Source organism: Hyperoodon ampullatus (assembly GCF_949752795.1).
Source record: "Hyperoodon ampullatus genome assembly, chromosome: 9".
In the NCBI taxonomy this organism is placed as follows: Eukaryota; Metazoa; Chordata; class Mammalia; order Artiodactyla; family Ziphiidae; genus Hyperoodon; species Hyperoodon ampullatus.
Window position 1 is genome coordinate 50,598,827 of NC_136922.1, and position 118,415 is coordinate 50,717,241.

Consider the following 118,415-nt stretch of genomic DNA (forward strand, 5'->3'; position numbering starts at 1 on the left):
CTATGTTACGGTCAACCAGACGGTGGTCTGGGTAGACGTTTTCATCTACTGGAGTGTACACATTCTGGACGTAGTAATACCTCACGGGTTGGTAAACTCTGTATCCTTCCACCGGGTAATAGAATGACGGTTGTGCTGGTGGTGGGAGCGTGGGTGGTATCGGAGAGTACATCCGGCAATGGTATCGGCAATATTCGGAATCGAAGACGATCGATCGGGTGCTCCACGTGATGTTGGGATCGTGTGTGCTCAGCCAGCGCACCCCTAGGACGATGGGGAAGAACGGAGACTGAGTCACATCGAATGACAGCACCTCACGGTGATCTCCCAAGTCGACGATCAGGTCGTGCGTTTCGTGGACAACTGGGCCCGATGCTATGGGACGTCCATCAATCGCTTCTACAAGTATTGGCCAGTCCTTGACTCTCAGAGGAATGCCATTCTGGGCAACGTATTCGTGATCAATGAAGTTGCCCGAAGCACCAGAATCGATCATGGCTCGGACAAACAGGGTGTGTCTGCCCGGAAGATGAATCTGGAGCATCACTTGCAAGTGTGGCGATGAAGCAGCATCATCTTGTGGGGACCTTATTAATTCCGGCCCGGTCGCTGAAGGTCCCTCTACAGCGGGGCCGGGGAGTTTCCCGCCGGCGAAGCCTTCGAGGCCTTGGCAGGACAGTTGTCGGCGTAGTGACCTCCATTCCCACAGTAGAGGCACAGGTTCAGCTTTCGGCGTCTTTCTTTTTCTTCCTGGGTCAGGCGCATGCGGGCACCTCCCACGGGCTCGGTCGGATCTACCTGGTGGTGGCTGTTGACGTGAGGCATCACCAGCACACGTGGCGGGGAGCGTGGCTTGCGGGCGGCAGCTGCCCGGGCCAGCCTTCTCTCGATGTGGATGCACTGGCCGATCAGTGCGGACAGCGACTTGGCGACTTCGAGGCGCGACAGCTCCGCCTGAATGTGGTCGCTGAGGCCCTCGTGGTACTGGTCAATCAAGGCAGGCTCGTTCCAATCCAGGTCCTGTGCGATCATCTGGAAAGCATTGGAATAGTCGATGACTGACCCCATGCCTTGGCGCAGACGTCTGATCTTGCGTTTGGCAGCCTCGCGCCGCTGAGGGTCTTCAAAGACATGCTTCATTTCGGTCATGAAGGCTGGGTAGTTGTGCATCAGGTAGTGGGATCGCTCTAGCTTGGCGGAGGCCCAGCGGGCAGCACGGCCAGTCATCATGCTTGTCACGAAGCAGACGCGCACGCGATCAACAGAGAAATCTCTGGTGCTCTTTTCCATGAAGAGCTGGCACTGGGCCATGAAAGGCACCAGCATGTCTGGGTTGCCGTCAAACTTCTCGGGAAGGTCTTCTGGGCTCTCTTCCTCGATCGGAGTGGCTGGGGCAGCAGCAGCTGCAGCTCCGCAGAGCTCAATGTCATCTTCCTCCTCCTCAGGGGCGGGCTCCACCTGCTCGCGGAGGGAGGTGTTCTCCTCTGTGAGTTTCTGTACCTGGTTCTGCAGGTTGTTGTTCTCCTCGGACTGCTTCATGACCTTCTCTCTGAGGTTGTTGATCTCTTCAGAGAGATCCTCCCGCCTTCGTTCGGCCAGGTTGGGGTTGTACTGGCCCCTTTGGCCACTGCAGGGGGAGTTGGAGGGGGAGGCAGGATCGTTGGGGGGAGGAGGAGGAGGAGGAGGTGGGCAGTCGGGCCCCAGGGTGAGAGGTGGGGTGGGAGGAGACCTCCCAGGTGTAGCTTCACTCCGGTGGGGATGGAGGCCTGGATCCTGGCCTCCTCTTCCACCCTTTCGCCTTTTGGTTTTCAGAAGCTTTTTGTTTCTGTAAGTGAAGATAAAAGCATAAATTCAACATATGCATTTAAGGCACCACAATACAAAAAAGATTTTATCATTTAAAGTATCTACTAAAGTACTCTAAACACATGACTATTGAAAGCATCTCTTTGTTCTGCTTGCTCACATCAATAGTTAATAAACAGACAAAAGCCCTGCAAAAAAGATATTAATCAGTAGGACAGTAGATAATGAAAAGCATCCTACTTTTTGATGTCCAAATGACTTTTTCCTCAAGAACCACCTGTTCATCATGATTCAACAATACACAACTGTATCAACAGCACTATGACCTTTACTGACTAATAAAGAACGAGGAGACACTCCAAACAAGACGTTTTATAAGGAGAGAGCAGAGCAAGAGACTTTCAAGCAAAGATTGATAGTGGAAAATTACACACAATAAAGTCAAAATTATGACTGTTTATTATTAGAGAAGTTACCTGAAAAGTTGCTACTATTCCAGCCAATAGAAAACCAAGAAAAAGAAGTGGGGGGGGGTGAGTTAAAAATCACAGTGCCTGTATTCATCATCCTGGGGGGAGAGGGATGCTCTGGCCCACTGTCGCGACCCTGATCCACCTCTACAGAGAAGGCCACTAGTCATCAAAACAAACAACAACTGCCATCAAACCAGTGGGATCGTCTAAATTACTTTTCGGACCATAATTTGATTTCCCAAAGAGAATTCCCTTTGGGACAGAAATGGCAATGAGTAGCAACCTGTGTAATATCAGTTTCCCTCCTTACTATGCAGTCAATCAACAAATATTAATTGACGTCTCCTAGGAGTAGCTGGGCTATAAAATGGGACATTCCAAGAAGCCCAATAATAGTATACCTCAAACTTATAATAAGGATTTAATTAAATAATGCAGGTAAAGCACATAGTGAGTATTCAATAACTGTTAGCTGATATTAATAAAGTTATTAATAAAGAACAGAAACTTTAAATTTCTGTGTAATGAGGCTGCGATTAAAACAGGGAGGGGCTGCAACTATGGCAACCTGGGTATGCACATCCCACTAAAGATACTAATTTTTTTTTTTTAAATACTCTGTTGGTCAGACAAATCCAGGGCCTCATTAGACTTGCAGGTCACCAGTGTGCAATCCCAGGTTTTTAAACAAGGTTTGTCAATACATCCCCACCCAAAAGTTTGTAATTGAGAGTGGGATGGGTCACTCCTAGCGGGGTGAGTGACTGTATGTGTGTGTGTGGGGAGGGAACAGGGGGGTTAAATGTCCTAATTATGGGTAGGGTGACAATAAATCACACATATAATAAATCAGCACACAGGGCCTGACTGATTACTTCCTGGAAATAGGGTTAAATTCATTTCGAGTAATTATTTTAACACTTTGATGATTTTTTTAACAGGCATCAAATTCTCATATTTGGAAAACTGTAGGAAAGTGCTCAAAAGTTTAAAAATATAATATGTAAAGCAGGCAGACTGCCTATTCACTACATTTTAACTTGGCAGTCCTGGTCACCTGTTCCTCTCTGACCCATCAAGGTAAAAAATGGACACCAAATTAATTACATAAAATAAAGCCACAAAGATAAACGTGTTATTTCAGAGAAGTTAGGTGAAAAATAGCTAATATTTCAACCAATAGTGTACAAGGGAAAAAAAAAAGGTGATGGTAATCAAACGTGATGCCTGGCTGTAGAGAAATACCCCTTCCTCCTTCCTTCCTAAGACCCCTCCTCATTCTTCACGCCCCTCCCCTGCGCCAGCCCTGCCATCCACAGCCATTTTCCCTTATGCCCTGGACTGTGGGTATGGCCTCATCAAGGAGTGGCTATACAGCAAGTAGAGTCCTTAAGGGACAGAATTACTGTGCCATTTTAATAGTTTTAAATGCTACTTAATTACTTTAATAGCTTAGGTTATGGAAACAACTAATAGTTGACATGCAAGATAAAATCTTCAAGTTTAGGAAAAAAATCAGAAGATGTAATTAACACATCATAGCCTGTGACATTGTTTCATTTCCAGCTGCTTAAAGACAATTATATTGGTGACACTCAGAATATGAGGTCACAAAATAATGCAATTTTTATTAATTAAACTTAAAGAGTTTTAATGTCCCATTAAAAAGCAACTAATAAGCGCAGGTCAGGTGACTCAGGTGTCACTTCTGTCATCAAGACACTAATACTTAAAAACTTAAGAGACAAGACTTCTGAAAAGGCATTCACAGCATGGCCTGGAGCAGCGTGACCCAGGTCAGGAAGGTTAACAACCTATATGTCAATCACAGTCACTGGGGTGGGCTTTAATGAGGCCCAGGTCTGATGGTTTTCACATCTGCAAGACATGATAGGAGAGAAATAACAGTACATTAGGAAATCAGCAAACAATCACTGTATTGTTTATGGAAACAGAAAATCAATAAGAGTTTAAAATTCAAATGCTTTTGGTGACAGGAAGGAAATATAAAGGTGAGAAGAGACTGGAGATAGGAAAACAGGAAGGGGCTGCAACTATTTAACTTGGGGATGCACACCCCACCCCCCCAACTTTTAATTCTTGTAAAATTTTTAAATACAGTGCCGGTCAAACAAATTCAGGTCCTTTTTTAACCTAAGAGATCACCAGTTTGAGGCCCTTAACTTTTACCAATATCAGGCCTAAGGTCTACACCCCCGGGGTTTGTAATTTTGGGGTGGGACTCTAAGTCCTAAAAGAGTTAACTGCCCAGAACAGAGTCGTTTAACCATTAAAAGTGATAGGGCAGTGGGCAGGCAAGTCAACAATGTAAGTAAAGTTTACAAATGTTTAAACAGCAATTGGAGCACCAGTTAACATGGGAACAGGAGAACGGTAACTTGACTTGAATATAGGACTATGGCTCCTTAAACACCCCCTTAGTAGGGGCTGGACTGGGGAGGTGGGTCAAGGGGCCCCGTGCCTAAAACCTGGAAGGACACACAGCATAAAGCTAAGTTCCCTGGGTCAGATGCCACCTTTACACACGAAAAAGAGTTCAGTATTACTCTGTTTAAGAAGTAAAGACAAATGCTTCATCTTCGACTCTTCACAATGACTTTTGAAACTTTCTATCCCCCGCAACCCCCCTACAAACACACCAAAGTGCAAAAGTAGCCAAAACCCGCCATACATTAAACATCGCACTAGTAAATGACACTTCATTAAACAGTGCTTAATTGTTTTACATTTGCAAACATCCACATTTCTTTTTGAGAGCTATGAGTACTATTTGCGAAATGCAAATTCTAATAATATGCACATTTTTCAAACCATTGTTTTGAACCTCTTTAAAATGCAGACACAAATTCTGAAGAGAAGAGGGGTCAGGGTGGCAAGGTGGGTAAAAGGGGCCTGGGGACTTACTGAAAGGTGTAATTATGATTAGCACATGTTATCCATAGATTGTATACTTGTTGGGGGCTAGGGGGAGGGGTGATTGGTGGGGTGTGACAGGTTTTTGGGTGCTGCTAAATGCCCCTGTAACAGTCCTGGCTCATGGTTCCTAACATATGGAACCAGGTTTTAAAATTTCTTCATTTAGTTAGAAACATAAATAGCGGATTGGCAGTTAGCTATAAATTTGTTTTATATAGATATTTTTAAATGCCAGCTAAAACCTTCAATCTATATTTTCTCATGTAACCACTTTGTTACGTTACACAAATTTTAAATGACAATTATGTACCATTAAATAATCCACTTGCCCCAAATTTAAATAATTAGCTTTTGCTTTTTAGTTTATAAAAAAGCTAATTATTTTGAGTGTTTTGAATTAATTTAGCTGCTCTGAATTATAATTACTGCTTACATTATTGGAGCTTAAAAATGTTTTTTTTTTCTTCTGTTTTAAAGATCCTGTTGAATGAGAGAGAGATAAGGCAAGCAATGTCTTGGACAACCCAGGACAGCAAAACACCATAGGAAATAGCCAGGAGCAAAAAACCAGAAAACAACTGCAGACACCAAGGAAGACACTGAATAAACCAGTTTACTCTGGTCATTTAACACTTATTTGTGCCTACAATGTGTCAGGCACAATTATGTAGGCAAGTTAGCCAGGGCTAATCCCCTAAAATTCCAAGAAAAAAATCCAGATAAACACCTCATCCTTGCTCAGAGGCCAAGCCAGTAGCACCAACAAAGTCACTTAAAACTCCTGTGAAACAAAAGTTCAAGTTGTTCTTTATTTTGTAGCCACCAAAGCATCTGATTCCAGTAGGTCCCACCACAAAGGTCCACTAGTGTGTCAAAAAAAACTTGAGTTTTTTAGTTTTAAAAAATTAAAATTTTAATTTAAAATTTAATGATGTTAAAAGTATTTAAAATATTTTATTTTTCATTTGCAGTAAAAACATTTAACTAGATTGCCTTTAGAGGCGCCAGCCACGTCAGCTTAGAAGCACCCTTCATAAGCCACTATCAGGAGTTTAAATTCTGGGATTATGTTATTTAACATATGCAAAGTGCTTATTAATGCCATGTATAATTACTATTGTTGTTAATTGTTCTTATTTATTATTCTTATATTTATTAGACACTGGTGGATAAAAAGCAAAACCAGCGCAGAAGAGAAACCGCAGCAGCGAAACCGCAGGAGAGCTGGGCTGTGCAGCCAGGCGCAGGCAGCGAAGACGCAGGCGCAAAGGAAAGGTACCTGATGGGAGGGGTTCGGGGGCTCACACTGCGCAGGCGCAGGTGGGCCCTGGGGAGGTGGGGCCATAGGCCAGCCCAGAAGAGGCTGGTTCACGGCGGGGCCAAGTTTTGAGAGGTGCGGTCTGGAGGAGCCACTCCAGAGAAGGGGGGCTCAGAGGGAGGAGGGGTCTAGGGGAACGGCCTCAGAGGAGGTGGGGTCTAGAGGAACCGCCTCAGAGGAGGAGGGCTCGGGGAGACGCGGGGTCTGGGGAGGCAGGGTCTAGAAGGCGCGCTCTGGGAAGGCGCGCCGCAGAGGAGGCGCGCTCTGAGTAGGTGCTGGGAGGTGCTAAGCCTGTTCCGAGGAGATACTGCAGAGAAGGCGCGCTAGGATGGGCGGGGCAGGTCTGAGACTGGCTGCATGCCTCTCCCAGGATTCCCCCCTCCCCAAGCCCCTCCCACCAGCCTCCAACAGGCAGATTCATTTCATGCAACAAGAGCAATCACCCCCAGATCCAATCCCCCCACCACCACCCCGCGCCTTCCAAGACTAAGCAAACCAACAGTTTCCACAAACTGTTGCTGGACGCCAGTTCGCGCCACCACTACAACTATACCACCACTTCCATCAAGCGCAACTAGGCAAGGCAGCCCGCTCTGCCACCACCAAAAGATTTTTTACGCTCAAGTCAGCGCCCTTCCACTCCACTGCCATAGCAGGAATGGTGTGGGCAGAATGTTAAACACTAATTTTTGCCCAGGGCTCCATTTTGTCTAACAGCACCATCATGCAGAGAACCGTCCTGTAGAAAAACATAGTGGGAGCCATTCCAAAAGGTGTGTAAGAGACAAAGGTGGGGTTCCTCCAAGAAGACAGAGTAATCTTACTCTTCAGTTCATGTGCGCTTCAGCTGGTTTCTTTGTAGCGCAAAACAGTGCAGCTTGTGTACCTCTGCAGCTGTTATTACTTTGTAGCGCATTTTAGGTGTAAATTGTTCCGCAGCTCATGTACCTCTGCGGTTCCTGTGTCTTGCAGCGCAATGAAGCGCTGTTGTTGTGCTAATCGTTATCATTTTTGTAGCGCTGATCTTCTACAGCTCAGATTTTGTAGCGCATTTAGAGCGCAAATCAGTCATCAGTCTGCGGCTCACATATCGTTGAAGTTCATACTGGTTTTAGCGCAAAGAAGCATCCAGCAGTCTGTAGCGCATCGAAGCGCCCATCCGTCCGTAGCGCATTTGAAGCGCTCATCAGTTGGTAGCGCATTTGAAGCGCTCATCAGTTTGTAGCGCATTTGAAGCGCCAATTAGTTTGTAGTGCTTATCACTTTGCAGCGCATTTGCAAATTGGTCTGTAGCTCATGTCCGTCTGCAGCTCATGTTTGTCCGCAGCTCATATGTGTCTACAGTCCGTATCTGGACTTAGGTTCTGGAAATCAAAGCCCTGAAGGCTAGGTTTCTCCACGCAGTTTTGGGGCACAGCCAGTGAAGGCGTGACAAGGTGTGCGTGGAGACATTCCGGGCGCTACTCCATCTCCCGCAGCTTCCGATAAGAAGGGGGAATGAATGTGATCTTAAAAAAAAAGAAACATCCTCACCGCATACTCACCACGCGAGGACTCCTCTGCGAAGACACCAAGGACGGGGTCCCACACCTGTGCCAGGCGTGGGCTCCGCTGGGTGCTCGGCAGCCCGGAGTGGCTCCGGACGCGAGCCCGCTCAGCGGACCTTTCACGAGGCTCGGTGGTCCCTCTTCGCTGGTCTCCTCAGGTCGTAGTCAGGCTTCTTCGACACACACCAACCGAAGTTGAAGCGCGTGTACCGAGAGCGCCGACTGGGAGCCTTATATAGGCTGAACCGAGGAGGGGGGCGCCAAATCCCAGCGTGCTCCGCGGGTTAGGGGGGCGGAGGGGGGAGCGGGGGCGGAGGGGGTGGGGGATGGGGGAGATGGGGGTGGGGGCGATGGCCACGCTACACTGGCCCGCCGCTAGAGGGAGCACGGGATTAAGGAGGGGGTGCAGGATGCTGATGCTGAACTGGCCAAGCTGGGAGGAAAGAAGAAAGGGAGGGGAGTGGAGAATCGAGGACGGCTGGCCTAGGCAGGCCAAGAATGCAATTGCCCTGGTGGTGGGAGCTGGGAGACCCTTGTGCTTGGACGGGACAGTGTCGGGGGACACGCAGGATGAGCCCCGCGACCACTGGCACCTTCTTGCTGACAGGTTAGTGGCCCGCGCGCAACGGGAGGTCCTGGGGCCAACAGGCCGCCGCTTCCCCATCCCCCGCCCGGGTTTTGGGTACCCGGGTGCATTTTCTGGGCATCAGCCCCTCTTGCTGCGGAATCCCCGGTGCATCCCTCCTCCAGGACGCCCCGCACCCCACTTCCCGGGCCCTGTGCGTCCCCTACCAGGCTTGACCCCTGGCCTTTTTTCTCCGCGCCCCCCCGCGGGCCCCTCCCTGCCCAGAGGCGCCGAAATTCCATCTCCAATTTCCATTCCCATTGCTCCCCCACCCCCACCCCCAGCAGTCCTGGTGGTGAACCTCTCCCGATCCCTGCCTCAAAGAGCTGGGGGTCGTTGACCATTTGGGGGGGGGGGTTGTGGCTTACCCCGCGAATGGGGCTCTGCGGCCCAGAGGCGCGCCGTAGGAAATGGGTGTCAAGCTGCGCCCCCCTCTACACAAACGCATCTTTTTTTCCTTTTCTTGAATCCGATCTGGAGAGAACACAAAAATGTGCATTTGAAACGCCTAATTCTCCCCTCTTTCTAAGCGAATTTCTCGGCGACGGAAATCTCATTTTTCTTAGGTTTTGCGGAGCAGCGAAAAGGAATCATGAAACGCTAGGAGCCAAACAGGGTGTTGAGGTCAGGGTTAACCTCGGCTGGGGGCCAGAGATGCTGCAAACAGAACGGTTTGCCCCACCAAGTGCACTATTTCGAGAAAGCAAAACAATTAGAAACAGCTGTGGATGCCTCCAGTGTAGTTGGCGGGCTTCGGAGGCACCCAGCTACGGCCTTGTGGTGGTGATTACGAGGTTTACGCAGAGACCTAGATCTCTTTGCAACATTACATTTTTATAAATCTTGTAGGGTGAATGAATACATTTAGTCACGGTTACCGCACGTTTAATCCTTTGAAGCGTGTTGCCGAGATTCGGCCGCAAGTATTTGTGTATATTTATACATATAAGCATATATATTTTACGTTAGAGAAAATTGCAGTGAGTTACAAGACTTTAAAATACTGATGAGGAAGGATGCTGGAAAAAAAGCCTTAACGGGGGTTTCCATTTAAGTGCCTCAGTGTTAACGCACTGAGAAAAGGGACAATCTGTTGATAATCTTAGTAAAAGAAGTTTAAAATGAAAAACCAGTTGCCTACAACTGAGTGAGGTTCCTGAAACACAGATGAGACACATTTGTGTATAAAGGCTAAAACTGAGCGTATTTCAGTAACATTGCTACAGATTATTTTATACATAGAGGATAGATAAGAATTTGACCCATCGTAGGAGGACAGATAAGAATTTGACCCATTGTAGGTGATACGATGGCAGAGATCTCACTTAAAGCGAGCCTTTCTAGGAGTAAACAAAACTGTAGCACATTTATTGAGATTCTACTTTTTAATCAGAAATAAAATGTTGACTATCAGATATGTGAATGAATGAAGTGCAGATTCCCAACACTGAAAGATATTTTTCTAGGAAGTTGGGTGAACATAATTATACTGTTTAGAAGTGCCTAGTGCCTTTTATTTAATGTTTAGGATGTTCACTCTTTTCTTCAATGTAGAATAATTTCAGGATTTATTATGTATGCTAGAGTACTGTTCTGGTGACCACTGGACTGTCAAATTCTTAGCATTTTTAATCCAGGAAAGTTACTTCATCTACTTGTTTGTTAACTGATAGACATTCTTTTTTCTAAAAAATGAAATTAAAAAATAGTATAGGTGATAGAGAAAATTCAGGTTTAAAAATCTATCCCAAGACTTTTAAAGTTCGAACAAGTTTGAACCTATTTGAATTTTTATTTCAAAATGTTAGCCAGGATTTTTTTTGGCAGGGGGGTGTGAGAAAAGAAACAGCTTTAGTATTATCCTTATCATAATAAAAGTAATTCCTATTCATTGTACAAAATTTAGGGAAGAAAAACTCCAGAAAACTGGAAAAAAAATCAAGAAGAAAATCAAGATTACCTGTAATCTCTTCATCCTGCGATAACCCCAGTAAACATTATGGGCTCTACTTTATCTATGCATATATATGTGCCTAAATAATACACATTTTTCACAGAGTTGCACATGTATAATTTCTAAAAATTGAAAATGGGATCAAATTAATTTCCTCCATTTTTTCTCTTCAAGGAGCCTTAACTATCTAAATAACTTTAAATTTGCAGAGTTTTTTTAAAAGGAAATAGTATTAATTACTTTTTCTAATTAAAATTTTAAATGAACAACATTAGTACGGAAATATTTAAAACCAAAGAATAGAGAGTTTCCTCTGATCTCACTATTGTAACATACACATAGTAATCATTTGGTATATTTCCTTGTGTTTTTTATTCTTCTACATATGAAATAATTTTTGCTCAGAAATAGATTTTTCTAAGGAAAAAACAACATCAGTAGATAAGTAGTTTTGATAAAACTTTTTAATCTAAAGCAACAAAACAATGTTAAACATAAAAACAAAAGTACAATGTTAATAGATAAATACTTGAGATAACATGTTACCTAAAACAACAAAACTGCATTTAAAACCACCCCCCAACTTAATAGACAGGAATTTAAAACACTTCCTTGACATTTGATATCATAAGTGAATTTTGGATTTTCTCAGATATTTGTTCCCATTGTTGTTTGTTCCTTACCCGTTTTGCACAAGATTACACGCAAAGCAAAAAGAGGTGCTAATGTGCATTATATACTTTATCAAATAATAACTGGGCATTGTATCTGAACATTTTAATCCATTTTTATGAGAATTTCCTGTGGATCTATGAAGCTGTTGATTTACCACCTGTATTTTAACTTCTAGTGTAGTGGGAAAATTGTATTTCAAAACAAAGTGGGATTTTCACTTGTCAAATAATAGCTAGAGTTTCTAATTGGACGTTTTATTTATTTAAGACAATTTTCCATGTATCTGTGAAGCTGTTGATTTGCCTTATATGTTTAGCTTAATTTCTTGGGTGGTGGGAAAATTGTATTCCAAAACAAAAAAGTTTAATTTTCACTTGTCAAATAATAACTGGACTTTCTAGTCGGACATTTTATCTATTTTAGATGACAATTTGCTGTGGCTCTATGAATCTGCTGATTTACCACATGCATTTGGCTTCCCTTTTAGTATATTAGGAAAAATTTATTTCTAAGCAAAGTAAAATTTTCAGCTGTCAAATATTAACTGGACTTAGTACTTGATCATTTTATCCATTTATTATAAGAGTTTGCCATAAATCCAAAAACTGTTGATTTACCTCATATATTTAGTTTAAATTCTAGTATGGTGGACAAATTGTTTTTCTTAGCAAAACAGAATTTTCACTTGTCTCTCAGACATTGAAAATTAGCAAGAGACAGTGAGAAAACCGATGAGAGAAAAAAGTAGCACGTATCCAGTTTCTAGCACTGGTTTTCACTGATAAAAACCATGCTCCAAACAAAGTGTTGAAGCATTGAAGAAACCCTGACATGTTAAAAAATTCTCAATCAGATATTCAGATTGGTTGGGATTGTAATAAGTGCAGTATTTATGGATCATATTTTCTCCAAAATAACCAGCTACTTTGTTTCTTTTTTACTAACTGTCCACACTTACTCTATCTGATCCCTTTTCTTAAAACTTACCGTTAAGTCAGTTCTAAATACCCAAGTGTAAATTCTATTGTTGGTCTTATTTCCTACTCTTAGTGTAAAAAAGGACTCTAAGTGAATAGATGACATGGGTTTATGTGTCCGTTAGAGATTCTTGGTCTGGAGCTCTGTTTAAGTCCAGAGCTTCACAGAAATATTAACATTGTGATTTTTTTTCTTTCTATCCTTTCCAATCCCTCCATCAGAGACAGAGAGACAGGCATGATAGGAAGACAGATAGACTTGGGTAGACAGATAGACAGACGGACAAACATGGACAGATAGACAGACACTTGGGCACACACATATGCATGACATCCAGGCTTTTTCTAAACTTTAGGATCCAGTTCTCCAGTTTGCTATCTCCCTGATTTCTAAAAATATTAAGCCAAAAGCACCAGTGCATAATTCAGAAAGGGCAGCTGGTGTTTCTAAAGATCAACAAGTATTTTTCAGGTTGGTAGAATCAGATAGAGTCTCAGTGCTCTTAAAGTTGTTCCACATGAACTGCTTCTGAACTGCTTCCAAGCAAAATTCTGTCTAAGCAAAATTCAGTTTTTTTAAACAATGTAACTATAGTAAAGACAGTATTGAATAAAAAACAATCTCCACCATCTGACACTAGAAGAAACATTTCCATTGATGTTCCTTCCCTTCTAGTCTTTGTTCCATGTGCATATATATTTTTACATGACTATAATTTTAATATGTGTAGATTTTTTACACTTTGCTTTGAAACATAAGTGAATCTTGCTTTCAGCTAAGCATTTGTCAAGGCTTTAGAATGCTCCTGTGTGTGAGATGCTGTGTTAGACTAGCAGGATTGCTTTGTGAGCATGAGGCAGGCTGAACCAGTACCCACCAGGTGTGGGGTTTACGGGCTTTGGGTCTGGGAGCTGTCCCTAGTGAAGGATCACAAGCCTTTGCCCTGGGTCTTCTCTTTTTCAACATTTTTATGGATAACTGTGACGAAGATCTAAGATGCTTGCTTTAAAATCCATGGTTGACTTGAAAAAAGGTTTACTGTTACAAATAGATAACAGAATTTAGAGTTAAGAAGGTTTAAGTAGGCTGTAGTGCTATTCAAAAATGTATTTTATAGCAGTAAATGCATCATAATTCATTGGTGTGTAAGGAAGGAGGTGACTTTACATGGTGGCAGTTTTTGAGGAAAAGGACAGTTAGTATGAACTGGTGGCATAACGTGGCTACAAAATTATCAAATTTAGATTCCGATAATAGTGTAGTGTCCATATGTCACAAAAATTAACAGTACCCTGATCTAATTAACCACATCTGTAGTATTGTGTCCATTTCTGGCTGTCACGTTTAAAGAGAGACATTGACAAAGTAGACAACTTCCAGAACAGTCCGTGGGGATGGTGAGGGGTCTGGCAATCCTGTCATAGGAGGTATCCTCCAAGGGTCTGGAAATGTTTAGCTTGAAGACTAAAAGACATAAACTCTCTTCTGTCTGCTTCAGAAAGCACATCTAGCTGCAGTGGGTGAAAGGTAGAGATGGATTTCAACTTGAGACCTTTCTAACAGTGCAGCTCAGGAAGGGAATCAACTTAACACCTTTACTTGGTCTCTTATTTTAAAGTATCAGAAATATTTACCTTTCTTGTAATGGATATTTAATTTGAAGGCCATGATAACATTTTAGTGTAGGATAGCAAAGATACTTGTGATGGAAACATTTTATTTTTTCTGATCAACTATCTAAAAAGAATAGCCCTATGTGTTGCAGGTTGATTTCTTACAACTTGAAAATAGCTGCAACAGGACATTTTAACACATTCTTTCCTCCCTTCTCATTTCATTTCAAACATGAAAATCTGAGAAGTAAAGTTTTCCCCCCCTGCAAATTATCCTGGCTTTAACTTGCTTCCTAGAGTTGTTCCTTTCCTAGTGTTTCTTGCTTGCTGAGAACGGGCTTCTCAGGCAGAGTGGCTACAGATGCCTGGGGGGGCGCCCTGGCTTGGGGGAGTGGACCGCTGCTGGGCAGCTGAGACCTCAGCTGCTGGAGCCTCTTACTCAGGGGAAATGTGGAGCCATTCTCCCTTCTGCAGTCCCCGCCCCCCCTTATATGTCCTTGCAATACTTAACAGTTACAATTTTTAGCTTTTCAATAGAAAATAAAACCTTTCAATCAAAAGTAGCTGCTGCCCCTGTGCTCTTTTAACTTCTCTTCCTTTCAAGTTAGCCTCGTTTCTGACTGCCAGTCTTAGTGTTTCAAACACGTCTCGGGACAGATTTTTCTTTCCTCTCCATCTGCCTATTGATTGTTTATTTTGATTATAATCTCTAACTTTGAAAATGTGATTGCTCAAAATTAATTTGTAGAGTATGCACACAGGACCCCACTTCTAAGAACTGATAACCTGTAACACATCTGACTCCATAGCAACGATTTTTATGCCCCTGACCCTTGAAAACTAAGACTCTGATGAGAAATGTGAAGAAAGAAGAGAACATTCTTCAGTCATCTTTTTAAACCAACTTTTTCCTGCCTCTTTTACTCCTGCCTCTTCTCCCCACACCCAGAACTTTCTCCTCCACTCAAATTGTTAGGTCAGATATATGGGCAAGCTAACCCTGACTATGTGAAGTGTATTTTTAATGTTGAACAAGTTTCTCCTCTTCTTACTTTCTCTATCTTTTATAAAAGTGTCGTGCACTTTTGTGGGATAGTAGTAATACACCGGGCAACTTGTGATGGCTGGGTTCCCAGTTTTTGAAGATGCCACAGGCGTTCCTGAGCTAAGCTCATATTTCCGAGAGAGAAATGCTCAGCGATGAGCGTCTGGCTTGTCAGCGCTCACGCACCTGATCAGCGGGCGGCTACTTGCAATTCCTTGAATGCAATACTTGCTTCTCTGCTCCTGGGTTTGGGAAGCAAATGATCTCCAACGTTTAAAATTTAAAACTTCAAGAAGTTATCTTAGGAAATAAACAGGTAGCCTTGAAACATGAGTTGCTGTGCTTATTAATGTTATATTCTTGGAAAAATCAACATATTCGTAAAGCTGACGTGCTGTTTTCTTCTTGGGCCACTTTGGTAAAATTCTTATTTTTCGTGTCTTCATCTAAGAATTTCTATGCACTCTTTATGCAATCCCGGTTTAAATGTGTCTTATCACTTAAAAAGCGCTCGTCTTTAGCACGTCTCATTTTCTACTTAATTGCCTTGGACTAATCAGATTTTTTAGACTAGCTCTTTGGCATTCTGTACCTCGGGAATCGCCACGGCATCTGTTGTGACACGGAAGGCAGACTTTTTCTCTTCTGACAAATGAAGCCGCTCATTTCAAAAATGTTTAGGAGTTAGGCAGCTCCAGTGTAAATTCTTTCCCATTCTTTAGCTTTTCACTCATTCATCTGGTCACCACTTTGATTATTATGGAGATTTGGGGTTCACTGTGAATTTGAAAGAAGAGATCGCAGTTAATTTTCCTACAGCAGTTAAAGTGAAATATTTTAGTTCCTGATTTCTTCAGCAATAGACATAGAAGTAAAGTTGATTTTTTTATCTTGAAATGCAGAAGAAGAAAAAATTAGCCGCATGGTTTTTCTTTTTTTTTTCTTTCTCCGTAGCAAATTGGTGTTTCTCACTGTGCGGTAAAATGTCAGTGGCTCTTCTGTCCTATGAAAGAGTTAATCAGTGTAGCACCTTTAACATGTTTCATTTTTTTGTAGTTATAGAATTGATTCTAATGAAAGGCCAGTACTGCAGAAGTGGAAACAGAACAGGTTGCTACATGTGCTTATCAAAATTTGAAATGTATGTTATTTTTTGTCGAGCCATTTAAATTCTAGTTTAGTTTACAAATATACTTTAAGTGATGAAAAATAAAAATATAAGGACCTTTATTGTAGGATTGATAGTAATAATGAAAAACTAGGAAAAAAATTGGGTCACCTTACTAACTAATACTTTTTTTATTCATTTATTTTTTGAGAATTGACTGGTTTTGAGACTGTGTTAGATGCTGGGGAATACACTTTCCCAGCCGTTAGGGAAGTTTTACATTAGCGGAGTTGACAAAGATTAATCAATTAATCACACATATAAATGTGCCCTCAGAACTATGATAAGTGCTACAAACACTAGTAGAATTTCTAAGCAGGGGATTTGGCCAGACAGGGGGATTAAGGAAGGCTTCTCTGAGAAGGTACTCAGATCTGAAGGATGAGTAAACATTAAGTGAGGTGAAGAGGAAAGGTATATTTGAGGTCAAAGGAAGAGCTCTGTAGAGGCCCTGGGGCAGGTTGCCCTGGCAAACAGAAGGTGTTGGAAAAAGTCCAGCGATGTTGGAGCCGGGAGGGAAGGGAAACTACAATATGAAAGGAGGCTAGATAGGGGGTCAGGGAGCAAATTTTGCCTACCTTCAAGAGTGTAATCTTCATCCTAAAACCAACAGGAAGTCTTTGGATGGGTTTAAGCAGGACTTGATCAAATTTGCATTTCAAAAAGAGCACTTTGGCAGCATTGTGATGAAAGGATTGGAGGGGTCAGAATAGAAGCGGTACTTCGAAGGCTACTTTAGTAACCCAGAATAGAGATGATGACCTCCCAGGCTAGGGTGGTGATGGGGAAATGAAGATAGGAGGGACATCTTGAGGGGTAAACAGCAATCGGAGTGGGTTGTGGATTGAATTTGGGGTGGAGAGTGACAGGAAATATCAAGCATGATTTCTAGATTTCTGTTGTATTCATGAGAATGAATGGTGATACCATTCTCCTGATGAAGAATGCCGGAAGAGGACCAAACTTTAAGGGAAAGATCAGGAGTCCTAGCTTGGACAGGCTGAGTTTGAGGTGATGATAAATAAATTATGATTGAGCCACACAGCATAAAGCTTTGCAGTCTTAAAATGTGATATCATGTAAACACGTTCAAGATATATGCTAAGGGAAAAAGTGTGATCACATTATGTAAAGAAAAGCATGGTGTATGTGTATGTTTATATGTGTATGTGTATCAACATACGTTTGCATATGCATAGAATATGGAAAGATGCAGGGACTATTAAGAGTGGATACCCTCGGCAGTGGCATTAGGAGGATGGCATTGGAGGGAACTTTTATATTTTATACCCTCCTGGTTATACTATTTGAATGTATTACAGTGAAAATTTGTGGCTTCTATAATAAAGAAAAATAATGACTGTTTCAAGTAAACACCCATTAGTATATTATTGTTATATTTTTTATTTTGAGCAGAATTTTCTCCTACAGTTTTGCTTCCCTAACCCGCTTTGCCTTTTAATCCTTTCCCACTAGATCGCACTATTAGGCTAGATTTCACCGTCTGCGTAGTATTTTGTATTCTACCTTTCGCTAATTTTATTAATTTCAAAACAGTCCAACATTTTGCAGATGAGGACATTAAATTGTAATGGTGCCTGTAACTACTTAATATATTATGTATCCCATTTTCAAGGGTCCCACTGGTGCTCCTTATGCATCTAGTGTTTCTCAGATAGAATATAGATAGTACCATTTCCGGGCAGTGAAAACCCAGTACGTGTCTTGGTTGGGCTATTTGAGCAAAGGTGTAAAACTCCAAAGAGAAGTGGATAACCCTCCCTTCTCCATGAACTATTCTATCAAACCAACACTTCTTCTTTTATCAGATATTTAATTTTTCATCCAGTTTTGATATATGTAATGCAAAGTCGAATCTTGTGTCCACGCAGTTTTTGCTTTTGTTGCGTTATTTCCTCAGAATAAAATACCTAAGAGTTTGTGAGAGTCAGAGAGTACAGATATCAGTATAACTTGCTTCTTTTTATTTTATTTTATTCTTATTTTTTTAACATCTTTATTGGAGTATACCTGCTTTACAATGGTGTGTTAGTTTCTGCTTTATAACAAAGTGAATCAGTTATACATATACATATGTCCCCATATCTCTTCCCTCTTGCCTCTCCCTCCTTCCCACCCTCCCTATCCCACCCCTCTAGGTGGTCACAGAGCACTGAGCTGATCTCCCTGTGCTATGCGGCTGCTTCCCACTAGCTATCTATTTTACATTTGGTAGTGTATATATGTCCATGCCACTCTCTCACTTTGTCCCAGCTTACACTTCCCTCTCCCCGTATCCTCAATTATAACTTGCTTCTTATCACACCTGGCTTTTGTAGCTCTCAACCAGTCTGCCTTGGCCGGTACTGGGAATGAAGACTTGCTAAGATGCCGTCTTCTTAGCCCTGTGAAGTTTGGGGTGGTTGGAGCCCCTGGGCTTCTCCTTCCGCTGGTGAGCAGCCTCTAGCGTTTACTCCACTCTGCCATACAAATATCATTTTTCATGTGTCTCATGACAGTGAAGAAAAAAGAAAGAGTGCTATATTCTATAATGCCAACTGTAGTGACAATAGTTTTTTCATGTGAACATCTATTTTTTTTAAAAAAAACATTTAAAGAACTCTAAAATTTCTTTCATATTAAGTGAAGAGTAAATGTAATAATAGCTTATATTTTTGGAGAACATCATTGTGTGCTAAGCACTCTTCTAAGGGTCTTAAGTGTATTATCTCATTTAATATTCACAATGCCTCTATGAAGTGGGCACTGTTCTGGCCCTACCAGATGAGTAAACTGAGGTACAGAGACATTGAATAACCCACCCAGTGGACAAAAACTGGGATTTTGAACCCAGGCACTCTGTCTCCAGAGATGCTGATTTAAACACTACCTTTCTGTGCTCCCAATTTTTATTTCACTCTAAAGTCTAAAATCTTACCTAGCTTGTGCTAAAGTTATAAAATTCTAATAACTTTAGATTATATTAATTACTTACGTTCTGCCCTGCCAGGCTCTTCTGTTTTAACAAAGTTTAGAGGCTTCTCATTCTGGCATTTTTGGTTTGAAATCTTGCTATTACACTCCTCTTAGGAATATTTTTTTCTGACTCCCTTTGAAGTTGGGGTGGACAGTTCTCCTCAGCAAAGCCATTTTTTTCTCCATAGGTTCCAACTAACCTTTTAGCTTTCCTCTTTTAATGAATTGTGTGTGTGTGTACATACATACATAACACATAGGATTAATTCTCATGGGTATTGCCTCCTTGCTAGCTGTTTCTAATCCAGCAGTCAGGGAAAACTTATTTTTTTCTAGAAAGAAAAGTAAGTTGAAGAGGACCTACTAGTAATAATAATAATATCTCAAATTACTTAAGAAATATACAGTTCACAGAGTGCTTTCCCATTTAACCATTTGGGGATCGTATTGATGAGTAGATAAAGGGGACTTTGAAGTCAATCAAGAAATGAGTTAAAAATCCAACTCTGCTACTTACTAAACATAATGATCTGGGATAAGCTACATAATTTCCTAAGACTTCTTATCCTCATTGTAAAATGGAAGTAATAATACCTGTTTCACATAGTGATGATGTAAGGATTAGAATAGTTACATATAAAATGTTCAGTGCCTTGTACTTAGCACTCAAAACTTGGTAGCTAATGATGATGTCAGCTAACATTTTTTAGAGAGAAAAATATAAAAACAAAATTTCAGTATAAGAGACAATTTAAAAAGTATTAAGGATAGTTACACAGAAAAGGGAAGAGAAAATGTAGAGGGCAAGGGAGAGACACAATGACATGGGGAATGATGAGAGAAGGGAAGAGATGTAGGCGACCTGAGCTGTCTATCCTATTTATGAAAACAAAGTCTGTGTCCCCTTTGAGTGAAATAGGAAAAGAGACAGATGAAACAGTGGACAGAGAAAGACTTGACAGTTTGGTTCTAAGGTGAGTGTGTTAATCAGATTATATTTCATCTGGCATATTCTGCTATTTACTTGGACAGTGATGTCAGACTAAATTATTATTTATTATTTCTATCCCTTGACATTTTGATTAGCTCATCAGCAATCAGTCACTATTCACAGCTCTTCAATTGCTTTTATTAAATAGCAAACCCTTCCTCACTAAGTCAGCAAATTATTCAGGTTTGGGAAAGAGTCTTGTCTCTTCAGAGAGTGTTTGCCCCAGGCCAGATGAGATGCAGTCATGCTGCTACAAGACTCCGGATGAATCATGGAACCTTAAGACAAACTTTAAGTATTGAATGGTTTCTAGGGAATTTAAGGGCCTGCCAGTCACCATTGGATTAATTCAGGCTTTGATGAGTTTTGAGAGGGAGCACTGAGGAATTGGTTAAATTGTATATCATGCTATGCTAGCTAATTGTGTGAATGTCTTCTTAGTCTGGGCTCTGTAAACACAAGATTCATATTATTCTTTGCTTTTGTGTTTATGAATTAGAGCAAAACTCATATCCAGGTACAACTGTAGCATAGATTATCATGAACCCAATGAGCACAGTGGAGTTCTTTCAGGATTTCTGAGAATGGTCCATTATCTTTGGAAGGAGTCCAAGAATCAGTCTATACAGGCTGACTTTTTTTTTTTTACACACTAGATTTAATCTTGAAAAGTAATGTATAGAATAAATAGTTTCAAAAATTCAGTCATGTTTTCCCATCCTAAGGAAATTTGTTCTCTTAGAAAAAAAATGGTGTGCTCCTTTTCTAATGAAAATTAAACTTATTAAAATACTACCTTTTTTCCCCAATGAGTATTCTGCATTTGTCAATGTACAGATTACAATAATTTTCTTTACAAGAAGTTAGCTAAGTGGATCCATGATCTTGGACACACAGTGAAAAACAAATATTTCAGTGTTACTGAGATTTCTCCCTCAGGGTGTGGAACTTGAATGTTTAAGCAGACACATTATCCGTGGTGTTGTGTCTTGCCTTTATTGACATTGTCTGGTGAGTAGAGCAGTAAAAAGTTGTCTTTTTATTTAGATTTATTGGACTGTGGTCTTCTGTGGTCAAAGCAGGACTTTAGAGGGATCAATATAAACTTTAAAAAAATGAATATGCTCAAAGCAATGCCAGCCTTAAAACAGAGCTATATCTGTGAGATGTGTTTAAACTATTTTACCCTGCCTCTATTTTATAACAACTGAGGCACCAAATTTGTCTTTTTTTTCAAATTTGTCTTTTGAATTTTGAAATTCTTGTCTGTAAAAGCCAAGTAGGCTGCACTTACATAAGTGCATGAGCAATGATACGTTGGTTCACCCGGCAAGGATGTGCAGTGACATTAAATCTTATGGGTTAGTGTGGTTCTAAAAGCCAGAGTATGAGGCAAAAAATTTCATAGACTTAAGTTACCCTAGTAAATCCTTTAAATTACCTATGAAGTACATTATGTGTAGTTTTGTGTGTATAACTGAACAATAATTCTTATGCACAGCATGGTCTGAGAACCACTGGGCTAGAATAAAGGAAGGAACAAAAGGGATGCTGTCTGGACACTCAAACCCTTCTTTCTTTATGGTAACTCCCCAATCCATGGAAAAGTGGAGAATTCTGAAGCATGCCTGCTTGCCTGCTTGCCTGCAGGGTTTACTCGATTCTGCTGTTCGATCAAGCCTCTATAACCTTCAGACATGTTAACAGATTCTCTTGGTTTTGTATGGATTGAACTAGACAATCTACATGAAAGCACCTTGCTTAGGACCAGGTGATGTGATGGATTTAAATGTAAATGTTGCTTGTCAGGTCCACATATATACATTGTTTTTTGAAAAGTTGTAGAGAAGAACTTGGCCACTTGCTTCCTGTATTTCTAGGTTGAGATTTCCCACTTTCCAGCAGTGACTTTCATGTTCTTGCAAATTGGCTGCATCTGTGGGCCAGTTGGGGATAAGAGAGAGTAAAGTTTTCAGTTATAAGGTTAGCCCTACATTTGCCACATTTGATGTGACTTGGTTGAATATCCTATATACCCTTGGGTCCTGTAGGTCTTCTGTTGGTCTTCTAGAGTTCGTATTTGTGTGTGAGAATCACCTGATGAAACTGTGTAACCCACCTACCTAGATTCTCCATGGTGGAGTCACGAATATGTGTTTTAAATTTTTTTATTTTGTAGTTTTTGGGGTGTGTGAAATATGTATGTTTAGAGAGCTGCCCAGGTGATTCTTATGTAACTAGCATGTTGCCTTTGGAACCCAGCAATTAGGAAAACCCTTGGAGGTGTGATATTTTGCCACAAGAGGCCATGAACATTTCTGATCCTATTTTAGCTTAAATTATTTAGGAAATGACTACTGTATTCTTCATCTAGATTTAAAAGGACATAACTTCAGTTCTTAGGTGAATCAACCATTTATTAGGTGAATCAGCCATAAGATTGGTCTTTTAGTAGTTATAAAATTAGTATACTTAGGTTTACATAATTAAAAAATTCAATACCAACCAACTCATTTATTCACTTGGGGTGCTAAGCCTTTGATTTCCACTCCCAGGTATCACTGAAATGATCACCTGAGGTTTTGTTTGATTATTTTTAATAACTTGGGTTTTGAATTGTATTCTTGTTTTCATTTTGGAAGGGGACTTGGTATTTCTTATAATTTAGTTTAAGTTTAGAATTTTACTCAAAATTCAGTTTGAGAAGGAAATAACCATTTCACCTCTGATTTACTAGGGTGAGGAGCCCTTTCAACATTAAGTGTCCTGTACCCCAACAAATGTTTCTCTCTTCACTTGTCCTTACTCTCTGATTCATGAAGTATTTTCTTTATATGCTTGTATAAAGTATATGTGTTTTGTATATGCTGTACAATATACAAGTACATGTATATTGTATGTTTCTGCTTGGTCCCACCCATTCTAGTTTTTCTGGGATTGTGTCTCATCATTTATGTTCCTTTTCATTACACCTAGTCTCTTTCTCTCTCCTTATGTCTTTTCCTCAGCTTATAAACAAAATTTGTTTCCCTACACTAAAATAAACAATCTTTTTCTCTACCTTGCTGCTCCTCAGTCTGACATATCATCTTATCTCTTTGCTTCCCTATTCTGGCCAGTGTTCTTAAAAGATTAACTCTGTTTGTTGCATCTACGTCTTGGCCTTTTGCTGTCTGGCTTCTACTCTTACCACTTTATTGGAACTCTGCTTTCAAGGAGTCACCAATAACTTCTCCCCTTTCACATCTAGCAGTCTTTTCTAAGCTCTCATCCTCTTTGACCTTTCTGCAGTAAGTGAGGATGTTGATCACACTCTCCTTTTTGACAACTCTTCCGTTGACATATGTGTATGACACTTCAGGCTCAGTTGTCCAACCTCTCTGACCGCCTTGTCTCTTATTTCTTTGCTGAATTATCCTCTGTTTTTTGCTATGTAAATGTATTTATTAACATGTTCTTCTGCCTTTGTTGTCCCTCCCACTTTTCGTGCATTCCTTCTTGCTCTATATTTCAACTCCAGAAGCTAGGACAAAACTACGGGGTACACACTGGGGGATTTGGGAACTGAGCTGAACTCAGAGGGAACATATCTGAGATGGCTAGAGGAAGGGAGAATGAGATGGTGACCCAATGTTGTAGTTAGGAAAATGGTACCCAAATATCAAGTCTGGAAGATAAGGATGGAAAGTGGGAGAGTAAGCAGTAAGATTGGTAGTTTGGATGATTGGAAATAGTATAGGCAAATAGGTCAGGAACATGAATGTGTATCTTCTCCAGATCATTTTGTACCTGACAGTCTAATGTGTGTTACCTGAGAGCATGATCTCTTTAAGGAATTGCACTGGAGCTTTGGCTTCAACAGTCATTTCTCTGGTGATGAACTTCAAATCTGCATCCAAAGCTTGCCTTAGATTCTCCTGTGAACCAGAGCTCTATTTCCATCTTCTTCTTAGGTGGTTTCACCTGGATATCCAACTGGTACCCCACATTTAACATATCCCCAAATACATTTGTCATCTTTCTCCTGAAGTGGACTCCTTTTTGGCATTCCTAATATATCACTGTTTTGTGTCATCCTGGATCAAAACTTCAAAGCCATTATTGATTCTTTTTTTAGCCCACATCCAGCAATTTGAGAAGTACTGTCAGTATTCTCTCCCATGATGTCTTGTAACTGGCCCCACCTTTACTCTTCCTTTCTTCAACCCCTGATTATGGGCTGACTGTTACTCTACACTCCAGAGATATCCCCCTATTTAGTATCCACTGATCCTGATTCTGTTCATTGCTGCCAGTGTAATGTTTCCAAAACTCAACTGTAAATTTAAAAGACGTTTTAAACTTATCACAACATTCCTAGCCAGGGAAAATTGCTTCCCCTCTCAGTGCTATTGTAGCAGCTGTGCTTTCTACCACTGTGTGTATATGTGTAATTGCTATACGTATACACTATATTATATATTACATATATATTTTGGTACATGAATCATCAATCCCTATAGACTGTAAGCTCCTTGGAGGGCAGGAACTGTGTCTTTACTTTGTATCCCCATATATTCCTTGTATTGACATGCAACAGATATTTATTGAGTGGAATTAAACAGCTCGCTGGGGCTGGAAAGAATCTGATACCAGTTAATACGTAGTAGGTGATTTGTGATAGTCATTTTAATTTGACATTAATTTCATTTTTTGTGCATTTGTTTTATTCTGAAAAGCTTTTTTATTAAGCTGTGCTGATGGCATAAATGGAACAGTTAACTGGAAGACCAAACAGGCCAACAATTTTATTATCAGCAGAAAAATGACTGCTGGGAAGAAAGATGGTGAGTTTAGGTTGTAAATCTAAATCCCTTTTGGGGAGTCAATTAAATGTCCGCTTCCAATAGTCTGTTTGCTTTTTTAGTCATGTGTGGACTTTTTTTTTTTTGATAAGTCAATCTGAATAAAATCAAATTTTGTTTTCCTAATCTTCTAAAGCTTCTGATTCTCTGTGTTCTTAATCCATTATTCTCCAAGTTTTTTTCCTTTGCTGTAGTTATCCCTTTTTTTAACCAAAAATAATTCTTGTTTTTAACCTATTGTTGCCCCTTATCCAGTCACTAGCTTGCCACTTATGAAAATTGTCCCAGTGTGGTTATTATAACAATTTACTTATAACATTGAAAAACATTAAGAAGTACATTGGGCCTCCCTGGTGGCGCAGTGGTTGAGAGTCCGCCTGCCGATGCAGGGGATACGGGTTCGTGCCCCGGTCTGGGAGGATCCCATATGCCGCGGAGCGGCTGGGCCCGTGAGCCATGGCTGCTGAGCCTGCGCATCCGGAGCCTGTGCTCCGCAACGGGAGAGGCCACAACAGTGAGAGGCCCGCATACCACAAAAAAAAAAAAAAAAAAAAAAAAAGAAGTACATTTAACGTAAATCGTTTAAAAACAGTATTTACATAACCTTAGAAAAATGGTCATGAAATATTTTGGCTAGTTGTGGATGATTTTTTGAATGATTTTTGTTGCAAAACCAAATTGGTATGTTTGCTATTAACTAATTAGATGGCATTTGTTTTCTATTGAAAAGATGGCCTGACCCTTGAATGATTGTCCTTCTAAATTTTTCTTCCCTATCTTTAATGTGTTCATTAGCAATATGTCAGGACCTTTGAAATAATGCATTTCATCAGGGAGAAAAAGACTTACTTAGTAACCAAAAGATTAGTTGTTTTAAAAGTATCAATTATCAATGAGCTTTCACTTAATATTTCTGGATTACTTGTCTTTATAATCCCTCTTAACCGTACACTCCCCACCCCCCCACACACAATTTTGGCTCTATGTGGTCATGAACAGAGCATTAGCAGAACAGTAGCCTAGTTTCCATAACTTTGGGGTAACCAGAATATCTATTAAAAAAAAACAACAGTTTTAAAATATTTTGAAAAGAGCAGTAATTTTATGTGATAAAATGGCCTTACAGAACTTTCTAGATATCTTGTAGGAGTGATTACTGGCTTACCTCATTTTCTTCTTACATTTCTGAGCTGGGGGTCACTGACTTTTTTCCAGCTGGCATCAAATTATTCCTCAGCTAGAACCTTCTACTCCCAGATCTGTTTCACAGTGGGACCAAGGCTCCCAGCATCTCTTCTACTCTGCTGTCTTTGAAACAAACCCACAAACACCTTTGTGTTTTTAAGGAATTTTCATCTCTAATATAAAAGAAAAGAGTTTTATAACAGTAAACTCTCATGAAAAGTTCACAAAAAGTTGTTTTCAAAAGCACTAGACTCACTTGTTCTAGGATCTAAGCGCATTGTCCCACAGTCCTTTCCCCACACCCTCCTTAGATATTCTGAAGGGATTTTCTCTGTTTCCTTCAAGGGAATCACCCCCCACTACCTTATCTGGGCTGCTCCTTAATCAGGCTGAGGGCCTTTGGCTTCTTCAGCACATCCGCTATTCCTGTTTTCTTTTTATTTTCTTTTATTTATTTTTGGCTGTGTTGGGTCTTCGTTGCCGCGCACGGGCTCTCTCTAGTTGTGGCGAGCGGGGCTACTCTTCATTGCAGCGCAAGGGCTTCTCATGGTGGTGGCTTCTCTTGTTGCTGAGCCCAGGCTCTAGGCGCATGGGCTTCAGTAGCTGTGGCACGCGGCCTCAGTAGTTGTGGCTCGCAGGCTCTAGAGTGCAGGCTCAGTAGTTGTGGCGCACGGGCTTAGTTGCTCCGTGGCATGTGGCATCTTCCCAGACCAGGGATTGAACCCGTGTCCCCTGCATTGGGAGGCTGATTCTTAACCACGGCACCACCAGGGAAGCCCCTTCCTGTTTTCTAATCTTACCAGTTATGGCCCCAGATGGCCTTCAGTATTGCCATCTGCAATTTACTTCTGTCATCTCCCAGGGATTTGGGACCTGCCCTGATTCCTGCTGCCTCACACGAAATCACTAAAGACCCTTCTTCTGGACTTCACACTATTTTGCACTAAATTGCAGTCTTTCCCTTTTCTTCAGTTTCTTCTTTTTAACGTTGATCCCTAGAATTTCTGTCCTCTTTAAGGGTGTCCCTCCATTCCTATTTGATTTTGCATAAAGGTACTCTCTAACCAGCTGTCAAGCTCAGCTGAGTCATCTACTATAGTGCTCTTCTTAGTGAAATGTATTCCAAGGCCTTTAGCATAGCATTCTCTAGAATCTCCATCTCTTCCTTTTTCAAACTTCATGCTCCCTCTGGACCTCAAACTGATTTTCTCCTTGGAACCTGAGCCATAACTGTAGTTCTCAAAATCGAAATGATCAATACATCTTGAGGTAACCAGTTCAGACTGTCTCATTCTCTTATTTCCTCAGTTTCTCTTGAACTCATTCTTTAGTTTCTCCCTTCCTGGTCTCCTCCTCTAATTTAAATCCTATCATTATAGTTCTGCATTACTAAAATATCTTACACAGAGAGTAATGAGTTTACTTTAGTGGGTTGTAATAATGTAATGGACAGCCACCAAATGTATTACCTCATGTTAGCAAATCAACAAAATACGTAACTACCCTGGGTTCAAGTCCTGACTCTTCCTCTTACGAGTCCTGTAAGCTTGAACCTGTCATTCAGCCTCTCTGGGTTCAGTTTTGTTAACTATAAAATAAAGGACTGAACTTGGTTTTTTGCATGCAAACTCCGATCGATGTTATCTGTCAGGAATCCTGGATTGAGTAGAATGCTGAGGCCATATCCAAGCTGGAAGTAATGCAATGATTTGTCTCTTCGTAGAGAAAGTTATTTGGCACACCCTGACAGGATGACATCTAAAGCCCCTTTCAATTGCAGTGTTCTATGAGACCAAGTTTATTGATTACCAATTAAAAATGGTTTGCAACCACTTTCCAGCCTACATTTAAGAAAAAAACAACGAAACAAAACAAACACATGATCATTCTATGGAAAAATCAGGATATTTAACTCTAGTATAGAAAAATGATTTTAGTAAGTGGCTTTGGTTGGGGGAAGGGGAATCTCACAAAGTAACCTTTCTGCTTCTTGTAGAAAAAGATCCAAGTAGTGGTTTCTTTTCTACCTCATGTAGAGAAAAGTGGTCCTATCTCTTAGAGGAGTGAAGTTTTAAAAGGCAATTTAATGCCTTCCCCATGATGAGCTCTACAGCCCAGGTGTGGACTATCTGTGACTGAAATAAAACAATAGCTGACCACTGCCCAGTGAATGGCCTTCAGTACTTTGATGCTGAGTAAACTTAAGGGGTGAAGGGCAGACCGCCGAGCAAAGCTTTTGATTCTAAGCCAAGACTTATAAAGCTGGATTGATAAAACACAGGGTAAATTTTCAAAAGGAAAAAAAAAAACCAAAACCAAAGCAGGTTGTGTACCTGGCTGCATATTGATGCCTTTCAAACTATTTTTCTACAGACATTATCTGGTTTAGTAATTAAATTTCAATTAGACTATAGAAATAACACATTGAAAAATAAATTAGGAAGGAAACCATAAATATATCAAGCTCTGAAAACCCTGAAATGAGTTCTCTTGGTGCAGAGATATCAAATGGAATTCATCTCTTATAATCAATTCCCATTAATTGGTAGCAGCTTCTTGGAGTGCTGTGTATACAGGGGCTCTGAGCCTCATAAAGAGCTTTCAGCTATTAAAACTGTAAAAGAGAAGGCAAGTCTTATTTTTTTCTGTCCGTACTTAACAGTTTTCTAATTATCAGACATGATCATATAGTAAAATAAGTTTTCAGCAATTGTATTTTTTGTGTAACTTTCTTTTTAATAATACTCCAATTCTTTAGCAGCGACGTGGTGTCTCTTCTGTAAATAGGATTTTGAGGAATTGGGATACCTAGTTGCTTAGGCAAAAGTTTATTTTAAAAGCTGCACCAGATAAGTGGCTATTCAGTATTATCTTTGTATTTTAAACATATTAAAAGTCTTCTTCATCATCCTTATCCAAATTTTTTGTCAAATAATACTTACTATTAAGGCAATACTATGAACAGTTGGAAAATATGCACTGTCTTATTTAACTAATTTGCACTCAGTTAAAGCACCCTTGTCATGTTTCCCAATGAGTAGCTTACGTCTTAAAACTCTCTGAACACTAGAGGCAAATTAACAAAATTGAAATGCTTTTGGAAATAGGCTTCAGTTTCTTATTAATAAATTACTTATTTTAGTGTGTTATGTTCTTAGGCTGATTTAGCTATTGCTAAGGGTAATAGATCACTTAATCAATAGATCTCTTCATTTAAATTATGCAGTATACCTTCCACACATCAAATATGTAAGAAATTATTTTATACAGCACATTAAACCCCTCCTTTTGATTTGACAGTTTGTTTACGTAACATATGGGTTGAATTAAGACTTTCTGTGGTACACTTATTTATTTCTGAATGCACTTAATACATAGAGTTTATGTTGCCACCTCCTCAAGTAATGGCTGTCTCCCAATTATAGTAAGATCATCTTTTCAGAAGTATACTGTGTCAACTAAGAATCAGGAAATACACCACAAAAGGGTCTCTGGGTAGCCAAAATTGATGCAGCAAACGCAGGCTCCTCTTTTTCACACCTAGCAGAGCCCTGCGTGTGTTAAAACAGTACAAATTTGTTCTTACTTTAACATGCAGTCCCACCTCACTTGGTAGCCTGGTTTCTAAACCTGCAGCGGATTAATAGCAGCAAATTAGAAGCGATAGAGGAGCTGTTACAGGAAACATATGGATAGCAATGAGAAGTGACGGCTGACAACGTGTCTACAGATGAGAAAACAGAAAATCTATAAAACACACAACCATAAAAAGCATTAGCAGACGGTGACCCGCTAGTGCTACTGGGATCGGTAAATGACAAGGCAACCAAACAGTCCATAAGGGCATGATTGTATTATAGAGGGGAGTGCAATAATTGATGCGCCAAATGATGATCTTATGCCATAATGAAGAAGGATCGACCGCCGAGTACTTTAGAAAACTCAGCTCTCTAAAATGTTTCCTTCGTTGGGGTTCCTGCTAAACTGAGATTTTACTGTATTCTCTCAAACTGCAAAAATTAGAAAATGATGATGTAAGTGGACCTTTTAAAGTGATTAATTTGTTGATAAAGCATCTATGAGAGAGAGAGAGATCACCTTGACGTGAATACTGACAATCCTTTATGACTTCAGAGGAGAGACTTTTAGACTTAAATCTAGCTGAGACTTGTAGGGTGTCACACTCAGCAGCCAGTTTATCTTTATAGTCATGTCCTTGTTCTTGATGCAGAAAAAGGGCTGGTAGGTGTTCTCCGGACTTTTTTGTAGAGAGTGGACTTTGTATGTGCCTGTGCACGTGCATATGCCATTAAAAAAATCATTGTGATAATTGTGAAGTGTTATGCTCTAGATTCGTTAGCAATGCACCACCAAACCCTTTCAAAATTTGATGTTTACTAAACACATCCAGATTTGCTTTTGTTTTTAAGTAATTGTAAATAAGCACACAAATGTGCACCCTTATATTTTCATCTCAGTGTTGCTCCCATAGGGAGAGAATTTCAAATGGACTATTAATAAAGGAAGACAGGATGCTGTTTAGCTAGCATGATGTCCCACTTTATTGCTACCGCCATCACCGTCTGTTACTTGGTTCTTGGCTCTCTGCTGTCCCATAAGATACATTGTCGAAAATGGTTTGTAGTTTCTATGCCTTATGACGAAAACATACAGGGAACAGTTTTATAGAAAGATTTTGGTAGCATGTTAACAAGGAATATTGGACCTGCATTTAGGGAGGGTGAAATATAACCCTGGCCACTTGCCCACATATCCTTTTGCTCTTTTCAACTCAGATATGTAATTTTTCCTTTAAAAAATTCCATTATTTATGACTACCTGTCTTCAGTTTTTAATCTTTGCAAATCTAGCTACCCTTGTGGTTTGAAGATGATGTTTTTGACCCCCCGTGGGTTGGACTTTTGGTTTGTTTTGCCCATTAATGGTGATGGATTTGCACGGATTTAGCCACAGATTGGTTTCCAGTTTCATTTGTATCCAGTGGCATGTGTTTGCAGAGGTAATGGATTTGCAGCCCTAGACGATTGGAGAGCCATGCAATACACAGAGCAGCCAGACCCTGTGACCTCAGCTTGATTAGCACGGAACTGTATGCTTGTATATTTCAGAGACTTTTCAAAGCTTTTTTTCAGAGATGTGTATTTCAGAGATTCTTAAAGTGTTTACATTTCGTTTTCAAGACTTTCTTTTAGGGAAAACAATATGTGTCAAGCTTACTGTTTGTGAGTACTACCTAGACATATGTGAGTGCAACATGTGTCACCGTTAAGTAACAGCCTTTTTTGGTGTTAGTGCAAACCCTATCAGTATGGTTTATATCGCTCATGTTTAGAACAAGAGCCCATAACTCTGAATTCTCTGCGTCACTTGTTGGTTTTAAAGGAAACTAGGTGTAAATACTGTCCAAATAGCCTGTGTTGAAGAGTTATTTGTTTTGCAAGTAACAAATGGGAAAGGTAAGGTAAAGGGCACTTCTCTAAAATGTTCTGTGGGTGCCCATAATTTAAACTGATGCTACAGAAAGGAAGTGTTATTTTCACAAACAAAACATAGTGGCTTAGTCATTTTCCATTTCTAGATGATGAGTGTGTCATACATCTGTATCATGTTTTTCTCAAAGTGAATGGCGTACTATACTTACAGTGAAGCAGGCTTTACTGCAGAGTTATCAAGGTAACTGACCAGCAAGTATGCAGTTCAGCAGATTGCAGAAAGGCAGTTCTACACATGGATAAATAAATGTGCATGTAATCTTAAAAACCAGGAGGGCCATGGTAGATTGTGGTTTGGCTCTGTAGATTGTAGAAATGTTGTTTGTTGTTGTTTTTTTGTTTTGTTTTATGAAAGCAGAAAGTGAGATGTTCTACGCTAGTCCTTGAAGTGAGGTAATAAACAGTGACAAGTACCCTTTTATGGTTCTATTTTAGGCCCTGCCGTGGGCCATATAGAAAATAGAACCATTTCAATATTATTAATATGAACAACCTTTCTTTTTGATTTATAAGCTAGCTTTTACCACCTTATGGCAGCAAAAACTATGGGAGACTGTTAGTTTATAATGTAAATGGAGGATGGTAGCCCATAAACTGCTACACACATATGATAATTAATTTAAGTTACAAAACTGAAAATGAAGTTAAGTATTATATATATTTAGTCCACAAACATAAGAACTGTGTTTCCCTCTACAGTGCTTTGTATTAGAATGTATTCATCCATTTATAAAATTATTCACATATGCCAGACACCTTCTAGGTGCCGAGAAAATAACAAAGGTAAATAAAGTTCAGTGCTGGACTTCAAGGTGTTTTTAATCTCTAGAAAGAATAAATTGGATAAGCTCCAAAGAGATTCCTTTGAATTATGCAAAACATTCCTGTGCCTTGGATGTAGGATTGTGATCTAGAATTTAAACACCTTTCTGTATAGAATGAAATAACTTCTCACCAGGAGTTCACAGCTCTCCATAATTTGACTCATCTTCCCAGTTTTCCTCCCCCCTACCAGGATCTAGCATTACTGGCTTAATTCCCTTTCTTGAGAGGGCCCCCGCAGTATCCCACTTTTGTATCTTGCACATTTCACCGCTGAAATTGCCCATCTCACCGCTGAAATTGCCCATCTCTGAGTTTCAGAATCTTGCTAGTACTTTAAAAGCCATATTGAATTCTCCTTCTTATATAAACCTTTCCCGGGTCTTTCCAGCTTCCATTGCTCTTCACCATCTTTCCAGGTCTTGCCAGAGCAGTTTGTCTCTCTGGGGTCATACCTAGTTAGGGGAGTGTTGGTCTCCCAAACCAGATGGTGAGCTCATGAAAGGCAGGGACTGGGTCTCCTTCATCTTCACATTCTCCACAGCACCTAGCATTCAGGGGATGCCGTGGAATCCAGCTGGTGAAAAATCTCTAATTCTCATTCTCACTATTTCTCTGTGATTCACTTGTTCTTGTTTTTTTGGAACGGGACCATTTTCACAGGTGAGTAAATTGCTCTTGGGTAGAGCATGGGTACTCTAAATGCAATGGGAATGCTTACCAGTGCTAGTACAAAACAGGTCAGGAAAGAACGAGTCTCCCGATGTATCTAATTTAAACCTAACTTGCCGCTTCCTTCCTTCAGTTACCACAGCCTTTGAAGTTGTGTTTTTAGTAGTAAAGCTATGGATACATGAAGCTACAAGCCAAATATTTTAGTTCAGTTCCCCATTTTTGGCAGCCGTCCACAGAACTGTAGGGGCAAGTTTTCACAGATAAAGAAACATTTTTGTGGGAGTTCTATTTTTATGCTGAAAAATTCACTGTCAGTGATTTTGCCATCCAAGGGCTTTTAGTTAGTTGTGAGCCTGGGAGTGAGCAGCCTTGGGTTCTTAAGGTTAATTACTACATTTACAAATCCATCAGTGACTAAGAGAAAGAACTTGCCTGATAGGGTTTATCTGTTTAAAAATTGCAGCCAGTAGCCAAACAGGAAGATAGAAAACCAAAAGAGATTGTAGAGGTGACAAGGGTAATGGCAGTAATGTGTTGGTGGAGATGATGATATCAGAGGAAAAAACGATCAGTTGAAACTAATCAAACCAATTTGGTCATTTTATTGTACTCACATCATGTATCTTAAGTAACCAGTAAATCATGAAATCTGCCCCATTTCACTTAAAGAAATGATTTGCACTGAATTTTATGATGTAATTGTTATTGCTTATTTAGGAGGTAGCATAATAGACTAGATTGTATGTGTGAATTATTAAATGTCGAGATCAGGTAAAGTGGAATAAATCATTTCCAGGAAAGATAGGGGGGAAATAATACTCAAAGAAAGAGTATCCAATGCATTTTTATAAGTATCAATCTATATGAAAGTCACCTTACATATATCAATGGTATTACGTAGTCTGATATGCTCTGTCTGGCAAACAGTTAATATGGTGGAGATTGTTACCATTTAGAAAAATGACTCTTTATATTTTGCTTTGAAAAAAGGAAAAAGAAAAAATATACTGCAGCAATTATATAGCTGGTCAGTTCTCATGATGTATTTTGTTGGTAATAATCTCCATAAAAATTACAAAAGAGATTTCATGGATGTCTTTATTATTTAATAATAATTTAAAATATTAAATATGCCTAATTCTGCTTATATAATATTTGAAACGTCTATAAACACAGCAAGTTGAGAGTTGTTCCATGTTTTGTCCTAAAACCACTCCCCTTTAAAACAAACTTCTTAACAATCTTGCATGTTGCTTCAGTTTTCTCAGAAATTTCTACATAGTGAAACCCTTCTTTACAGTGTAAGTGAATTTTCAAAAGCAGATCTCATTATTTGTCTTTCTGTCTCTTATCTTCCCTCTTTGTTTTCAGTGTACACTATTTTCTCCAAGGTGCACTCTGATCGGAATGTCTACCCATCTGCAGGTGTCCTCTTTGTTCATGTTTTGGAAAGAGAGTATTTTAAGGGGGAATTTCCACCTTACCCAAAACCTGGTATGTTCTGGTGGGAAAAAAAGTGGTTAATTTACTAAATTTTTCTTTTTGTTCAATGTGCATAATCTAGATGATATATGATCAGGTATTACTGACATTACTTGACATGGTCTGGATATGTGATAAATTGATTGTTGTAGAATATTTCCCATTTTATGATTAGAAATTTAATTACCGAAGGAAATAACTCATTTTTGAAATTTAAAGAAAGTGTATTTCTGATTTCCTAGTCTTGAATTTTGTGCTTCTGACAAATGATCTACCTATATTCTCAGAGAAATAATTATAGATGTACAATTACAATTTTACACATTAAGACTTAGAGTCTTATAGAGTACATTGATTTTTGGAAAACTATATATATGTTGTAGAAGAGAATGAAATATGGTATTAAGAAAGAGTTCTCAAAAAAACTTTTACAATATGAGATAATTTTATATAACTTCATAATCATATAATGGAGATTAATTTTTCTTCAAAGTAATACCAGTTACAAAGTTCTATTTAATTTACTATCAGTTTAAATTATGTTATGTTGGATTGTCACAAATGCCATCAAATTAATGAAGATACAGAAAGAATAGCAAGAGAAAATACATTGTTATTATGACTCTTAAGTAACAAATAAAAATGAATTTCTGAAAATTCCAGCATTAGAATTAATATAAATATTATTTTTGTGGATTATATGATGAATAGCATACCTGAAAACACTCATAAAATATAGTTAAGCATGTTCTCACCAGCATTCAAGAAACAAGGCAGTCTTTTCATCAATTACTTAAAAAATGTGTTCTCATGAGGGGCATTCTATTTTTGCAAAACTATATAGCTAAACCTTGTGAGCAGCAGCTTCAACATTGGAGAAGAAAATGTAGTTAAGAGGGCTTCCCTGGTGGCGCAGTGGTTGAGAGTCCGCCTGCCGATGCAGGGGACACGGGTTCATGCCCCGGTCCGGGAAGATCCCACATGCCGCGGAGCGGCTAGGCCCGTGAGCCATGGCCGCTGAGCCTGTGTGTCCGGAGCCTGTGCTCCGCAACGGGAGAGGCCACAACAGTGAGAGGCCCACGTAACGCAAAAAAAAAAAAAAATGTAGTTAAGAGCATAGTTTCTGGAGTCAGCTAAGAGTAAATTCTAGTTTCACCACTTAATATGACCATGAAGAATTAACATGGAAAATTACATATTTCATCAATAAAATTAGGGCTAATAAGAGTACTACTTTCATTGGTATGTTTGAAAATCAGATGAAATAGTGCCTGTAGAGGCCAGGCACATGCTAATAAAATGACACCATTATTATTTATTATTAATAAATGTCATGTTATTGCAGTTATTTTGGATTTGGATTTTTTCAACTCATCCTCCGTTGTTTTTAAATTACATTATTTTTGTTTTGATGACACTTTTATAATTTTGAGATATCCCTTTAGATGAGTTTGATAGTGCTCAGAGTTTCATGAAAGGAAGGTTTCTCAGAAGAATGAATACATCAACATGATTAGGGTATTTTCCTGAAAGATAGTTGTCTCATTGGTAGAACTTTTCCACTGCTGTGTGAACCTCCTCCCCCAAAAAAAGAAAAGGAAATTTACCCCCAAATTGTATGAATATGCTTTCTTTGTTGAATCAGATTTCTAGACTAACTGAACAACCAAAAGGATTTTTTTCTTGCATGAGGCCCTAATCTAAATTCCCAGATAGATTTTTTTTTGGTGTGTATTTAATTTGCTACAAATGTTAAGAAAAAAATTTTAGACGGACATATTTTTATTGAAACAATCAAAGCAACATGTGAAAATAACTGTCTTATATCTTACTTCTGTGTTTCTTACCTAGGCGAGATTAGTAATGATCCCATAACATTTAACACAAATTTAATGGGTTACCCAGACCGGCCTGGATGGCTTCGATATATCCAAAGGACACCATATAGTGATGGAGTCCTATATGGGTCTCCAACGGCTGAAAATGTGGGGAAACCAACAATCATTGAGGTAATTTACTTAGAAAGAGCAAAATTATGTTCTTGGTTTTTTTGTAATTTGAGTTTCAAATGTTGTAATTAAAATTACATGGCAGTGGTTTTCAGTATTTTATGCATGAAAACACACTAGGTAACATTTGGAAATGTACCATTCCTTTCTGTTCATCTACAGAGTTTCTTGTTTCAGCTTTTATGTAAAAAAGCGCCATCTAAATTAGTGAAAAAAATTAAAAGTTATTTAAAAGAAATAAATTACTGTGAATTCTATTTAAGAAAATGAACAAAAACTTAAAACACTTATTTTCTCCAAATTTTAATTTCAGATTTCATGTTCATTCAGTCATTAAGGAGACGTGTTTTGAGCCCCTACCGTGTGCTGAACATTATGATAGGTGTCGGTGGTAGAAAGATGAATAGTAGCTGCGCCCTGCCATGTCTTACAGTTCAGGGGTTGAAGCACTGAATGGAAACCCAAACTTAGCCAGCACTGACATAACTGTTATAATAAAAAGGTGCTGTTTGATGCAGAGTTATAAGAGGGTAAATAGAAATTCACTAAGTAGAAGGAAGGCTATTTTAGGCAGAAGATGCAGCACATCAAAATCTTGGAGGCATAAACATAACCACATAGTCTTAGAGAACTACAAGTGTAGCTAGAGGACAGGATGCACTCCAGAAGGCAAATGATGGGAACGGAGGTGTTGATGTTGGTAGGAGCAGATCTTTGAGGGCTCTGTAAGCCATGCGGATATGTTTGACCTTTACCTTGGGAGTGATGATGGTGCTATAATTATTCAGATTTTTACCAGTACCTAATATCATACCTGGAAGATACTAGAAATTGAAACAATAACAAAAACAATGATGACATCAAACCTTTAATGGGAATTAATTTTTTTTAATGAATGGATATAAAAGCTAAAATTGTTTCACTCTTTACTATACCTAACAAAATCAGAATTATAATGGCAATTAATGGCAGGAGAGGCCTACTGTAGTTTTATGCCTAGATGCCTCTAGGATCTTAAATTGGAATTTAACTCTTCAATTCCATAAAAGCTTACTGGTAGTGACCAGGGCACCAGCATAGGAACTGCTAGTGGAATTGCCAGGAGTTTGCATATGTCCTGCATGGCATGTTTTCTACCACCAAAAATTTGTAGAATTTCTGTAGATTCTCAGGAGATTACATGCTTTGCATTTTTCTCCAAAGTTTTAATCAGCCGTGGACTCTGGATATGCACTGGCTGAGAGAAGGTGTTTCTTCACTTGAACTGAAGTTTGTATTAACATGACATTTCAGTGATTTCTATCTATAAATCTGCTTTCTTAAGGCAATGTTGATATAAGATAGAAATATATGTAAATATAAGAAAGAAAGTTATTTGGAGTTATTGTCAAAATAATTTTTAAAATATTCGGTAAAGTTATAAAAAATATATATAAATGTAAGTCACCACCTTGCTAGATTAAAAAAGAAAAACACAATCACCTTGAAGATTCAGAGAAAGCATTTAATAAAATTCAACACCTATTCTTTTTTTTTTTTTTTTTTTTTTTTTTTTTTTTTTTTTTGTGGTATGCGGGCCTCTCACTGTTGTGGCCTCTCCCGTTGCGGAGCACAGGCTCCGGATGCGCAGGCTCAGCAGCCATGGCTCACGGGCCCAGCCGCTCCGCGGCATATGGGATCCTCCCAGACCGGGGCACGAACCCGTATCCCCTGCATCGGCAGGCGGACTCTCAACCACTGCGCCACCAGGGAGGCCCTCAACACCTATTCTTGATAAGAAAAAAATAACTCATAGCAAACTAGGAATATAATTGAACTTCCTTAACCTAATAGGTTATTTATCAAAAATAATAGCAAACATCATTTTTTAATGGGAAAACACTAGAGGAATTCCATTTAAATTCAGGAACAAAACAAGAATGACCCCCTGTATCACATCTATTACAGAATATATTAGAAGTCCTATCCAGTGCAGTAAAGAAAGAAAAATTTATAACTATTCGAAAGGAAGAAATGGAATAGTCAATGATATAAAGAGTCTATAGGCTATTAAAATCTTCAGAAAGCCTAGCAGTAAGCTATGGGATCAATATAAAAAATTTAGTTATATTTATTCATTAAATAACAAGTACTGAGGAAAATACATGTTTTTAAAAGATACCATTTTTTTAGTAGCAGCAAAATTATAATGTACTTGGAATAAATCTAACAGAAGGTATGCAAGTTCTGTATGGGAAAATTATAAAACTTTGTTTATATTAAAAATGCCTATATAAATGAAAAGATACTTCATTCAGGGATAGGAGCACTGAAAATCATGAAAGCATCACTTTCCCCCTAATTGATCTATAGATTCAATGCAGTTCCAATAAAAGAATCTCAGTAGGTTATTTCATGGAACTTGGCAACTAATTCTAAAATTTATAAAGAAGATAATAAAGCAAAATCAAGACATGCTTAGAGAAGAATAAAAAGGGGAAAGATTTCTTTCCAGATAACAAGATTTATTGTAACTATGTAGTAATCAATCATAAGTTTGTATTGATACAGGGGTAGACAAATTAACCAATGAATAAAATAGGGAGCCCAGAGACAGATCCATCTACATAAAGAACAATGATATATGTCTAAAGAGATGGTGCCAAAGATCACAGATTAGGGAAAAGGAGGTCAGTTTATTGACTGGTGCTCAGCATATGGCAAACATAAAATTAGATTCTTGCTTTACAGGAAATACAAAACTCATGTCTAGGTAGATTAAGGATTTAGCAAAAATTTTAACTATTATATAAAACTGTAGAGGAGTATCTTTCTGAGTTTGGGGGAGGGAAAGATATCTTGAATAACACCTAAATTTTTTTATTTAAGAGAAAAGATTGATAAATTTTACCATGTTAAACTTGTGAACTTCTGTTCAAAAGAAAACATTAAAGAAAAGACAACCCACAAGCTGGAAGATGATATTTTAAATATATATAGCTGACTAATGATAAGTATGTAAAATATAAAAAAGGACTCCTGCAATTTCAATAAGAAAAAGATATGAACAGACATTTCACCAAAGAGGAGACATCAATGCCATTTAAGTAAAGAAACTTACTCTCCTCAGTAAGGAGGAATATTCAAATTAAAACCGCAGTGAGAATTTTATCCTCAGTAAAGGTCATTGCAGTGGATTTGGGTTGGAAAATGGAATATTTCACATAGCTGAGTATCACTGTACCCTATGATCTAGCAGTCCCACTTCCAGATATGCACTTAAACAGTTGCAGGGAATTCCCTTACGGTCCAGTGGTTAAGACTTGGTGCTTTCACTGCTGTGACTTGGGTTCAGTCCCTGGTCAGGGAACTAGGATCCTGCAAGCCACGCAGCATGGCCAAAAAAAAAAAAAAAGAAAAACACTTGCAAATGTCCACCCAAAGGCATGCACAGTCATGTTCACTGAGCAATGTTTGTATAGGAAAACACTGGAAACCCACAAACCAATTGAGATCCAGAAGTCCAGCAGCAAGAGAATAGATAAATTGTGGAGTATTCACACAGTGAACATTTACAGCAGCAATGAACTTAAGCCTGCCTGGCAACGTGAATGAATGTTTTTAATGTAATGTTGAAAAAAACCAAACAAACCCCAGAAGACTGCATACAGTTTACTATTTTTATAGGCGCTCAAAAACCAGAAAAATGGACAATATATTTTAAGCATACATGTATGGATAATAAAACTATATTTAAAATGGATGGGATGATAAACACAAAATCCAAAATGGTTACTCTGGTTGGAGAGAGGCAAGAGGCTAGGGTAGGAGAGAAACACGTGTTGAACCAGGATACACAGGGGTGCCTTATACCTTACTACCAACATACAATGTTATGAATATGTATCAAATAATATCTAAAAAGATGATGAGGGCTTCCCTGATGGCGCAGTGCTTGAGAATCTGCCTGTCAGTGCAGCGGACACGGGTTCGAGCCCTGGTCCAGGAAGATCCCACATGCCGTGGAGCAACTAAGACTGTGCACCACAACTACTGAGCCCGAGCTCTAGAGCCCATGGCCACAACTACTGAAGCCCGTGCACCTAGAGCCCGTGCTCCACAACAAGAGAAGCCACCACAGTGAGAAGCCCGTGCACCGCAACGAAGAGTAGCCCCCGCTTGCCACAAGTAGAGAAAGCCTAAGCGCAGCAACAAAGACCCAATGCAGCCAATAAATAAATAAATTAATTAATTAATTAAATTTTTAAAAAGATTATGAAAACTTAGCATATCTTTCATCTAACACAAGTATTGATTTATCTGTAAATAACTCATTTCTACATCCATATATAATAACATTTTCAGTGTTTAAAAATATTCTATTAATAATATAGTCAAAAGATTTTGCATATCTTAAACTAATAGTTAATCATATACGTCCACTAATTAATTTATTCAGTAGCTACTTATTAAGCATCTAAAATAGATCAGCCACCATTTTAGAAATAGGGGATCAGAAAGTGCACAAACATGCATGCCTCTTTGCTATGAAGGGCTTCACATCATCATGATAAGTAGAATTCCATTGAGGATATTACAGTATTTAAATATCTCATTAGAAGTCATAGAAGAATTGCATTCTGTTACAGCTGTTAAAATTAAGCATTAAATAAAAATTCAGGTAATAAAATTCTTCCTCTGGATTCATGAAAGGTTCTTCACTCTCTTGTGTAGCCTCTGATTTAAAAAAACTTATTAGAATTTATGAAATTTACAATAATGAAATTTGTGATAATTATGGGAAGGCTAGCCAGAAAAATATTGCCATTAATCTGAAAATGTTTAACCTTTTTTTCTGAGCATTAGCTTTGAGATATTATAACAAATAGTATCTAGTATTTTTTTTTCCACTGAGAATATTATTAAATTTTTTGCAGGGTAAACTTTTAAAATCATGAGGATTCCCAAATGTTTTTGCATTTCTTCGTTTGCTTGTGAACAATAATGCCTCGTTAATTTTAATGACTAGTCTTAATTTTAGTGTTCAATGTGAACCTAATTGATCATGTGTCCCAATAGAGAGCAGCAAAGAAGTCATTAAATCCAAAAGAAATTTGACAAATTGTGGAGAGATAAGTGCTTTTATCTTTGTGGAATAATACACATTTCAGAATATGTACTTTGAAATATTGTTAAAGGTTTGGAATTTTTTATTCCAAAATTCTGATTTTCACTGTTCTCTCAAATATTATTTCTGATGAGTGTAATGTATTTTATTTAAAGCTCATATGTGATGCTATTAAAATCTTCGATACTTGTTTTTAAATATGCAAGATATTTCTTGTCAGTTTGCGTCAGTTTTGTCTTTTTTGTCTCAGTGTCAACTACAGCTGCAGTTACTGCCAGAAGGCTAGTGCTGGGATGCTAAGACTTTTACACAGTCATTTGGGGTTTTTTTGAGGTACTGCAGGCCTGTCTGAGTGATTTAATATCTGTTATAAAGTTAATTATTCCTTGATTTTTGAAGCCATATCCTGTTGTTGGCCTTTGCTTTGTTTGTTGTTTGCAGTGGCTGTTTCTGAATTGACTTTGATGTAAGTTCATTGGCTCTGCAAACATTTACTAATATTTGACTCTGTGAAGGGATTGATTTGTGTTTTTGAGCATTTGCCATCAGCTTCTCAGACTGTGATCCTGACTGCTCCACTCCCATTGTGAGATATGATTTCCAAAGGGTTCGTGACATTTCTTGACTGGTTGGTGTGCAGTTTAGTACTGAATGCAAACAAAACAGAGATGTGCTTGTTTTAAAGTGTACTTTCTGGTATGATCCTTAAGCTCCATTTAAAAGTACACAGATATATTGTTTTGGCTTTTTTGAAATTTTAGAACAGCTCTGGTAAGTAATTCGTAATGGTTAATCCATTTACTAATGATGCATCTGCATTGCTACTGGCACTTAACAGTCTTCTATAAAAGGGTTTTTCTGATTTTAACTTGTTGTTTTAGCATGTTAAATAGACCTAATTATCTGTTTTCCCACAATATTGCTAAAAGCTCTGGATTCTTGTCCAGAGAAGGAATATTTTGTAAGTATATAAACAAATAATGAAAATGGAAAGAATGACAATTTGTTTTCATTTTGTCTTTAGTGAATTTCGTTTTCCAAATAACATTTTGCTTCTTTAATATGACTTTCTTTTTCTAATAGATAACTGCCTACAATAGGCGTACCTTTGAGACTGCAAGGCATAATTTGATAATTAATATAATGTCAGCAGAAGGTAGGTATGGAAAAATACGTTGCTGATTGTTTCCTTATTTGCAAGAAGTCTTTCATTATATTTTATATGTATGTAAAACATAGTTAAGGATTTTAAAGCACCACATACTTACTATAACTAATGAAATAGTAAAATGTAGAAAACTAAGCAATATTTAATTCATTATAAAATATCATGATGTGTTTTGGTGCTGAAAACCTCAGGGTAGGGAACCAAATATAGAGGCCACTTATTTTCTCCAGGCCTTGGTTAAATCATCTGTAAACTGAGACTAAGAATACTATTTCTCTCATAAGTCTGAGGTAAGAATGCCATCATTTAAGTCTCAAAATGTGCTTGACATAGGGCTGATCATAGAATGCATGATTGGTATTATTTTACTTTGAAACCTATCATCGGTGGTAGTCTGGTTGTATATGATGATAAAGAGCTGTTGATGGACAGAAATAAACCATAATTTGGGTCACAGTCTCCTTTCTGAATAGCTAATCATGCATCTGTAATTGCTGGAGTCCAACAACAATTTATTGTTACACATGCTTGAATTGTAAATGATGCCTAAGGATTTAGAAGGTTAGGGACACAGGAGAGATTCCAAGAATTACACTCTCAAATATTCTGATCCTGTTTTGGCATTCAATGGGAGAAATACATACCACTAAACACTTTGTGGTTAAAGTTTATAAATCATGGGATACTATACCAGATATCATTTATGAGGGTGACAGGAGAAGAACTGATATAGCATTTTTCCCCCCAAAACAGTAAAACAGTTGTGCATCCTGGATAGGAAAATTCTTACTTCTATTTACTAGTACGATTGAAAACAAATAAGCAAACACAACACATTTTATCAGAGCCTACTAATTTTGAATTCATAATAATTCAGTAAAGGCTGACTTAAAAATTACCTTTACAGTATATGAAAGAAAGCAATTTCGATAGAATCGATAATGCAGTACATAACTGGGGAGAAGATTGCTGGAAGGTTTTGAAACCCTTAACATGAGTTTTTTCCCAGGCATTTTAGCTGTAATAATTGCAGACAACAAATGTGCTAGTTTAAAATTTAAAATGACCTTCATATATGAAAAGAAAGTCCAAGTACCAGTACCAGTTCCTTTGGCCTGGACAGAAGACTCTCTACCCACTTTTCCACTTCCCAAGGGCTTTTGGAAGGTATTCATGTTTGGATCAAGGAGATTTTTATTCTTGACTCCAATTGTAATTGGATACTTGCATCCAGTCCAAGCTGTCCTTGTAGAATTTGGAATACCTTTAATGAGCAGAATGGTTGCGAAGTTCCCTTTCTCCTTGGGAATCCATCAGTTTAGTTATATACTTCCATTGCAGTGGGCTTGGACCACTAACCTCACTATTATGCTCTCAGAGGGACTCAAAACCCTTTGTCAGGTATGGGAGCCCCTACAAACTGAAAGGTAGCCTGGTCTACAGTTTTGAATCTCCTCCTTCTCAAGTCTGGTCTCAGTCCTGTCAATACAGAATACACAGGCATCTGTCAATACAGAGTACATGGGTCCACACACGTGTACTCAATACATAGTACACATGCGGGGACCCATGTTCAAGCAGATACTAATGTAAGACTGTTAGATGACTGAAGGATTGAAAGTTGGCATTAGGGGCTACTTATTTAAATCAGGGTTGAGGGAGCACGAGTATGTGGGTTTTGAAAGCCTCCTTTTACATAAGGGTCAGTGGCCCAAACTCTGAAAATCAGTGCACCAAATGGCAGGCATTTTTCCTTGCTTGTCTCGATGGAATGCATGTGGACACTAGGACGTACATCTTTGAGCATGGCCTGTACACATGCCGTTTCTCCCGGATAAGGTTAGGAAAGAAGTAACAAGGGTTGAATATCCGGATAACCATGCTCAGTGCAACTCCCTGCCCAGCAGTCTCCTGCTCTGGGAGACCTAATGGGAAATTAGTCATGTAGAATCATACAGCATGGAGCTCAAGAAGAGTACATAGAGTGATTCTCTAAATTGGGTTTAGTGCCTCAGAGGCCTGCCACCAATCTGTTGGCCTACTGTTCCCTTGGCCTCTGTGATATCCAAATATAGCAGGCATGGGATTTCCCCAAAGTTAGAAAGCTACTGTGACTCATCTCTGGGAGGCCTGGCAGCAGCACTTGGCCGGGTAGACGGCAGGCAGCTGCACAGCCTGGAGCCTCAGAGGGCGTGGCAGCCGCAAGTCTCAGAAAGGAGCCACGGAGGGTCACATGGATTAGGGAAAGCCAAGTAACAGTTCTCCAAGGAGTAGCACTGATAATAAGGAAAAAGTTTTGCACGCTTTTTAAGAAAAATTTCACTGAATGAAATTAATAGATGACAGACTTCTAGCATACCCAAAAACTATACTTGGTATTATTTATAAATATTATTTATTGCCAAGTAACTGTTCTTCATGACATTTTTCTGCATGACTGTTTCTCAGTATGGGGAAAAATGTAGCATGATTAAGCTCCTGTTTATCTGTATAAAACAGGAAATGTATCAGTATAAAACAGGAAACTTATCTACATAAAAGAGAATAAACATAGCATATTTTAGAAGATTGCAGATGGGCCATACATCAAACAAATCTAACAAAATCATAAGCAGAATAAATTACAGGGTAGGGGATGAGTAAAGAGCCTTCTGTGATTAGGGCTTTGAAAAACTTAGTCTTTAGAGAGAGACACCACACTCCAGAAAACTCTCCTGAAAACTCGAAAGCCAGAATATCTCCTTGACTTCATCTCTGGCATCAAATGTCCTTTAATATTAAAGAGGCTTGATAATAAATGAAGTCATCAAGGTTTCAGTTATTTATCGTATAATTTTAGTTTTTTGTTTATTAAATAAGAATGGAATAGTACATGGGATAAGAATAGTATAAGAAATAAGAACATATAGTACATGAGTTTTAATGAAATAAGTCAGAGGATACACATAATATAATTATTGTTGGGGACTTTAAATCCGTGTATAGTCCAGACGTACTTTTTTTCCTTTTTAAGTAAAGGGCAGAATCCAAGTAATTAACTTGTGCATATTATTGTAAGAATTGCTAAAGTTTACCATTTTCTCAATTCTTACTCTATATTGGGAGCTCCATTGAGCACTTTATATATACAGTCTCTTTTAGCTTAGATAAAAATCATATGAGGTAAATTCAAATGATCAAAGATCAGCTTCCCTTTCTGAAAGTATGGAGAAAAATACAAGTACCTGCTTACCTTCTGCTTGTGAGTGTTAAATACGGTAATTCACCTCTTTCCCTTAGCTTGGCCTGCCTCGTAGTAAGTATTCAAAAAAAGTAGCCTTTATTCTTACAGAAATATTACTAAACAAAAAGAAAGCTATCCTTTGTCTTAACAGAACAACCGGAATACAGGAAATGATAGTTTGTAATTGAAGAGTAACATTTGAGAAGCTGAAATAAATTATATTTATTTAAAGTTTCTTATATTGAGAGTCTGAATGGGACATTGGTTGGTTTAAAATATTCATTTTGGCATCTTTAGAGGGAAATTATTGATGAGACATTGGAGAGGGAAAAAGCTAACTAAATCTCTAACAATGTGAGATATGGAATTTCATGAGAAATTTAAAATATTATTTCTCTAGAATATTTAATTATGGAGTGATCCAAAGAATGAAATAGCTATGATTTCAAAGTTCTTATTGAAAATACAATCAATATTTATTTTAATAAAATGTGATGTTTTAGCATGCTCTAAAAAGATCAGTAACACTGCAAATTAAAAATATGGTTTTCCATATCATATATAAGCAGCCCACAAGCAAGTATAGATATTTGCCATGTCTTCTCTATTTAGAAAGGATGGTGCTGTGTTCTTCAGCTTCCTCCTTTGTTCAAATGGGAAATAGCACTACGTAGGATTGTAACGATTAAATTAAACAATGTATTTGAAGATCTGTCAGCTTTAAAACACTACAAGTACAAAATACTTTTCTAAGTTCTGGAAATGCTCCTTCTACCTGGGTACATTGACAGGACAAGGAGGCTGGCACGTCACTGGCAAGTTAGCGACAGATTTGAGATTTGACGTTTTTTTCTTTTCCTTTTTATTTTTTTTCTCTAATTGTGAATTGCCCTGCTGTCCCTTAGATTTAATTGCATTGTAGATAAAATTCTGGGTCTAATGTACGTCATGCTTTTAGATATATCCTCTGTTATATAGAAAGCCTTTAAAGTCAGTAATAATATCGTTCCCGAAAGCCAGGATTGTGACAGAAATCAACAAATCTCAAATGGTTCTTTTGTTTCCCTTTCAAAAGACTACTTCATTAAAGATATGCATACCCTTTTTCACCAAAATTAGACTTCCCGTTACCATATCAAGCAGAATTCTTCATTAAAAATATGAACGTAGAAGAAATGTTGGCCAGCGAGGTTCTCGGAGACTTTCTTGGGGCCGTGAAAAATGTGTGGCAGCCAGAGCGTCTGAACGCCATAAACATCACATCAGCTCTAGACAGGGGCGGCAGGGTTCCGCTTCCCATCAATGACATGAAGGAGGGGTAAGCAGACTTGCCTTAAGTATGGATTTTTAAATATGGTGATCTTATCAAACTTATTATAGATGGAAGATATGGCCTATTGCATTTTTCTTTTTAATAAGAAATAGTTATTGTAAAGATATGAAAAAACTAGCAATTTTCTGTATTGACAAAGAGATTGCATTAATGGTTCTTTATATCTGATGTTCCAGGTCCTGTGAAATCTAATCGTAGATCAGGATCCACATCATAAATTACAGCACTAAGTCTTTTGTACCTTCCATAGAGAAGCTGTTTATTTAGGGTCCTGAATTTCAAAGGAAATTGATGCCCCAGTTATCAGCTGCAGGAGGATGCACAGACTGCTGTAACTTTATTCTAGGAAACTATTTCTTCGCCTTTAACATTCTTTCCACCATGTGGTGGTGATTGATGGCTGGGGTGGATTTGAAACCCATTCCTAAAGCCTGGCCTTGTCACTCACAAGCTGGGTGACACTGGGCAAACTGCTGCACTCCTCTGGGCTTCAGCTTCCTCATCTGCTCCAATGGGGACTAAACTCTCTCCCTCAGGGTTGTTGTAATGATTAAACGAGACAATGCATTTGAAAGGGACTTGTCTATCCTCAAGCCTTACAGAGTATGACTTACATTCTTGTAGAGGTTATGAAACACTCCTTATGCCTGGGTACACTGACAGATCAAATGTCAATGTCAAATGAAATTTTGCTGTTTAATTTCTGTTCTGTAAGTTGAGGCAGATCTGCCTTTTAAAAAAAAACAATCCTATAAATGTGCAAGATACGGAATAAATCACATTTTAAGTAGCATGTCCTTTTCCAACTCTTCCTTTATCCATATTCTTGGTAACATTTGTACAGATGATATCTGGAATGAACTGGAATATCTGGGTTAATAAGAACCAAATTTAAGGGAAACTTTAAAGGAGAACTTTGTTGGAGAGAAGGGAAAAGATCACAAATAGACATAGATGAGGTATGAGCGAGAAGTCCGAAGGGGGATAAAGGATAAGCAGTGAGCTGCAAAGTCCAAGTTACAGATTTCAGAATTACATTGTACCTTGTATGGTACAGTAATGGATTTTGAAGTCAGTCAAGCACACATAGAAGTGCTTGGAGGAAAATAGTTGCTTTATCGCTTGCCTATCATCTGCTGGTTGGCTTTCTCTATGAAAACATAATTCTGGAGCTTAAAATTTTACTTGAGAGGTACAACATGGATCTCTTTCCCAATGAGTAATTAAAGGAGGACCATAGAAAGAGATGAACAGGGGTATCTCCCCTGAAGACATTCTCCAAATGTGGAATCTTTTCAACAGTTTTTTAAGGTAATGTGTTCCACAGTGATTGTTAAAACAATGACCAAAAGATGTTGGAGGAAACAACATGAAAACCAGGTATTGGTAGAGTTTTCCATAGTTGTGCTTTCTTCTGGGCTCACCGCTTCTCTAACCAGTAGTGTAGACCCCACGCATAGAGGCACTTTAAGAAACAACTAGGCTTGGGCTTCCCTGGTGGCGCAGTGGTTGAGAGTCCACCTGCCGATGCAGGGGACGCGGGTTCGTGCCCCGGTCCGGGAGGATCCCACATGCCGCAGAGCGGCTGGGCCCGTGAGCCATGGCCGCTGAGCCTGCATGTCCGGAGCCTGTGCTCCGCAAGGGGAGAGGCCACAACAGTGAGAGGCTCGCGCAAAAAAAAAAAAAAGAAACAACTAGGCTAAATTGAACTCACAGCTCTCTAAACCAAACTCTGACCTAAAACAGTGCTGTGCAACTATGTCTAGCCTGAGAATTGCCAGTAGAGCTTTATGAACAATATACCTAGGTTCCTGGCCTCTGATTCCCCCTAGAGATTCAGGATCTTTGAGTCTAGGGCTGGGCCTGAGCATGTGACTCTAAATTAAGAACAGAATTTTTTGTCCTACAAGTACTTGTTGGAGAATTCAGTCATTAGCTGACTGACCCCCAACACCTGCTAGCGGGAGGCATGTGCTGTCAGTCCCGTGGCATTTATTTGGACCCTGTTGTCTCAGATCCTTTCCCAACTTGAAATGCTTTCCATGAGTTTTAATTTAATGTTAAGCTGCAACCTTTACAGAGTATTCATATGATAAGTCTTTTAAAATAGAATTTCTATAAATTGTACCCAGTGCCGACTCTGTTACTCCAGTGTCCCTATATGTGCACCAATGAAATAAGATCCTACTTGAGTATAATTGCAGGAGAAAAATTTGTCCCTTGGAATGATTTTGCATATTTCCTTTGGTTGTTACATAATGTCAAGGTAACAAAAATAGGGTTTTTTTTTTTACCCTGTTGCCTTAAATTTAGAAAGAAATCCAGTGTTTAACTCATCTCTTGTGCCTTCCTTTCTTTTTAATGGTGTATATCATGATTCTTTTTTTTTTTTTTTTTTTTTTTTTGCGGTACACGGGCCTCTCACTGTTGTGGCCTCTCCCGTTGCGGAGCACAGGCTCCGGACGCGCAGGCTCAGCGGCCATGGTTCACGGGCCCAGCCGCTCCGCGGCATGTGGGATCCTCCCGGACCGGGGCACGAACCCGTGTCCCCTTCGTCGGCAGGCGGACTCTCAACCACTGCGCCACCAGGGAAACCCCAAATGATTCTTAATTCACTTACAAAACTTTTTGCCTCTGTACTTTGTTTTGAAAATAACATGGACTATAAATCTCTTTAAAAATGAAATACTGAGGGGCTTCCCTGGTGGCGCAGTGGTTGAGAGTCCGCCTGCCGATGCCAGGGGACACGGGTTCGTGCCCCGGTCCGGGAAGATCCCACATGCCGCGGAGCGGCTGGGCCCGTGAGCCATGGCCGCTGAGCCTGCGCATCCGGAGCCTGTGCTCTGCAACGGGAGAGGCCGGGACAGTGAGAGGCCCGCGTACCGCAAAAAAAAAAAAAAAGAAATATTGAAAAGATTGAGGGTGGGATCAGAGATGCAAGGGAATTGCATCCCTTTATTTTCTAAAATTTTATTTAAAAATATATTTATACACTTCAGAAGTGTTAATTAAATACCTAATAACCGTGTTCTGCTTAATATTTTGCATAAGTCTCAGTCTCTGATTAAAAAAAAAAAAACTCCTTGAAAGTATTTCCTTTTACGCATGGCAGTCACAATTTACTAACTGCAAACTTTTCCATGTTACTCAAACCAACAGCAGAAGACAAAGAGGAGCTCCCAGTAGTAGACCCTCAGAGTAAACCAACAGCCCTTCCACGGCCCAAAGTGCCCTTAAATGTCAGTCGTCAAGAACCCTCTCTACAGCATCCCAGCTCCTCATCCTTCTTGATGTGCATTTTTTTCATCTCTGCCGACCTCACTGACAGCCTTTAAACTTCTTCTAAATCTAACAGAAAACAATTATAAAGATTTCCTTCAAAGTGAGTAAGCTCCTGCAAAGGAACCCTAAACCTCCTGAAAAGATTCCCTTTCACTTTCCAGACCCATAACCTCAGGGCAACTGTGCTCTCTCTGGGTGTGGACTTAGGGTTGCTTTGCTCTTGACACTGAGCCAGAGGCTAAGGACTCATGGATGCATTTAGCCTGGGATAAAGCTCGTGGAAAGAGGAGCAGGTTCATGTTTCATTCTGGGCATGGCAGAGCTGCCAACTCAGGGTGAGTGATGCGGTGTAAATGGTGGTTAGGAAGGGAATGACGGGGTGTGAGGATTAAAGAATATACTCACTTTTCATAAGAGATTGTCAAACCTACCACTGTTTCCTCTGTTACCAAAGCCTGTGGATCTATCCTCAGTCAACAACAGAGGATCCTAGTTTATTCTCTAGACAGTCTCACAAAGTACTCCCTCTAATTAATTGTCTGCTTTTTGCCCTGTAAAGGGCTCAGAGAGAAGTTACCCTTGAAGAAGAGAATGTAAGTCAAAGGCTGCCAAAGACTGCTCTGATGCAAGGTCATGGTCCTAGGCCAGTCTGTCGTGCTCTGCTGAATCTGTCCCCATGTTTGGTGATTTACAAGATAGTCTTTAATTCTTTTTTTTTTTTTGCGGTACGCAGACCTCTCACTGTTGTGGCCTCTCCCGTTGCGGAGCACAGGCTCCGGACGCGCAGGCTCAGCAGCCATGGCTCACGGGCCCAGCCGCTCCGCGGCATGTGGGATCTTCCCGGACCGGGGCACGAACCCGTGTCCCCTGCATCGGCAGGGGGACTCTCAACCACTGCGCCACCAGGGAAGCCCAGTCTTTAATTCTTAAATAACGTGCCTCCTATGTTTTTTTTTTTTTTTTTTTTGCAGTATGCGGGCCTCTCACTGTTGTGGCCTCTCCCGTTCCGGAGCACAGGCTCCGGGCACGCAGGCTCAGCGGCCATGGCTCACGGGCCTAGCCGCTCCGCGGCATGTGGGATCTTCCCAGACCGGGGCACGAACCCGCATCCCCTGCATTGGCAGGCGGACTCTCAACCACTGCGCCACCAGGGAAGCCCCCTCCTATGTTTTTTACCTTTGTTTTTGATGCAACTATTCTTTCTTGGAATGATGGTGATGTGAGATTGGAATTTTTGAAAAAAAGGCTTAATAAAGTAAAAATTGGAAACCAATATTAGTCCATTTTTATAAGTATAAAAATAAATAAATTTTTAAAATCAATGCAACTATATGTCTAACCTATATGTCTATAACTGTATTTCTTTAATATCTATTCTTCTAAGTTCTAGGCGTAGATTCATTTTTTTTCTTTCATAGTTTAGCATTTATTAAGTATTTTTTTATGGGGGAATAATGTATTAGTCTCTAGGGTACAGTTATTTTAAAGAATGCAGTCTATGCTCACATCTATTAGGGACCCGGCAAGTAATCAGATAATTAGAAAGCAGAGTGGTACCTGTCACAGTTGAGGTATTCACAGAGACGGCTCCTCTCCCACTTCTGGTCCATGTCAAAGTGTTCTTAGAGGAGATGAAACCTGATTTGAGTTTAAAATATGAGTACAAATTAGCCAGCTCAAAAAATGAGAAAGCGAGAGTCTAGGCAGAGGAACAGCTTGGGCAAAATCCATTAGGTAGGAGGAAGCCTGGTCAATTTGGAAACCTGCTTTGTGTGGAAATGGGGGACGGGGATCCAGAAATGATAATGACCAAAGAGGCAAAGACCAGACCATGTAAGGCCTTGTACACCTGGAAGAATTGTTTGGGTTTTTATCTTGAAGCACTAGGGACCTTTGAAGAAAATGGTTTGTATTAAAATTTTCATTTTAGCAAGTAGGCCTGCTAAGCCCTACCACATGGCTGAAAGAATAGACCAAACCTAAATGCCTGCTTTCTGCAAGCAGGAAAATCCTCCCACAAAAAACTCCAGAAAGGTCTGAGCCTTGTGTGCCAGTTCCCTCTTCTGTTAAGATAATTCATCCCTTCTCCAGTAAAGATGAGTAACAAGCAGTAGAACTAGAGTCCAGAAGTGACCTTATTCTTTGTTTTATTTCTTATTCTGAATTAGATTCTTTATTTAGTTTTATTTCTTCTTTATTTTTCATCTTATTTTTTGATTGACTAATATGCACAGAACAAAGAAGTGGGGTGGAGCAGAGAGGCAGGAATCATGATGCATTTTCTTTTAAGAGCTCAAGAGTTCCCAGGCAGCATGTAGCATATGTGGACACTTTCTTCTCTAAACTGTCCCTTGTCTCCTATATACATAAAATAAGGAATAAAATACATTCATTACTTGGACAATTAGGTTAAAAAATACAATCACTGGATCTGTTTATCTGGCTGTTGCTGAAAAAAAACAGAGTTTTGACTTAAATTGTTTTTTTTTATAAATTGATTTTATTTTATTTTTATTTTTGGCTGTGTTGGGTCTTCGTTGCTGTGCTCAGGCTTTCTCTAGTTGCGGTGAGCGGGGGCTCCTCTTCGTTGCAGTGTGTGGGCTTCTCATTGCGGTGGCTTCTCTTGTTGGGAGCACGTGCTCTAGGCACGTGGGCTTCAGTAGTTGTGGCTTGCGGGCTCTAGAGCGCAGGCTCAGTAGTTGTGGCGCACAGGCTTAGTTGCTCCATAGCATGTGGGATGGGATCTTCCCAGACCAGGGCTCAAATCCATGGCCCCTGCATTGGCAGGTGGATGCTTAACCACTGTGCCACCAGGGAAGCCCTTGACTTAAATTTTTTTTACCTGTAACGCGGTTCTCCACATTGTATGTGTGTAAAGGACTCAGTAAATGCGTTTTACCTAAAGGGAAATTGAGTTGTTCAAATTGGAAGAAAAAATCCTTCATAAGGAACAAATTTTATTCAGAGTACCCAGTGCCTAAGATTGTGAGTCACCATGTTTTGTTAACATTGCTTGAGAGCCTTGAACTTGATAATATGCTCCCATCCCATCTGTTTACATATATTTCAAAGTTTGAAAACATGTGGCTATGGTCATAAAGGTAAAGATCATCCTCCTTTCACTTCATAAAAATTTTAAATTTCTGCCTATCAAAAAGCTAGCCTATCAAAATAGCTGCAAATCAAAAAAAGCTGCATGTCAAAGATCTGGGAAAACAGCAGATTATGAAAAATGTATTTTAGCATGTATAGCATAGAATTATAATTGTTATACACGGCCTCGTACAAAATTATTTTTTTGAAAAGCCAACATGTTGAAACTTACTGGCTCTATAAAAGAAACAATAAATACACGTTTTTTTGACTTACAAGGCAAATCCAGTATCTACTTCTCTTGAGTAGTGTGTTTGCATTTTATTTATTAACTTATTTATTTTTCCCATTTTATTGTGATATAATTGATGATATAACATTGGGTAAGTTTAAGGTGTACAGCATCAAGATTTGATATAAGTATATATTGCAAAATGATCACCACAGTAACTTTAGTTAACCTCCAACACCTCACATAGATACAATTTTTTTTTCTTGTGATGAGAACTTTTAAGAACTACTCTCTTAGCAACTTTCAAATATACAGTTGCTTCTATTTTTAAACTGGTATCATTCATTCTGCAGATAGGCTCCCTGAGAACAGTGAGAAAGACTGGGTTCAAGGAGAACAATCAAGGGGCTGTTGCTTCACTCCCTGTGGAAAGTGACAGTGACTAGAACTGGGTGGTAGCAGTGGGATGGAACAAAGTGGACAGGTGTGTATGAGAGTTCTTTCAGGGTAAATGTCAGAGACTGATGATAGATTGAATGTGTAGGGAAAAGGACAGGAGTCAAAGATGATGGTGCTTGAGCATCTGGCCATGCCAATCACCAAGAGAGAAGATGATGGAAGGAGCAACAGGTGGAGGTGGGGTGGGGTAATGATGAGCTCAGGTCGGAACATATTAAGTTTGTGAAGCTTCTGGATCATCCAAGTAGAGAAGAAAGTAGTTTGGCAGTATGTGTCAACTGTCATAAAAATGTTTCCACTTCTAGGCATCTCTTTTAAGATAGTAACATTGAAGAATATGCACAGAGATAGTCTTTACAATATTATTTATAACATCAAAAAATGAGAAGCAACTTACGTGTCCAACTCTGAAATAATTACTGAATAAATCATGTGCACTTAAAAATTATACTTCTATAAAAATATAATTACAAAGACTGTACAATATGGTAAATGCTTATGACGCATTAAGTGAAAAAGCAGGATACAAAATTATATTTTAGAAATTGATTGCAATTAGGCTAAAATATATGCACTTGAAAAGTATTCTGCAAGGTACATTGGAAAATGAAAATCGTGATCTTGGTAATAGAAATTAATTGTTTTTATGTCCCATGTTTTATGTAATGTTTTTATATTCCTTTTATAATTTGAGGAAAAAAATAAAACATTTCAAAGCACCCAAAACATATGCTTATGCCTATTTATGTTATCTTGAAGTGAATTAATTTAAAATCTTACTAATTATAAATGCAAATCAATGTTATGTAAAAGCAAGAGAACTTCTAACAGTTTTAAAAATATTTATTTTATTTCTGTATTTACAAATATATTTCACAGTTATCAAGGAAAAATATGGTCTTTGCTAAGCAGTTAATAAGGGGATAGAAATTGGCTTTATATGAAGCTTAAAAGTTAACAAATTGTTGTAAATGGAATATATTTCTTTTTAAAAAATTTTTATTGTAGTGTAGTTGATTTACAATGTTGTGTTAGTTTCTGCTGTACAGCAAAGTGAATCAGTTATACGTATACATATACCCACTCTTTTTTAGATTCGTTTCCCACGTAGGTCATTACAGAGTATTGAGAAGAGTTCCCTGCGCTATACAGTAGGCCCTTATTAGTTATCTATTTTTTATATACTAGTGTATATATGTCAATCCCAATCTCCCAGTTTATCCCTTCCCCCCACCCCATCCCCTTTCCCCCTTGGTAACCATAAGCTTGTATTCTACATCTGTGACTCTTTTTCCGTTTTGTAAATAAATTCATTTGTACCGTTTTTTTAGATTCCACATATAAATGATATCATATGATATTTGTCTTTCTCTGTATGACTTACTTCACTCAGTATGACAATCTCTAGGTCCATCCATGTTGCTGCAAATGGCATTATTTTGTTCTTTTTTATGGCTGAGTAATATTCCTGTAAATGGAATGTGTTTCTATCCACTAATTATCAAAATTCTTTACCAGTGGTTTCTTTTTTTTTTTTTTTTTTTGCGGTATGCAGGCCTCTCACTGTTGTGGCCTCTCCCATTGCGGAGCACAGGCTCCAGATGCACAGGCTCAGCGGCCGTGGCTCACGGGCCTAGCCGCTCCGCGGCATGTGGGATCCTCCCGGACCGGGGCACAAACCCGTGTCCCCTGCATCGGCAGGCAGACTCTTAACCACTGCGCCACCAGGGAAGCCCCACCAGTGGTTTCTTATATCTACTTTTTCTGAACTTATAAATGTTTATTTTGATTTTAAATTTCAATCCATTATATACTATTTGTCTCCCAAAGACACTATAGTTTTTAAAAAATCTTTCAAATTAAGTCCAAATATAAAATTGACATAAAGAGCAATCAAATGAATCTGTGTAATGGTACTCTGGGACACAGTTGTCAATTAAGGGTGTGACTTCATACTTACATACCTTTGAATTTTTGTGCCATACTTTTATTTCATTTCATTTCTTTAAAAAAACAGCTTTTTTATTGAGATATACTTTACATACTATACAATTCACCTATTTAAAGTATATATAACTCAATGGATTTAGTTTATTGACAAAGTTGTACAGTCATTACCACAGTCAATTTTAGAGCATTTTTATCCTCCCAACACTCCCCTCTCACACCCATTAACAGTCACCACCACCACAATCCCCAGCCCTAGGCAATCACCATTTATTTACTTGCTGTCTATAAATTTTCAAATTCTGGACATTTTCATATCAATGGAATCATACAATATGTGGTCTTTTGTGACCAACTTCTGCCACTTAGCATATTGTTTTCAAGGTTCATCCATGTTGTAGCGTGTACAGTACTTCATTCCATTTTATGGCTGAGTAAAGTATGGATATTTTACTTTTTATCCATTCATTAGTTGATGAGCATTTGGATTGTTTCCACTTTTTGACTATTAAGAAGAATGTTGCTGTGAACATTTATGTACAAGCTTTTTGGTAGGCATATATTTAAGTTTCTCTTAGGGTATATACTTAGGAGTGGAATTGCTGAGATATATTGTAACTCTGTATTTAACCTCTTGAGCTGCCAGGCTGTCTTCCAAGCAGTTGCACCATTTTCCATTCCCACCAGCAGAGTAGGAGAGTTCCAGTTTCTCCCCATCCTTGCTAGCACTTCCTACTGTCTGTCTTTTTCATTGTAGCCATTCTAATGGGTGTGAAGTGGTATCTCATTGTGGTTTTGATTTCTATTTTGCTGATGGCTAATGATGTTGAGCATCTTTTCATGCACTTATTGGACATTTGTATATCATCTTTGGAGAAATATCAGTTCAGATCCTTTGTCATTCTGAAATTGGATTATCTGTCTCTTTGTTATGGAATTGTTAGAGTCTTTTATATGTTGTAGGTATAAGTTGCTTATTAGACATATGACTTGTAAAGATTTTCTTTTGTTCTGTGGGTTGCCTTTTCACTTTCTTGATGATGTCCTTTGAAGCACAAAGTTTTAAAATTTGATAGAATCCAATTTATCTATTTTTTCCTGTTATTGCTGGAACTTTTGGTGTCATATCGAAGAAACTGTTGCTTAATTCAAGGTCATTAAAAATTGTGTCTGCTTTCTTCTCAGTTTAATAGTTTTAGCTCTTACATTTAAGCCTTTGATTTTTTTGAGTAAATTTTTATATGGTGTGAGATGGGAGTCCATCTTCTTTTTTTTGCATGTGGATATCCAGTTGCTTTGGTACCATTTGTTGTAAAACTATTCTTTCCCCCATTGAATTGTCTTGGCACCTGTGACAAAATCAATTTACTAAAGATTTTATTTTTGGACTCTGAATTCTATTCCACTGATCTACATGCCAAGCCTTAACGATAGTACCACACTATCTTCATTACTACTGCTTTATAGTAAGTTTTGAAGTTGGTAATTGTGAGTCTTCCAACTTTGTTTTTCTTTTTCAAGAATTTTGTGTGTGGGTGGGTCCCTTGAATTTCCATATGAATTTTAAGATCAGTTTGTCAGTTTCTGCAAAGAAGACAGCTGGAATTTTGATGGGTTTATTCCATTTTGTAAGTAGTTATAGCATTGTCATTAGGAAAAGAAATAATATTTATTTAGAGTAATTTCCTGCTTTTCCCTTTTCTTTTGGAAAAAACCTATGAAATTTCTACCTTCTTAAACTGCTCCAAGATTATTTAAATGCTATTATCACTATCTTCACTTTTATTGTGAAACTCTTACTGGCAAATTGAATAGAGTTCTTTTCCCCTAGTTGCCAAGATACACATCAAGAAAATACATTTTGTTTGCCTAATTTGTATTTACCAAACAATAGTTTTTCTTTTATATTAGCTTCTTAAAGATTGAGGGACCTTATAATGAGGAACCTAACAGTAGGGGTCTCTGCAGTAGGAAAGCTGATGAACAAAACTCTAGGTAGAATGGAGAAGTCTGCCTACAGCTCCACACCTCCAGGATGTAATATCACAGTATTATTAAAAATGAAATCAGATGAATAATGATAATTATTTTAGTGATAGAATTATTTTCTAAACAATTTACTTTAAGAATATTTTTGAATGTAGTCTACCAAATATTGTAATCGAAATATGATACATGATTATTTTGAATTAAATAGGGTGAAAAAATTTTTAGAAATTAACAGGGAATCAAGAGAGTGTCTCGTACACCAAAGCACCCAGTAAATATTGGTTGAATAAAGGAAAGAATGAAAAGAAGCCCCTACATGAATCACTGCTTTTAAAGCCCAGGCCCCTACCTTAGGGATGATTGTAGATAATCCCTCAATTCAAAAGGATAAATCCTGCTTTCAGGGTAGATTGTTTTTCAGTGTTTCCAATTTTCTTAAAGGATAACCTGAGTGTTTCACATTTTTGCAGCGTTTATGTCATGGTTGGTGCTGACGTCCCATTTTCTTCTTGTTTACGAGAAGTTGAAAATCCGCAGAATCAATTGAGATGCAGTCAAGAAATGGAGCCTGTAATAACATGTGATAAAAAATTTCGTACTCAATTTTACATCGACTGGTGCAAAATTTCGTTGGTGAGTCTTTATTTTGTTTTTGCAAATGTAATTAGAAGCGATGTGGCTGGAGATAACATTTGACTAAAACCTGAATTGCTTTTAGGAACAAATCCTGGGTTTACTTTGTTAACTGCCATTGACTTACCTTGACTTTAAGGATTTGGCAAGTCCGTTGAAAGTGCATCCATTTAAGAAATAGCACCTCCACTTTTGTACTCAGTCTACTCTTGATTAGTTGTGGGGGCCAGATTAGCTTGGCAGGTGGTCCAAGTGTTCCCCCTGGACATCCAGGTGGCTGCTAAGTCAAGATAGATTTTGGAGTCAGTGTGACATGTGCAGGAAGCCTCAGATATGCTGCCACTGTCCCATTTGGGAAGGGGAGACTGGAGTGCAATCACAAATCTGAAATAAAGCAATATTGTGCTATGATTCAATGTCCTAGAAACGCAGATTGTAGGGAGAGACCAAGGAATGAAAGGAAAAGCAGAGAAAAGTTAGACTCTTACCCCCAGCCCCGTAAATATTAAATATTTCTTTCTAAATCACTTTTTTATTAGCATGCTCAAAGACTTAGGAACATATGGGTAAGATTTCCTATATGTGAAAGGTATATATGATATTTTATATATAATTTATATTAATTTTTTTGATCCTCCTTTCTGGAAGATAGGAAGGTTGTTTCACTTCTCTAGCGACCTTTAGATTTAACTTCTGTCAACTCTTGATGATTGGTGGTGAGTGAATTAGGTCTAAGTTTAAAGTTGACATTTGAACAAATATCAACACATAAACACAACTGTCACTTCATGTCTTAGAGAACCAGCGGCAGGCACTTTTCCCAGATCCAGGATGGGAGAACATACTGCTCACACTGTGGCACTTAGCACCTGTGGCCCTTGGCCCCAGGCTCCTCTTTCCATGTTGCTGTGTCTTAGGAAAATAATGGTCTTTCCCTATCTTCTCAAATCAAGTAAAATTAACCAGATGCTGTGGTTTATGTGTATTATTTACAAAGCTCAATATTTCAGTCATCATGCTAACCATACAAGGGTGCAAAAGACTGAGTGGCTGCAATCAAAACTTAAATAGATGCCTCTCACCAGAGCCAGTAGACAGCGGGCCCTGACAACACCATTTTATTTGTGCTTGTGCTGTACAGTGTTCATGTTTAGGAAAATTATCTAATCTCTAAAGGTTTAAAAATGACTTCTGCTTTGAAGATTTTAATTTCTGTGTTAAGCCTTCATAAAGAGAAAGGTTGGGAATTTTCATTTTTTCCTTTTACTTGTATTTATTTATAGGTCACATCTTACCACAGAAGATTTCAGGAGGTTTAAATTAAAGGGTCAGACAATAAACATAATATATAAAATATAAAAGAACTGGAAAATCGGGACCTAAACTTTACCAAAACATAAGCCTAAGGTCAAGTTTGACAATAAGCCTCCTAATGTCCCAGATTAAATGAGGAAGTTCATCTGTTATTTGGTTCTCATTCTTAAAGGAGGCAGAGTATCAATTTCTTGGCAGAAGATAAAGTTTTTACTAGCACCGTATCATTAACAAAATTCTTCCAGTGGAGTTTTATGGGAGAGGATACTGAGAAATGCCACAGATAATTCTCCCCAACATTCTTTTAAGGGGCGAGCAAATGTAGTAACAAGTTTCACATGGCTGTTTTTGTAGTGGCCTTCAGTAAAAACCTTAGCATAATTAAATGCAATTAAATGCATAATTATGCAAATAGTGAAAGCAGTTCAATTACTGTGGAAGTAAATTAATATAGTCCAAGTGTTGTACATTTTTTGAGCCTGGAATAGAATTTATTGAAACTGTAGCATTGGATGGGTTACCTGTTCCTTAAACTATCTTTCCTAAAAACTACTTCTGTCAGCTGGATGGCAGAAAGATCAAGGTTGTAGTCACTTAGAAATTGTCTGTCTCTCCCTTTTTTTTTTTTTTTCTCTTTTACTAACCTTAGAAACCATACTCATATACTGGTTGTCAGCCAGTTCACAGTTTGTAACATCTGCACTAGAGATTTGTCACTAGGAAACAAGAAATATACAGAGTGGTGTGAAGGACTTCTGCTTTGGAGGAAGTAAACTGAAAAACAACAACTGTACACACACACACCTACACATGCACACATATTTGTTATATTTGTATACATTTATGTATGTATATATGTTGTGGGAAGGACCTAGAAAGTAGGCCAATATACACCCTTTAATTTATTACTTTTATGCATTACTTCTTCCTAGTTTCCATAAATAATTGCAAGTTCAAGGTGATAAAGTAATTGGAAAAGATTGCTTTTTAGAAATTAGTCAAAGACTGTCTTGATATGTCTAGATCTTAAACTCTCATAATGTTTGCAACTATTAATTTGATGTGTAATTGTCTTCTTTTGTGTCAGGTTGATAAAACAAAGCAAGTGTCCACCTATCAGGAAGTGATTCGTGGAGAAGGGATTTTACCTGATGGTGGAGAATACAAACCCCCTTCTGATTCTTTGAAAAGCAGAGACTATTACACGGATTTCCTAATTACACTGGCTGTGCCCTCGGCAGTAGCATTGGTCCTTTTTCTAATACTTGCTTATATCATGTGCTGCCGACGGGAAGGAGTGTGAGTACTTTAAAGCACTAATAAAAAATTATAGAGCTACTAAGATAACATATAAGATTCCATTAAAAGCCAAGTTTCATTTAGTGCATAAAACACTTTATAAATGGATTGAAATTGTGTTCAAGTCAAACTACAGTACTTTATTCCTTTAAAATGAAGTAAAATAGTTTTGAGTCTAGTAAATTAAATTAGAGGTTATAATTACTTTATTCAAAAATTATTAAGGCTAGATGTAAATTCTTGCAGGCAAAACAGTCCCAAGAATAACTGAGGCTAGATATTTTGGTTATACAAGCCATCCTGTGTAAGCAGAGACTGCGGAATCTATTGACATGGTAATTGCACTTTAAATAAATAAATTGTCTCAGTCAGTTTGATCAGAAATGATGGTCAGAATTTTTCTTGAAATTGTTCTGCTATCAAACAGGGTGATACCACCTAAATGTTTAAAGGTATATATAGATATATAAAAACTTAAGAGTAAATTAATGAAAATAAGATGATAATTTGAGTAATGAGTCTTCACTTCATGAATAGTTAGTACTTTCTGGACATCTATGTCAATTAAAATAATCTCCCGAGATTATCTGGAAGTCAGGGTAACAAAACAAAGGATAAAAAATTAATAAAGCAGCAAGTAACAAATTCTTCCATTTTTACATGTAGCCTGATTTCATTATGTCATAGAACTTATTTCCAAGAGCTTGATTCTTAATCTCCATTTTTTTTTTCATTTTTTTCTGTGCATTTCTCACCAGTATTCCATCTCTGTGTGTGTACTCATCCAAGTAACGTCATAAACCTGGTGGCAAATGCTGCCTGGTTGTGTTTAATAGTAACAGTGTCAGCATTTCCACCTCGTGCAAGATCCATGAGCATATAGTCTTAATGTTCCAAATATCAATGCTATTATTTAATTCATAAATTTTGTTTTGTTTCTAGGGAAAAGAGAAACATGCAAACACCAGAGTAAGTGTCTTCTTCCTGTTATTTTCTTTATCATTTCTTTTTCATTTCTCAGTTGCTTGTCATGCTCCATACATGTGTGTCATGCTTTTTTTTTTCCATTCATCATCTTTCATAGTTTATTTCATAAACGTGAAAGCTGCTTTCTAAATAGAGATATTTTAGGAGGGGTGAGACTAAAAATAAAAAGTGTGTGAAAACTAAGATTATATAGATAAAAATTAAAACTAAAATATTTCAGATTCAGAATATTAACTTGCCATTTATATTATGTGATTTCCCAATCTGCATTTCTATAAACCAGAGAACAGATGAAAAGACCTTTCATACACGTTTTCCTGAATCTACAGTAATAACCTACCATAAAATGAAACTTATGTGAGTATTTATAAATGCCCCATCAGAAGCAACAATATAAAAGCTATGGTAGTTTTATCTTAATCGTAGAAATTAAATAGAATAGTAGTTTGCTACCTAGGGCTGTAATAGTAACACAATGCTTTATAGCTTACTTTAATGAGAGATGCATTTATTTAAAAATTAGTTTCCAATTTTCAGTTTTGTTATGTTAAAAGTATATGAAATGTATCTTTTTCTGAAATAACTTGTAGAATGCCCAAAGTTAAATAATGTCTTCTTATTTTAAAAAGAAAAAAAGATTTCGTAACTTTTTCAAACTGATGACCTGTGGGGCTAATATGTGATTTTAAATATATGTGGTTTTATTTCTTTTTGACCTAGCATCCAACTGGTCCATCATAGTGCTATTCAGAAATCTACCAAAGAACTTCGTGACATGTCCAAGAATAGAGAGATAGCATGGCCCCTGTCAACACTTCCTGTGTTTCACCCTGTGACTGGGGAAATCATACCTCCTCTACACGCAGACAATTATGAGAGCACTAATATGCCATTGATGCAAACACAGCAGTAAGTATCCACTTGGAACCGTAATTACTATTATTATTTTTATTTTTATTTTTTTGGCTGCGTTGGGTCTTCGTTGCTGCGTGCGGCATTTCTCTAGTTGTGGCGAGCTGGGGCTACTCTTCATTATGGTGTGCGGGCTTATTGCGGTGGCTTCTCTTGTTGCGGAGCACGGGCTCTAGGCATGCGGGCTTCAGTAGTTGTGGCGTGTGGGCTCAGTAGATGTGGCTCGCGGGCTCTAGAGCACAGGCTCAGTAGTTGTGGCGCATGGGCTTAGTTGCTCCGCGGCATGTGGGATCTTCCCGGACCAGGGCTCGAATCCGTGTCCCTTGCATTGGCAGGCGGATTCTTGACCACTGCGCCACCAGGGAAGCCCCTGGAACCGTAATTATTAATGCATGAATATATCTACTTAATGTCTTTCAAGACCAGACATCTTCATTGTTGTTGCATTTGTTTATTTGTTTATAACTGGAGGAGAAAATAGCAAAATACTGATAGTGTAGATCCCAACCCCATGGTGCTAATCCAAATAAATAGAATTACTTTCAGGAAATGCTTTTTTTCCTTCACTAATCCAAACAAGATGACATTCACCTTAATATTTAAGAAACTGGCACTGCTAATAAACTAACATATGCTTGCTCAAAGATGAGTTAATGGTGAAAAGAAAGGCATGTCCTAAAGCATAACAAATGGGTTATTTTTTAGAACTATTAGAATTGTTTGGTTCTGTTAACCTATTGTTTTTAATGTTATCACCACAGATCTATTTAATCTAAATTTTTTGCCTCAGGGTTTTCAGCGTTTTCTTGTTTGTTTTTTGTCATTTGCTTATATATCAAAATGAGTAGTTCCAATTTTGGCTAGAAACACAATTTATTAGTACAGACCTTCTCTGTAGTGCTAGAAGGACTATGGTTAGAAAGCCTGGGAAGAGGCCTTTGTAAGGGATAGGTGTGGAGGAGATTGGTTGAGGAGACTGGCCAGTTGCTCTTGAGAACCCATGTTATATGTCTAGAAGCTCGGTTTTGGTATAAGGGAATTGTAGGTAAAAGTGTCATTTATTTCTAAGAACATGGCTGTTCTTTTCTTTTCTAACCATATGTTAAAATGCGTTAAATTCAGTTTCCCCAAGGAAGTCACGGTTTGCTTTTGAGATCCTCCTCCTTTTCAGTTTACTTTTGTAAATACAATGGATATACAAAAAAATCTGGCCCTCTCACCCCAACACACACACACACACACACACACACACACACATGCACAAACGTTAGGATATGATATAAAAGTAACCTCTTACTGATTAAAGATTTATTTGGGAACCATATTGGGTACATTTTTCCATTGCAAATGCTTATTTTGCAACCGTGTAAAGAGCATGTGGTAATCTGAAGATTAAACAGTAATTAATAAGAGTATTATAGACAGACTATAAGTTTGTCCAAAATAGCTTGGCAATCTAGCTTGTGAAAGAGCGCCCAGCTAGCTCGGTAGAGAGTGAGACTCTTAAAAGTATTATGAATATTTTCCTGAAGTCCTCTAACAACACGTACTTACTGTTGGACAGACCAAGGTATGTGTTTGTGTGCATGTATGTGTGTGTGTGTTTGTGTGTAATTGATTCAAGTTCCATTAGCAGTAGGGAAAATTGCATACATTTAAAATTTTGAGTTTTGGAAACAATATTCTATCAGGGATGTAAATATTAAACTCTCACAAAATTGAGTTGTACTGAATGGAACTGATGGAGTTCTATGTCCTCTGACGGTTAGAGGGTCATCATGAAACCTACTTTACCAGGATTATTAGATACTGATGAGAAAAATTAGGAAAATTTCAAGAATATTGTAATAGTTCACAATTTAACAATCTCTCCTGTCTTTTTTTAGATGAAAATTATGAACAGCCTTATCATTCATTTTCAAAATGAAAATAATTAAAGAATTCTTTAAGGCTTCCATTTCTTATGTTCTTTACCCAAGAATGCTAGTGAAATGTCGATATTTATTCTTCAAAGGTTGATATATATTTTCGGGCTTCCCTGGTGGCGCAGTGGTTGAGAGTCCGCCTGCCGATGCAGGGGACACGGGTTCGTGCCCCGGTCCGTGAGGATCCCACATGCCGCGGAGCGGCTGGGCCCGTGAGCCATGGCTATTGAGCCTGCGCGTCCGGAGCCTGTGCTCTGCTATGGGAGAGGCCACAAAGGTGAGAGGCCCGCGTACCGCAAAAAAAAAAAAAAAAAAGGTTGATATATATTTTCAAAAATGAAATGGTCAAATACATTTGAGAAACAGGATATTTTGGTTTTTTTTGTTTAAACTACAAGAGTTCTCAGAGCCTTTGGTGTGTTGATGATATGCTTTGTGAAAAGCATGGAAAAGGTCGGAAGAGGTAACTATTTAAAGAACACAGTTTGGGAAATCTTCTATTGACAAAATAACAATGCTATCAAATTTTAGAGGAGAGAAATATTCATTATAATGAATAGGGGAACTTGAAAATGTTTTTAAGTCAGTAAAACTTTAAGGGAGGAAAAAAAGCCTGGGTCCCTTTTTTTTTTTTTTTTGGTGGTACGTGGGCCTCTCACTGTTGTGGCCTCTCCCGTTGCGGAGCACAGGCTCCAGATGCGCAGGCTCAGCGGCCATGGCTCACGGGCCCAGCCGCTCCGCGGCATGTGGGATCTTCCCAGACCGAGGCACAAACCTATGTCCCCTGCATCGGCAGGCGGACTCTCAACCACTGCACCACCAGGAAGCCCCTGGGTCTCTTAAACAAGTCAGTCCACGAGATATAGCGAACCTCGTAACAGCGAGGTCTATAGAACTCGTAACAGTTGTGTAACGGGAGGCTGCCACACTTATTTATCCATTACACAATAATCTTTTCTTTTTGGTAGAATGCTTCATAGGACTCCAGACTGGCACCTTGAATTAGACAGTAAAAAAATGTTTAATCATTTGCAGATGATAAAATCGAGATATGGATAAGAGACCTAAATTAGGTCAAAACTGAGATTAGGTTATTTACCAATCTTGATATCAAGTCAGGGATAGATAATGTGGTCATTGACCTCGAAGGATTTCTGGTTCAGGTTATGGGCAAGGTGATTGAACAGTTAGTGGAAAGGGAAACTGGAGCAGGCCCAGGAGAGGGGACACCTGCTAGAAAGGGAGGATTTCATTTTGTACAGTGTTCCTTCTACTTTTCAGATTAGAGAGACGATATAGACAGACTTTCAAAATTATCACATAATATAAAAATATAAGGCAAATTAATTTTGATCTTTGCTAACGTATTTATTGTTTCATAAACTTTTTAAAAAATAAATTTATTTATTTTTAATTTTGGCTGCGTTGGGTCTTCGTTGCTGTGCACGGGCTTTCTCTAGTTGCAGCGAGCGGGGGCTGCTCTTCGTTGTGGTGCACGGGCTTCTCATTGTGGTGGCTTCTCTTGTTGTGGAGCATGAGCCCTAGGTGCGTGGGCTTCAGTAGTTGTGGAACACGGGCTCAGTAGTTGTGGCTCGTGGGCTCTAGAGCGCAGGCTCAGTAGTTATGGCGCACAGGCTTAGTTGCTCCGCGGCATGTGGGATCTTCCCGGACCAGGGCTCGAACCCGTGTCCCCTGCATTGGCAGGTGGATTCTTAACCACTGCGCCACCAGGGAAGCTCTCATAAATTTTTTAATTTTGGAATGATTTTCAAGCTACAGAAAAGTTACAAAGATAATACAGAGTTCCCAGAGATTCCCCCACCCCATTTCTCCCATCGTTAACATCGTACAGTCCCTTAGTTAGTCACAACTAAGAAACCAACGTTGGTGCTTTACTATCAACCAGACTTCAGATTTTTTTTTTTTTTTCAGATTTCACTAGTTTTCCCCCCCAATGTCCTTCTTCTGCTCCAAGATGCTGTCTAGGACACAATAATTGGCATATCTTTTTAGTCTCTTCTGCTCTAGGCAGTTTCTTAGACCGTCCTTGCTTCCCATGACCTTGACAGTCTTGAGAAGCACTAGCCATGTCTTCTGTAGAGTGTCCCCCATCCCATAGTATAGTCAGGCTGTCTGCATCTGTACTTAATCTGTTATCTTTGTAGCTAAGTGAATACGTGTTACCGTTAATAAGAAGAAGAATTTTTGCCTCTATAGGCAGTCCCCTGACTTATTACAATTCATTGCTAGAAATCACATTCTAAAGTAATTCTTAAAAGTAAATTTGCTTTGCCCGAAGAATCATTGTTGTGATTAGAGGTTACGTTGTTTTTTTTTTTTTTTTTTTTTTTGGTATGCGGGCCTCTCACTGTTGTGGCCTCCCGTTGCGGAGCACAGGCTCCGGACGCACAGGCTCAGCGGCCATGGCTCACGGGCCCAGCCGCTCCGCGGCATGTGGGATCTTCCCGGACCGGGGCACGAACTCGTGTCCCCTGCATCGGCAGACGGACTCTTAACCACTGCGCCACTAGGGAAGCCCAGAGGTTACGTTTTTGACCAAAGATGTAACATCAAAAATATAATACAGATTTGACTGATATACTTCAAAGATAAGCTTTTGTAATGATTTAAATTAAGAAAGTCAAATTCCATGGCATAGAATTTTAGGTCCTAAAAGAAATGTTGAGAGATAGTAGTCTAGCCTGGTTATTCCCAAACCAAGTTGCACGTTACACTCCCCTGTGAGGCTTTTGCAATACAGATCCCAGGGCCCTACTTCTGGGTGTTTGGAAGCTGGTGGACGTATGTATTATGGTGGAGCAGGAAAAAAAACACTGGGAATCCCAGCTTCAAATACTTAAAGAACCTACGTTTTAGGATTCAGTATTTCTAGTATTTCTGTTGTGGAGGGAGGGGGGGAAGTTTTAAAGGGGGAACAGTTTCTCCTAATTCCCCCTGAGGGGTCTGTGCAAAAGAAAATGTGAAAGGGGACAGTCCAGAGTGTTGGGCTTTGTGCCTCTAGATTTTCACACTTCCTTAAACTGCCGAGGAGGATGGTGTGGAGAAGTGAGAGATTAGTGCTGATTAGAAAATGATATCTGAATGGGCCAGAGAAACGGTAAACCTTGAAAAGATAAAAACTGTGCTGTGATAAAAACTGGAAACTGTGCTCATTTTGCGATTTCATGTGAAGTATTGACTGGAGGATCCCAAATATTCAATTTTCTAAAAAATAATTTATTCTTTAATTTGTAGTGTATTATGTGGTCTTTTAGGGGGTAGATCTGCCTCTTCATTATTCTTTTTTTTAATCCCAACATCAGTATCAATTGATCTTTCCTGAGTGGGAGGCATCGTCGATGAGGAATTTATATAAGGAATAATAGGGGAAAGTACCCAAACATTTTCTAGGAAGATTTTAATTGGCTATACAAAAATTTTCCTTGTTCATTATACTAAACATAACACTTAATCCAGGGTGATTGGGTCTCCCTCAAGACAGGAAGTAGGTTGTGTTTAATCTTTTACAAATTAACAAGTATAAAAGTAGAGTTAAGTCTTCTAATTATAGATATTTAGTAACTAATCATTTTAGCTTTTATCTAAAGTATTTTTCCATTTGTCTTCCCTTGGGTAGTAGTGAGAACCAGCTTCATGGTAAAATTCCATAAATAAAAAATTAGGTCTCAATGAAAGTTAGTATCAGTTGAAGAGACTGTTTCCGGGGATCAAGATAATGATTTCCTGTTGACAAGAAGTGTCGAGCAGCCAAGGATATTTCAGAGCCATTGACGTTTTAAAAAAGTTCAGCGAGTTATACACTAAAAGTGATAGATATAGTATCTCTCTGATGGATTTTGGTTCTAGAGATTTGGACTTCTTCAGTTTAAAGCTGTGGTAGGCTTGCTTTCAGCTTTATAAAAGTAGGAAAAAAAACCTAAAATAAGTGAATTTCTCCTTTCTTCTTTATATTCCATGTATATTCTACATTGATTTTAATTAAAATTAGATCTTGAAATTTAAAATTGTGGTGATGTTTCCAACTTCTTTGTGTCCTTCCTTCTTTGAGCAAAATAATGGCCTGGTTCCTTAGTAAAAGTAGTCATAGGGTCCAAATCAGCATTTTTGTAGAAAAAATTTTGTAGAAAATTCAAGGTTTGGGTAATGTCAATTTTGCTAATAATTGAGAAGTTCCAAAAAGATATTACTATTTCTTATTGTTAAATGAATCCATACTAATTCAAAAGAAGTGTTTTGTGTTCCACATAAGTAAGCTAATGTCATTTGTTTTCAACTCTGGCATGGATTCTGTGGCTTTATACAAATCACTCAACCTTTCTTTGCTTTTGAGTCTTCAAGCAGTAGGAAAATAATGAGTTGATAATCATCAACCTTACTCATAGAATTACTCTACAGGATATCCAAGAATGTCAAATTACTTTAAAATGGTTGCACAAATAATAAATAATTGTGTACTCCCCCAAATCACTTATTTATTAATTTGCAAATTATTACCTTTGCTTTCTTAAAGGATAGAGTTTGTGCAATAGCTAATTTACATAATTTTCTATTTAAATCCCTGTAGTTAATGGTAGTAAAAATAGAAAAAAATTAATGCTAATAATTTAGAGAATTACAGTTTTTGTAAATCTTTTTTCTACATAATTCAGTTTACGCATAATAATCTTTCCACCAGTCCACTAATAACTTAATTATTCTAAATAGTTTGATGACTTTATAAAGGTCCTTTCTTTGAAGGATTATAGGACTTCTGTTTGAAGTCAACCCCAACTCTCCTGTCTAATTGCCTTTAGCAGCCTGCTTTCACTAAAGATAGAAGTGTTTCCATTTTCTTACTGCATTCTCTGCTCAACTATAGCAAAGTCAGTTGTGGGCATTTTTCTAGTTTGCCTGAAGCAGCGCTCTTATGAGTTATACCTCCCTTCAACCTTTAAATGGAATACATACTTCAAATATGCCCATCATAGGTATATTAACACTCACAGGCTTACTTGTAGCCACAAGTTTGGTCAACCACAAAATCAGTCATGTGTGCGCACCTTGGAGACTCTGGGGATGTTGAATCTCCACATATTTTTTTGTTGAGCACCTTGTTGCACACATTGTACTTGTATGTAACTCATCTGAGTTTCAGTTGAAGTTGTGAGGAGCACATGTACATTGTTCAGACTTAACAAACTTAATTGGGACACTCACTGCAGATACTTTTAAATCCCTAAACCAGTGTAATACACACAGTTGCTCATACTTCTCCAAATTTCTTGCTCATTTGTGTGGCACTTTCTGAACTAACCATTTCTCTTCAAACCTAACCAAGGCCATTGCTGTTTAGAAAGTTGTAGCAAAAGAGGGGGGGAAAAAAAAAAAAAGAAGGCTAGAGAAGAAATGACAGGGTGTAGATTGACTTTGATCCGTGGTTTTAAAACTGTGTTCCACAGAAGGGTCAGGTGGGCTGGCCAGTGAGAGAGAGGGGTCCAGCTACTTCATTCACAGATTGATTTTGAATTTGGTTATCCTGACCTAGGGCTTTTGAAAGGCTTTCTTTGTCCTCTTTGGTATCTTTATTTTGTCAAAATGTATTGATTTAATCCATTAATAGGCCGGGTACGGCTAGAGATGATAGGAAATGAGGACGCGCGTGTGTGTGTGTGTGTGTGTGTGTGTGTGTGTGTGTGTGTGTGTACGCAAGGTGTGCTGTATTCATTTCTAATGTAGAATAGACCCAAAGTAGTTGTACCTGAGAAGTTAAAAGAAAACTCATATCCCCCTCCCAAATGTCCATGAAATTGTATTTTGACTTTGGTAGTAAAGATGTTTGTTTACCCATCTTTAAATCTGTAACTTAATTTCCTTTCTGTGGTTTGTAAATTAATCTTTTTACTTTCATGATCGAAAGCACTATAAATACATTGTGTGAAATACTGAAAGAATAAACAAACCAAAGAAAGTACTCTTGGAGACCACACAAGGATAAGTAGGGTTGATAGGGGATAGCAAAAAAAAGAATGTAATTATTGAGATGAATTATTAAGTAACTTCCTCAAATTGAATTAGAATTGATTTTATTTCCTTAACCATATATTTTAAAAGGAACTGAAACTTAAAAAAAAAATATCACTTGAAGTCATTAACATTCCTATGGATTAGTTTAAGTTTGAACAGTATTTAGTATGTACTGTTTTCGAGTTTAGATCATTGTATTAGGAGCATAATATTTGCCTGGCTGAAATGATTCAGATCAACGCTTTTCAAACTTTGCTTCTTGGAGGTTTCTTACCAATGCCTTAGGGGCCAGCTTGTGAGGCAAAGGAGACAAAGCAGGCGGGATTCCTGGCTCCCTTGTTTCAACCCAGGCAACCTCACATTTATCTCTTTTGTACATCAAGAGTTCTGCTTAGGATTTCAATTAAAAGGAATTCCATTGCTGAAGAGAAACAAAAAACCTTGAAAATCCCTGGCTTGGATCAAGCCCTACTCTGTTGCAAGGGGCTGACTCCTAGAATTTCTTCCACACAGAATCTAAATTGTATATTTTTGTAAACTAATTTTCATATCAAAATCTGAAAATGCATGGGTAAATATGAGTGTTAATAAACATGTGTATTATGTGAATCTTTGTAAGTATCTTCATTTTTGCATGTATTTGTCCAAACATAATTTATTGCATGCTTACTGCTAGGGATACTAAACTAAATAGGAAGGTTCTTACTGTTAAGGCACTTTGGGGCAGTTAAACATTATGTGAGGAGAAATACAATGACAGTCAGCTTGTGTATGGAAGCCTGCTCCGTGGTAACCTAGTTGGGGAAGGGATGCTTAGAGAGTGAGGAGGCATAGAAGAGGTGGTACTTGAGATGTTACTTTTTAAATTAAAAATAATAAGTTAAATTTTTTTTTTTCTGCGATACGCAGGCCTCTCACTGTTGTGGCCTCTCCCGTTGCGGAGCACAGGCTCCGGACACGCAGGCTCAGCGGCCATGGCTCACGGGCCCAGCCGCTCCGCGGCACGTGGGATTTTCCTGGACCGGGGCACGAACCCACGTCCCCTGCTTTGGCAGGCGGACTCTCAACCACTGCACCACCAGGGAAGCCCAATAAGTTAAATATTTTAATTAACGTTCCTTGTGGGATATTTTTAAATTATAGGAGTAATATGAGTCCACTGTAACAAATTTTGGGTTGAGTTTGCAAGGATAAACGGGAGCTGGTTGGGGGCAAGAGATGATAGTGGCCATGGTGGCGGTGATTCTGTTTCAGGAAGTTCAGGAAGGGTTCCAGGTAGGAACTAGATACATTGATGGCCTTCCAGATCACACTAAGAAACTTGAAACTTAATTTGCAGTAGGTATAAGGAAATAATGAAATGTGTTCATTTGAATGACATAATCAGATTTGTGTCTCAGAAGATCATCTGACAGCAATGTGCACAGTGGATTATAAGGGAGCAAGAATGGGAATGAGGAAATAATTCAGATCAGTTGCAGATTTCCAAATGAGAAATGATGATGGCTTCAACCAAGGTAGCAGTGGAGATGGGGAAGACGCAAACAGATTCAAAGGAGATTGAGGAGACTCATGAAGGGTTCCCAAGGGATTCATTGTAGAAACTGAACGAGAGGGAAGAGTCAATGATGACTTCCATATTTTGACTGGTGCAGTTGGGTGGATAGCCAGTGGCATTCCCTGGGATTTGGATGGAGGAGCACAGGTTTGGCACAGTGAATGAAGATGGTAATATATGTTGTTCTGTGAGTGTGTATATGTGTTCTAGACCTGGATCTGAAAGTGTACAGGTTACAGACACAAGCCCTGGAGTCCTATGTTCTCATCTTTATCCACCACTTCCTGGCTACGTAGCCTTGGACTTCCAAGCCTATTTCCTCATCTGTAAATTGAGAAAAATAATACCTACCTCCTATGTCGTTGTGAGCTAGAGTATAACATGTAGTAGAAACTCCATGAATATTATCAAATATTGTTATTATTCATCTTCCTCAGACCTCAGTTTCCGCATCCGTAAACTTATGAGAGGTGGGGGGCTGTGTTTGTGCTGGATTAGATGATTTCTGGGGTCCTTCCAGCCATAAAGTTTTTCATTCTAATGTGTCTGCTCTCTGCTAACATGTGTGTGGACAAATACGGTTTTACTAAAAGATGTTAATCATTTCTAGGAACTTGCCACATCAGACTCAGATTCCCCAACAGCAGACTACAGGTGAGTATGAAAAGTAATAAGTTCATGTTTATGAACGAAGCTAATAGATCAAAAGATAATTATACTACTAGATAATTTATGAAGCTTTAGCTTCACCAAGTGAGGCAAAACAGTTGTGTCATTCCTTAATCAGAGTTAGAACCTCTGAATAATAGCTTAGATCATTGCGTAGATTGGCGTAAGAGTGATAAACACAGGGTAAATGATCTTACAGCAAAAGCATCCATGGAGGTCCTGTCTAATTAAGGAAGACTGAATAAAATCCCCTTCCTTCAGTGAAGCTCCCTATTCTTCCCCTTGGTATGAAAGATTCTTAGCTTGGATGCTTCCAGGATTTGTCTCAGTAAGTGAGCAGCTTGAAACTGGCTCTTACAAAAGGAAACCATTGTGACTAATCACTGAGGCTTCAGGGGGATAAATGAGAAATGGTTGGTCTGGTTTTAATGCCGTTTAAAAAGCTCTTATAACATGACCAGTGACAACAAGATGGCGGGCAATTCTCCCTGGACTATTCTATTTCCCTAAGACTTGCTTTCTTTAAGTTTATTTCTTTCAAGTGTCCCTAAAAAATTTCCACAGCCAATTATTTCATTCATCTCTGTACCAAGTAGATAACGTATTCATGATTGTTTTCTAATTAGTGGTTGATTCCTAGTTCTAATTGCTGAGCAACCAGTAATGCCTTTGTAGCTCTTTTGGAAAAGCCAGAGAAGTTTTAAAAATGTAAGTTGGATGTGGAATTCTGAGTATGAATAGTGGTATTGTGGTAGGGAAGCTATTAAGTAAGTCTCATAAAAACTTTAGGCACATATAGAAAAGTATTGCTTGTTTTCATTCAAAAAATTATCTTCTCTATTACTGCTTTCGGGAATTTAAGGAGATTTTCGTTTGACAACTTTTCAAAGATTTGAGGCAAGTATAATGAAGTTGTTCATCAGATTTTAATTATGAAATAATGTTTATAAGAATTTCCCCCACAATTTTGATTGCTTGTTTTAATTAAATGCTAACATGTTTCAACAAGACTGTTCAGTATATTAATGCAGTGGTGCTACTGTGTGACCATTCAGGAGATTAATGAAGGAACAAACTGCTGTAAATATGTGTTGTCTAAAGAGAAAAGAAATAAATGATTCCCTACTACCACTGATTTCATGACTTTTTTTTTAAAGAGGTAAAATTTTAAAAGAATGTTTCTTCAATGGAAATGCTAGAACTTCTTCCTCATTAACCTCAGACTTCCATCTCTCCTAAGATGCCTTACCTCTGATTCTTAATTATTTCAGGCAAGGAATGAAGGAAGACAATATCTAGAAAAATAGTAAATAGTTCTTTCGAATACTTAAAAAATCTAGGTTTTACTTCTCCCCCACTCCCATTGGGAGAAATAAGGAAACCTAAGTAGATGATGTTAGGGAGATTTACCTAATAGTTGTATAAATTTTTAGCAAGTAGACTTGTTAGCTTGCTACATTTTAGTAATAGGCACCGTTTCCAAATACAAAGACAATTTATGCCCGAGCAAATGGTATAAGAGCCAAAAAATTTCCCTAGGGGGATTTTAGGTTGTTCAACATAATTTTCTAAGTTATTTTTCTAAGACAGGTTTTGGGGAACGAGCATTTTGCTTGAGTCAGGAAAGCTTTCATCTCCTTTTTAGTTAACACTTATAGCCTATTACCTTCTTGTTTTCTTATATTTTTCTGTAATTTTCTGTATTATTGACTAAAGTACACCATATCTTCTTGGTTGTTTTCTTCTTGTTCTTGTTTTTGATGAGTCCCCAAAGTACCTAAGTGCTAAAGGGAGAGAGACCAGCCTGGCATCTTTTATAATTATGATATTAGATTTTTGTGTTTCTGCCTCTGATAAATGTAACACCAAATAGTCGTACCTCCTGAAGAGAAGAGCTAAATGGGCAGGTTACATTCCTTATTCCCATTCTGTTCATGTGAATGAAAAAATGAAGTTTGTTTCTCAATTTATAAGTTATTCCATTCTGTCTGCACATGCATGGATTCAGTGCTATGTATGTATTTTCATGTGCACAACAGCTTTGTTGTCCCTCTATCCTGGTTATCCTGGTATCGCAAAGAGGCAACGACATTTGTGCAGGATTTTTGTTTTTTCCAAGTACCTCAAAGCACTATGCTAATGTCACAGTTTTCTTTATGAAGGTAATTTAAGCACAGGGTTTGTCCCATGGATATCAAGTTATTTTGTTTGCAGCTTGCTGTATGGAATTTGTCAAGGGAGGGTATATTTTGAAGTTTGTTTTCTTTAGTTAGTTGTTTTCTTTTAAAAGATCATCAGAAGTTTAAGAAATGAACTAGCTGCTGGGGTTGTAATCCTGGACTTAAGCACTAGCTGAGATAATAGAGCAGTTAAGAGCTGACAATAGCACTACCGTTTGGACCAGGCCCAAGCCATTAGTTTTGATGCCACTTTAGGCTTTCTCATTTTCTCTGCCCTTCCAAACCACATGATATTTTCTAAAAAGCCACGATTAAAAGGTACAGTCATACGTCCTGCAGTCAAACTAATTCTTTTTGTTTATTGTGGGAGGAATTTTCAGGCCGTGCCTTTTGAGAAATACAGAACATTGTAGCTTTGACCCAAGAAGGAGAGGACTAATTTAGAATTTCCTTTTTTTTGAAAACCAAATGCAGAGAAATAATGCAACATAATTATTTTAAATTATGTTAAGAGGATAGAAAATTATGCCTTGCAGTAATTCATTTTGCTCCAAATCTAAAAGTGTCCATGCTTAACTCATGCCCATATTCATTCTTACACATTGCAGGTAAATGGTATCCCTGAAGAAAGAAAGCTAACCGAAGCAATGAATTTGTAATCAGACAATATAGCACTTATATCTTATTTTTTCTCTCTTCCAATAATGCATGAGCTTTTCTGACATATGGTATGCATGTTGACAGTATCAAGTATATACCAAATAATACAATATAACATTCATTTTACTAATGTATTTTTTTTGGTACTTAAGGCATTTTTGACAATTTGTAAAACATTGATGACTTTATATTTGTTACAATAAAAAGTGATCTTTAAAATAAATATTATTAATGAAGCCTAAAGTCTGGCAAAATTTACTTCAGAAAGTATTTGATTGCCTCCTGTGTAGTAGGAACCTTTCATTGCTAGGAACAGGTTCACGTGTTCATTCTTTATTTAATGAGATTTTTATTAAGCACTTCCTATAATGTATGAAATGTCTGTGCTTCTGTGTTCCAAGTGGGCTACCCATTTACTTAATACTTTTATCCTTGTGGCCTGTAAAGCTTGTTCTTTTATATACCGCTTGTTGGAGTGTTTTAGGGTAAACGTGGCCCTTTGGATTGTGGATCTGATGATCCCCAGTTCATGCAGGGCAGCCCAGACTGCATACTTAACCTGACTCTATAATCAGATATTTGGTTTTAGAAGCACGCCAGGAGTTGTTACTCAAAAAGAGAATAGTTACCTGCTGATGGTGACATGAATGAGCTCCAAAACCCCAGGCTTCCCTGTGGTAACACTACTTTCAAGGCTTAGCAGAGTTTCCTTATACCATGTTGGTATACATGCTTCATGCATCTTGGATACTACCGGATCAATGTGGTCATCAGGCCAACGAGCAGGCCGCTTTTGTTGCAGACTAGAAAACCTTCTCTTAATCTGATCTGGGCAGATTTCTGTGTTACCTATGAATTGGTCAGAGGATACACAAATGCTATCTAGATCTGATTCCAGAATCCAAGAAGGTTCCCTGTTAGTGTTGTGTACAACTTGTCTTCCCCTTAGGGGAAATAGTCTACCATGTCCCTGTCATTGAAACTCCCCCTCCCAGCCACACCTTCCTGGGACTTAACAGAGGATGTGGGATCTTTGATTTTTTTAAGATTTACCTCATATTCCTTTCCAAGACAGCTAGGGTATTGCCACTTGCTCTTCTCCTGGATTGATCAGCTTGAGGTTGTAGAAGTATTGGGTCAGGGCCATGTGCCAGGAGAAAGGAAATGTTGCCACAACTCCCAGCGACTAGACTAGACTCTCCACACAAGGCGGAGAGTTAACAAACTGTTGCTCCTGCCAGGTGAAATCAGACTACTACTGGTAGTCCAAATGAGCAGGAACAAAGTAATACAGAATCCACAAATCAGGAACTGCAGATCAGGAGTCAGGAACTTTATTCATCTGTTCTAGGAAAGAAACTACTGTGGGGATTGGAAAATGCAGTTGGAGTTAGCATCAGTTTTCACACTGACCATATTGAGGAACTGAATGGGGATAAGAATCATTGGCCAGCATCTCACAAATCTTTGATAATTGCCTTAATCTCTGCAGTTCCCTCTAAACCAGTGATTTTGCCTCTGACTTAATACTTCGATAGGGAAGAAGGTCCAAATAGCTTTCCCAGTGGTTGTTGCTACCTTAATAGCCCTTAACTTTATGGGTAAAAAAATGTGGGGATTCTGCCCCATGCTGAGGATTTCTGTCCCAACTAAGCACCCTCATAGAGGGCAAATGAGTACATGGTGAGTTTGGGGTCCCAATGGTGAACTTAAATTAGAACACCTTTTTTCAGTAAGCTGTTGCCCTAAAAAAAACAGTTGCAATGGTTGTCTGCACTTTCAGGAACTCATGAAACCTCAGCTTTAGATTTCAAATATCCCCTAAAAGTTTGTGACTTTTCTTTTTTCCATGGCCACTCAATAAATGATGACCTCTCTCTGGGGAAGTTCACGTCCGTAGGTCTACACCGATGATAGAAGAGAGCATTAGGTAAAAATGTTAAGGCTAAATTTGAGGCTAAGAGAGTACTTAGAGAATAATTAAGTAGAAAACAACATCAAGGCTGGAGCCTCTGAGTACAGATATAGCATGTAGGTGGGGTGTGTGACCTCTGGGATCAGTGGTCCAAGATTTGAGCTCTTGCTTCCCATGTCCTGACTATACCCAATTGAGGGGATGGATCAAAACTTTCAAGCAAACCATTCTAAGATGGAGCAGCCTCACAAATGTGCATTTTGGAATTTCTTATGGGACACTCTTCTAGCTGCTTATCTATTTTACACCCAATATGTTAATATGAGTCAAGTCATGTTCTGAGGACACTGTGGTGGACCAAACGAAACACAGGCTCTGCCTTCATGCAGTTTACACTCTAGTAGGAAAGACAGACATTCATCGAGTTGTCATACAAATAAATGTCAAATTGCAACTGTGATAAATACTATGAGGGAAAGTCATTGGTGCTATAAAAGCTTATCACAGGGGGATGTGACCTGGTCATCAGGGTCACAAAAGATTTCCTAAGGAAGTTTGCTCTGCTAGCAAAAGGATGAGTAGAAATTGATAAGATGAAGTGGAGTAAAAAAGAGTATTTGAGGCAGAGAGAAGAGCATTGCTAAGTCCTTTGGGGAGAAGAGTTCCTGATGAGTGTAGAAGTTTACCGGAAAGTTCAGTGCAGCCAGAGTATGGAGTATAGGGAGGAGGTGTTGGGAAAGTGAGACCCAAGATAACAGGTAGGACCAAACAACCATGCATGACTTTAAAGGCAAAAGCATTTTAAGAACGAAGGATGGTGATGTGGTCATACTTTGCATTTTTATACAATCAATCCAGCTGTAATACAGAGAAGAGACAGAGGAGGTGGGCAGAGTGTGAGTGGATAGACCAGCTAGGAGACTATTGTAGATATAACTGGAGAAATAACTTTGGTGGTAGAAGAGATGGAGAGAAATGGAGAGATTCAAGAGCTATTCAGAAACATAGGCAGAACACTCCATGACATAAATCACAGCAAGATCCTTTTTGACCCACCTCGGAGAGAATTGGAAATAAAAACAAACAAACAAAAGAGCTATTTAGGAGGTGAAAAACAGCAGTTGTTGGTACATTGGATACTTTGGAAATGGTGTTAAGGAAAAGAAAGGGGCTAATTCTGATGGGGCTGTGTCAAATGGTAGTGCTGTCCATTGTTATAAGAGATACTGGATAAGAACCAGGATTGAGGAAAACAGTATGAGTTCAGTTGTACATAAGGTGAACTTGAAGTGCCCTTGAGAAAACCGAGAGACATAGGCTGTTGGATACATGAATTTGAAGCTCAAAGTAGAGGTCTGGGCTGGTGATATGACTGGTAAGTCATCTGGGTATACATAGTCATTGACGCCGTGAAAGTTGATGAGAAATCTGGTCCTTGGTATGTCACCTGAACACTCGTGGATCAGCTACATTTTGTGTTACAGTTATTCCTCCAATGGCCAGCAAAAGAGTAGGGTGCATAAACTTGAGTGTTTGCCAGAATCTAATGGACAGAGAAAGGTAGGGATGGTATTTTATTCACATTTCACAAAACTAAAATGTAATATTACTTACGTTTTTATTGAAACCGTACTATGTTATTAATAAATCTGAAGTTTTAAAAGGTTGTACATGGGCTGCAAGGGTTTCTGTGGCTAGATCATCTCACTTTACATTCCATTAATAGGCTGCAGTTCATCTTAGGTAATTTATCCTGTAGTTTTCATATTGGTGTTTATATTTTTTTAAACTGTGACAACCATGGCAGCGTGCTGCTTAGATCTTCTTTCAGGAAAGAATTTGCCATTCAGCTGCAAGGAGAGCAGTTAACTGTCAGCTTCCAGTCCTTAGCACTTTCAGGATCTGCCTTTGGCCTCTGAACAGAGAAACTTCCTGGGCAGGCACCCTTCAGCCATGACTGAGCATGGTCTGAGTCCTAGGGTCTGGCACTCCTCTGATGGGAAATCTTTTCTCTGGACCTTTCTGTTGGGTTGGCTGTGACTGTCAGATGTGCACTGTGGTCGGATGACCTCTTTGCTCACTCCAGCTTCCCCTCCACCCCCTTTCCTTTCAGAGGTGTCAGATCGCCATCATGGGTTGAAGATTTTCCTCGCTCAATCCTGCTTCCATCCCCTCTTATCTTTCACAGCTTTGGCCCCAATAAACCTTTGCACTTGCAATTCCATTTCAGCATCTACTTTCCAGAGGCTCCAATGAATCTCTGTAGTATTGCTTTACATTCCCAATCACAAATGTGGATCAATGCTTCAAAAATGGTTCACTGAAGAAAACTGACAACAATAAGCACACTATACCAATATGTGCATGTACTATAATTCAAAATAATGCCATGAACATATGGAATGATTAGGGCTCCGACTGCAAATATAGAATATATGTCTCTATGTACGAGAATACATGATTTTGGGTAAGGATTTTACATAAAAGAAGCACAAACAGAAAAGTGCTCATCTTAAAAAAGTGGATTTTATTGGATCAGAAATCTGTTCCCTAGTACCTCAGTAACTAGTTTGCTGTCTGTTTTTGCATCATTTTCAAACAATATGTAATTCCTTTTTAATAAAACAATTGGGAATGAAATCGATTGCTTTTATAGATAAATTCATGAAAGGTAGCAGTACCACAGAAGTATTGAATTAGTTTGGGTCCCCCCAGAATAGCTCGTTCATTTGGGAGGTGATTCCAGGAAGACAGAGTATAGAAGCAGAAAGAGTGAGGCGGTCAGAAGGAAAGACAGTAAAGGTTATGTCATGGATCTGGCTATTATTCTGGAAAGCAGAACTTGGTCCTACTGCGGATTCTGTAATGAACTATGTAGCATAAACCTCAGAATTTTCCCTCCATGTGACAGAAGGTTTTCTTTCATTCACTGACTCACATACTTGTGGGCTCTGGCTGTGAGTAGGCTGGGTGAGATCTTGGTGCTCTGGAGAAAAACCTGGGGCAGAGAAGCTCAGAGATGCTATGGACACTTGAGATGAGAAAGAAAGAAAGAAAAAGAAAGAAAACTGAATAAGCTATTAGCAAAATGTCTTGATCAAGGGGCAGTGCTGGATTCTGCATAGTATTATTGACATACAATGTTTAAAGGCAATTACTATCACTTGTATTTATTAGCTGACATTTCAGTCTGCAGTGAGATGAAATCATTGATGTACAGCATACAAGTCGACTTGTGATATATGTGAGATTCATATATAAGGGAGAATGGCTTAATGACTTTTTTGCTCCATCATTGGAGTCTCATGCCGTGAGAGGACTGATTTTCATTTAGGGAAAAATTATGTTGTGAGCTGTGTTGATGTGACAAATATACCCCTGAAATCACAGTGGCTTAACACAATGAAAGTTTACTGCTCACTCTTATCACAGTACAGTGCAACTATGTCAGCCTTCCTCCATTTTGTATGCTATATGATTTGGAATACATGATACCCAGGATTTCTATGGAAAAGGAAATTAAAGCTGAAAGGTCATGTTGGTTGGTTTGTTTTTTTTTAAATTAATTAATTAATTTACTTTTGGCTGTGTTGGGTCTTTGTTGCTGCATGTGGGCTTTCTCTAGTTGTGTTCTCTAGTTGCTGCGAGCAGGGGCTACTCTTCGTTGCGGTGCACAGGCTTCTCATTGCAGTGGCTTCTCTTGTTGCGGAGCACGGTCTCTAGGTGTGTGGGCTTCAGTAGTTGTGGCTTGAGGGCTCTGGAGTGCAGGCTCAGTAGTTGTGGCGCATGGGCTTAGTTGCTCCGCGGCATGTGAGATCTTCCCGGACTAGGGCTCGAACCCATGTCCCCCGCATTGGCAGGTGGTTTCTCAACCACTGCACCACCAGGGAAGCCCATGATGGTTGTTTTTAAGAGATGGGCTTTGAAATGGCATCTCTCACTCTTATCTACGCTCTGGTGGTTGGTAATGTCTTATTACCCAGACATAATTGCCATGGATGCTAGGAAATGTAGTCTTCCTGTGTACTCAGGAAGAAAAAGTGGTGAACACAAGCATTGTCCCACAGATGTGGACTGGACAAAACATGTGATTGGTGCTTGTGGACTAATAGCTGTATGTGAAAATGAAGGACATAATTATGCAGATAAGTAGTTCTGTCGTCCTCAATGACCTAATTTGTCAGATAGAATTTTTAATTCAGTGGAATTAAAAACAAAAAAAAAGTGCCTAGATATAATAATTGAGCTAAATAAACACATTTTGGAGAAATGCTGCCTTGAATTCTTGTAGAAAATATGTGATTTTAAGTTTACAGTCCCTTGTCTGCTATTTCCAAATACAAAGATTTCAGTTTTTTTCACAGCTTCATAGAAAATCCATTTAATGATAGAACTTGACCTGAACAAAAATGAGGATACTTATATTATCTTTCTTAATCCTACTTGGTATGATTTTTTAAAAATTAATTAATTTATTTATTTTTGCCTGTGTTGGGTTTTCGTTTCCATGCGCAGGCTTTCTCTAGCTGCGGCAAGCGGGGGCTACTCTTCATCGCGGTGCGCAGGCTTCTCATTGTCGTGGCTTCTCTTGTTGTGAAGCACAGGCTCTAGACACGCAGGCTCAGTAGTTGTGGCTCACGGGCTTAGTTGCTCCGCGGCATGTGGGATCTTCCCAGACCAGGGCTCGAACCCGTGTCCCCTGCATTGGTAGGCAGATTCTTAACCACTGTGCCACCAGGGAAGCCCTGGTATGATTTTTTGCTACAGAAAGTTTAACATTTATTACAGGGTATTGCCCTTACCTTATTGAATATGTTATGTAAGGAACATACCTTATATTAATTGCACTTACAGAATCTTAAAACAATTGAATATTAAAATATACCTGTTCTCAAGAGTTTTCAGTAATGTATTGTGGACTTACGTTAGTAATTTTATAAATAATATATTTAATGACTTTTATATGACAAGCTTCTTTTTATTACCTAAATTTGGGCATCCACGTGTGTGCCTAAAGCAAATTAAGTGCTAAAACGATGAGGTAAGATTGAGATAAATTGGTCTAACAGAATAATATAGCCCTGTTCCTTTTTTTTCCCCAAACCATCTCAAAATTTCTAATTGGATTTAGTATCAGGTCATTTTATTCATTCATGCAGTGAATATTTATTTAGAACCTGTTATGTTCTAGGCATTGAATTATGTTTGGTAAATAAAACAGACATAATGTGTTATGAAAGACAATAAACAAAGTCTAGTACAATGTCTGACACTAGTTGGCGCTAAATAAATATTTGTTGAAGGAATTAATCTAATGTCAATAAGTAAAGGCTGTGAAGGTTAAAGGAGTGTTGTAATAGGGACTGGAGAAGGGAGCTGCTTAGATTAAATGATCAGAATAGGTCTATCTTAAGAGAAAACACTTAAGATAAAATTGGAAAGATGATCACATGTCAGTCACCCTTAGCAATTTTGTCAGATGGAATAGCATGAGCATGGACCCAGAACACCTTCTTGTGCCAGAAAATTTTTAAATGTCCAAAGAATAATGGAGGTTTACCAAAAGAATTCAGGAGCCAGCTAGAAGGGGCTCACACTGGCCAAATATAAGACAATTTGGGTAACAAGTATAGTAATGTCTTATAAACTGTAGATAAGAGTCCCTGAATCTATACTGATATAAATGAATGAAATGCTTCCTTACAGTAGAATATCAACTAATGTAGAAGATATGATGGAATTAGCAAATCATCATTTTGCAACCACCATGGAGAAAACTGTTTAACACAAGAATCATAAATAGATAATTAAGTAGAAACTAAGATCTGGGTACTAGATATTCTAGAGTGTCATTGCTTCTAAGTCCTCCCAATGAACAGAGCTAGAAAATAGATAGATGTATATATGTACACACACACATCTTCTATCTCTACAGTAATATAGGATATTTACATAGACTCAAAATATCTCTGTACAGTGTAATGATTAATTACTCTTTTAGTTTCCTAAAGCTGCTATATAAAATATCATAATCTGGGTGGCTTAAAACAACAGAATTTACTGTCTCACAGTTCTGGAAGCTAGCAGTCTGAAATCAACATGTCAGCAGGGCCCTGCTTTCTCTACAACCTTAGAGGAGAATCCTTCCTTGTCTTTTCCTAGTTTCTGGGGGTTTGCTGGCCATCTTGGCATTCCTTCGCTTGCAGTGTCAGCCCTTCTATCTCTGTCATCACATGGCCTTCTCTCCCTGTGTGTCTGTGTCTCTGTATCTCTTCTATTCTTCTCATAAGGACACCAACCAAATTGGATTAAGTGCTGACTCTATTTCAGTGTGACTTCTTCTTAACTATTACAACAACCTTATTTCCAAATAAATTAACTTCTGAGGTACTGGGAGTTAGGACTTCAACATATCCTTTTATTTCCCCATGTTTAATGTATTTCTATTGCCAAAATACTTTCAAAGAAGGTCATGTTTTCAATTTACACCCTAACCTATGCAAAGACAGGTTGTCAAAGATGACAAAAGTAATAATATTCATCGCTGGTACTGGTGGTTCTATTTAATACTTCTTTGATTATCACTAAAGATGAACATTTTTTACAAAGTGTTCCGGCCATCCTGTTTTTTCTTCTTACTGTGGTAACAAAAACCACACATAACATCAGATTTACCATCTTAACCATTTTTAAGTGCACAGTTCAGTAATGTTAACTGTATTCACATTGTTGTGCAACAGATCTCTGGAACTTTGTCATCTTGCAAAATTGAAACTGTATACTTGTTAAACACTAATTTCTCCTCCCCCTTGTCTCAGTCCTTGGCAACTACCTTTCTACTTTCTGTTTCTATGATTTTTGACTACTTCAGCTACTTCGTGTGAGTGGAATCATATAGTATCTGTCCTTTTATAACTGGCTTATTTCAATTAGCATAATGTCCTTGAAGTTCATCCATGTGGTAGCATATGACAGGAGTTCCTTCTTTTTTTAAGGTGGCGTAATATTTCATTGCATATCTATATCACATTCCTTTATCCATTCATCTGTTGATAGACATTTGGTTTGCTTCTACCGCTTGGCTATTGTAAATAATGAAGCAGTGAACATGGGTGTGTAAATATCTCTTCAACATCCTGCTTTGATCAACATATCTTAACAATTACCTTGGCGAAAAACAGTAACTTTACTGTAAAGAAACCTGGAAAACACTACTTTAACCAAGCAATCAAAGGTACCATCAGTAATGGGACAAGTTTATGCTACATGCCTCCTGTTATAATGCATCAAAAGAACCACCATTTCTGTGATATTTCTGCCAAAAATACATATCCTAAATTAAACAAGAAGAAACATTTGATAATACCAAACTGAGAGACATTCTACAAAATAACTGGCCTTATTTTTCAAAAGCATCAAGCTCATGGAGCTATAGACTGAGGAACTACAGATTAAAAGAAACTAGAGACATTACAACCAAATGCAATGTGTGATCTTGAGCTGGAATTCTCAGGTCTTTTAGAAATAAATTGTATACATAGACAGATGGATAGATATATAGATAGAAATAAAAAATCAAGTGTGATAAAATATTAACATTTGATAACTTTAAGTATATGGTACTAGTTGTACTATATTTAAAACGTTTTACAAGCCTGAAATTATCTCAAAATAAAAATTCTTAAAAATAGCACTCTAACAAAAATATTAAGAATGGATAAAAGGGCAAGGAGTTAATGCAGAGGAAAGAAGAGCAACTTTTGAGAAATAGGATGAGGAAGAAAAAATGGATAGAACTATTTGTCTTTGAGAAATATTTTGTACATAAAATTGATAGGATTTGTTGATGGCTTGGAAATGTGGGGAAAGGAGGAATGAAAATAATTTCCAGAGTTATGGCCTTAGTTCCTGGGTATATTTTTTATCTATTTACTGAGTTTGAGAAGGCTGAGCAAAGAATATATATCAAGGATAAAACCAAGAGTTTAGTTCTGAACTTTTTTTCCTAGTTACAAAGGCCAGCTCTTACTAGGGCAAAGAGCAAGGTAGATGTGCAATCTGAGGAATTTTCTATGCCATTTGCCAAATTTTCGTGTATATAAGTTTGTGGTAAGCCTCTAAAACAAATTTTATTGGCTCCAACAGACAGTATTAGTAAAACGTTAACTGGACATGTATACTAATGCGTGGTAATGTCTATATCAGTGCAGAGTGTTCAAAGGTTCTGTCATGGATACAGATAATGAAGTCCAGGGTTCTTGTTTCAGGTGAATGTGTAACACGGGGCTATCTTAGACAAACTTAAAGGAGAACAAACACATTTCAAAATAGAGTTATGGCCTAACTTATCTGTGGTGATTCCTCATCTCTGAAAATTATTGAAAAATTGAAATGAATAATTAAAATTGCTTCCTCCTGTGTTCAGGGATCTGAATGTTGAGATTGTGAACTCCCAGGCCAAGCCAAATAGTCAGGTCATTGAGATAGAAGAATTCTTTATTGACTGCACATGGAATTTCTAGTGAGACATAACAGTGTCATTGGTGCTACATCTTTATAGTTGATAATCATGGATTAGACATGTGAGGTCTTTCTTAAAATAGCTTGGATCTATTATGTTGACAAATTCTGCATCAGAGTGACTCACAAGCCTACTTGGTGAGAAATATTCTATTTTGTGAGAAATGCCAAGTGCCTAAAAATTTTTAAATTGGATGGAATATGTATCCTTTAACTAGATTATGCTAAGCAGCTTATGTCTTGATGTGTCATTTATCTACTGCTACAGTTCTGCTGTGTAACAAATTACCCCCAAAATAATGAGCATGTTTTAGCTCACTTTGGGTCAACCATTTAAGCTGGGTTTTATTAGAAGTTTCTTTCAGTCTCAGTTAAATTTCCTCATGTGTCGTGGAGTTGACTAACTACTGATCTAGGGTGGCCTCAACTGGTATGGTGGGAAAACGTGGTTTCCTCCAGGTTTATTTCATTTAATTGGGCTGGCATGGGCATGTTCTCATAGCATGGCAGAAACACAAAAGGGTTATCAGAAAATGTGCATCTTCTTTCAAGCCACTCTTTGTGACACAGTTGCTAATATGTCATTGATTAAAGCAAGTAAACTGACTGAGCCCTAAATCAGAGTAGGAGAAGAATATAAGATTACAGGCATACTAAATATGGGGCAGCTATTAACTGGGGCCATTAACTCAATCAATCTACCATAGTCTGCACACTGGCCCTGATTGTTTATGTTCCTTCCACATGCAAAATACACTAAACCCCTTTCAAGACTCCAAATTCTCATCCAAACACAGCAACAGACTTAAAGTATAAGATTTTATGATCTACATCAGGTTCAGATGCCTCTATTTGTGTGTGGTCTCTCTTGATATGGAGATGTATACTAAACTATGAGTAATTTGCCTCATTCCCACAATTCCACATAGAATGATGAGATAGGTACTTGTTAAATAAATAGATACTTTTTAAAAGAGGGAAGCATTGGAGATGTATAACAGTCATTGATTTGTTTTCAATTGCTATATAGAAATTATCACAAACTTAACAGTTTAGAACAACACAAATGTGTTATCTCACAGTTTCCATGGGTCAAGTGGCTGGGTATGGATTAGGTGAGTCCTCTGTGCAGGGTCTCACCAGGCTGAAGTCAAGGTGTTGGCCTGAGCTATGATCTCATTTGAGACTCAGGGTGCTATTCTAAGCTCACTGGTTGTTGGAAGAATTCAATTCCTTGTGGTTATAGTACTGAAGTCCCTGCTCTCTTGGTGGCTATAGGCTGGAGACAATTCTCACTTCCTAGATGTTGCTCTCAGTTCCTTGCCGTGTAGCCTCTTGCATAGTTCACAGCGTGGTATCTCCTTTTTCAAGGTCAGCAGGAGAATCTCTCTCATTTTGAATCTCTCCCTTTACGAATGGCTCAGTCACTCTTTTAAGGGTTCACTTAATTAGGCCAGACTTGGGGACAATCTCTTTTTAATGAACTCGAAGTCAACTGATTAATAACCTAATCACACCCTTTTCTTAGTCCCTTCTATACTCAATGAGAGGGGGTTATACAGGGTATAATTATACCAAAAGTTTGAATAGTGGAAGCTATCTTAGAATTCTGCCTATCACACTCCTTCCTCTGATTCCCCAAGATTCACATCCTTTCCAAACAGTTGCCGCTTTCCTAGGGGCAATGTTCCCAGGAGTATCATCCTATTATGGCATCTGCTCAAAGTAAAAAAATCTCATCATCTAAGTTTGGATTTCATGATGGTATCGGCTCAAAGTCCAAAACCTCATTGTCAAACATTATTTAAATCAGATGCAGATAAGGCTCCTGGATGTCATCTGTTAAGTGAAGTTCTTGAAGTCTGATTTCTCTTAACCTGTGAACCTGTGATACTAAAGAAACAAGTTTTTCCCCCCAACATACCTTGGCTACAATGGTGAGAGACGTGTAGGATAATAGTTATAAACATTCTGGTTCAAAAGGCAGAGAAAATGGTAGATAAAAAGGAAACTGATCCATAACAGCTCTGAAATCCAGTTGGGCAACTGTTTTTTCCTAGATTAGGTTTCAAGGCTTGAGAATAATCTTACGTGACTCTTGGTTCCATCCTCTGAGTCATTCTTTCTTTTTCATGAAAGGTAGCATGTATTATCATCCTGCTTCCTGCCAGTAGATTTTGGGGGTGGGTGAGAGGTATTAAACAACTTCCTTTAATTTGTACATTTGCCGTCATTTTCAGTCCCAGCTGGCAGAGTTTCCACTGGAATGATTTTCTCAAGAACTTAATGGGCTTTCCATGGATCTCACTGAGATCAACTTCAGTAGACAAAAGCCACATCCCTAGATTTTTTGGAGATAATTCCTTCTCTATCTTTGCCTCCTGCTGAGATGGCAGAGGGACAGCACCTTTATGTTTCTTAGAGGCCCTCTGGTTTGATTGGGAAGATCTGGGAGGCACACCCTTAATCTCTTGCCATGGTCATTTATGTGACTGAATAAATTAAATTTTTAATTATTTATTTATTTTATTTATTTTAGGATAGCAAAGGGAGGCGGTGTACCTTGTAGGAGAGCACAAGACTTGGAAGTAGTCACATGAGTTTAACTCTTTTTGTTTTTGGCCCGCCCGATCACTAGCTGTGTGAGCTTCTATGAAATAGGCTGTGGGTCTCTGTGTCCTCAGCTGTAAAAGGGGCAGGATGAGCATCCTCTAGGGTGAGGAGGAAGGATGATTTCATGTAGTGGTTAAGAGTATAGACACTGGAACCTGGTTCCCTGAGTTCATATCCCAGCTTAGCCACCTATTAGCCATGTGACCTCAGTTTTCTTACCTGAAGGGACAAGTTCCAACAAACAAAAGCCCAGGACCAGACGGCTTCACAGGCGAATTCTATCAGACATTTAGAGAAGATCTAACACCTATCCTTCTCAAACTTTTCCAAAATATAGCAGAGGGAGGAACACTCCCAAACTCGTTCTACGAGGCCACCATCACCCTGATACCAAAACCAGACAAAGATGTCACAAAAAAAGAAAACTGCAGGCCAATATCACTGATGAATATAGATGCAAAAATCCTCAACAAAATACTAACAAACAGAATCCAACAGCACATTAAAAGGATCATACACCATGATCAAGTGGGGTTTATCCCAGGAATGCAAGGATTCTTCAATATATGCAAATCAAATCAATCAATGTGATACACCACGTTAACAAACTGAAGGAGAAAAACCATATGATCATCTCAATAGATGCAGAAAAAGCTTTTGACAAAATTCAACACCCATTTATGATAAAAACTCTCCAGAAAGTAGGCATAGAGGGAGCTTACCTCAACATAATAAAGGCCATATATGACAAACCCACAGCCAACATTGTTCTCAATGGCGAAAAACTGAAACAATTTCCTCTAAAATCAGTAACAAGACAAGGATGCCCACTCTCACCACTGTTATTCAACATAGTTTTGGAAGTTTTAGCCACAGCAGTCAGAGAATAAAAACAAATAAAAGTAATCCAAATCGGAAAAGAAGAAGTAAAGCTGTCACTGTTTGCAGATGACATGATACTATACATAGAGAATCCTAAAGATGCCACCAGAAAACTACTAGAGCTAATCAATGAATTTGGTAAAGTAGCAGGATACAAAATTAATGCCCAGAAATCTCTTGCATTCCTATACACTAATGATGAAGAATCTGAAAGAGAAATTAAGGAAACACTCCCATTTACCATTGCAACAAAAATAATAAAATATCTAGGAATAAACCTACCTAAGGAGAAAAAAGACCTGTATGCAGAAAACCATAAGACACTGAGGAAAGAAATTAAAGATGATACAAACAGATAGAGAGATATACCATGTTCTTGGATTGGAAGAATCAACATTGTGAAAATGACTCTACTACCCAAAGCAATCTACAGATTCAATGCAATCCCTATCAAACTACCAATGGCATTTTTCACAGAACTAGAACAAAAAATTTCACAATTTGTATGGAAACACAAAAGACCCAGAATAGCCAAAGCAATCTTGAGAAAGAAAAACAGAGCTGGAGGAATCAGGCTCCCTGACTTCAGACTATCCTACAGACTACAGTGATCAAGACAGTATGGTACTGGCACAAAAACAGAAATATATATCAATGGAACAGGATAGAAAGCCCAGAGATAAACCCACACACATGGTCACCTTATCTTTGATAAAGGAGGCAAGAATTATACAGTGGAGAAAAGACAGCCTCTTCAATAAGTGGTGCTGGGAAAAATGTACAGCTACATGTAAAAGCATGAAATTAGAACACTTCCTAACACCATACACAAAAATAAACTCAAAATGGATTAAAGACCTAAATGTAAGGCCAGACACTGTAAAACTCTTAGAGGAAAACATAGGCAGAACACTCTGACATAAATCACAGCAAGATCCTTTTTGATCCACCTCCTAGAGAATTAGAAATAAAACCAAAAATAAACAAATGGGACCTAATGAAACTTAAAAACTTTTGCACAGCAAAGGAAACCATAAGCAAGATGAAAAGACAACCCTCAGAATGGGAGAAAATATTTGCAAATGAAGCAACTGCCAAAGAATTAATGTCCAAAATATACAAGCAGCTTAAACAGCTCAATACCAAAACCACAAACAACCCAATCCAAAAAGTCAGAAGATCTAAATAGACATTTCTCCAAAGAAGATATACAGATTGCCAACAAACACATGAAAGGATGCTCAACATCACTAATCATTAGAGAAATGCAAATCAAAACTACAATGTGGTATCACACCAGTCAGAATGGCCATCATCAAAAAATCTACAAGTGATAAATGCTGGAGAGGGTATGGAGAAAAGGGAACCATTGGTGGGAATGTAAATTGATACAGCCACTATGGAGAACAGTATGGAGGTTCCTTAAAAAACTAAAAATAGAACTACCATATGACCCAGCAATCCCATTACTGGGCATATACCCTGAGAAAACCATAATTCAAAAAGAGACATGCACCACAATGTTCACTGCAGCTCTATTTACAATATCCAGGACATGGAAGCAACCTAGGTGTCCATCAACAGATGAATGGATAAAGAAGGTGTGGCACATATATACAATGGAATATTACTCAGCCATAAAAAGAAACGAAATTGAGTTATTTGTAGTGAGGTGGATGGACCTAGGGTCTGTCATACAGAGTGAAGTAAGTCAGAAAGAGAAAAACGAATACCGTGTGCTAACACATATATATGGAATCTTAAAAAAGAAAAAGGGTCTGATGAACCTAGGGGCAGGACAGGAGTAAAGACGCAGATGTAGAGAATGGACTTGAGGACATGGGGAAGGGGAAGGGGAAGCTGGGAGGAAGCTAGAGAGTAGCATTGACATATATACATTACCAAATGTAAAATAGATAGCTAGTGGGAAGCAGCTGCATAGCACAGGGAGATCAGTTCTGTGCTTTGTGACCACCTAGAGGGGTGGGATAGGGAGGGTGGGAGGGAGACACAAGAGGGAGGGGATATGGGGATATATGTATACGTATAGCTGATTCAGTTTGTTATACGGCAGAAACTAACCAACATTATAAAGCAATTATACTCCAATAAAAATGTTAAAAAATAAAAATCCAGAAGTCATAAAGGAAAAGACTGACAAAATCTTATATGTATATAAAACATCTACAAAGCAAAAACAGCAGAAGGAAAGCAAGAGACAGACTGAGAAAAAGTATCTGTATCTTATAGAAAAGGGCTGCTCTCCCAAACATGTAAGGAATTCCTTGAAGTTGATAAGAAAAAGACCAAGAATGGATAAATGAGCAAACAGTATAGGCAAAGTATTCACAGAAATGGAATTAGTAACTGCTTTTAAATATATGACAGGATGCAATTTGATAACACTCCATCGGGGGTGTGGGCTGTAGGAGACAAGCAGTGATGCATTGTTGGTTGGAAGTATAAATTGCTAGGATCCCTAAGAAAAGCAATCTTGCTGTAAATATGAAAATTAAAAATGCATATACCGTATGACCCAGTAATCCCACATCTGGGAACTTATATATAGATTCATACTGGTGGAAAATGACCTTATAAATAAATCTGTTCACTGTAGTATTATTTGTAATAGCAATTGGTTGGAACAAATTAATAAGAGAATGGTGGATCAATATGGGAATCAATAAAGGAATGGTAGATTGCTGTTGCCATATAACCCTATGCAGGCGTAATAAACAGTGGGGAAACTATACACTGATAGGGAAAGATCTCCAAGGAATATTGCTAAGTGAAAAAAAAAGTACAGAAACCTGGATAGGATAGTATATTTTACGTTAAAGAAATGGGAATATATATTTCTTTGTGCTGTATAAAGGGACTTTGTAAGAATACATGAAAAGCTAGTGAAAGTGGCTACATGTCCTTGGGGAGTAGCAGTCATGAGAATTAGGCAGATGACGGACTGTGGAGGAAAAATAAAACTTTTAATATTTTTTGATTTTTGAACCATCTAAATATATTCCCTATTCAAAACTAAATACATGAAAATAAATAATGAATGAAGTTGACCTTGAGAGAAGATGCTAGAGGACACGGCTGGCACCAGTATACATTCCTATTTCTGTTATCTCCACGTATCTCCCCTGGTATTTTAAAGACGAGCAGAATGCTGAGAGAGAGGCTTACCAATCCTCTGGTGTCTTCTTTCTGATCTCTCCTTATAACTCCATTGGTATTTTCAAAGCTAGCACCTTGCCAAAAATGAAGTGTACACGTGCTTCATGCGGGAAGTGATGGGCAATTTTAATTTTTGTTCCAATAATATGCCTGTTCCTTTTACATGTCCCCACTCAGATAAAATTAGAACTCTGAGGAAAGAAAGATAACCACGGGTCTGGTAAAAGCAGGATATCAAAGGTTTAAATCTGTAGAAAAGAAAAAAAAATGGACGACTGCAATATGTTAGAAAAGAAAAATCAATCACAACAATAAAGAGTAATAAAATAATATAAAACAGGATAGAAGTAGTAAGGCTAAAATTACAGTTAGCAGAAAAGTGTAAAACCCCTCTGGCAATATCTGGCATACAGCTATTCTGTCTGGTTGATTCAGAGTGCAAATTTAAATAGTAACTGGCAGGGGACAGTGGGTTAAGGGAAACATTCTCTCTGTATCTTGAAAACCAGAAGAACCATCATTGTGCCGCACCAGGAGGAGTGGTGTGTGAGGGGTAGAGACGGGCCAAGATGCTCCTCAGGAACAAACTTGGAATTTGCTCTTAATCACAAACAGATGGGCCATTGAGGACCCAAGTTTCTGCTCCATATAGCACAGACTCAATAATTTTATTCTGTAGAATGTTTAAGGAAGGCGTAACCAAAAGCCCACAGTGGCACGTTGGAAAAAAAAAAGGAAAAACTCAATAAAGCTCCCATAGAATGACCTGCTTTGAGCACTGTTGCTTCCTGATGTACCCGCCAAGTTAAACTATTTATGTAATGTAGCCAAAGTAACGGAATGTAGTGATGTGCCACATGAAATCATAAACTACAAACCAACCATCAGTTGGAGAAAATCTTGCTTTAAAAAAATAAAATTGTAAAAGTTTTTTATATAAGAATATTAAAAACAGGTCTACTCATTTTTAAAATATTTTTTTCAATTTGCCTTTTAATTTATTTATGGCATTTCTTTTGACCAAGAGAAATACTTCTTTTTTATAAATGAGTATCCCAATCCTGTGCATTTTGTTTTCTTCTTTTGGGTATATGTTTAAGCTATTCTTTCTGTATCAGAGATTAGATTAAAATTAAGTTGTATTTTTTCCCCTCCTTTCCTTGCTAATTTAAAATTCTGTGTTCACTATATTATGAATTGTCCTGTTTATAAGACTCTATTCCCAACTTTTTCTTCTGCTCCTTTGATGTAGCACGTGAATTTAGTTGTAATTTTCTGGGTTTCTTTATTACTGTTGAGTACAACTACTTCCCTCATTATTCTTTGGGGTGACCACGGAGGTGTGCTGCTCAGATCTCCCCTCAAAACACATGAACCAGCATGTAAGAAGAGGAGTCACCATTTTGGAAGGGACAAGGGATCCTAATCAGCAATAGGAGGTGGGACTGCTTTTACACAATGGCGGATGGAAAGAATGGGTGCGGAACCTAGCCTGATAAGAGTATGATTGCCAAGAACGCAGACCCTTCCAGAAGGAGAGTTTGGATCACAACTCCAGGTAAGCCACGGAGAGCTGCATGGCTGGGGGCAAAAGGGATTTAGAATTGGCAGCGGAGGAGGGAGGTGTGAGCATCAGTTGTGGCCCGAAGGCTTACTGCAGATGCAAGGACTGTATTTTGTCCTATTCACCTCTCTTTTGAAAATTTATCTTTAGAAAAAGTGGCCCATGGAAATCATATGGGACAAATTTCCTGGAAATGTGTGGATATGGATTCATGTCCAACACCAAGGGTGAACTGTGATGGCTGTGGAGGTGCCCTGTTCACATCTCCCTTCAAGAGAACCCAATGTGAAGAAGGCCATAGTGGACAGTCTGCAGGTACAGCACCTTTGCAGCTGCCTCATTGTTCAGGCTGAGGTCTCCATCTCCCTGGGCTGCCCCCAGCCAACAGCAAGCACGGTGGGTGTCCATTAGCCGAGCTCTTCCCCTCTGACACAGGACTCCTCTGAATGGGTGATCCTTGCTCCAGGTCTCCTCAACAGCCTGCCTGAGACTTCTCAGGGTTTCATGCACTCTGCAGCTCCTTACCCAAATTTCTATCCTTTCCCCTTTCCTTTCACAGGTATCACAAATGCATCATGGTTTGAGGGAAAGAGATGAATAAAAATGACATAAATTTTGAGCTTGAACATTTTTATGTAAAAAATTATAATCAGTCAAAATAGAAGACAAATGGCAACCAGGGAAAGTATTTGCAAAACTAGACTAAGGGTTGTCATCCTATTATACAATGAATGCTTACAGATTACCAAGAGAAAGGCAAGCTTTTAGTTCCATATGGATAAAGGAAATGAATGGGCACTTTATTAAGAAAAAATTTGAAAACTGAAAATAAATAATTATGACTTGATTCGGCCCAACCATCAAAAAAAAAAAAAAAAAAAGAAAACCCAACAAAAACACCTTCCCTCAAATAATTCTTTAGCTATATATGAGTTTGCCAGAGCTTAAATACGATCTTCTCAGAGAGGCCTTTTCTGACCTCTGCATGGAAGAGGCCTCTTTAACACTGACCCCTTTTAAAAAATATGGAAAAGGGAATAAGGAGGGAAGTAGTGTAACCTCCTATCTTGAGTGGTCTACTCAACACCTCCTCCAAGTGCCAGGTTCTTCTTCCTCCTCTCTTCTCTGCCAAGGGTCACTACTCCCTTTGACACAGACTACAGATTGGGAATTCATGGGTTAGTGTCCCTCTAAAGATAATACTGCTATTTCTCTCAAGGCCCCTGTGTGTAGGGTGGGGATTGAGCATGGGGCAGACCTTACTCTCCTTTCAATCAACATCATATCAGGTCGTTAGGGTGTCTTAAATTTTTCTGAAGGGCCAGGAAAACTAAAGCCACAAGAAACAGAGGAATCTTCCTGAATCCTCCAGCATCCTCTGGGATACAGGAAAAAGGGGGCAGTTGAGACTACATTCTAGTGGTGAGACAGCATCTGATTTATGGTTTAAAATGAAGTCACTTGGCCGGGGCCAGATGCTGTCAGAGCAGTAGCATAACGATGTTACAGTGAGAAGCAAGTATCCACAGAAGAGGTCACTGCCCTTGTGTACCAACATCTTGAGGCTGTGGCCTGGCATCTGGTCCTCAGAGCAGTAACCTCCAGAAGGGAAACAGAACTGGGAGTTAGGAAAGGAACCAGCACAGATACCACTAGAATTTTTGGTAATTAAAAAAAAAAAAAAGAAACAGTATTGGCTGAGAAGGAAGAAATGATGTAGAGGGAACAGGAGGAGAACTCTCAGCCTTGTTTTTATGAAGAGTTAGACGGAGAACTATGAACGCTTTGTGGAACATTTTATGAGCTACACTGGCTATGCCTCTATTGCTATCCTGGGTGGTATGGTCTGAAGACAGTTATGACCACCACACTGCCTTGTTCGAAGAAAGGACATAAGATGGCTTACAGGGCTGGGCAAAGTATAGTCAGATAACATCATTTGAAGTAGATGAGAGGGAAAAAGGGGCCAAGAATGAGGCTAATATAAATAACAGAGACCAAAGTGCCCTGTATTCTGGGATGGAGCACAAATTTAGCTCTAGGTTTTTATCAGCATATTTGAAAAGCCAACTCACAGTGTCCATAAGATAGTAGCAAATGAACTAACTGTTCAGGAGAAGCACAAATATCCAGTGCTGAGGCCAGAATGAAATAACTCTTGAGAGTCCATATAAAGAGGCCATTGTGTAACGTAATCAACAACATTCTTAACAGTGACATGATAATAAATTTCATGTAATGGTTTTGTAGAGTGTCCTGCTATGCTGACCAAGGGCTTCAAACCAAAGGCAAATCCTGGGCGTACAGAAGGAAGATACTGCACCAGTGGTCTTTTCTGGGTGCTTGCCTTACTTAATTCTGAGGTACATTTTAAAGGATCTGAGGAAGTGGTAAAAACCAAATCTTTAATATTCCTTTACACATTTGGCCCAAGCTAAACCCATAACTGATAGATATTAGATAGCTGAAAGTTCAAAACTGGATATCCTACACCTGGAGTTCTACTACTACAGAGATCTAGGGGGAAAGTAGTAGCACAAAAGGACATCGAGTAAATGTAGGAGCGACACCTTTTGGGATAATTTAGGAGTCTAATAATCAGGAGTTTCTGAGGGAGTACTCTAAAGCTTGGCCAAGATTCTCTTTAGAAAAAAAGAATGGAATATGTATTCTCAGACAGATGGGCCATTTAGGTTCCAAATTTCTGCTCAGTATAACCTAGTCTTAATTAATATTAGTCTGGAAAATGTGTAAGAAAGGCAAACTAAATATAGTGGCCATTAAAATTAATCCTCAACTCCCAAAAAACATCCATAGAAAGCCTAGCTTTGAGTACTGTGATTTCCTGATGCTCTTCCAAGTTAAATTATTTGCGTAATGTACATCAAGGTATCTGAATGAAGTGCCCTTCTGTCTAGAATTAATCAGGAACCAACTGAAATTTGGAAAATATCTTGGTTTTTCAAGACTTTAAGAGCTCTCTATATACACAGGACATTAAATTTTTGTCAAATACTCATGTTCTAAAATTTTCTGGCTTGTATTTTTTCTATTAATATCTTTTGGCATATTGGTTTTAAATTTTTATGTAATGGGATGTAATAATTCTGTTTTATCTTTTACCTTATTCTTAGTAGATCTTTTCTCATCTTGAAATATTTACTTGTAATAGGGAAGAAACTTTGTATTCTATTACAAGTGAATCACTAAAGGGATGTTGCCTATAAGCTTAAATTATACATAATGGCCCACAGCTGGGAACCCTGCCTCCCAAGTAATACGCATTTAGCTAAAACACCTTTGTTTAGCTCAAAGGAAACATCCTGACCAGGCCCACCTGTGAACAACTGCAGGCAGGAATAAATTAACACGCCCTCTGGGTTCTGGCTGGAACCAGGACTTTAACCCCTCCCCTTTCAGTATAAAAGAAGCCTGAATTCTGACTTGGGGAAGATGGTTCTTTGGGACGCTAGCCCACCATGTTCTCTGTCTGCTGGCTTTCCAAAAAATTTGCTATTCCTTGCCCCAAGAGCTCATCTCTTGACTTATTGGCTGGTCGTGCGGTGAGTAGGACAAGCTTGGACTAAGTTAACGAATTTTGACAAAGCTAGCCAGGAGCCTTGCTGCTGGTGGGCAGCCATCCCCAGTTGGGGAATTTTCAGGTAAGGCCCTAGCAGCTGCCAGGACCACTTGTCCTGAGGGTCTTCCCTTCAAAATTCCCCGAAATGGAACTGGCTGACCCAGGGCTTGGCAGTTGGAGCAAGGAATCGACATCTGGAAGCTGATGGGCTCAGTACAGTAGGGTAAGTCACTCTGGTTTGTACAGCCAGAAACTCTTTTTCCTCTATTTGGGGCTTTTTCCTCTGGAATGAGCCCATTTGTTTTGTATTTGAGTGAAGTACCCTGTTGGAGAGAGAAAGTAGTTCTTGGACTTTTACCCGATTTGTGAACAAGTTTGTTTGTTTCTTTGAATGCTAGCATCTGTGTGCACCATTTGTGTTTTGTTTGTCTTGTATTTCTGTCTTTAAAAAATGGGGAATGTTTCAACTATTCCTAAAGCAAGTTCTCTGAAGCACATTTTGGTTAAGTGATGTGATTACAGCTATGAACCCATGACTGAGAGGAAGATTTTTTATTGTAATGATGTGTGGCCACAGTACCTGTTAGGATCTCCACAAGGGGTTTAGGCTGGGTTACCTTGGGACCCTGTGCACCATGTACTGTCACCCTTGTTGTGTCAAGTACCTCGTCTGTGGTCTCCTGTGTTGTTGGTCTGGATCCAACAGCTCTCCATGGAGTCACATTGCCTTGGGGTTAAGTTGATGTTTCTTGTGATATGTAAAACCCCGAGACCAAACTTGAGGGTTTGTTTAGGGTTTTCTGTTTGTTCTTCAGGTTTTTCATTTCATTTTGTCTTGGTACCGTTTCTCTATTTACAGACTGATGTCAGTGGAGGAAAGGAACAACAACAACAAAAAAAACCCTGTCTGTTCTTGTCTGAAAGCGGGATATTCTCAGGGAGAAAAAGTTTCCACTGGGTTCCTAAAATCACCAAAATCACCATTCCAAAATTCAGCCTGGTTGGCTAATGTCAAGGGAAAAACGCATTCTTTTAACGGTTACAGATGATCAGTTGCTATTCATGGTTTTACGGTGGACTTTGAATGGCTCTATAGCAATTCTGTGAAGGAGCGGGGAAGGATGATGATCCTTTGTGTGCAGCACTTGTGCTATTACATCAGGGTGAGGAAAAGTCAGACAGTTGTCACCTTTATGGTAAAAGAAACCAAGGGAAATTCTGTCATACAGGACAAAAAGAAAGGGAATGAGGGTGAGGATATGTTGCTCCAACCTCTGGCCGAGCTGACTGTCCCAGCTGCTCCAGCCATTATACTAATATATACACCCCTTCCACTGCCTCCTGTTCCAACCCAGCCCCAATTCCCGATGCTGGGGATCAGGAAGTGGTCAGACTGCCCCACCTCCTTATAGGGGCAACTAGAAAATCCTATGTTAGTTCCTTGGGCGCAGGGACCTAGTCTGGTATTCCCATCTAAGACCTCCACAAGGCACTCAGTTTGAACCAGGAGCCACTGCTGGAGCAGGTCAGTTTCCCTTGTGCCGATATCCTCTAGGAGGCCTTAATGCAAACGGCAACCAGCTGGGTTTCCATGGATCCATAGTCCTTTCTCCACCTCAGACTTGTTTAATTGGAAAGATCGCAACCCTCCTTAGAGGGAGGATATGCTTACAGGAGATGAAAGAAGAATGGTCATTGATAAGGCCAGGGAAGAAGAGTACCATCTCTACCTAGTAGACTCAAATGGTACACCTGAAGCCCACTTGGCAGTACCCACAGCTGAGCCAAATTGGGACCCCAGTGAGTGAGCAATGCCCTTATATGAGCTCTACCGTAAGTGCATCTTGGCAGGGCTTTGAAAAGGGGTACCAAAGCAAGAGTTTGAATAAAACTCAAGAAATTCAGCAAAAACCAAATGAAGACTCTTCTTTTTTTTTTTTTTTTTTTTTTGAGAAAAGCCAGCATAAAAACACTTGTATTGCAATAATAAAACTTGAAACGTATGTAGTGCAGGGGGTGGGGATAGGGGTGGGGGAATAGGCATCAATTTCTCTCACCAAATCACCACATAGGACAGCAAAGGTGAGAGGGGGAAGCTGAGCATTAAAAATCAGGAGGTGCTGAAGCTATGATGGCCAACATCACTTTCTTAAGACAATGGGATTTGTCACGATGGCTGGGCTTTCATGGGTGTTAAGTGTCTACAAACAGCACCCTCAATCTAACTTTCAATTACAGTTTTTAAAATTTAGGAAGTGGAGCTTGAATAGCTGTGAGATTACAAGAGTCCTGAATATCCATTAGAAAAATCACAGGATGGGGAAAAAAAAAAAAAAAGCCAGGCCATGAAGGTTTCAGAGGTCCCTGATGGCCTGGTGACAGATACCTGTAGTGTCCACCATCTCAGTGAAAACGACCTGCTGTCAAAAGGCACAGGGTTTAAGGGGAGGGCAGCGGTGGGGCAGTGGAGGCACTGGGCATCCCATTTTATTTATTTATTTATTTATTTATTTATTCATTCATTCATTCATTCATTCATTTATGGCTGTGTTGGGTCTTCGTTTCTGTGCGAGGGCTTTCTCTAGCTGTGGCAAGTGGGGGCCACTCTTCATCGCGGTGCGCAGGCCTCTCACTATCGTGGCCTCTCTCGTTGCGGAGCACAGGCTCCAGACGCGCAGGCTCAGTAATTGTGGCTCGCGGGCCTAGTTGCTCTGCGGCATGTGGGATCTTCCCAGACCAGGACTCGAACCCATGTCCCTTGCATTGGCAGGCAGATTCTCAACCACTGCGCCACCAGGGAAGCCCGGGCATCCCATTTTAGTTTTGGGTAGGGCTTCTAATTCAACCCAAGGACATCTCTCAACTTGGAGAATAATTCGGCCCTTAAAAGCACCTCAAATCTGGCATGGCTTTGCAGAGCAGCAGCAGCAAGAATGTTTAATATATAATAGATAAACTTTCATCCAAAAAAATAAGATAGATTCTTGCACACACTCCACCCCACCCCCATGCACCAATTCCTATTCTAAAGTTAATCCATAACTTGTGCTGTTAATACTTGACTAATACTTAAGTGGAAACCTAGATCCAAACGACTGAAACTCAGTCTTCACCCCAAAATGAAAACAAACTAAAATGAGTAACTTGAGGTTTATGGCGTATAGTTCAGGTCAACATACATACGAGGAGAAAGGCGAAGAGCAAAGCCCGTGACAGAACACATTCAGTCAGGGAAGACGTTTATACAAAGAGTGTAGTGGAACATCAGGAAAAGCTCCCTGCAGACTCACTGTGTGCATCTGGAGGCACCAGATCCTTCCATGGCACATCTAAGGATGGGGAGCCATTCCTGTCATTCCAGTTTTAGAAGCTCCACTGGCACCGTGGGCATAGTCTGGGGAGATAGCTTGGCTCTGTTACCCACACTCAACTGGGCAACCCCTTCTTCCCAGCCTCAGACCACCTCCTGCTTGCCCAGCGCAAACTTAAAGGGCTTGTTTCTGTCCTGGGAGGAATCGAATTTCTTTCCATCTTCAAGCATCCCCGTGTCATGCACCATGCAGGTCTGGCTGCACTTCAGGAAGGTGCGCCGGACCCTCGGGGAGATGGTCTCCACCTGCACTCCCATGGCAGCGGGGCGGCAGACACTGGGCGGGTGGCCGGCGCCATGGGCTGGGTGGACCGAGAGTGGACTGGCAGCGGTTCCACTGGTCTGCCTCTCTGAATTTTTGGAGAGGATTTATCAGGCCTACGGACATTATACTGATGCAGATCCCAAGGCCCCTGAAAATATGAGAATGGTAAATCTGATCTTTATCTTGGGCAAGGTGCCTCAGATATCAGGAGAAATTTGCAAAAATTAAATGGTGCATTTGGAGTGAACACTTCTCAAATGGTAGATGTTGCTTTTAAAGTGTTCAGCAACAGGGAACAATGACAGAAAAAGGAAATTGCAAAGCAAAATGCCACTTTTTCTTTTTTTCTGTTACTTTTTAAAATTGAAGTATAGTTGATTTACAGTGTTGTAAATGTTTTCAGGTGTACAGCAGTGATTCAGTTATACTTCTATATGTCTATTCTTTTTCGGATTCTTTTCCCTTGTAGGTTATTACAAAATATTAAGTCTAGTTCCCTGTGCTATACAGTAGGTCCTTGTTGGTTATCTGTTATATACAGTCGTGTGTATATGTTAATTCCATCCTCCTAATTTATCCCTCCCCCTCCTCTTTCCCTTTGGTAACCTTAAGTTTGTTTTCTATGTCCGTGGGTCTATTCCTGTGTTGTATATAAGTTCATTTGCATCTTTTTTTTTTCAGATTCTACATATAAGTGATATCATATGATATTTGTCTTTCTCTGTTTTACATCACGTAGTATGATCATCTCTAGGTCCTTCCGTGTTGCCGCAAATGGCATTATTTCATTGTTTTTTTATGGCTGAGTAATAGTCCATTGTGTATATATATCACAACTTCTTTATCCATTCATCTGTCAATGGACATTTAAGTTGCTTCCATGTCCTGGCTATTGTAAATAGTGCTGCAGTGAACACTGGGGTGCATGTATCTTTTCGAATTATAGTTTTCTCAGGATATATGCCCAGGAATGGGATTGCAGAATCATATGGTAGTTCTATTTTTAGTTCTTTAAGGAACCTCCATACTGTTCTCTACAGTGGCTATACCAATTTGCATTCCCACCAACAGTTGTAGGAGGGTTCTTTTTTTCTCCACACCCTCTCCAGCATTTATTATTTGTAGACTTTTCAATGATGGCCATTCTGACCAGTGTGAGGTGATGCCTCATTATAGTTTTGATTTGCATTTCTCTAATACTTAGCAAATTTGAGCATCTTTTCATGTGCCTCTTGGCCATCTGTATGTCTTCTTTGGCAGAGTGTCTTTTTAGGTCTTCTGCCCATTTTTTGATTGGGTTTTCTTATTTAGTTGTATGAGCTGCTTGTGTGTTTTGGAAATATATCATTTGCAAATATTTTCTCCAGTCCATAGGTTGTCTTTTAGTTTTGTTTGTAGTTTCCTTTGCTGTGCAAAAGCTTATAAGCTTGATTAGGTCCCATTTGTTTATTTTTACTTTTATATCTATTGCCTTTGGAGACTGACTGACCTAAGAAAACATTGGTATGATTTATGTCATAATGTTTTGCCTATGTTCTCTTCTAGGAGTTTTATGGTGTCATGTCTTATATTTAAGTCTTTAAGCCATTTGAGTTTATTTTTGTATATGGTGTGACGGTGTGTTCTAACTTCATTGATTTACATGTGGCTGTCCAGCTTTTCCAACACTTGCTGAAGAGACCCTCTTTTCTCCATTGTCTATTCTTGCCACCTTTGTTGAAGATTAGTTGATTGTAAGTGTGTTGGTTTATTTCTGGGCTATTCTTGCCACCTTTGTTGAAGATTAGTTGATTGTAAGTGTGTTGGTTTATTTCTGGGCTCTCTATTCTGTTCCATTGATCCATATGTCTGTTTTTGTCCAATACAACACTGTTTTGATTACTGTAGCTTTGTGCTATTGTCTGAAGTCTGAGAGGGTTATGCCTCCTGCTTTGTTCTTTTTCCTCAGGATTGCTTTGGTAGTTCTGGGTCTTTTACCGTTACATGTAAATTTTAGTATCCTAGTTCTGTGAAAAATGTCATGGGTAATTTGCTAGAGCTCACATTAAATCTGTAGATTGCTTTGGGTAGTATGGCCAATTTAACAATATTAATTATTCCAATCCAAAAGCATGGGATATCTTTCCATTTCTTGGAATCATCTTCAATTTCCTTACTGTTTTACAGTTCTCAGCATATAAATCTTTCACCTCCTTGGTCAGGTTTATTCCTAAGTATTTTATTTTATTTTATTTTTATTTATTTATTTTTTCAAATGTTTAGGTAATGAGAAATGGAATTTTTATTTATTTTATTTTTTTTTATTTATGGCTGTGTTGGGTCTTCATTTCTGTGCGAGGGCTTTCTCTAGTTGCGGCAAGTGGGGGCCACTCCTCATCGTGGTGCGCGGGCCTCTCACTATCGAATCCTCTCTTGTTGCGGAGCATAGGCTCCAGACGCGCAGGCTCAGTAATTGTGGCTCAACGGGGCCAGCTGCTCTGCGGCATGTGGGATCTTCCCAGACCAGGGATCGAACCCGTGTCCCCCGCATTGGCAGGCAGACTCTCAACCACTGCGCCACCAGGGAAGCCCGTATTTTATTTTTTTGACGTGATTTTAAAAGAGATTTTGTTTGTTTGACTTTGCCTTTCTGATATTTCATTGTTAGTGTAAAGAAATGCAGCCGATTTCTGTATGTTAATCTTGTATCCTGCTACCTTGCTGAATTTGTTTATCAGTTCTAGTAGTTTTTGTGTGGAGTTGTTAGGGTTTTCTATATATAATATCATGTCATCTGCATATAATGACAATTTTACTTCTTCTCTTCCAGTTTGGATATGTTTTTATTTCTTGTCTGTTTGCTGTGACTAGGACTTCCAATACTATGTTGAATAGAAGTGATGAGAGTGGGCATCCTTGTCTTGTTCCAGATTTTAGCAAGAAGGCTTTCAGCTTTCCACCATTGAGTATTATGTTGGCTGTGGGTTTGTTATAAATGGCCTTTATTATGTTGAGATACGTTCCCTCTATAAGGAGGGAAGAGTTTTTTTTTTTTTAATCATAAATGGATGTTGAATTTTATCAAATGCTTTTTCTGCATCTATTGAAATAATCATGTGGTTTTTTGTCTTTTGTTGATGTGGGGTAGCACATTGATTTATGTTGAACCATCCTTGTGGCGCTGGGATGAATCCAACTTGATTGTGGTGTATGATTTTTATGTGTTGTTGGATTTGGTTTGCTAATATTTTGTTGAGGATTTTTGCATCTATATTCATCAAAGATATTGGCTTGTAATTTTCTTTTTTGGTATTGTCTGTCTGGTTTTTGTATCAGGGTGATGGTGGCTTCATAGAATGACTTTGGGAGTGTCCCCTCTTCAATCGTTAGGAAGAGTTTGAGAAGGCTCAGAAGAAGTTCCTTGTATGTTTAGTAGAATTTCCCAGTGAAGACATCTGGTCCTGGACTTTTGTTTACAGGGAGTTTTTGTTTTGTTTTGTTTTGTTTTTAATTACAGACTGTATTTCACTTCTAGTGATTGATCTGTTCAAATTATCTATTTCTTTTTGATTCAGTTTTGATGAGCTGTGTGTTTCTAGAAACTTATCCATTTCTCCTAGACTGTCCAACTTCTTGGCATATAATTGTTCAAAAATTTTCATAGTATTGTTTTTATTTTTTTTTTTGTATTTCTGTGGTATTGGTTATTTCTCCTCTTTCATTTCTTACTTTGTTTATTTGGGTCCTCTTTTCTTCTTGAAAGAAGAAAAGTCTGGCCAGAGGTTTGTCAATTTTTGTTTACCCTTTCAAGGAACTAGCTCTTGATTTTATGGATTTTTTTTTCTATTTTAAAATCTCTATTTTATTTTCTCTCTGATCTTTATTTCCTTCCTTTTGTTTACTTTAGAAAAAGAGTGACAAAACCTAATTCTTTTAGGTGGTAGGTTAGGTTGTATATTTGAGATTTTTCTTGTTTTTTGAAGAATGCCTGCATTGCTATTAACTTCCATCTTAGGACTGCTTTTGCTGCATCCCATAGATTTTGTATTGTTGTGTTTTCATTGTAATTTGTCTAAAGGTATTTTAAAATTTCCTCTTTGATTTCATCATTGAGCCATTGGTTTTTTCAGTAGCATGTTGTTTGGTTTCCATGTAATTATTTTTTTCCTCATTTCTCTTTCTGTGGTTGATTTCTAGTTTCATGCCATTGTGTTCAGAAAAGATGCTTGAAATAATTTCTATCCTTAAATTTGTTGAGGCTTGTTTTGTGTCCTAGTATGTGGTCAATCCTAGAGAATGTTTCATATGCATTTGGAAAGCATGTGTATATATCCCAAAAAATCTGAAATGTCTTAATTGATATTTTTAAGTCTAACTATTCTATTGTGTAATTTAATATCTTTGTTGCCCTATGGGTTTTCTGTCTGGAAGATCTGTCCATTGATGTGAGTAGGGTGTTAAAGTCTCCTATATTACTGCATTCCTGTCAACTTTTCCCTTTATGTTTGTTAATCTTGTTGGATAGAGTATTAATAAATATTATCATTTAGAATAGAAAGTGAGAATTTCTCAGACAAGCAAGAACTAAAAGAATACAGCAATACTAAACATATCCTAAAGGAAATAGTGAAAGTTCTTCTCTAAATAGAAAAGAAGCAAGAACCTATAGGAAAGAGAAAATAACAATTGGAAAGTAAATCACTTAAATAAGCCAGTATACAGATTTAAAAAGAAAATCAAAAAAGTTTTTGTGGAAGCAATGATAACTACAATGAAGAGTAAAAGGAAAACATGAAAATGTAAAAGAGAACAGCAAAATCATAAAATGTGGGGGACGAGAGTAAGAAAATGTACTTTTTTTTTTTTTTAGAATGTGTTTGAGCCTATAGGACTACCAGTCTAAAGCAAATAGATATAGTAATGGGTTAACATACTTGAAAAGCAGGGTTACCACAAATCAAAAACATACAATAGATTCACAAAAACCGAAAACACAAGCATAATACAAAAGAAAACCATCAAACCACAAAAGGGAAAACAAAGAAAGGAACAAAGAAGAAATACAAAATCAACTGGAAAACAAGATATATATTTGCCATTTTAAATCTATCAATAATTACTTTAAATGTCAATGGACTAAATGCTCCAATCAAGAGTGGCAGATTTGATTAAAAAAAATAAAACAGGAGCCTACAATATGCTGCTTACAAGAGACCCACTTTAGGGCAAAGGACACACATAGATTGAAAGTGAGGGGGTAGAAAAAGATATTTCAGGCAAACAAATGACAAGAAAGCGGGGGTAGCGACACTCCTATCAGACAAAATAGACTTTAAAACAAAGGCCATAAAGAAAGATAAAGAAGGACACTATATAATGATAAAAGGATCAATACAAGAAGAGGATATTACATTCACTAACATATGCACCCAACATAGGAGCACCTAAATACATAAAACAAATATTAACAGAAATGCCACTTTTCTGGTAGTGGCATTGGATTCCTGGGAGGTGGGTAACCTGAAGAGAGGTAAGCCACCACTGGGGGAGGAACAATGTGCTTGCTGTAAGGAGGAAGGACATTGGATTGCCATAGGCTAAAACATAAGAACAATAAAAGATGGGAGCCTCTCATATGGTAGAAAGAGAGGGACACTCTGATGAATGAAGAGGCCCAGGGGCTCCCTTGGACTTGAGGCACCTAATTCCCATTTCCCATTAGGAGTCCTGGGGAATGAGCTGATTGACCTTCTGATAGATACGGGTGCAACATACTCCGTGGTAGACATCAAAGTGGCACAGGAAACATCTCAATCCGTCCTGGTCATGGGAGTATCTGGAGGAGTACGAAATCATTCATTCTTACAACCTCTAGAATGCCAACTAGGAGACCTCACCCTGAAACAAAAATTCTTATATATGTCCGAGTTTCCAATCCCTCTTTTGGGCCAAGATCGCCTTCATAGAAAAGGACAAAGAGAGGGCCAAAGAATGGGGTTTCACTCTTGATCACACCTTGCTTGGCTGGAAATGTAGTGCACAAGGAATTGTTTTGATCCCTGAGACACTCTTGGACACTGTGCTGCAGCACATTCATAATAGTACCCATTATGAGAGATGCCACCTTACAATGGACTAAAAAGTATATAATGGGGTCTAACCTACAAAAGATCATCCAGCAAGTCACTCAGAATTGCATGATTTGTGCTTAAAAATAACCTGAAGAATGCTGTCAGACCTCCCCAGATGGGGACTCAACACAAAGGAACCTGCCTCACCGAGGATTGGCAAATAGACTTTACTCAAATGCCTTGAGCTGCAGGAAATTTCAGATACCTGCTAGTGTTTGGATACTTTTTCAGGATGGGTGGAGGTATATCCCACCCAGACAGAAAAAGCCTCCGAAGTGGTTAAAGTCCTCCTTATGGAAATTATTCCGATTTAGATTCCCTAACGCCCTTCAAAGTGACAATAGGACTGCTTTTGTCTCCAGTATAATCAAACAGGTATCTAAAGCATTGCAAATTAATTGGAAACTATGTTCATCCTGGAGACCACAATCAATAGGAAAAACCGAGAAAATGAATCATCCATTAAAAAGGAGCATTGCTAAAATGTCAAGAGACTAATTTAACTTAGGATAAGGCCTTGACAGTTGCCCTGATATGGATCAGAGTGGCTCCCAGAAGCAAGCTTAAATTAAGCCCCTTTGAAATATTGTATGGTAGACCATTCCAGGTGTCTGCTGGGTGGGAGAATCTATAAATGCTCTAAAGACCTAGCAGTTGTCTATTATGTTAAAACTTTGGGCACTATACTAACCCCTGTTCATGAATTTGCCTCCAACCGGTCTGCCTTTCCAACGGAAGTAGCCTTACATCCTTTCCGACCTGGAGACTGAGTCCTCCTTAAAACCTGGAGAGAACAATGGCCTGAACATCAGCTGACTGCAAGGTGGACAGGACCACACGTGGTATTACTTACCACCCATTCATCTGTCAAGTTAGCTGGAGTACCACACATTCATCTGTCAAGTTAGCTGGAATAAAATCATGGATTCATCACACTCAGATAAAAGCAACACCACTGTCATCTGAAAATGACCCTACTTCTGAGAGGCCTGGAGAGCAATGGGTTTGTGAGCTCTTAGAAGACTTAAGGCTGCTCTTTAAAAAAAGAGAAGTATTGATTATAATTTCATTGTTGCTAGGGAAGGGTCAGCCCATTTAATTTTGTCCAAATAAATAGCACAGGAATTTATATGTATTGGGAACAGGAACCAAAACCCCAAGTTCAATTAAATTAGACAATAAAGTGCTAAGGAGTTTAATCGGTTTCAAATAATTGTAGATAAAAAAAGGAAGGAGGATTGTATTACTGACTAAAAGACTCTAAGGAATATTTCCCGTTCAAGGTTCATCAATTCCATTTTGTAATCACCTCTTCGTCACCCCCTTTTCAACAGCGATTAGAGAGGTCTTCATCCCTTTTCCCCCAAGATTGGGGAATGGATCATTGACAGTGGGAAATTGTAATAGGGAAGAACCTTTGTATTCTATTACAAGTTAATCACTAGAGGGATGTTGCCTATAAGCTTAAATGACACATAATGGCCTATCTCTGGGAACCCTGCCTCCCGGTAATAAGCATTAAACTAATATACCTTTGTTTAGCTTACAGGAAACATCCTGACTAGGCCCACCTGCGAACAGCTGCAGAAAGGAAGGAATTAACACATCCCTTCCAGAGTCTGGCCAGAACCAGGATTTTACACACACACACCCCCACCTTTTAGTACTGATATAAAAGAAGCCTGAATTCTAACTCAGAGAAGATGGTTCTTTGGGACATTAGTTCATCATCTTCTCAGTCTTCTCAGTCTTTCTGAATAAAGTCGCTGTCCCTTGCCCTAACAGCTCATCTCTCAATGAGTCGCCCTGTTGTGCAGTGAGTAGTATGAGCTTGGACTTGGTAACACACAAGTTCTTATTTCTAATTCTTATTTTGAATGTCTTTAAACCCTTTAACCATCTTAAATATCTTTTAGTATATGGAGTAAGAAAGGGAATTTACTGCCCCCACTCCCATAATTAAGCAATTGTCTGAGGACCATTTAAAGATTATGTCTATCTTTCCTTAGTAATGTGAAATCAAATATTACCTTACTCTAATTGTTGGAATTAAAATGTTTTTGTTTCATATTCTGTCAATCTATATATTCTTGCATCTAACCCACACTGATAACTGTAGCTTAATGTGTTTATACATCCAATTGTACAAGTCCTACCCCTTTCATTACTCTATTTAAATTCTTTTTTGGATAGCCGTGCCCATGTATTACTTCTCTATAGTTTCCATTTTTAATTTTGTAGTCTCTAAGTGCTCCAGCTCTGTGTCCCTTGTGTGCGAATGTGTTTTGAAAGTGCTGGACCCCTTGGCCTTCAACTAAATGTTTTTCCATCATTTTTTTCTCTTAGTGATAGTGTTCCTAGGTGGGGGTGAGATGGAAGGAGATGAGTGGGTTCTTAGTTCTAGTTTACTCTCTCTATACCAGAAATGGCTGTCACTACTTTTCTCCTGAATTACTTAGTTAAAACTAATCTTGCCACTCCAAACATTAATATCTAATCTAGTCTCATAGAGGAGAGTCTAATCCTTTTATTAGCAGGACCTTGACCCTATGACTTATCAGGCAAAACAAAACAAAACATACTGACCTAGTTATGAAAAAGCTACGGTCAAAAGTCAAGAACTTTGACTAGATAGAAAGTAGAATAAAGAAGGTTAAGAATTAAAACAAAAAACCCCCAAAAAACACAACTGCCAGATAGAGAATCAAACCTTTTTATTTTTAATGTACAAGGGCATAAGCCTTTAATATAACATAAACATTTATAATATCAGAGATATTTTAAATTAGAAAATGGAAAATTTTTTCTTTCTTGGTTTATCTTGAATTTGGAAAAAGAATCTTGGGTACCGTTCTTTACTAACATGTAAAGTGTCAGATATTTCCATTATGATGCTCAGTAAAATTTTATCTTTGAATCCTTTAAGGACAAAGTATTTCATTTTATCCTGTTTCATAGTCCCCAAAGTTCTTCATAATGGATACAATACCTGTATAATAGCTTTTATATTTTAGAACAACTATTCCTAGTATTACATAGAATTCAGGTATTCCAAAATTTTGTCATATTTAGATTCTGGTACCATATTGAATGGCAGCCATATAAATTCCACTTTTTTCTCATATCTCATTTTTACTATCACCATTAACATGAAAAGGTAAAACATATAGTGCTTTTACATTTTATAAGATTTAAAACCAGAAAAAGTTTTCTAGAATTTAGTCATGAACCCTATAATTTTGGGTATGTAGTTGCCAATCATTGCTTCTCTGGAAACCATTTTTAGCATAAGAAAATGAACCAGAATAAACGTTGCCAAATACATTTCCCCAAATCACAATTATCCTGAGAATGAACAAATTGAGTCATATATTCAATCAGTTTTGAATGTCTTTGCAGAAAAATATTCAAACTGGTAAGACAGATTGAACTGCCAGTCAAAATTGGCCATCTTTATTTCAGTCTTTGAAATTAGGCTAATGGTCATTTTCTCTTGAATTATGTAAAAAATTTAATCTCTTTCAGTAGTTCTAAAGACCTCTAAGTACAATGCCATCTAACCTCCTGTCATATAGCAGGCTCCCATATGGTACATCCAATCTATCAAACAAAACACTGACCTGTCTATAAGCTAACCCACAAAACACTTCCAGTTTATGATTATCAATGGCTATATCCAGAATGTATTCTATTTTTAAAATTTAGCATAAAGCCATTCCCAGGGGATGAAATGAGTGGACTTAAGTTCCATGTCCTTGCAAAACATCATTAATTTCAGTCTCATTTTGTAAGTCCATGGATCATTACAACAGCACTTTCTGTTATCATACTAATTAACTTTATTAATATTAGCCTATATCAAACTTTAAGATCTCAATCAAATCAGTAAATCATTTTCTTATAATGAACATGACATAGGTATGATTCTGAGTCCATTACATTAGAATTCTCAGTGTAAGCAAAATATAATTAACTAGGTGGTTTGCTGATATCTGGGCTCTCAACTGCAATAGAAAATGTCACAAATTACACTTTTCATAAACTTCCTCTATAAGTTCTCAGCCATATCTTGATATACCGAGGGAGATAAGTTTTCCTAGTTAGCCTTCTATTTTCAAAAGCTTATTTTTTTGGCATGTAATTTCTGCTATATTCAGTGGACATGCTTTTAAAACTTACCATCTGTTAAATGTTCTGGTGCAATTTTTTCACTTAATATATATCTGAATTTCACAGCATTATCATTTAAAAAATTTTCATTAAAGTCCTGTTGAAATTTCAGGTTTTCATTTAATTAATCTGATTTTACTTATACTGGCACTCATATATACATTTCTAGGTACTGGCAATAGTTTTTAATATAGTTTATTTCATAACGGTTTAAGTAGTATTTTTAAGTAGTATTTTATGACATAGTCACATTTTGTCTGAACACAGAAGAATATTTTTGACTTCCACAAAAAGCACAATCCTTTTTAAAAATACATGGCTTTCTTAGTTTATCTTTTCATTTTCCACTTTTGATAGAGATAGGATTCCAAAGAAATAATTCTCTCTACTATAACAAATATAATAGTATAAGTACAATGACAAATTGCAGTTGACATTTTCCCCCAGCATAAAGCAAAAAAATGAAGAACGGTAGGACTCACAGCGAGTAAAAGCTTATGTTCTACCTGGTATGGCAAGCACTCAGGTCTGCAAGTAGTTTGCATCCAGGACAGAAAGACTCTTACCCTGCTGCAGAGTCACAGGTTATGTGCCATGTGACTATTTAAACTCACTCTTTATCTGGCTGCATAAGTGGGTTAAATTTTTTATAACATTATTCAAATCAACATCCTAACAGCCAAATAAAGTATATCTTTAGCCTCCTGTCCAAATCACTAAGAAGGCAGTTGGGAAAATAATTTTCCTTTTCATCATTTGCAGGGCTGCCCACCTGCCTTGTACGGGGTTAGTACTTGACAGTTTCTGTAGCATTTATTTATTAGTTCATTCAGCAAATAATTGAGAGGTATTGTTCTAGGAGCTGTGGATACCATACAGAGTAAAACAGAAAAATCCCTGTCCTCAGAAAGACTACATTCTAATCGGGGGAGATGGAAGATTAAAAAAAATAGGAAAATAAAGTGTTAAGTATGTTGGAACTACAGAGAAAAATGAAGCTGACTAGGACCATAATCCAGGAAAGAGCTGGTGGACTTCTGGAACAAGGTGATCACATAGGGGATGATGAAAAGTGGTTGAATTATTGAATTATGGATATATTTTGAAGATGAAGCTGACAAGTTTTACTAACATATAAGACAAAAAGTATGAGTCAAAAATTTTGTATTTGAGCACCTGAAGAATGTAGTTGCCATTTACTGAGAAAAAGACTGCGGGTGTTTTTGTTTGTGGCCAGTTGTGGGGAAGCTTGGTTTTGTTTTAGACTTGTTAAGTTTGAGATGTCTTTTAGATACTCAAATGGAGATGTTAAAGTACGCAGGTAGGTATCTGGATTTGAATTTTCGGGAAGAAGTTCAGACTAAAGACAAAAATTTGGTAGACATCAAAATGTAGATAATGTTTAAAGCCATGTGACTATTCATACTCACTCCTTAAGTAATATCACCTAAAGTTCTGAGAACTGACCTCTGGGAAATTGTTTAGAGACTGAGGGTGTGAAGAGGATCCAGTACCAGGACTGTGAAGGAATGGCTACTGAAGTAGGGAGAAAACGGGAAATGGTGATGTCCTGGAAGCATAGTGAAGGAGATGGTTGAAAAGGGAGGCATTAAATCAACTGTGTCAAATACTGCCCATAGGTCAAGTAGGGTGAAAACTCAGAACTAATCAATGGATTTAGCAATATGGAAGCTCTTGCTGATCTTAACAAGAGCAGTTCAGGTCTGGAGGAGAAGATAAATGAAGCAGTAGCTTTGGGAATGCCAGAGATAGAGGAATTTTGTTTCTAAGATGGGAGAAAATAAAGCCAGAATCCGTTAGCTGATGGTCAAGCCTCTCTATACCTACTTTGTGTATAGCACGTTACTATATCCATCTTGACTCTGGAGTTACAGTCTTACTGAAGGAATGGAAGAAATGACAACATAATGGCACCAGGTAACTAATGCTAGAATAGTTTAAAAGAAGATAAAGTATTGGTGTCATAAATTCTATGTTAAAGAAGTTGGATCTAGGTAGATGAAGAGTGGGAACAAAGGAATAGTATATTTGGGGAACAGTAAGATTGGTCTGGCTGGAATTCATATTAAAAAGACATAAACATGGAGAACTTTTACCATCTGCTAAATTCTAGTTTATTATTTTGAAAGTGGAGATTAAAAGAATTAAATAATCCATCTGTGGTAGCTATAGAATTTTAAAAATTTTGTTAAGTTTTATGATCCTTTTAAGTGATTTTCATTATTAAAAAATTCTCTCAAATGTCTTCTATATAATAGGACCACTAGGTATTAGTGAAGTAAATGCTAATACAATCAGCTGAATTTAAAAATATCATAAAAGTTACTTTTAAGGATGAAGATTTTGCCTGAACATGACAAACACTTCTAGGTAAGCATAAATTTCCTTTTAAAATGTTAAAAATTTTTATGCTTTGGAATGGTATTTTAAAAAGTATTTTGTAAATAATTGTGTACAGTATCATGTCATCTGCAAACAGTGACAGTTTTACTTCTTTTTAAATTTAGATCCCTTTTGTTTCTTCTTCTCTGATTGCCGTGGCTAGAACTTCCAGAACTATGTTCAATAAAAGTGACAAGATTGAACATCCTTGTCTTGTTCCTGATCTTAGAGGGAATGCTTTCAGCTTTTCACCACTGAGTATGATGTTAGCTGTGGGTTTGCCATATATGGCCTTTATTATGTTGAGGTAGGTTCCCTTCATGCCCACTTTCTGGAGAGTTTTTCTCATAAATGGGTGTTGAATTTTCTCAAAAGCTTTTTCTGCATATATTGAGATGATCATATGGCATTTATTCTTCAATTTGTTAATGTGGTGTATCACATTGATTGATTTGCATATACTGAAGAATCCTTGCATGCCTGGGGTAAATCCCACTTGATCCTGGTTTATGATCCCTTTACAATGTTCTTGGATTCGGTTTGCTAGTATTTTGTTGAGGATTTTTGTTTCTATGTTCATCAGTGATACTGGCCTGTAATTTTTTTTTTGTGGTGCGTTTGTCTGGTTTTGGTATCAGGGTGATGGTGGCCTCGTATAATGAGTTTGGGAGTGTTCCTTCCCCTGCAATTTCCGGGAAGTTTCAGAAGGATAGGTGTTAGCTCTTCTCTAAATGTTTACTAGAATTCGCCTGTGAAGCCATCTGGTCCTGGACTTTTGTTTGTTGGAAGTTTTTTAATCACAGAAATTTAAGTCTCCTTAATCTGTTAGATGTATTATAGCTCATAATATATTCAGCTCTACTTTTGGAAAATAGTCTCGTTTATACTACCTTATGGATCTAACTTTTACAGAAGTTTTATAATTCTAATTCATATAATACAAGACGCTAGGAGGGATTTCATTAAAAGATCAATACAGATTTAAATGTGCTTTTCAAGCATGAGTATCTTAAAATTTAGAATTTTTGAAGTTGTCAACATCAATTCTGCAGGAAACTACCCAAGTTGTTGATGTTTTAATCAAGGAAAGCTGTTAGGTTGAGCCCTATGAAACTGCCATGTTTGTAGGTCAAAATGATAGCGTATTAGCAATTTAATATTGTTCAACATAAAAATTCCAACTTGGCTCTCAAGTTTACTAGATTGTCCCTCCCCATCTTATCAATCTAAAGGGGGAGAGGCATTCTCATAGAAATTGCATGTTCTTCGACAAACTGTTTTTACTGAGTCTGTTTTATGAAGGTTCTGCCCTAGGTTCTATGGTTTATTTGTTTAGGCTTAATAGTTTATATACATTTTTTTTTTTTTTGCGGTACGCAGGCCTCTCACTGTTGTGGCCTCTCCCATTGCGGAGCACAGGCTCCGGATGCGCAGGCTCAGCGGCCATGGCTCACGGGCCCAGCTGCTCTGTGGCATGTGGGACCTTCCCGGACCAGGGCACGAACCCGTGTCCCCTACATCAGCAGGCGGACTCTCAACCACTGCGCCACCAGGGAAGCCCTATATACATATTTTTACAAGCTAGTAAAAAATATACATAATCGGGCCTCCCTGGTGGCGCAGTGGTTGAGAGTCCGCCTGCCGATGCAGGGGATACGGGTTCGTGCCCCGGTCTGGGAGGATCCCATATGCCGCGGAGCGGCTGGGCCCGTGAGCCATGGCTGCTGAGCCTGCGCGTCCGGAGCCTGTGCTCCGCAACGGGAGAGGCCACAACAGTGAGAGGCCCGCGTACCACAAAAAAAAATTAAAAAAATAAGTAAAAAAAAAAATATATACATAATCAAACACAGACATGCTTATCATTAAAGTTAATTTTACCAAGCTTAAAAGCTTCCTATGCTCACTAACATTTGAAATAATATTCACCCATCTTTAAAATTTTAACTGGTCAACTTATCTTACAATGGAATGGTAGGATATAAATGTTATCTTATACCAGCACCTAAAACAAATAGGATCCAGTTCATAGGTACAGAGAATGGTTTTAGGTGAAGGCTCTGAATTTTTAATGCTATGTTGGCTATCCATAAAAATGGGACCGTTTGACAAGGGAAACGGGGAAGGATTGGGTTAGACTGAGTCAAACAAGTACCTTTGGGGGCCAGATGATAGATTTTTCAACATGATTTATATTACAGAAAATTTGAATTTTAGAGAACCTGTGGTTTTATCTAAATTTTAGCATATCTAAATATTCTGTTAAACATCTTTTTTCTGAAGAATGGTATGACTGAGTAATGTAAATAATCACTGAGTCAATGCAGAAAAAATATTAAAACATACCACAGATGCTATCATTGTGGTAACTTATACCACAATAACCTCTTATCCATAAAGACTCATTAAGAAAATCAAATATAAATAGAATGTATTTTAATGACAAATGCATATTTTGATTTTAATTTTTATGTGCCACTCTTTTATTTTATACATATAAATTAAATGAGAACACATGATAAAGAAATAGGGCTTACCAGTTCCAAGTTTTAGGAAAAAACTTTTCACTTGGCTTCACTATTAGAAGATGTAAGTACTTCTAAAAAACAAATGGTCATCTTTCTTTTTCAATTGTTTCATCAGGAGGAATCTTTCTCAGATGATAAAACTTACAAGCTAAATTAAAATGCACTCTACTCATTGGCAAGCCACACCAGCAAGAATAATGTGATCACAGTACTTGGAAGTTTTTGATTTATAACTATACTATTCTCTACTTATAAGCCTGCCGTCTAGGAGGCAGAGCAATGAATCATTACAATTGTCTATCTGGGAAATGTCAAAAGATTAAGTAAGGGCAGGAGAAGAGAGGAAAAAGAAAGACCACACATCTGTTTGAGAAATATTCCTCAATTAATGGAAATATATCACTAGCACATAAATCCAGTGCTAAAGAAATAAATTAAAAAAATCTTTAACATGACTAATAAAACAATGTTTTAACTCATGAGCAGAAAGGCAGATTATCCTCTGAAGCACTGATAACTAAATTATTCTTTAACTATCACAGTGACTTACCTATATACGCTAAGGGACTGAAAAAGTAAATTTAAGCTGAGGAAATGAATTAGACATTTGAACCAATCATTAATGGATCCAGCTTTAAAAAAAAAAGTTTAATTGATACTTTACAATACAAAAATAAGCATCCACAGAATG

General features: G+C 38.4%; 2 protein-coding genes across 5 annotated transcripts; one reads left to right on the top strand and one right to left on the bottom strand.

The window, feature by feature from the left end:
- Positions 1–621: 621 nt before the first annotated feature.
- On the bottom strand, positions 622–7,450 carry PEG10 (paternally expressed 10; the record flags this gene model as incomplete). The annotated part of the gene is made up of 3 exons (XM_079711827.1): positions 622–1,825; positions 6,703–6,857; positions 7,421–7,450. 3 exons carry the CDS (start codon positions 7,448–7,450, stop codon positions 622–624), a joined length of 1,389 nt encoding a protein of 462 aa, XP_079567953.1.
- Positions 7,451–8,491: 1,041 nt separating this feature from the next.
- Positions 8,492–76,629, top strand: SGCE (sarcoglycan epsilon; the record flags this gene model as incomplete). Of its 4 annotated transcripts, XM_079711412.1 has the most annotated exons (13): positions 8,492–8,688; positions 24,825–24,932; positions 34,517–34,639; positions 36,479–36,636; positions 42,827–42,899; positions 47,254–47,452; positions 58,940–59,102; positions 61,504–61,715; positions 62,658–62,684; positions 63,423–63,611; positions 73,732–73,775; positions 74,653–74,687; positions 76,579–76,629. In XM_079711412.1, 13 exons carry the CDS (start codon positions 8,580–8,582, stop codon positions 76,627–76,629), a joined length of 1,491 nt encoding a protein of 496 aa, XP_079567538.1. The 4 variants fall into 4 exon arrangements, with proteins under 4 accessions (XP_079567538.1, XP_079567539.1, XP_079567540.1 ...); XM_079711413.1 differs by lacking the exon at positions 62,658–62,684 and having other exon boundaries at positions 8,498–8,688; XM_079711414.1 differs by lacking the exon at positions 24,825–24,932 and having other exon boundaries at positions 8,580–8,688.
- Between the last annotated feature and the right edge of the window lie 41,786 nt (positions 76,630–118,415).